Source organism: Vanellus vanellus (genome assembly GCF_965231255.1).
Source record: "Vanellus vanellus genome assembly, chromosome: 13".
Classification (NCBI taxonomy): domain Eukaryota; kingdom Metazoa; phylum Chordata; class Aves; order Charadriiformes; family Charadriidae; genus Vanellus; species Vanellus vanellus.
Window position 1 is genome coordinate 21,051,276 of NC_138918.1, and position 122,985 is coordinate 21,174,260.

The 122,985-nt window shown below is 53.2% G+C and overlaps 10 protein-coding genes across 10 annotated transcripts in view; all 10 read right to left on the reverse strand.

Moving 5' to 3' along the window:
- Window positions 1-3,855: 3,855 nt before the first annotated feature.
- LOC309677437 (uncharacterized protein) lies at window positions 3,856-28,591 on the reverse strand (the record flags this gene model as incomplete). The annotated part of the gene is made up of 8 exons (XM_082490234.1): window positions 3,856-6,831; window positions 8,844-8,872; window positions 9,517-12,242; window positions 13,786-13,946; window positions 17,822-18,076; window positions 18,158-20,590; window positions 23,526-23,587; window positions 26,116-28,591. 8 exons carry the CDS (start codon window positions 28,589-28,591, stop codon window positions 3,856-3,858), a joined length of 11,118 nt encoding a protein of 3,705 aa, XP_082346360.1.
- A 2,983-nt stretch (window positions 28,592-31,574) lies between these two features.
- Window positions 31,575-34,037, reverse strand: LOC309677438 (protocadherin gamma-A10-like; the record flags this gene model as incomplete). The annotated part of the gene is made up of 1 exon (XM_082490235.1): window positions 31,575-34,037. One exon carries the CDS (start codon window positions 34,035-34,037, stop codon window positions 31,575-31,577), a length of 2,463 nt encoding a protein of 820 aa, XP_082346361.1.
- Window positions 34,038-42,610: 8,573 nt separating this feature from the next.
- LOC309677439 (uncharacterized protein) lies at window positions 42,611-54,702 on the reverse strand (the record flags this gene model as incomplete). Its single annotated transcript, XM_082490236.1, has 3 exons — window positions 42,611-45,615; window positions 45,816-46,488; window positions 52,294-54,702. 3 exons carry the CDS (start codon window positions 54,700-54,702, stop codon window positions 42,611-42,613), a joined length of 6,087 nt encoding a protein of 2,028 aa, XP_082346362.1.
- A 5,420-nt stretch (window positions 54,703-60,122) lies between these two features.
- LOC309677156 (protocadherin beta-15-like) lies at window positions 60,123-62,555 on the reverse strand (the record flags this gene model as incomplete). Its single annotated transcript, XM_082489904.1, has 1 exon — window positions 60,123-62,555. The coding sequence occupies exon 1, from the start codon at window positions 62,538-62,540 to the stop codon at window positions 60,123-60,125; it is 2,418 nt and encodes an 805-aa protein (XP_082346030.1). The 5' UTR covers window positions 62,541-62,555.
- A 5,364-nt stretch (window positions 62,556-67,919) lies between these two features.
- Window positions 67,920-76,671, reverse strand: LOC309677440 (uncharacterized protein; the record flags this gene model as incomplete). The annotated part of the gene is made up of 3 exons (XM_082490237.1): window positions 67,920-70,951; window positions 72,171-72,189; window positions 74,263-76,671. The coding sequence occupies 3 exons, from the start codon at window positions 76,669-76,671 to the stop codon at window positions 67,920-67,922; spliced, it is 5,460 nt and encodes a 1,819-aa protein (XP_082346363.1).
- A 4,259-nt stretch (window positions 76,672-80,930) lies between these two features.
- LOC309677153 (protocadherin beta-15-like) lies at window positions 80,931-83,660 on the reverse strand (the record flags this gene model as incomplete). Its single annotated transcript, XM_082489901.1, has 1 exon — window positions 80,931-83,660. Exon 1 carries the CDS (start codon window positions 83,349-83,351, stop codon window positions 80,931-80,933), a length of 2,421 nt encoding a protein of 806 aa, XP_082346027.1. The 5' UTR covers window positions 83,352-83,660.
- Window positions 83,661-87,615: 3,955 nt separating this feature from the next.
- On the reverse strand, window positions 87,616-90,051 carry LOC309677154 (protocadherin beta-4-like; the record flags this gene model as incomplete). Its single annotated transcript, XM_082489902.1, has 1 exon — window positions 87,616-90,051. Exon 1 carries the CDS (start codon window positions 90,034-90,036, stop codon window positions 87,616-87,618), a length of 2,421 nt encoding a protein of 806 aa, XP_082346028.1. The 5' UTR covers window positions 90,037-90,051.
- A 10,375-nt stretch (window positions 90,052-100,426) lies between these two features.
- Window positions 100,427-103,173, reverse strand: LOC309677441 (protocadherin beta-15-like; the record flags this gene model as incomplete). Its single annotated transcript, XM_082490238.1, has 1 exon — window positions 100,427-103,173. The coding sequence occupies exon 1, from the start codon at window positions 102,866-102,868 to the stop codon at window positions 100,427-100,429; it is 2,442 nt and encodes an 813-aa protein (XP_082346364.1). The 5' UTR covers window positions 102,869-103,173.
- A 3,956-nt stretch (window positions 103,174-107,129) lies between these two features.
- LOC309677155 (protocadherin beta-15-like) lies at window positions 107,130-109,855 on the reverse strand (the record flags this gene model as incomplete). The annotated part of the gene is made up of 1 exon (XM_082489903.1): window positions 107,130-109,855. Exon 1 carries the CDS (start codon window positions 109,548-109,550, stop codon window positions 107,130-107,132), a length of 2,421 nt encoding a protein of 806 aa, XP_082346029.1. The 5' UTR covers window positions 109,551-109,855.
- A 6,297-nt stretch (window positions 109,856-116,152) lies between these two features.
- LOC309677442 (uncharacterized protein) overlaps window positions 116,153-122,985 on the reverse strand; it is a gene marked incomplete at its 3' end in the record, with an annotated part of 11,512 nt that continues 4,679 nt past the window's right edge. Inside the window, exons 3-5 of the mRNA XM_082490239.1 lie at window positions 122,743-122,794; window positions 119,453-121,706; window positions 116,153-119,184 (exon numbers count right to left, since the gene is read on the reverse strand). Of these exons, the coding sequence (XP_082346365.1) occupies window positions 116,153-119,184; window positions 119,453-121,706; window positions 122,743-122,794 (5,338 nt within the window). The remainder of the gene's footprint in view (window positions 119,185-119,452; window positions 121,707-122,742; window positions 122,795-122,985) is intronic.

The window sequence follows — 122,985 nt, forward strand, 5'->3', positions numbered from 1 at the left end:
TAAAGCTAGGCAAACGGCATAAATCACACCATAGTATAACCCGAAGTAATTTATTTGAATTAAAACTTACTTACCTAGGATAAACAAATAATATCTCTCAACATACATACATAGAAGACCCAGAAAAGAAAAAAAAGACAAACAGACAATCAACACAAGGAAGGCTCAAAAGAGAAAATGTTGGCAGAAGAAAGCCACTGAGAGGACATTTCCATCTTCACTACAGGCATTGAAATTCTGACATTTGGAAGTCACTGAGGTCTCAAGCACCAAGTGAACCTTAAAAGCCTTACTCTGGAATACATAGTAGGGGGTTTCCTTTCACAAAAGAGTCATCAGATCTCATCTGATTTTTTTTTTTTTTATATCAGCTCTTAATATCCCTACTAATAAAATGCTGTAACTCTTGAAGTGTAAGCACTTCACCATGAGCTTCTTTCTCAAGCAACGAAAAAAGAGAAGAGATTCTGGTTCAGCTCCTGCTTCATTGTCCTCACACATTAAATTCTCTCTTAGCTGGTTGAAGGAAGTATTTGCTGCAAAACAATATTCACAGTTCCAAATACAGAAGCAGAACCCAGAAATGGGGAAAGTAAACCATGACCTTCCAAGAAAAAAAGGCCTGGATAAAAGTCTAACTACAACTGTGAAGAAGCTCTACATTACAAAGCTCCAGGGACAAAGAAGTACATAAAGGAAGTTCCACACAGGAATTATAAGATGTTCTACCCATGCATCATCATTCTAGGTACACACTTATGCTCAAATACTTTATTATCAGAGGATCACATTGGCCTTTATGCACAGCAAAGGTAGGAATACAACATGAATGGTACAGTCCCTGGCACCAGGCATGAAATCAAACCATTGCCCAGCCAAAAACACATTGACCCACCTGTTTTCATGTTTGGCAGACGGCTTCTCACTCTCCATGCTCTGCATTTGCTGCCTTTAGTTGCACTAAGGGCAAAATCCAACTTTTGGGCATGTATCAGCCACACGCAAAAGAGCATTTCATTCAGCAACGTTTTAGGGAAATAGAAGTATTTCAAAGTCCTTTTCTTGGCAGATTAACACCTTCAAGGTATGGATGGAAACTACTCCCCCAGCCTGATATTTTTTAAGGGCTATCAGCCAAACTGAGGCCCAGATTTAGAACATGAGAGGGAACAAGGAAGCAATGGGAAATCTACAGAAGTGAAGGCATTAAGCTTAAGATTTCAGATTATGTCAACAGCAGTAGGTATACAAGAAGAGTATCTAGTTGCTGAAAGGTACACAGCAGGATCATGAAGGAGTTCTCACCAAGCACAAACAGTTCTCCAAGTAAACTCTTTGAACAATAAAAAAAAGAAAATGCACAGGACCGACTACGGAACCATGTAACAACCAGGAGAAACAACATTTACACCTACCTGTTAGACATACCACACTGAACTCTTCCACCTGCCCTGTCTCTGTGTAGGCAGAATGCTTCAACATGCTCAAACATCACACAAAGGCAAAGCTAACTTTAGAGACAGACATCACTGAAATAAATCCTTCTACTTATGGAGAAGGATCACAACAGAAGCACATGCATAGACTTCTCTGCCAATCACACTCATTTGAAGAAACATGAAATGTTCAAAAAAGCATAAGCAATATGCCCAGTTAAAGACTTAGTCATAAGTATCAGTTTAAAGGCACCATCATTCTTCCCCAGCACAGGGACAATTTGGAAGATACATGACTCTGCTACCATTAATGCAATCTTTAAATCTACATCCAATAACTGCTATTCACAGGAAAAGGTGTACCGGACATGAGAGAAATCCCTGAAAAAATACCCTCCTATCCTCTACTTTCAAAACAAGTTTAATGTCAACAAAATAAGAGCAAGAGCCAGCAATACCATCTGAAGATTGATCATGGCTGGGAAAACTTCACATAACCACAATGAAATCCTACATCACTGTCTTAGAAGGACATCCAGCTGGAAAAATGACCTTTCACACAGTAATTACTAGAAATAGTACCCCTGAAGCATGTTGCTCTTCCATGGCTATTGTTTGCAGACAAATGCATCAGAGGATTTTCATCCTCCTTCAGAATGCAGGAAAAGGGCACTTGGTAGAACTGACAGAGGTCTTGGCACCAGACACAATAGTAAAGCACACCCAGCCAAACGGAGCATACAACCCTCTTTTTCTGCTTCAAGACCAATCTCCCAGAGATCCTGCATTGAATTCTAACCATGTGTCCTGGTTTGAGGTAAAACACAACCAATTTTGTTCAGTAACTTCGCTTCTTAGCTGGGCCTCTTCTAACTACTGAAACTAACAGCATATTGTGCAGACAGTGTTCACTTGCTCAGAGGGGTAAGACCAATTGTTTATAGCTGATGCCCAGGCATGGTATGCAGAGAGGCTCTTGCTTATACTTATTGCTATAACCCCCAAGGCCAACCAACTTTGTTATTTGCCCCGTTGGAGGGTCAGAAGCAAAAAGCATAGTGGGGTCCCACCTGCAGGGAGGAGCGGACAGGACAGGTGACCCAAAACTGACCAACAGGGTATTGCATCCCATCTGCCTCATGCTCAGTATAAAAGCTGAGGGATCAAAGGGTCAGCTCTCTCTTCCTTCAATGGCCAACGTTTGAGGAGGACTCTCAGACCTCACAGGCCTGTGATCCCGATCCTGAATGCAGATCCGGAATCCAGTTCCCGTCCATCACCGAGTCCAGGCTGGAAATGCCCCAGCCGGTGTCCTGATTGCCATCTCGGGAGCTTGATACGGTTTTGTATATATTTCATTATTTCTTTTTATTTTATTATTAGTATTTCATTACTTTAGTTCCTTCTAAACTCCTAAGTCTCTTTTTCCTCCTCTGCCTCTCTCTTTGAAGAGGGGTAGCAGAGAGCATCTGTCGGCCCCATCTCGGGTCCTCCAGGTCCCCAGTAGTGGATTTGGCCTAAACCACAACACCATGTGTATGGGACAAGCAAGAGAGTTTCTTCCAGTGATATTTCAGGAAACATTGTCAGACACTCAGAGCACTGCCTTTACCTGATCACAACAAGCAGGGCAAGAATTTGATTACCATCACAGGGAACAACATGTAATAGAAAAGCAAACTGACAAACTCACAAATTCAAAATTTAAAAACCTTTCAGACTCATTTTCAGAAGGACAGCAATAAACCCTGGACATCAAAAAAACACATCCAATGTCACACACAGCACCACCAAAACTGTCCCTTCACAGCCCCCAGCATTCTCAAGGATCTTCCAAATTAGCAGACAGACTCCATCCGAAGGAAAGCTGCACACACAACTTCTCCTTACTGTGAATCATATTTGACTTCTTACCATGTATATGTGACAAGCAAGAGATTTTCTTCCAGTAACTTTTTAAGGAAACAAATCTTTGACAGTCTTTCCCATTACAGCTGTAAACATGGAAAGCACATATGGGACAGTCAGACAAATATAACAGATGTGATCTTCCACACACTATCAGATACAGAGGCCCACCTCCAGATCATTACAAGGAGAAGGGCAAGAAGTTAACACCTGCACAAAGGAAGGGATCACAACATAATCGTCTAGTTTATGGCACTTAGGGTAGCTACATAATTAAGGTGTCTAAGGAAAACACAGTTTGCACTTCCCAGAGTTTCCCTTGCTGTGTTGACCATAAGTACATAATTAAGCCGTTCCTTGAGGAGTGACAACAACCTGTAAATGAAGAGGAAGAACTGCCAAGGCCTCCCAGTACAGCTGGAGTAACACGTCCTAGGCCAAACTTCCTTGGGAAGCCAAAGCTCACTCAGCATGAACCCACAGCTGGGCACTGAACACGGAAAAGAGAAAACTACATCTCTTGTGTCCTGTACCACAGAGCACGGGGAGTGGGAAAGAGTAGAGAAGCAGGAGAGGGAAGCGTCTTGGAGCACGCGTGACACGAGGAACTCACCGGGGCAGCGGCGGGGTCCGCGCGGCGAGCGGCGGCAGGGTCCTCCCCGAGCAGCGGCGCGGGCTCGTCGGGCGGCGGGCGGGCCGGGAGGGTGTCGCAGCAGCTGCCGCCCGAGAAGCGGAGCTGGCTCTTGCGCGAGTCGGCCGTGAGCGACACCTCGTGCGAGTAGGAGTGCAGGAAGGCGCGGACGCCGTCGATGCCCACGAAGTGCGAGGCCGGCACGCCGCGCAAGGCGCCGCTGCCCGCCGCCAGCAGCTGCGAGCGCCGCCAGCGCCGCAGGCGCAGCGCCAGCAGCAGCAGCAGGAAGGCGAGGAAGAGGCAGGACACGGCCGCCACGGCCACCACCAGCCACCGTGTCAGGCTGCCGGCCGCCTCGCCCCCGGCCGCCGCCGCCGCGCTGCCCAGCTCCCACAGCAGCTCGCCCACGCTCTCGGCCAGCACCACCGTCAGCGTGGCCGTGGCCGACAGCGCCGGCCGCCCGTGGTCCTTCACCACCACCACCAGGCTCTGCCGCGCCGCGTCGCGGGCCAGCGGCAAGCGCGCCGTGCGCACCTCGCCGCTGTGCAGCCCCACGCGGAACAGCCCCGGCTCCGTCGCCTTGGCCAGCTCGTACGACAGCCACGCGTTCTGACCCGCGTCCGCGTCCACCGCCACCACCTTGGCCACCAGCGCCCCGGGCTCCGCCGACCGCGGCGCCAGCTCCACGCCCGCCCAGCCCCCGACCGACCCCGGCGGCGGCGACGCCGGCGGGTACAGCACCTGCGGCGCGTTGTCGTTCTCGTCCACGATCACCAGCCGCACCGACACGTTGCTGCTCAGCGCCGGCGCGCCGCCGTCCTCCGCCCCCACCCACAGCCCCACCTCGCGCACCTCCTCGTAGTCGAAGGACCGCAGCGCGTACAGCGCGCCCGTCTCCGCCTGCACCGACACGTACGACGACAGCGGCGCGCCGCGCAACCGACCCTCCCACAGCCGGTACCGCACGCGCGCGTTCTGACCCCAGTCCGCGTCCGTCGCCCGCACCCTCAGCACCAGCGCGCCCGCCGCGTTGTTCTCGGGCAGACGGGCGCTGTAGCGCGCCTCCGCGAACACCGGCGCGTTGTCGTTCACGTCCAGCACGCGCAGCGCCAGCACCGCGCTGCTCCACAGCGACGGCGACCCGCCGTCCGACGCCCGCACCGTCACGTTGTACTCCGACACCTCCTCCCGGTCTAACTCCCTCGACGTCACCACGCTGTAGTAACTGCCCCGGGAGCTCTGCAGGCGAAACGGGACGCCGCCGTCCAGGGAGCACCGCACATCGCCGTTAGCCCCCGAGTCCCGGTCCTGCACGTGGAGCAGGGCCACCACCGTACCCGGCGGGGCGTCCTCTGAGATCGAGCTCAGTTGAGAAGTCACTGTCAGTTCGGGCGCGTTGTCATTCACGTCTGTCACTGTGATCGCGACTTTTGCTGTCTCAGAGAGCTCTCCTCCGTCCCAAGCCTGCATTTCTAGTTCAAGTGAGGAGATTTCCTCGAAGTCCAAATCGTCCTTAAGATATATTTCTCCTGTCTCAGAGTCCAAGTGAAAAAGTTGCGATGCACGGGTTGAAATTTTGTGGAAACTGTATTTAACGTCCCCGTTTATCCCCTCGTCGGCGTCGGTGGCCGTGACGGTGACGAGAACGGAGCCCACGGGAACGTCCTCCGGCACACGCACCGTGTACTCCGCCTGGCTGAACACGGGCGTGTTGTCGTTCGCGTCCAGTACCGACACGCGGATCCGCGCCGTGCCCGTCCGCCCCGGATCTCCGCCGTCCATCGCCCTCAGCACCAGCTCGTGAAACGCCGCCTCCTCCCGGTCCAGCGCCTTCGCCAGCACCAGCTCGGGACGCTGAGCCCCACCGGGGCCCGCCTGCACGGCCAGCGAGAAGTGGTCGTCGCCGCTCAGCTCGTAGCTCTGCACGGAATTCACTCCCGCGTCCGGGTCTTGCGCTTCCCGCAGGGGAAACCGCGCCCCCGGGGCTGTCATCTCGCTCACCTTCAGTTCTTTTTCTACCTCTTGGAAACTGGGGGCGTTGTCGTTAATGTCCGTGATTGCCACTTCGATTTCATAAACTTTCATTTCCCCCTCCACAATCGCCTCACAGCGCAGCACGCATTGCTGCACATTCTCGCACAGCTGCTCTCTGTCTATCCTCTCCGCCGTCACTAAATGTCCCGTCTTCCCGTGCAGAGCGAAATACTGCGTCCTACCTCTGCCTACGATACGTACGCCGGTGTCGTGGAGCGCCGGCAGCTCCAGCCCCAGGTCCTTGACCACGTCGCCCACGAACGAGCCCTTCGGCAGCTCCTCGGGAACCGAGTAGCGCAGCTGACCGCTCGCCGCCTCCCACGCTGCCACCACCACGCACCACAGCAGGACTCGCTCCTTCCGGACCCAAAACCTACCCGCCGCGCACATCTCCGCCGCGGCACTGCAGGAACCGCACGACCGCAGGCAGCTCCCCGCAGATCCGCCGCCTGATATGGATCCGGCTCCTGCTGCTGGCCCGGATCGCCGCTGCCGCTGTCCCCTCCGCCTCGCTGCAGCACGGCTCCGCACCGCGGGGACGCTCGCAGACCGCCCGGCCGCCCAGACAGCAGCCTGCCAGCGAGCGAGAGAGACGGGCCGCAGCGGGCGGGGCTGCCGGCAGCGCTCCGACCTTCCTCTCGCTCCTCCTCGGTCAACAGCGGCGCCCGCAGCCTCCTCCCGGCACTGCAGCCACACAGTGCTGCCGGCTTGCCTTTCCCGCGGGCAGCTCGCGGGGAAGGGACACTCGCCACGGAGACATCGCTTCCCGTCCACCGGTGATCTCCTGCCATGCCTTTTCTCCAGCCGAGCTCCCCTTTGTGCCTCGAGGCGATCACGAACAGAAAGAAATAACGCTCTTCCCCGTGGGCGTCTGATTTCTTCCGGATTAGAAACATGTTTCTGTTATGCTGATATATTATACCTCTTAGTTTTTCTTATTATGACGCGTAGTATACTACGACTCTTATCCCATTAGTCCGAAAGTACAACCTCCACCATGTATTCCACAGTTTTTTATAGCAGTCAGGCTTGAATGACGTTTCCCTCATCCTTTCTGCAGACTAAATGGGCATCATATAGCCACATTAATTCCCCGCATCCCGACCAAGAGAACAACAATGAAGATCGTCCGTCAAGTGGAGACCGGGGATTTCCTGCATTGGCTTTTCTCTAAACACCTATTTTCTTGAACGATGCGTGTTTTTCTACCTCACTGGTCAAATGACTTGTTAATTGCCATAGACGTAAATAAAACAATGTTTCGTAATATGACCTGCAATATGACCCAGTCGTCCAAAAGCACGGTCTCCATCAGGAATTTGTGTAGCAGTCATGCTTGGCTAACTGCTACAAGGTTAGCAAAGAGAACAGGCTTTGTTATAGAAAACGTGATACGACCCACCCCGCCCCCGGAGAACCGGACGTTATCAGGCTCATTAACTCAAGCGGCAGGAACTTTGCTTTAAATACCACAGTTCTTCGGAACACGCTGCAAATTAACACCACGACCACTGACTGAGATTAGACATTTAAAGGCCGAAGAAGGTGCGATCAATGAACAGATAATCTAGAACCCCTGAGCCCGTACACACCCTCAGAAGGTGACGTTGATCAGGCACCTGCCGTGGGCTCTGGGATTTCTCCCTAGAAGACGTTCCTGGGAACACAGAGCAGGAGGAGGCTCTCCTACTGCTCGAAAATCAGCTTCTCCCACACAGCCCTGTTTCAGGCTGTGGGTCATTTCATCACTTCGCACTGATTGTACTACAGCTACCCATAGATAGCAGCCACACGTCAGAGCGTCGTAATTTGCATTTGTTGTAAATGCTTCTTGTGCATCTGTTTTCCGGATATATATTTGTTCTCCACAGTATTTTTGGATATTTCGGATGAGGGAAGTTAAATTACATTAAAATGTTGGTAGATCTGCAGAGACAGCTAATATTGGAAAAGGAAATTTGAAGGACTGCAACGCGTGGTTTCCCTTTATAATAGTCCATATTAATTATGAGTCTTTATACATATTTGCATATTAACCAAGTAATTCGATACCTTGAACGACTAGGAAGGGCCTTCGGCTTTCTCAGAAATCACGGTACAAAAACTTGCTGCTTATTAGTATTCAACTAGTGATCTTGAATCTTCACATTGCTAGGACACCTTTTGAACCAAATACCGTAGAACTGCAGAAGACAAGTACAGTTGACCACCCTAAACTATGCGAGGACCTATTGTAAATGTGCAAATGGACTCTATTCAAGTGCCTAATTGCTCTCATTTCGAGTATTTCACTGTTGTTTTACATATGTCCTCAGGCTGGGTAGAGCCCTCCCCTTGTAAACAGGCAGACGCAGCAACTGCTGCAAAAAGTGGCTGCGACACAGAATTAGCATTCCCCTGTAAACGGTTTCAGGCAGGTTCAAGCACCTCTCTGGGAAAAAGGGAGTGGAAAAGAAGTCAGGCTCTGAAATAAGAGAGCATGGAACAAATAAGTGAGAAATAACCGCACAAAGAACTCGGAAAAGTCATGCCTGGACAAAATTCATCTGCTCCACTAATGCTGATACTTCTGCAGAAGCCTTCCTCCAAAAGACGAGACGGCACACGGCGGAAGAGAGGAATATTCACTAGGGAGGAAGAACACGTCACTTCCCTATGCAAGGAACCACACGCATCTCTCTTTTGGCAAACAACATTAAGCAACGGGTTTGCATCCAGCTATCAACCAGACCTAAGTACAACCGCTTTAGACAAAGCCATCAGGAAGGAAAAGTCTCAAAACCCAAGCGTCCACCACACTCGCCCGACTCTATCATGCAGAATCATTAGTTTACCGTATTCACTGCTCCTACATCATTCATGCCTTGTAGTCAAAACACTCTCAGATGAGCCTGAACCTGTGACCACCGAAGAACCAAGAAGTAGCACTGCTTGATTCCTGCTGTGAGGGGAAGGGGGATACACCGTTCTGTTCCTTCCTTCACGGACGCAAGGGTTGGTACTTCCCATTCACAGAAATTTAACCCTTCCCACTACTGCTACCATTTCTGCAGCAGCATTCCCCAAAAAGGTGGACGACAATCTCTCGTTTTTCACGATGGATAAAGAATCTACCTCTTTTCCATGCATGAAGCCACGAGAACGTTTTCTTTGGTAGTCCAACAGCGAAAAAGCATTAACCAAATTTTTCGTGTCCAGTAGTCAAACAGGTTCAAGCACAAATATTTAGGAAAAATCGATCACAAAACAAACATCTCCAATACCAACTGTCAATCCCGACCCTGTCGTGCAGAATCAGTAGACCTCATTCTACACAGTAATAGTTCACCTTCACCGTTACTAAGTTATAGGATGTGAGAAAACACAAGACATGTAGAAGAAAGCTCTCAGGTGAACCTCAAGCTGCGAGCACCATCAACCAACACACGGAAGAGCACTGCCCGTGCACACCACCCGGCGAAAACCCAGCGAAATCGGGAGGGAGGTTCAGAAGAGGTCAAGGAAAACAGCGAGAGCGCGCGGGCTTACACACCTGAGGGGCGTCGGCGACGGCGGGCGGCTCTCCCGCGCCGGCGCTGCTGCTCGGGCTCCGCTTCCCGCAGGGCTCCCCGCCGAGCAGCTCCTCCGCGGGCACGATGGGCAGCGGCGGCGGCGGCAGCCAAGCGCCCTCGGCCACGGCGCGGGCCGGCGCCACGCACAGGTTGTAGGAGTAGGGCAAGGTGCCCTCGCAGAAGTCGGCCGGGAAGGCGGCGCCGGCCACGGAGAAGCGCTGCGCGCCCAGGCAGCGCAGCACGGCGGGCGGCCCGGCCCGCCGCACCCGCGCCAGCACGGCCAGCGCCACGCTCAGCAGGAACAGGGCGGAGAGCAGCGCCAGCGCCAGCACCAGGTAGAACTGCAGCTCCGCCGCCGACTCGGCGCCCGCCGCCCGCTCGCTCAGCTCCGGCAGCGCCTCCTGCAAGCTCTCCGCCAGCACCACGTGCAGCGTGGCCGTGGCCGACAGCGCCGGCTGCCCGTGGTCCTTCACCACGGCCACCAGCCGCTGCTTCGCCGCGTCCCTCTCCGACACGGCCCGCGCCGTCCGCACCTCGCCGCTGTGCAGCCCCACGCCGAACAGCGCCGGCTCCGCCGCCTGCACCAGCTCGTACGACAGCCACGCGTTGCGCCCCGCGTCCGCGTCCACCGCCACCACCTTGGCCACCAGGTACCCGGCCTCGGCCGACCGCGGCACCACCTCGAACGGCGGCGCCGCCCCCGCCCCCTCCGACGCCCCCGCCGCCGCCGGCCACAGCACCCGCGGCGCGTTGTCGTTGCGGTCCAGCACGAAGACGCGCACCGTCGCCGTCGAGCTGCGCGCCGGCGCCCCGCCGTCCTGCGCCCGCACCGCCACCGCGAACTCGCGGCACTGCTCGTAGTCGAAGGAGCGCTGCGCGTACACCGCGCCGCTCCGCGCCTCCACCGACACGGACGACGCCGCGCCCGCGCTGCCGCCCGCCAGCCAGTAGCTCACGCGCCCGTTGGCGCCCGCGTCCGCGTCCCGCGCGCTCACGCGCACCACCTCCGCGCCCGCCGCGTTGTTCTCCGCCACGTACGCGCTGTAGGCGGCCTCCTCGAACACCGGCGCGTTGTCGTTCACGTCCGACACCTCCAGCACCAGCGCCGCGCGGCTCGACAGCGCCGGGCTGCCCCGGTCCCTGGCCACCACCGTCACACGGTGCTCGGACGCCTGCTCACGGTCCAGCGCGCTCGCCGTCACCACCTTGTACGAGCCGCCCGACGACGCCACGATCGACAGCGGCGACTCGCCCGACAGCTCGCACGACACCTGACCGTTCTCCCCGGAGTCCCGGTCCCGCACTTTCAGCAGGGCCACCACCGTGCCGGCCGGCGCGTCTTCGGGCACCGGGCTCGACACCGACGTCAGCGTGATTTCGGGCGCGTTGTCGTTCACGTCCAGCACCTCCACCTCTACCTTGCAGTGCGCCACCAGACCGCCCCCGTCCCTCGCCTCCACGGCGAGGCTGAACGCTCGCGTGTCCTCGAAGTCCAACGCCTCCTGCAGCGTGATCGTCCCGCTCTCCGCGTCCACCGCGAACTTCTGAAGCACCTTGGCCGGCGCTTCCCCGTAACCGTAGGTGATGTGGGCGTTGCTGCCGGCGTCGGCGTCGGAGGCCGAGACGTTCAGCACCCTCCAGCCCGGCGGCGCGTCTTCTCGCAGGCTAACGCGGTAGCGGTCCTGCGCGAACACGGGTGGGTTGTCGTTGGCGTCGGTGACGTTGATGCAGAGCTGGGCGGTGCCGCTGCGGGGCGGATCGCCGCCGTCCAGCGCCGTCAGCACCAGCCGCAGGCTCTGCTCGCTCTCCCGGTCCAGCGCCCGGCGCAGCACCAGCTCCGCGAACTTGCTGCCGTCCTGGCTCTCCTTCACCTCCACCGCGAAGTACCCGTTGGCCTCCAGCTCGTAGCCCTGCAGCGAGTTGCTGCCCACGTCCGCGTCCTCGGCCATGCCCAAATAAAAGCGGGCGCCCGGAGAAGTAAACTCGTTAATCTCCAGCTGGAAATTGTCTCGCAGGAAGCGCGGGGCATTGTCGTTGACGTCCTGGATGGCCACCTCGACGTGGAAAACGTTGAGCGGGTTCTGCACCAGCGCCTCGAAGCTGACGGAGCAGGACGCCGACTCGCCGCACAGCTCCTCCCGGTCCAGCCGCTCGCTCACGTACAGGTTCCCGCTCTCCCCGCTCACCATGAAGTATTGCTTCTCCGCGCTGAGCCGCAGCTTGCGAGCCGGCAGCTCCGCCGGGCTCAGCCCCAGGTCCCGCGCCAGCGGCCCCACCAGCGAGCCTCTGCCCAGCTCCTCGGCGATGGCGTAGCGGATGCGCTCCGGCGCCGCCCGGCAGCACAAGCACAGCAGCAAGGCGCCCAGCAGCAGCACTCGCCCGGCTGATCGCCCGCACCTCTGACTCTGCCTGCCCGCCATTCTCGGCACCGCTCGCCGCGTTCTTGCCTCCTGCCGCCGCCCTCGCTCCCTTCCAGTCCCGCTCGGCAGCGAGCGCAGGGGACGCCGGACGGCAGCGATCTCGGCGCGGACTCGGACGCCGCTGCTCCCCGCGCCGCGCCGCCTCTCGCCTCTGCTGCCCGGGCCGCTGCCGCTCTGGCCGCCGCCGGGCGAGTCAGCAGCCCGCGGGGGCAGGACGCTGAGGCAGCTCCGGCGCCGGCTGCGGCTCAAGCCGCTTCTCCGCCTCGGCCAACAGCGGCACCCGGAGGCGCCGCCACGCCACTGCAGCCGCTCGACGGCCGCGCTCCCGGGGGAAGGGGCTTTCGGCCCGTGTTTAGTGGCTGCCCACAGCTTTGGGGTCTCGCTTTTATTAGAATCAGAAAGCGATGGGGCACTTGCTTGCTGCGACTCCAAAGGCCTTTAATACTGAGATACGCTGTCGGGTACATTTAGGTCATCTTCTTGAGTCGCAGTGAATAGTTAGTAATGAATATTCATGGCAGAGCAATAAATAAGGGAACTCGGGTACTCTTCACAAAATCAAGACAGAACTATAGGAGCAAGAAATAATCTTATAGCTGGAGAAGACTTCAAGAGCTTTTTAGCACTCTGTCAGGTATTTTCAATTCTTCTTTTCTTCCCTGGGACAAATACCAAGAAGGAAGAATTCATTTTGGAGTAATCAATAAGTGCTCAGAAAGAGATGGAAGCAAAGTCAGTGCATTTTTTTTTGTCAGTGCGATTTTCCTTGTAGGGAGGAGAACAATTACACTGAGAAATATATCACCTTAAAGGCAAGGTGGTTAGCTCTATGCTAAGATGGCAGAACAACTTTTTCTATTTTGTTGTGATTTACTAAAGTTCCTTCTTTTATGTCTCTACACGTACAGGCCTTGGCACCAGGCATGAAATCAGATGATTGATTATCACCCTAAAAATAGCGTGTATAGTTCTGCACTAAGGTAGCAGAACAACATTCCCTATTTTGTTTGAGATTCACAGAAGTTCCTTCTTTTAGGTCTCCATGCTTGGGGGGCTGACAATAGGGACGTACAAAGCCACATCAAATCTTTCATAGAACCATAATGGTTTGGATTAGAAGGGACCTTCAAAGAACATCTAGTCCAACCCCTCTCCCATGGGCAGGGACACCCTTCATTAGATCAGGTTGCTCAAATCCCAGTCAAACATGTCCTTTAACCCTTTCAGTGGTGGTGCATGAACAACTTCTCTGGGGAACTTGTTCCAGTCTCTCAACACTCTCATCACAAAACATTTCTTGCTTTTGACAATTCTAAACCTACCATCTTTCAGTTTCAAACTCTTGTCCCTTAACACACCAATTTTCCTGGTTTGAAGCCAGCCTTCCACCTTCCCTGTGCTGCATTCACAGCCTTTAGTTACTCCACAGACAGTATCCCGTTTTCTGGCTGTATGTCAGCCAGAGGCAAAGGAGAATTTCATTTCAGGGAAACAGAAGTAAATGTTCCAAAGGGCATAACCATTCTGCAGCTCAAGCCCCAAACCCAGAAATTCCTGACAAAAATACCCTCCCATCCCCTGCATTCACACCAATTTTAAGACTGACAAAACCCCAGAATTTACTTCACATTAGAAAGAGGCACTAGGAATGGCTGAAGATTGGTTGAGGCTGGGGAAAAATTTATACAACCAGCAGAAAACTCCACATCGCAGTCTTACAAGCATATATTGATGGAGAGATGACATTTCGTGCAGCCGTTATTAGACACAGTGCCCCTGAAGCATGTTTGCACTTCCATGGTTACTGCTTGCAGCCAAAATTCATCAGAGGATTGTCATCCCCTTTCAGGAGTTTGGTAAAGGCAGCCTTAGTGTAAGTGACAGAGGCCTTGGCACTGGGCATGACATTGTACCACAGCCCAGCCACATGCAGCTCATCAAAACAAGCAAGGCAAGCGGTTAACACCTGCAGAAAGGAAGGGATTAGAACATACATTAAGGTATTTACTGGGAAATGCAGACACGGTTGGCTCCTCAAAATTCCCCTTATGGATTTATCATAAGTACATCTATAGTTAAAACTTGATGACAGCATGCAAACACACAGAAAGCACCTCCCAGAACTCCCAACATCAAAGACCAAATTTACTCGTGAAGAAGACATTCGCATTGCATTACAGTACAGCTAGGCACTGAGCAGGGAAAGAGCAAACCATTCCTCTTTTCTCCTTCAACAGTGCATACCACTAACATTCATATCTTCCCACGACTCTTGCCTCCAACCCTGCACAACTTGCCTGGTGGTTTTTGACCCTTATAATTTGCAAGTACATGGCCTCAAAGACCCAGTTGCCTAGACCATTTTTCTATAACATGCACAAGGACCGTGCCACAGGCTTCACATGCATATCTTTACATCTCTGTACTAAGAAGGAAGATTTGTATGCTTACTGCATTTTAGAAAAGAAGCATCAAGGTTTGAAAGGTGAAAGAGAGACTGGCTCAGTGAACAGCGTGTAACACAGCAATGCATAATAAAACACAAAGCCCTGCTCTAATGAAAATCAAGACAACGGTAGCCCCACTTTACCTGCCTCCAACACCAACTGTAACTCTGAGCAATAATCCCACTGGGAATCAAGTGCACATTGCCGTTTCCCATTAGTCACCCACCACTACCCTCAAGTCCTTCTCCACAAGGCTGTTCTCAATCCCACAGTCTGTTGAAACTGGGGATTGCCCCAGCCCAGGTGCAGGATCTTGCACTTGACCTTCTTGAACTTCATGAGGTTCACATGGGCCCACTCCTCCAGCCTGTCAAGGACCCTCTGCATGGCATCCCCCGCCTATAGCTCATCGATAGTACCACTTAGCTTGGTGTTGCCTGTAAACATTCTGTGGCTACACTCAATCCTACTGCCTGTGTCACTGTCATTGTTTAAACCCAGCTGAACGCTAAGACCATGCAGACTCTCGCTCACTCCCCCAGTTGGGATGGGGGAGAGAATCAGAAGAGTAAAAAGGAGAAAATTCAAGGGTTGAGATTAAGACACTTAAATAAGGAAAGGGAAAACTGTGAACATAAACAAAGCACAACAAGGAATTTATTCGTTACTTCCCATATGCAGGCACGTGTGAGTTTGGGGTCAGCTGTCCCAGCTCTGTCCCCTCACAATGTCTTATGCGCTCCCACCCTACCCCCTGGCATGGCAGTACAAGGAGCAAAAACAGCATGCCTGCTCAGCACACCCAAGATCATCAGTGTTTCACCAGCACTATTTTCATCCCAAATCCAATACATAGCACTATGCCAATTGCTAGCAAGAAAGTCAAATCCATCCCAGATGAAACCATGACAATCATTGATGAAGATATTAGTGAGATGTATAGTCAAATAGTATTGCAACAGATACAAACAGATCAGGTGCAATAATATTTCTTAGGCCGAACATATTGAGCTGAAGGAACTGGAATTGCATGGTACCACAACTGTGTGCCTAACGCAGTAAGTATGACAAGCAGGGAGTTGACCATCAGTTCTGCTACAGCCCCCTGCCAACTAGCTTCCCCAATTCTTCTTTCCGACCGTACACAACCTGCAGGTTTGCTTCTGACCCTCAGAACTGGCAAAAACATATATAATGCACCGCGATTGCACCAAAAAAGGCAGGGACATTTCTCTGCTCACCAACATTCTGTGAAGAAATAGAAGGACTGTAAAGCACATGAATGACAAATGTCTGAACTAAGAGGGGAGCAGTCATCAAACAGACCCTGGCCGAAATCAAACTATCAACTTATAGGGAATCTCCTCCCCTCTTTTATCACATGCACTGTTCCACGCAATGGGGCTTCTATTGACATCATGCTTTAATCTCCTCTCCCTACCACAACCAGAACACAAATATAACCTCACATCTCCTGCTTTCCACAAAAACCGTAGCATGAGCAAGAGGCGCTAATGCAGAACACGTGGCTACTTTAAGGTATGCCGCTCCTTCAAACTAAACTTCCATAAATAGGAAACCAAGAAGAGGAAAAAAGAAAGAAAGAATGAAAGAAAGAAAGAAAGAGAGAAAGAATAAAAGAATGAAAGGAAAGAGAAAAGACAATGAACTATTAAAGACAAAGTCTTGTCAGAACCTCACTGGGAAGACTTCTTGGTCTTCACTGCTAGTGTTGAAATTCATTGCCCTAAGCACCTGCAAAACACTGATGTTTCAAGCACATGTGCAACTCTAATGTCTTCCACTGGGCTACATAGTATGGGGGGGTCATTTTAAGAAAAAGTCGTCAGCTCGCATAAATTTTTTCTGCTATGTGGCTTGCTCATCTACTTATAAATATGAAGCCGTAAGTGTAAGCACTTATCGTAGGCCTCTGTCTCAAGTTAAGTCATCCTAGGCTATCTTCAGCTGGCTGACTGCTTACCAGGGGAAGGAATTACTGCAGAACAACACTCACACTTTCAAAAGCAAAAGAATTATGCAGACGTGGCAAAATGAACCGTGACCTTGCAAGAAACAAAGGCCTAAAACAAAGTGTAATTCCATTTGCAAAGAAATGACACATTGCAACGTTCCAATGAAATATGGATGGATAAAGGAGCTTTCACACAGAAATTATGAGCCTTCTACCCATGGATCAGTGTTCTACATGCATGTTTCCTGTGCAAATATTTTATGCTTGGAGGACTGGCATCATCTTTCAGGACAGGGAATCCAGGATAACAAAAAAAAACAGCACAGGTCTTGGCACCAGGCATGAAAACAAACCATTCCTAAGCCCAATCCATATTGACCCACCTATTTTCATGGTTTGGAGCCAGCCCCTTATCCTCCTTGCTCTGCATTCACAGACTTCAGTTGCACCACAAAGAATATCCCATAGTTTGGCCATATGCAAGGCACAGGCTACAGAACATTTCATTGAGTGACATCTTAGGGAAATGGAGGTTTATCATGGCCTTTGTCTTGGCAGATGAACACATTCAAGGTATGCATGTAAACAGTTTCCCCAGCCCAAGAATTACATGACATCTTTTAACGTTTTACGTTTAAGAATGGGAAACCAGCAGAAGTGAAGGAATTAGTGCTTTACATTTCAGATTATGTCAGGTACACAGATTAAGTGCCAGGTGTGTCAGATTAGAAGGTACACAAGAAAGGTCTCTAGTTGGTAAAAAATCCGCAGGAGGCTCACACAGGAGCTCACACAAACGACCAGAGCCACACTATCTCCAGGTAATTTCTTAGGACAATAAAAAGAGGGAAATGCATGGAACCACAACTGTGGGCCTCATCTAACAACTAGGACCAACTGAACTTTTACACCATCTTTACATCTTTCAGACATTTCACATTATATCCCAGAAAAGTTTTTCTCCTGCCCTGGCCCTGGGCAGACGGAAGTTTTCACCCTGCCCAAACGACGTGCAACACGAAAGAGACCTCTGCAGACATACACCATTGAAAGTAAAGCTGTACACACAACTTCTCCTTACTGAGAACAAGGATCCCTTCCTGGACATATGCAAAGAGATTTCTCCATTTATCACACTCGTTTGACAAAATGTCAAATGTTCTCAAGGGCAGAAGCAATACGCAATTCCCATAAAGACCCAGTGGTCAAAGTATCAACTCAAAGATACCATCCCCCAACTACAGCACATCGGACAACTTGGAAGACACAAGACTCTCCAACCTTCTCCGGTGCTCGATGAAGCTTTACCTTCCTTGTCACTAAACCTCCCTACGCGGGACATGGAAGATAGCGCGTGGAAAAGGGCAGAGAAGCAGGAGAGGAAAGCGGCTTGGATCACTTGTGGCCCGAGGAACTCACCGGGGCAGCGGCGGGGTCCGCGCGGCGAGCGGCGGCAGGGTCCTCCCCGAGCAGCGGCGCGGGCTCGTCGGGCGGCGGGCGGGCCGGGAGGGTGTCGCAGCAGCTGCCGCCCGAGAAGCGGAGCTGGCTCTTGCGCGAGTCGGCCGTGAGCGACACCTCGTGCGAGTAGGAGTGCAGGAAGGCGCGGACGCCGTCGATGCCCACGAAGTGCGAGGCCGGCACGCCGCGCAAGGCGCCGCTGCCCGCCGCCAGCAGCTGCGAGCGCCGCCAGCGCCGCAGGCGCAGCGCCAGCAGCAGCAGCAGGAAGGCGAGGAAGAGGCAGGACACGGCCGCCACGGCCACCACCAGCCACCGCGTCAGGCTGCCGGCCGCCTCGCCCCCGGCCGCCGCCGCCGCCGCCGCGCTGCCCAGCTCCCACAGCAGCTCGCCCACGCTCTCGGCCAGCACCACCGTCAGCGTGGCCGTGGCCGACAGCGCCGGCCGCCCGTGGTCCTTCACCACCACCACCAGGCTCTGCCGCGCCGCGTCGCGGGCCAGCGGCAAGCGCGCCGTGCGCACCTCGCCGCTGTGCAGCCCCACGCGGAACAGCCCCGGCTCCGTCGCCTTGGCCAGCTCGTACGACAGCCACGCGTTCTGACCCGCGTCCGCGTCCACCGCCACCACCTTGGCCACCAGCGCCCCGGGCTCCGCCGAGCGCGGCGCCAGCTCCACGCCCGCCCAGCCCCCGACCGACCCCGGCGGCGGCGACGCCGGCGGGTACAGCACCTGCGGCGCGTTGTCGTTCTCGTCCACGATCACCAGCCGCACCGACACGTTGCTGCTCAGCGCCGGCGCGCCGCCGTCCTCCGCCCCCACCCACAGCCCCACCTCGCGCACCTCCTCGTAGTCGAAGGACCGCAGCGCGTACAGCGCGCCCGTCTCCGCCTGCACCGACACGTACGACGACAGCGGCGCGCCGCGCAACCGACCCTCCCACAGCCGGTACCGCACGCGCGCGTTCTGACCCCAGTCCGCGTCCGTCGCCCGCACCCTCAGCACCAGCGCGCCCGCCGCGTTGTTCTCGGGCAGACGGGCGCTGTAGCGCGCCTCCGCGAACACCGGCGCGTTGTCGTTCACGTCCAGCACGCGCAGCGCCAGCACCGCGCTGCTCCACAGCGACGGCGACCCGCCGTCCGACGCCCGCACCGTCACGTTGTACTCCGACACCTCCTCCCGGTCCAACTCCTTCGATGTCACCACGCGGTAGTAGTCCTCAAAGGTCTTCTCCAGGACGAACGGGAGGCTTTCTGCTATACTGCACCGCACGTCGCCGTTAGACCCCGAGTCCCGGTCCTGCACGTGGAGCAGGGCCACCACCGTACCCGGCGGCGCGTCTTCCGAGATATCGCTAAGCGCCGAGGACACTGTCAGTTCGGGCGCGTTGTCGTTCACGTCTGTCACTGTGATCGCGACTTTCGACGTGTCAGAAAGCTCTCCTGCGTCTCGTGCCTGCACCTGCAATTCATGCGCAGACATTTCCTCATAGTCCAAATCGTCTTGAAGGGATATTTCTCCTGTCTCAGAGTCCAAGTGAAAAAGCTGCGATGCCCGGTCTGAAATTTTATGGAAACTGTATTCCACGTGTCCGTTCAGCCCCTCGTCGACGTCGGTGGCCGTGACGGTGACGAGAACGGAGCCCACGGGAACGTCCTCCGGCACACGCACCGCATACTCCGCCTGGCTGAACACAGGCGCGTTGTCGTTCGCGTCCAGCACTGACACGCGGATCCGCGCCGTGCCCGTCCGCCCCGGATCTCCGCCGTCCATCGCCCTCAGCACCAGCTCGTGAAACGCCGCCTCCTCCCGGTCCAGCGCCTTCGCCAGCACCAGCTCGGGACGCTGAGCCCCGCCGGGGCCCGCCTGCACGGCCAGCGAGAAGTGGTCGTCGCCGCTCAGCTCGTAGCTCTGCAGGGAATTCGCTCCCGCGTCTGGGTCTTGCGCTTCCCGCAGGGGAAACCGCGACCCCGGGGCTGTCGTTTCGCGAAGTCTCAGTTCCATTTCTGCCTCTCGGAAGCTGGGGGCGTTGTCGTTAATGTCCATGATATCTACTTCGATTCCGTAAATCTTCATTTTCCCTTCTACGATCACCTCACAGCGCAGCACGCATTTCTCCACCTGCCGGCACAGCTGCTCTCTGTCTATTCTCTCCGCCGTCACTAAATGTCCCGTCTTCCGGTGCAGAGCGAAATACTGCGTCCTACCTTTGTCCAAGAGGCGGACGCCGGTGTCGCGGATCGCTGGCAGCTCCAAACCCAGGTCCTTGGCCACGTCGCCCACGAACGTGCCCTTCGGCAGCTCCTCGGGAACCGAGTAGCGCAGCTGTCCCCACGCCGCCTCCCACGCCGCCACCACCACGCACCACAGCAGGACTCGCTCCTTCCGGACCCAAAACCTCCCCGCCGCGCACATCTCCGCCGCGGCACGGCAGGAACCGCACGACCGCAGGCAGCTCCCCGCAGATTCGCCTCCTGATATGGATCCGGCTCCTGCTGCTGGCCCGGATCGCCGCTGCCGCCGTCCCCTCCGCCTCGCTGCAGCACGGCTCCGCTCCGCGGGGACGCTCGCAGACCGCCCGGCCGCCCAGACAGAATGCCGGCGAGCGAGAGAGACGGGCCGCAGCGGGAGGGGCTGCCGGCAGCGCTCCGGCTTTCCTCTCTCTCCTCCTCGGTCAACAGCGGCGCCCGCAGCCTCCTCCCGGCACTGCAGCCACACAGCGCTGCCCGCCTGCCTCTGCGGGAAGGGCACGTCTCGGGGAAGGGACACTCGCCACGGAGACATCGCTTCCCGTCCACCGGTGATCTCCTGTCATGGCTTTTTTCCACCCGATCTCGGGCAGAAAGAAACAACACGCCTCCCGAGGGCGTGGTATTTTTGCCGCAGCGGAAACTTTGTTTTGTCATGCTGATATATATGTATTTGGTTTTCTTATTATGACGTATATAATACTACCAGTCTTATGCCATTAGTCCTACAGCACAATCTCCACCACCACTTCCACAGCGTTTTGTAGCAGTCGTGTTTGAATCACGTTTTCTTCACCCTTTCAACAGATAGAAGTGCGTTCTTTCAGCAACATTAATTCCCCGCAGCCGACAAATTGAACACAGCAAAAACGATCCTCTCTCAAGTGGAGACCGGGGATTTCATGCATTGGCTTTCTCTAAGCCTTACTTTTCTTTAACGATCCGCGTTATTTCTGCCGCGCGAAAAATTGACTTGCTAATGGCAAGAGATGGAAATGTAAATAATTTTTCGTAATATGACTTGTTGAATATTACGAGCCTTATCCCATTTGTCCAAAAGCACAGCCTACATAGAAACTATTGCAGCAGTCATGGTTGAAACACGGGTACAACAAGAGCGAAATATAACAGGCTCTGCTCTGGAAAAGGATATATTCAGACCCACCCCGCCCTGGAGAACGAGAGGTATCAGGTTCATTAACAGGAGCTTTGATTTTCTCAGAAAGCTCGGTGTAAGAGATTGACGCTTATCAGCAATGCATTCACGTAAGTCTTGAATATTCATGTTGGTGGGACACCTTTTCAACAAAATACTGTAGGACGGCAGAAGACAAGGATGGCTGCACACCCTAAACTATGCGTAAATGTGCACGTGGATTTTAGTCAAGTGCCTAATTGCTATCGTTTTGAGTATCTTCTGCTCGTTTTACACATGTTCTTAGGCGGACTACAGCTCTCCTCTTCTAAACAGGCAGACACAACCACTGCTGCAAAAAGTGGCTGAGACTAAATTTCTCAGTTTAGCATTCTCCTGTTAACGCCATCAATCACGTTCAATCACCTCTCTTTGGAAAAAATGGAGAGGAAAGGAAGACAGGGTCTGAAATACTAAACGCGTTTGTCTGCTTTTTGTTGTTGTTCGTTTGTTTTTTTTTTGTTTTGTGGTGTTTTTTTTTTTTCTTCTTTGAGACCCTATTCCACACCTTCACCTGTGTAAGAAGGACCTATCAAGAACGGTAAACAGGACGGAATTACCATCCAGCAGAGAAGAAGAAAAGGTGAAATAACTGCACAAAAAACTCTGAAAAATCATGCCTGGACCAAATTAATCCGTCCCATTGATGCTGCCATTCCTGCAGCAGCGTTCCCCAAAAATATGACAGGGCACACGGCAGAAGAGGGGAACATTCAGGAGGGAGGAACAAGCTGTAACTTCTTCATTCATGGAGCCACGCGTATGTTTGTTTCCTTCATGAAACAGCATTAGCCAACATATAAATGGATTCAGAAAAAGGGAACAGGAAGGAAATATCTAACACCAAACTTTCCCCATATTTTCCCGATTCCGTCATGTAGAAACATTATTTTACGTTTTTTTCAACGTTACTAATGCATACGACAGTTGTAGCCAAAAGCTCCCAGCTGAACCTGAGCCTGTGAACACTGAAACACCAATAAATACCACCGCGTGATTCCTCCTGTGACAACACAGGGATAGTACTCCCCATTCACACACAGTTAACCCGTCCCACTACTGCTTTCCGCCATCTCAGCTGCAGCATTCCCCTAACAGATGGGTGACATTTTCTTCTTTCACTAGGGATGAAGAATATGTCACATTTCCATTGATGGAGGTGCAAGCATGTCTCCTTTGGGAGTTCAATATCGAAAAAGCATTAACCAACGGGTTTTCTCCAGCTATCAACCACGTCCAAGCACACATATTTAGGAAAAACGGGAGAGAAAGGAAACATCTGCAACAAGTGACCCTGTCATGCAGAATCAGTGGATCTCATTTTACACAGTAAGGATTCGCCTTCACCGTTACTAACTCATACGATTTGAGACAACACAAGAGATGTAAACAAATCGTTTCAGGTGAACGTCAACCTGTGAGCACCGATAAACCAAGACACGGATGGGGACCATCCACACCACCCAGCGAAAACCCAGCGAAAACGGGAGGGCAGTTCAGAAGACGTCAAGGAAAACAGCGAGAGCACACAGGCTTACACACCTGCGGGGCCTCTTGCTCAAGCATAGTCTTCTGAGAAACTACGACAGATTCTCTCTTAGCTTCTGCTTCATTTTCCTCACACATACATTTCTATCTCACGTGGCTGAAGTAAGTATTTGCTGCAAAACAACACTCAGTTTCCAATGCAATAGCAGTACCCAGAAATGGGGAAAATGAACCACGACCTTCCAGGAAACAGAAGCCTGAAAGAAAGTGTGAATACAACTGTGAAGAAACTATACATCACATATTACAGGGAGATACAGAGGAATAAAGGAAGTTTCACACAGTAATTAGAAACCACTCTATCCATACATTATCATTCCACATGCACATATATAGCACAAACATTTTATTACTGGAGGACTACCATTGCCTTTAAGGACAGGGAAACCAGGATAACAACAAACTAAAATGGCACAGGCCTTGGCACCAGGCATGAAATCAAACCATTGCTCATCCACATTAACCCACCACTTTCCCTGGTTTGAAGCCAGCCTGTTGCCTTCCTTGCTCTGCATTCACAGTCTTTACTTGCACCACGGACAATATTCCATAATTTAACCATCTGTCAGCCACAGCCAGAAGAGCATTTCACTTCAGGGAAACTGAGCTATATCAAAGCCTTTGCCTTGACAGCTGTACACCTTCAAGGTATAGAAGGAAACTGCTTCCCCAGCCCAACAATTATATGAGATCCTTTAACGTTTTGAGGGTTACCAGCCACAAAGAGGCCCAGCTTTACACCTGGACAACAAGCAAGGCAAGAGTGGGAAACCTACAGAAGTGAAGGAATCACAGATTTCCATTTCAGCTTATGTCAAGTACACACATTATGTGCCAGGCATGTCAGATTAGAAAGTACACACAAGAAGGGTGTCTGGCTGTAAAAAGTCCACAGGAGGCTCACACAGGAGCTCACACCAAAGACCAAAGCCATGGTTCCTCAAGGGAATTTCTTTGGAAAATAAAAAGAAGATAATGCATGGAACCACATAGAACCACACAAGTGTGAGCCTCATCTAAGAACTAGGACAAACTTAACCTGTCTTTCAGACATTTCAAATTATACCACAACAAACTTTTCTACCCACCCTGTCCCTGGAGAGACAGAATTTTTCACCCCGACCAAACATCACACAACATGAAAGCAACCTTTGCAGGCAGACACCATTGAAAGTAAAGTTGCACACACAACTTCTCCTTGTCTGAGAACAACTGTAGTAGGTACACACGAAAGGTAAGTACTTGGTAAAAAGTCCACAGGAGGCTTAAAAAGGTGTCGCACCAGAAGCCATAGCCACAGTTCCTCAAAGTAATTTCTCTGGAAAATAAAAAATATTTACATCTCTCTTTTAGACATTTCCAACTATGACACAGCAAACTCTTACACCTGCCTTGTCTTCTTGCAACCAGAATTCTTCGTCCTTCCCAAACATCATTCTGCAGATCAAAAGGGCATCATACAGCCACATTCATTCCCCAAATCGCGATCAAGAGAGCAAACCAACAACGAAGATCCTCCCTCACGTGGAGACCGGGGATTTCCCTCATTGGCTTTTCTCTAAGCCATTCTTTTCTTTAACAATCCGTATTTCTGCCGCGCACGAAAAAACTACTTGCTAATTAAAATAGATGTAAAGATAAATATTTTTTTCGTAATATGACGTGTAGAATATTAATGGCGATAGACGTAAAGTTAAATACTAAAGCTAAATATTTTTTGTAACATGACCTGCAGAGTCTAGCAGCCATATGGCTGCACGGATTTGCTGGAAATTCTGCCTGTGCCTCTGGTTTACGGATATGCATCCGTTCTCAACACTATTTTTGAACTGGATGAGAGAAGTTGAATTACATCAAAATGTTGGTACATCTCCAGAGACAGCTCCTACTGGAAAAGGAAAGGTGAAGGAGTTTAATGCGGTGTTTCCCTTTTGAAGTGTAGGACGGCAGAAGACAAGTACAGCTGGTCACCCTAAGCTATACGGGCCGTTTCTAAATGTGCAAATGGACTTTATTCAAGTGCCTAATTGCTGTCATTTTGAGTACTTCACGGTTGTTTTGCATATGTCCTCAGGATGGGTAGAGCCCTTCCCTTGCAAACACGCAGACACAACTGCTGGAAAACGTGTCTGAGAGACCGAATTCCTCAGCCTAGTGTTCCCCTGTCAATGGCCTCGAGCAGGTTAAAGCCCCTCTCTTTGCGAAAAGGGTAGAGGTAAAGAAGTCAGGCTTTGAAATACGAAACGCGATTTTTTTTTTTTTTTTTTTTGAGATCCCATTCTACGCCTTCACCTCTGTCTTTCAGGCAGAGCAGGAACAGTAAGAAAGAGGGAACTCCCACCCAGCATGGAAGAAAAAAATGAGAAATAACTGCACAAAGAACTCGAAAAAGTCATGCCTGGACAAAATTTATCCTTCCCGTTCATGCAGCCATTGCTGCACCTGCCTTCCTCCAAAAGACGAGAGGGAACACGGCGGAAGAAGGGGGAACATTCACTAGGGAGGAACAATCTGTAACAGCGGTTTCAGAAAAAGCCATCAGGAAGGAAAAAAGTCTAAACCCAAGCGTTCAACACATTTTCCCCACTCATTTTCCGTCGTGCAGAATCCTGAAATTGCGGTGTTCATCATGACCAACTCATTCGAGGGTTCTAGTCAAAACCTCTCCCCTGAATCTGATCCTGTGAGCACCGAAGAACCAAGATGCGCTGCCTCTTCTCTCCTGCTGTGAATGGAAGGGGGATACCCCATTCCTTCCTTCACGGACACACGGATCAGCACTCCCCACCCTTCCTGCTATTATTACCATTTCTGCAACAGCATTCCCAAAACAGATGGGCGACACTCTCTCCTTTCACTAGGAATGAAGAATATGCCACATTTCCATTGATGGAGCTGCAAGCATGTTTCCTTTGGGAGTCAACATCGCAAGCGCTATAACGAACAGGTTTCTATCCAGCTATCAACCAGGTCAAGTACAGTGTTTCGGGAAAAATAGATCAGAAAGGAAACATCGCCAATACCAAGTGTCAAACACGATCCCATCATGCAAAAACAGCAGAAGTCATTCTGCACAGTAAGGGTTCGCCTTCACCTTTACTAACTCATACGATTTTAGACAAACACAAGAGATGTAGGCAAAACCACACAGTGGAACCTGACCCTGTGAGCACCCATCAACCAACACACGGAAGAGCACTGCCCGTGCACACCACCCGGCGAAAACCCAGCGAAATCGGGAGGGAGGTTCAGAAGAGGTCAAGGAAAACAGCGAGAGCGCGCGGGCTTACACACCTGAGGGGCGTCGGCGACGGCGGGCGGCTCTCCCGCGCCGGCGCTGCTGCTCGGGCTCCGCTTCCCGCAGGGCTCCCCGCCGAGCAGCTCCTCCGCGGGCACGATGGGCAGCGGCGGCGGCGGCAGCCAAGCGCCCTCGGCCACGGCGCGGGCCGGCGCCACGCACAGGTTGTAGGAGTAGGGCAAGGTGCCCTCGCAGAAGTCGGCCGGGAAGGCGGCGCCGGCCACGGAGAAGCGCTGCGCGCCCAGGCAGCGCAGCACGGCGGGCGGCCCGGCCCGCCGCACCCGCGCCAGCACGGCCAGCGCCACGCTCAGCAGGAACAGGGCGGAGAGCAGCGCCAGCGCCAGCACCAGGTAGAACTGCAGCTCCGCCGCCGACTCGGCGCCCGCCGCCCGCTCGCTCAGCTCCGGCAGCGCCTCCTGCAAGCTCTCCGCCAGCACCACGTGCAGCGTGGCCGTGGCCGACAGCGCCGGCTGCCCGTGGTCCTTCACCACGGCCACCAGCCGCTGCTTCGCCGCGTCCCTCTCCGACACGGCCCGCGCCGTCCGCACCTCGCCGCTGTGCAGCCCCACGCCGAACAGCGCCGGCTCCGCCGCCTGCACCAGCTCGTACGACAGCCACGCGTTGCGCCCCGCGTCCGCGTCCACCGCCACCACCTTGGCCACCAGGTACCCGGCCTCGGCCGACCGCGGCACCACCTCGAACGGCGGCGCCGCCCCCGCCCCCTCCGCCGCCCCCGCCGCCGCGCCCGCCGCCGGCCACAGCACCCGCGGCGCGTTGTCGTTGCGGTCCAGCACGAAGACGCGCACCGTCGCCGTCGAGCTGCGCGCCGGCGCCCCGCCGTCCTGCGCCCGCACCGCCACCGCGAACTCGCGGCACTGCTCGTAGTCGAAGGAGCGCTGCGCGTACACCGCGCCGCTCCGCGCCTCCACCGACACGGACGACGCCGCGCCCGCGCTGCCGCCCGCCAGCCAGTAGCTCACGCGCCCGTTGGCGCCCGCGTCCTCGTCCCGCGCGCGCACGCGCACCACCTCCGCGCCCGCCGCGTTGTTCTCCGCCACGTACGCGCTGTAGGCGGCCTCCTCGAACACCGGCGCGTTGTCGTTCACGTCCGACACCTCCAGCACCAGCGCCGCGCGGCTCGACAGCGCCGGGCTGCCCCGGTCCCTGGCAGTGATGGTGATGTTGTAAGCGGAGACATTTTCCCTGTCCAGGGCACTGGCTGTTATAAGTTTATATGTGTTCTCTGATGACGGTTCTAGTCTGAAAGGCAAATGGCCGTCGATGTTGCATCTCACTTCTCCGTTATCCCCCGAGTCTCTGTCACGGACATTAATCACAGCTACAACTGTGCTCTGGACCGAGTCTTCAGGTATCGGGTTCAAGATAGGCAGGAGAGAAAGGGTTGGCGCATTGTCGTTCACATCTATAATGTCTATGTGCACTTTGGCGTGCGCAATCAGCCCGCCCCCGTCCTTGGCTTCAACACTCGCTTCGTAATATTTCCCTTCTTCATAATCTAAGGGGCCTATTATCTTCACGTCCCCTGTCCTGGAGTCCAGAGTGAAAAGTTGGCGAGCCCTCTTCGCGATGTCACTGAAAGAGTAGGTAATTTCTGCATTTGTGCCTTCGTCGCCGTCAGTAGCTTTCACCTGAAAAGCTAAGGAGCCCTCTGGCACGTTTTCCAGCAGTCGAACCTTGTAGATCTCTTTGGTGAATACCGGCGGGTTGTCATTTGCGTCGGTCACGTTAATCTTAATCTGAGAGGTTCCGGATCGGACTGGATCCCCGCCATCCACCGCCGTCAGTACCAAATGGTGATTTCTCTGTTTTTCTCGATCTAAGCTTTTCTCCAGTACCAATTCAGCGTGTTTCGTCCCATCAGTACTCTCCCTCACTACAAGGGAGAAGAGACGGTTGGGATGAAGTTGGTAATTTTGTAGGGAGTTCACCCCAATGTCGGGGTCTCTGCCACTGCCCAGTGGGAACCTGGTCCCAGGAGGAGTGGACTCGATCATTTCTATGGCAACAAATTCTCTGTCAAACTGAGGCGCGTTGTCATTGATATCCTGGATAGTAACGCTTACATGAAATATATTGAAAGGATTTTCCACGACTGCCTCCAAACTGAGGACACAGGGCGACACAGCCCCGCAGATTTCCTCTCGGTCTATCCTCTGGTTCACCCGCAGATTGGTATTATCTTCCCCGAGAGTGAAGTATTGTTTTTCGTCACCAGAAACTATCCGCAGCTTGCGAGCCAGCAGCTCCGCCGGGCTCAGCCCCAGGTCCCGCGCCAGCGGCCCCACCAGCGAGCCTCTGCCCAGCTCCTCGGGGATGGCATAGCGGATCCGCTCCGGCGCCGCCCGGCAGCACACCGGCAGCAGCACGGCCAACAGCGCGACCCGCCCGGCGGCTGCCCGTCTCTGCGCTGCCGGTCGGACCTCCATTCTCTGCTTTGCTGAAGCGTATTCCGCAGACGATTTTCAATTAAGCTTTCCGAGCAGCTGAAGCAGTACCAGAGAGAAATAAATATATGAAATCCCCGCTGCCGGTCGGAAGATGGGCTGAGTCAGGCAGTTCCTGCTCTTTGCTCTGCTCCGTGTGGAGCGGCACTGCGCGGGCGCCGGGGCCGGGGAGGAGGGGACGGCGGAGCGACTCCTCCGCCTTGGCCAACAGTGACACCCTGAGTCCTTGCCTGAGAACCGCAGCGTCCGAGAGGAAGACAACGAGAGGAAGCCTGAAGGTACTGCTATGCACATCCTTAAATCGCACTCATACGCGGGTTGGAAAATACAGACGTTATGAGCTACTCTGCGAAGCAGAAAACCTGTCTCTGTGCTGAAACGGTGCATCTAGGAATTCCCATTGTCAGAATTACTTACATTTCCAACTATTCTGCAAGACAAACCCTCTGCCATTGCTCGGAGGATGTGGAGCGTATCTCTGTCTCTGCCCCACAGTGATCACAGGTCTCTAGGGTGAGGGCGTGGGCATGTCGTGTCCCCGTCTCCCCGCCCCCCCCCCTCCTCCCCGCCCCAGCGCCCTGAGAGAAACGGCAGGACGGGACAGAAGATGCTCGTAGGTAGTGGTTTCATTTTCGACAGTTGGGCGATCCCGAGCTAGGACTCGACTTTCCCACTTTGAACGGTGATCGCTGATGGACGAGCAAAGCCGGGAATCCTATCCACTGAGAAAACCACAGCGAGCACACCAGACCTACCGGATCCCCTCTCTTTCGACGTTCAAAACCTTGCGTCATCGTATCAGTGTCGTGCCATACAACCCAACCCCGAATTTCTTTTGTCTGTGTCTCGGACAAACCATGTCCTCATCTCCTAAGCCCGCCGTTACCGTAGCGGGTCTCAAACTTTAACATTCCCTGGCAAATGTCGACGGCGGTTACTGTTACTTGAACAAGCCAAGAGAAAATAGATAGATCCCACCCTCATGAAAAGCCGTTGTATCTCACCTGTTCGCTAAAACCCCTTCTCTCTTACGGTGAAGGGAAAAAAAAAAAAAAAAAAAAAAAAGACCCGAAGGAGGGATGTATCACCACAGCCCCTTATGCAGAAGACAAGAAACGGTTCGAAACCCCTCCACACTACCTACCCGGTGGAATAGCTCTCGCATATACACCAACGTTGAGTCTCTGTAGGTGCCAACATCAAGATCTCCTCCCCTTCTCAGTAAGGTGTCATTACAAAGTATGTTTTCCTGCTAACTCTGGCCATTCATCCAGTGGAGGATAATGTCTTTTCCTCCAGCTGCACCTACACACAACTCACGGTAAAAAATTAATAACCTATTAGAACGAGAAGTTGGTTTGAATTTGTAGTGTTTCAGCAATCAAAAGGTAGCAAGCATGTGGGCATCCGTACATGAGGTCGAGAGAATTATGTGGCTAGTTATATAGGGACGGGGGGACATGTCGGGGTCAATTCGCTGCTTCCTATATAGCAAGAACTCCCTATCACAACACAGACACATACTTTCGTACATCTTCACACACAGAAGCACCCTCCAAATCACTGTTTCCAAGCGGAGACTGACGTCTCCTAGTTCCAGGATTTTCTTTTCCCCCTTGTACCCGAGCTTCCGGGCCACAGCACAGTGAAGTCCCAGGAAGATGCAGCTAAGAACGAGCCTGCATCAGAAAGGGAAACATGTTCTTCCCACGTGCATGTGAGCTTGTGTCTGATGGATGACAGCAGCAAGGGGTAACGACCCTTGAGCAAGGTTAGCTCATGAGAAGCAGAAGATTATGTCTCGGCTTACATTCCCAAAACACACAATACACACCAGTCCAAAGTCACAATATTTTGGCAAGATCTAAGATCAGCACACACACACACACAAAAAAATCTGTGCGGACCTTAACCGGGAACCTTACAGTATGATTTTCTCTCAACCTGAAAGCAAGCATTTTTACGTGCCACTAGTCTATTTTGTTTAAAATGCAACAATACAAGGTATCACCGGCTTAAATAGCAGAATAACAAATAATAGAACAACGTAATATTATTCACTAATTATATTTTTGAAGTCCAAAAACCCTGTTCAATCCATGATGAAAGGCCAGTAATGCAGGAAATAAGGCAGGTCGCTTCCAGGACAGCCTGTTCGGAAGATGTTATTTCAGAATAGAACAACGTGTTTCGTAGGAAAAAAATGTTTTAATACTATAAGGAAACCAAGGAGTAAAATATTTTATACTCTGGGATTAACTCGCATTCCGAAATTATACGCAGGATAAACAGATTGTGATGAATCCTACTCTCATGTAAAATATTTTCCATCTGTATTACAGTAAATATACTCTATTTCGGTGTCTACACATCTACACTATCAGACAATTACATTTATGGAATCCATAGTTAAGTTACGAAACACGGCAGTGAGAAAAAACTCGATGGGATATCAGAGGAATCTTTCACATGTAAAGTTCTTTTTCCAGAACTTTGACTGTCCTTATGTGGGATTGCTTAATTTGTTTCTTTAAGGCAGATTTCCAGGTAACCTGGGACTTCAGAAATGTTGGCTTTCGGGGTACAATTTGCCCAATTCTACCAGCATTTGAGAGCTAATACAGGGAATGGCAACGAAATTCCGGGAATTGGGTGTTACAATCTACTTTAAAAACCTCAATAAAGTGCCAGGGGAAGAACTATTGATCGAAATTTCCTTGGCCAGTTGAAAATGCCATGAAACCTTCCAGCCTTAGAGAAAGCTAGATATGATAAGCTATGGCCAGCAAGTACAGAACATGCCGCATGAAACACAGCAGAATCAGCAAACGTTCAGGAGGTGCCATTCACGAGTTGGCGACCATCGTAAAATGTTATTTCCAAGACCGCGAACTGTGTACTTTGAAATATGTGTGGCTACCTTAAGAATCCCAAGCACCGTGTACACAAAAGAAAGTTTAAAAAATTAACGTACCTGGAAGGAAACTTGGCCATCATTCTCGGCAACCTGATCTCCTGTAGGGACGAGATCACCTGAAGAATCAGTGGGCGGCGGGCGGGCCGGGAGGGTGTCGCAGCAGCTGCCGCCCGAGAAGCGGAGCTGGCTCTTGCGCGAGTCGGCCGTGAGCGACACCTCGTGCGAGTAGGAGTGCAGGAAGGCGCGGACGCCGTCGATGCCCACGAAGTGCGAGGCCGGCACGCCGCGCAAGGCGCCGCTGCCCGCCGCCAGCAGCTGCGAGCGCCGCCAGCGCCGCAGGCGCAGCGCCAGCAGCAGCAGCAGCAGGAAGGCGAGGAAGAGGCAGGACACGGCCGCCACGGCCACCACCAGCCACCGCGTCAGGCTGCCGGCCGCCTCGCCCCCGGCCGCCGCCGCCGCCGCCGCGCTGCCCAGCTCCCACAGCAGCTCGCCCACGCTCTCGGCCAGCACCACCGTCAGCGTGGCCGTGGCCGACAGCGCCGGCCGCCCGTGGTCCTTCACCACCACCACCAGGCTCTGCCGCGCCGCGTCGCGGGCCAGCGGCAAGCGCGCCGTGCGCACCTCGCCGCTGTGCAGCCCCACGCGGAACAGCCCCGGCTCCGTCGCCTTGGCCAGCTCGTACGACAGCCACGCGTTCTGACCCGCGTCCGCGTCCACCGCCACCACCTTGGCCACCAGCGCCCCGGGCTCCGCCGACCGCGGCGCCAGCTCCACGCCCGCCCAGCCCCCGACCGACCCCGGCGGCGGCGACGCCGGCGGGTACAGCACCTGCGGCGCGTTGTCGTTCTCGTCCACGATCACCAGCCGCACCGACACGTTGCTGCTCAGCGCCGGCGCGCCGCCGTCCTCCGCCCCCACCCACAGCCCCACCTCGCGCACCTCCTCGTAGTCGAAGGACCGCAGCGCGTACAGCGCGCCCGTCTCCGCCTGCACCGACACGTACGACGACAGCGGCGCGCCGTGCAACCGACCCTCCCACAGCCGGTACCGCACGCGCGCGTTCTGACCCCAGTCCGCGTCCGTCGCCCGCACCCTCAGCACCAGCGCGCCCGCCGCGTTGTTCTCGGGCAGACGGGCGCTGTAGCGCGCCTCCGCGAACACCGGCGCGTTGTCGTTCACGTCCAGCACGCGCAGCGCCAGCACCGCGCTGCTCCACAGCGACGGCGACCCGCCGTCCGACGCCCGCACCGTCACGTTGTACTCCGACACCTCCTCCCGGTCTAACTCCCTCGATGTCACCACGCGGTAGTAGTCCTCAAAGGTCTTCTCCAGAATGAACGGGAGGCTTTCTGCTATACTGCACCGTACCTCGCCGTTGGCCCCCGTGTCCCTGTCTTGGACGTTGAAAATTGCAATGACTGTCCCCAGAGGTGTATCTTCTGGGACCGGACTGAACACGGACATAATGACAATCTGGGGGATGTGGTTGTTCACATCAGTGACCGTGATGATGATCTTGCTGTGAGACGAGAGCCCACCCGCGTCCCGAGCCTGTACATCCAATTCGTAAAATTCCTGTTCCCCGAAATTCAGCTTCTCTGTTATCTCAATTTCTCCACTTTCCGGGTCTAGCTTAAAAGTCTTGTCGAACTTCTCCGGGATTTTAAAGAACGAGTACTTCACGTGGGCGTTTGGCCCTTCGTCTCTGTCAGTCGCTGTCACTTGTAACACCCGACTTCCCACGGCCACGTCTTCTCTCACAGTCACCTTATAAACGGGCTGAGTAAATTCCGGAGCATTGTCGTTTCCATCTAAAACAATGATTTGGATTGTTGTCGATCCCGATCTCACAGGACTCCCGCTGTCTATGGCTGTCAGGATTAAATTATGAGCAGCCTGCAGTTCCCGATCCAAAGATTTCACCAATATTAATTCCGGATATTTCACACCGTCATCTCCGTTTTTCACGTCTAAGGTGAAATAACTGCTCTCGCTACACTCGTAATTCTGTAAAGAGTTCACTCCTATGTCGGGGTCTTGAGCTTTCTCTAACGGAAAACGCGTGCCTGGTGCAGTATACTCGATGATCTCCAAGACAGTGTTCCTTTCTGAGAAACTCGGCGAATTATCATTAATATCAAGAATTTCTACCTCCCCTCTGTAAAGGTTCATTGGATTTTTAAGAAGAATCTCAAAATTTAGAACGCATTTAGCAACAGCTGCGCATATCTCCTCTCTGTCCACGCGCTCCTTCATAGATAAGTGGCCGTTTTGCAAGTCGAAAACAAAGTACTGTGTCCTACCTGTGTCAAAAATGCGGGCGCCTCGGGCGCGGAGCGCCGGCAGCTCCAGCCCCAAGTCCTTGGCCACGTCGCCCACGAACGAGCCCTTCGGCAGCTCCTCGGGAACCGAGTAGCGCAGCTGTCCCCACGCCGCCTCCCACGCCGCCACCAGCATGCACCACAGCAGGGCTCGCTCCCGCCGGCCCCGGCGCCCTCCTCTTTCTGCCATTGCAAAGCTCGGCAGCAGTTGCCCGCTCGCCCCTTCGCCCACCGGAGCCAGCCTGCGGGTCACTGCTGCCGCTGCGTTCCTCCCGCCGCGCCTTCCCCCGAGCAGCCCGGCTCGGCTTGCTCCCACCGCGCTGCTTCGGGCTCGGACCTTGCAGCCCCGCGGCTCGCTCGCCGCTCGCCGGTGCTCCGGCGGCCGCCGCCCGCTTTTCGGCCCAGCCTGAGCCAACAGCGACACTCGCAGCCGCAGACAGACACTGCAGCGCTCTGGCGCTTCGAAGCAGCCCTGTCCAATGCCGGCTGCCACACCTGCTCAGCGAGCAGCGCCTGCTGCAGCCCCACGCTTGCGATCATCCCTGATAACACTCCTCACATGTAGGCATTCAGGATAGTCTCTCTGACAAGTCCTGCCCACCGCATGGCTTCATCCAATCACAGAATCATCGAATGGTTTGGGTTGAAGGGGACCTTTAAAGATCAACTAGTCCAGGTCCCCTGAAATACGCAGGGACACCCCCCACTAGATTAAATAACTCAGAGCCCCGTCCAACCTGACCTTGAATATTTCCAGGGATGGGGCATCTACAACCTCTGGGCAAACTGTTCCAATATTTCAGCACTCTCATAATAAAAAAAAAAATCTTCCTTATACCTAGTCTGGATCTGCCCTTTTTAGTTTAAAACCATTAGTACTTTTCCTATCACTACAGGCCCTGTTAAAAAGTCTGTCTTTATCTTCCTTGTAAGCCCTCTTTAACTATTGAAATCCTGCAACAAGGTCTCCCCAGAGCCTTCACATCTCCAGGCTAAACAATCCAAACTCTCATAGGAGAGGTGTTCGATGCCTCTGGCCAAAGGCCCTTCTCTGGACCCTATCCAACAGGTCTATGTCTTTCTTGTACTGAAACATCAGAGCTGGATGCAGTACTCCAGGTGGGGTCTCACAAGAGCTGAGCAGAGAGCCAGGATCACCTCCCTCAACCTGCCCATCACACTTCCTTTGATGCAGCTGAGGATATGGCTGGCTATGTGCACATTGCTGCCTCATGTCCATTTGTTTGTCCATGTGCACCCCCGAGTCCCTCTCCACAGGGCTGCTCTCAATGCCTTCAGCTCCCAGCCTGTATTGATTCTGGGTGTTGCCTCAACCCAGGTGCAGGACCTTTCACTTGGCTTTGTTGAACCTCATGAGGATAACATGGGCCTAGTTCTTGACCTTCTCCACATCCCTCTGAATGGCATCCCATCCCTCAGGTGTGTGAACTTGCACCACTCAGCTTGGTGTCATCTGGAAACGTACTGAGGGTGCTTTCAATCCAAACATCAGTGTTATTGATGAAGGTGTTGAACAGTACTGATTCCCATATGGACCCCTGAGAGACACCACTTGTTACTGCGCACCACCTGGGCATTGAGCCATTGATCACAACCTTCTGGATGTAACCATCCAGCCAATTCCTTATACACTGAATAATCTACATCTCTCCAATTTACAGAGAAGGTTGTTGTGGTGGACTATTTCCAAGGCCTTACAGAACTCCAGAGAGATGACATCTGTAGCTCTTCCCTTGCCCACTGATGTAGTCACTCCATTCTAGAAGGCCACCAGATTAGTCACGCAAGACTTGCCCTTGGGGAAGCCATGTTGGTTGTCTCAAATCATCTCCCTGTCCTCCAGGTGCCTTAGCACAACTCCTAGGAGGATATGTTCCATCATCTTCCCAGGCACAGAGGGGAGGCTAACAAGTTGATAGTTCCTATGGTCCTCCTTTCTATCCTTTTTTAAAATGTGTGCAATGTTTCCCTCTTTCCAGTCACTGGGGACTTCACCTGACTGCCGTGACTTTTCAAGTATCATGGAGAGTGGCTTGGCAACCACAACAGCCAATTCCCTCAGCACTCAGAGAAGTATCTCATCGGTTCCCATAGACTTATGTATGTCCAGGTTCAGTTGCATATGTTCAGGTGGTCTTGAACCTGATCTTCTCATTACAGTGGGAGGGACTTTGCTCCCCCAGTCCCTGCCCTGAGGTCATCCAACTTGAGGTGTGTGAAGGCATATTGCTATTGAAGATGGAGGCAAAAATTGTTGAGTCCCTCAGCCATCTCCTGGCTTATTGTTACCAGTTTGCTAGTTGTGTTCATCAGGGAGGTACACTTTCTTTGACTGTCCTTTTCTCCCTTTTCCTGAGAGTAGCTTCCCAGAGGATCCCACTGACTAACTCCTTGAACACCTGGAATATTGGTTACCTAAAATTCAGGGTCCTGACTTTACTCTTTGCCTGCCCCATATCCCTCAGGACTGAGAATTCCACCAGTGCATGATCACTGCAGCCCAGGCTGTCTCCAATCTTGATGTCTCTGATTAGCTCACTTGATTTGGTGAGCAACAGGTCCAGAAATGCATTCCTTCTGCTAGGGCTATCTATTACCTGGTGTAGGAATTTGGTACATAAGAGGTTAACAACACTGATGACAGCTTATCTCCTGTGCTAACCCTGTGGGGGAGAGCTGAGAGGTTGGTGTGAAAAACAGCGGAAGGAGGGAGTCTTGGGGTGGCAGGTAGGTCCTGTTTTGGCTGAAAAATGCAGGAATGCAGGAATAGGCAGATAAATGGCTTCAGCACAGAATCTTGAAGGCTGCAGTGCTTGGAGTGAGACCTTTTGCTTAATTATCCATGAAATTAGTATTAAAATTGACACCCCTAAGTAATGAGCTCAAAGGAGAACATGATAAACATATATGACTATAGCACCCAACTCTCCACACAAGTCATGCTAAAATGTCACCCCAGGGTGGGTATCAGGTAAGATTAGGATATAAGGAATGTTGAGGAGAGTATCAGGAGAGAGATCGCTCCAAGGGAGAAGAAACTTGAGACCTAGAAGACACAGCTGATGGGCTGTGCTCTTCTTCCTCTACCAAGACAGGGATACCTTCTTGTAAGTAACGTGCCATCACCTCTTAATGAAGAATACTCGGGATAACATTTATTCATTTATTCATTTATCTTGTTAGCATTATTATGGTATATTAGCGCTATTGCAGCTAGTGAATTTATCAACAGTAATTCTGAATCTCTTATATCTGTCACTTCAATAAATCATTTTATCTTTTCAACTTTGTAAAACTGTCTCAGTGAAAGTCCTTTGCAGGGCTTTGAAATGGTCAAATGTTGAACTGTTTCAGTGAAAGCCCTTAACAGGGCTCTGAAACATGAAATAATTTCTCTTTTCAGCTTTGTGATGCTGTCTCAGTGAAACAGACAAATGTTAAGCTGTCTTAGTCAGAGCCCTTGGCTCTGAAACAGAACTGTTTCAGTGAAGGCCCTTGGCAGGGCCCTGTAATGGGAACAAAACTAAGACTCTTTTAACGTGACACCTGGCCTAAGAAGTTATCCTTTCCAAAGGGCACCTCTGAAGAGCCCTTCAGGAAAGCTCAGCTGTATGTTCAGGCCCTCCAACACAGGAAACAGCCTTCCCCTCTCATAATGTAAAAAACATAATAAACCATCTAGTTATGAACTGCACCAGACACACTGTTGTGGTTTAGCCCCAGCTGGCAACAAAGAATCACAGTCTTTCACTCACTTGCCCCCCCAGCAGTGGGATGGGGGAGAATCGGAAGAAAAAGGCAAAACTCGTGGGTTGAGTTAAAGGCAGTTTATCAGAACAGCAAAAGCAAGAGGAAAACAATAACAATAATACTGATAGCGGAATATACAAAACATAATTAATATACTCACTGACTGGAACCCAAAACCCAGCCCACTCCAAGCGGTCCCCCCACCAGCCAGCTTCCCCAGCTATATAATGAGCATGGCATCACATGGTATCAAATACACATTTGGCTAGTTTGGGTCAGCCAACCCAGCTGTGTCCCATCCAAGGTTCTTGTGAAAATAAACCCTGTCCCCACTGGAACCAGGACATTATCCACCCCTTATCTTATACCATCTACATCATGCCCAGATCTTACACTTTCCAATTAACTGCCACCACTTTCCCCTGTTTTTGAGATATATATATACACACATGCAGATATCATCTTAATCTATGGATCATCCCTCCAAAATGTCCACTGAGTTCATTTAATCCATGACTTTGGGTTCCATCTGTTATAACAGTCTCTCATGGCAGGAGAGTTGGTGTGTGGTGCTGGACTGGTGCATGCTGTATTTGGAGCTTGTGGCTGGTGTATCTGGTGCGGCCCATGCCCACGGTATGCGGGTTGAGGATGTCGATCTTGAGGAAGTCACTGGACACTAGTTGCTGAAGCCGGTTCTGGTATAATCACCACTGCACTGTATTCAGTTTCATCAAAGTCCGTCCGTCATTAGTTTGGGTGATCCTTACTGTAGTTCCATTCATATAGCATATAACAATTGTCACAGTAATGACATACAGTGCGAGGTTATTTGGCAATTAACATAATACAATTTGTTTTATTGGCTATTCTCACCCAAAATCAAATCCCCATGAAGTACACATCAGACCATCACTCAGTTCCCTCACTAGCAGTGGGATGGGGGGAGAATCAGAAGGAAAAGGCAACATTTGTGGGTTGAGATAAAAGCAGTTTAGAACAGCAAAGGCAAGAGGAAAACAATAACAATAATACTGATAGAGGAATATACACAACATGATTAATGTACCACAACTCACCAACTGAAACCTGAAGCCCAGCCCACGCCAAGAGGTGATTCCTGCACAACCACCCACCCCCTGCCAGCTCCCCCAGCTATATACTGAGCATGGTGTCACATGGTATCAAATATACATTTGGCTTGGTTGGGTCAGCCGACCTGGCTGTGACCCATCCAAGCTCCTTATGAAAATTAACCCTATCACCACTGGAACCAGGACACACACGAACACTCGAACTGGAATGACCCAAGAATCAATAGTTTTACCCTTCTAATCTCAGTAAGAGAGGCATGTTGACTCTCTGAGATGTCATTCACAACTCTGTTTATTATAGGTCACACTAATGGAAGATATTAGCATAGATAATCCTATGTCCCTTTAGATGTGGAGAAGCCCGAGCAAAGTAGCTTCACAAAGGACTGCAGCCACACACAGCATACCATACAGACCCCCATCATAGAAAAGAAAGAGTGCCCCCATTTCATTCATTCAAGCCATTTTAGGACTTTTCTGCAAGAAATCAATTCTATTCATAATTTCTACTGTCGCAGTAAAAGACATTCCCATGCAGACCTCTTGCCCACAGTTGGCTTTCTCACCAGTACCAAGCGGGTACTACTGAGTCAGGGGTATATGACAGAGACAATAACACAGTGGGTACTAATTGCCTAATAGTGATTTATAACCTAAAAGACAGGCCTGATAAAAAACTAGACGAAGCAAGAAATCTTGAGACATTGCCAAGAACAGCTCCTGACAACGAATAAGAGTGTGTCTTGAAAAGCAATTGAAGCCATCCCTGCGGTCTGGACAAAGACCAAAGAAGAACTGAGTCTGCACAAGGACAAAAGGTTACTTGCGGTGATGAAGAGGAATCATCAGCCTTCATCCTCATGACCCTCAGCGACCACCACCAGGAGGCATTGAGCAAGCGCAGTTGGGAGGAGTTTATGAAAATGACTTCTTAGAGCTAATTTTAATACGAAGCAGGGACAGGTTATGCATATGTATAGGCGTATTGGGAAGTCTTATGATTATGTAATTAAGTATATTTGAGAAGGCCGCTGCATTGGTCATGCACGATTGTGGTGGGGTGATCCCCCGTGCTGCCCTGAGCCGAATAAACACACCTACTTTACAACCTTCTCGGTTGTGGAGTCTCTGGAGTCTCATTTCCGCACATCACTACTGAGGGTGCTGCCTGCAGCCTCCTCAGTTACAATGATCCGGCTGAGTTCATTGTGCCGTCCAGGGATTTAGGCAGCACAACCCAGCACAAGATAGGACAGCACAGACCAGGCCTGCACCTTCACAGATTAACAGGATTGCAGATCACTCCATCCTTGATGTACAATGCTCTTCTGGTCAGCATCATTACACCAGCTGGTCCTTGGGACTTACCTTTTATCAGGGCCTTGTGGAAGGGATAGCTATAGTCCTCTGGGTTTCCTGAGGGTGAATCCTCTCCCTGGTAGTAGTTTTCACCCTACAATTTCCCACTTCCTAGGGCTCCCCCAAACACCTCCCCAAAGGAACATGTATGCTACCTTTGTGCCATCTGTCCCCAAAAAACATTAGGAATCGAAATACTGTGTGGTCGAACACCTCACAGTTGCCACCCGCAGATGGAGCTCTAGGAAGAGGGGGAGAGGTCACTCTCCCCACCTCTCTGCTTTGCAGAGACCTTAGCACACCCAGGGACCCTGTTAAGGTAGGGGCCAGATTGCCCTGACCTGGGTCTGACTGGGCCTTTTGGCAACCAGAAGCTCAGTGCTCAGAAGACCCATACAGGCCTGCCACCAAAGCCCTGCTCCCCACCATTCTCCTCAATGATCTATAGGCATCATCTCCAAAGTGAAGAAATGTATCCACTTATCCTCACCTCAGCCAAGAGACAAAATAAGAAAAAAAGACTCCCAGCCTTTTGAAAAACTTTGACAGAGCTTTCCCAGAAAGAACATCTCCACAAAGACTACTGTCTCCACACAGGGCATTCAGGTGTTCTCTTTATTTAATTTTTGCATACAAGGGTATCCTAGTTTACAACTATATGGTTTATAATTGCAACACAACACAGTGTGAGGATTTCCAAATATTCAATGCCATTTGAATATTCAAACTGCCTTCATTCAAGCAATACATTAATACACATGGAGTGAGAGTCCTTCTTAAGAGGAATAGGTGAGGTAATGCTCAAACACAGTTCAGAGAGTAGAAGGAGAAAAGGCAAAAAAGAGAATGCAAATGCACTAACACAAAACCAGAAAATCCTACAATGACAGCTGTCCACTCCCATCAAGAAGGCTCTGAATTCAGGAACAACAAAGATGAGACCAAACTCAATGGCCCTTTTACAGGTTCTTATGGCTTGAGAAACCCATAGCATTTTATTGTCATTAAGACAAGTATTCTATCACACGATGACCCGTCCCCACCCGGGAAGGGGAATTGGGAAAAAACAAGGAAACCCAAGGGTTGAAATATAAATAGATTTAATATAATAAGACTAAATAATTAACATTAATAATACTAAAGAACCTGTATTAATCCCTATACCAATATAACATATACAAGGATTATACTCAGCCCATTCTATCAGTAGAAACTGTACACTCCCAGCAGTGGACAGCAAATGTTAAACCCTGCGAGTGCTATGGCTTCGGGAGGAAGGGAAGGCCTCAGGGGTCCAGCACCGGTGCAAGAAGTTCTCAGAATCACAATCATTGAGGAAAAGAGAACTCTGCAGCAAACTGTAATTTATGTTGAATGAGACGTTCATGTTATGGAATAATCCTGTTGGCCAGCTTGGGTCAAGTGCCCGGGTCTCATTCCTCCTCATCCCTGCACCTGGCTAACTCAAAAACACTAAGACCTTGAAAACACCATAACATAGCTGGCTATAAAGTAAATATTTTCACAAATTCAGACACCAGAGTCTTCTAAACGTGCAGTTTCCCATGCATTAGAAGAGAAATTAGTCCTGTGTTGCTCAAACCAGGCCGCAAGTTCATCTCAATTCTACCTTGAGACAAAGTCCTTTGAAGCAACTTGTGGAGTTTCCTTACAATGCACTCAATGAACATGCTTTCACTGCTCTGTACAGTTACAATCTACGCCAACACTGTTAGAGCTGCTATATTTCCAAGGCAATCCCAAGGAGGCTGCTCCTAGCCCTCCTCATGGGCCAAAGGCAGATCTTGTATATTTTGCTGCTCTCCCCTGGAGAAGGTGATATACTGCTGTATGCAAAGTGTCAAAATACTCTTCTTGCCTGATGAGCTGGAACTGTGCAAATCATATCTGGATGTGAGCAGCTCCCTGCTTCACGGGCAGCACTAGTGGAGCACGGGCAGACACACAACAGCTGTACCGATAAACATAGTGACCATAAGACAAAATACACAGACCCCATACATCTCAGACAGAGACATCCGTCACCCAGAGAAGAGTGAGCCAAAGGCTTGCACCACATTGTAACACAGTATGCAAAAATTCCTTGCTTTTCTGACCCAAGAGGAGGGCTACGTGCATTTCAGCAAGGATGTGATTTGCCTTCCTGGCCTTGCCATTGCATTACAGCACAGAATAAGAGGCCCATGGTCTTGCCTGACTGCAAGTGAGAAGAGAACTTAGCTGAGAACCCTGGAACAAAGACCACCCCCAAAAATTTCAGACTTGCTGGTGACAGAGCTGAAACACATTATTATGAGACTGAGGGAGAATTTAGTTACTTTTGTGTGTTTATTTCTTTGAAGGTGAGACAGCTTTCTTTGCACTTAAAATTTGAGGGAAATCATTGATGTCAACTGTAAATGCAGATTAACATGGGAGGTACAATTACCACATGTTGTAGCCCTGTTCCCTTCCTACCACGAGGCATGAAGCTACTTGCTGCGCTGACTCCATGCTACTTAAAGGAAAGACTATTGAACTATTCTACAAAGAGCATTCCCAGGTTGTTTGGTGCCATGTCCCCTGCAGCGACAGGGCCACAGGAGAAATCCTGCTCATCCTCGGAGCCCACGCCAGTGGCACAGTGCTTTGGTGGCAGGCTGGGGAGGATGGGCTTCAGGAACTTGAACTCGCTGTTGCCTGAGCCCGTTGTGAGGCTGATCTCATAGCAATAGCCATGGGGCAGGGTCCCTGCAGTGGCCGCATCAGCCAGGCTGCTCTGCAAGTTGCCAGCACCATAAAGCACATGTCCACTCTTCAGCTCCTTTCTCTTGCACAACTTAAGAGCAATGAAGGCTGCCATGGATGCAAGGAAGAGGAGTGAGACAAAGACCAGCGAAATGATTAAGTAGATTGTCAGGGAGTCACTCTCATCCTCTGTGGCCAGGCTGCTGTGCGGTAGGTGCACATCTGAGAAGTCATTGAGCAGGAGTGCACTCAGGGCTGCAGTGGCTGACAGCGGTGGCCGCCCATTGTCTCGCACCAGGACAACGAGTTTCTGCTTCACGGTGTCTCTCTCCGTCACTGGCCTCCTCAGATGCACCTCCCCACTTTGGGCACCAACTGTAAATAGCCTAGGGTCAGTGGCCCTCAGCAGGTGGTACGAGAGCCATGAGTTCTGCCCCGAGTCTGCATCCACAGCCACCACTTTGGTGACTAGGTACCCCGCCTCAGCTGTCACAGGCACCAGCTCGCTGGATGGTGGGCTGCTGTTCTGGGCTGGGTGCAGCACCTGTGGTGCATTGTCATTCTCATCCACGACAACAAGGCGGATGGTGACGTTGGCACTGAGAGGAGGAGACCCCACATCAGAAGCACTCACCAAGACCTCAATCTGCCTCACCTTCTCATAGTCCAGAGGCTGCAGCACGTACACATGCCCGTTCTCAGAGTTCACAGAGATGCAGGAGCAGGGAGGCTGCTGTGTGGGTTGGGCTGGTGCCAGGAAATAGGTCACCTTGGCATTGGGTCCTACATCAGCATCTGTGGCATTAACTGCTCCAACAAGAACCTTGGGGACATTGTTCTCATGCACATACATGGTGTATGATGTCTGGTTGAAGACAGGCGCATTGTCATTGACATCGGAGATGTCCACTGTGAAGGTCTGGGTTGTTGTGAGAGGAGGTGAGCCTGCGTCTGCTGCTGTGACCGTCAGGATGTACCGTGCCATCTCCTCCCGATCCAGAGTGTTCACGGTCACCAGCTCATAGTAATTCTTATAGGCCTGCCGCAGAAAAAATGATAGCTGGTCCTCAAGGGCACACGAGATCTTCCCGTTGGCACCAGCATCCCGATCCCTGACAGTAAAGAGGGCCACTACAGTCCCGGGTAGTGCGTTCTCAGGGAGGGGACTGTTGAAGGAACTGACCACCAGCTCCGGTGCATTGTCATTCACATCCACCACCTCCACCAACACCTTGCAGATTGCTGAGAGACCCCCACCATCTGTGGCACGCACTCTGAGCTCATGATTGTTTGCCACTTCAAAGTCCAGAGACTTTGTGAGTTTAATTTCACCGCTCGTGGGGTTAATCTTGAATGCTGAGATGGTCTGTCCCAAAACCTGGCCGAATTGATAGGAGATGTTTCCATTAGCTCCCACATCCCGATCAGTTGCCGTCACACTGAGAACCACAGAGTCCTCTGGTGCATTTTCTAAAACCCGCCCAACATAGAGGTCCTCTGTGAAGATGGGAGCATTGTCATTTGCATCCAGAATGAGAATGTGGACTTGGGTGGTTCCACTCCTGGGTGGAGAGCCACCGTCTGTGGCAATGAGACTGAAACTCAACTCTGCCTGCTCCTCTCTGTCTAGAGGCTTTTCCAAGATCAGTTCAACATATTTGTCATCCTCACTCCGAATCCCAAAGGAGACACTAAAGTACTCATTCTCGGGAACTATGCTGTAAGCCTGGATGCTGTTGCTACCAACATCCAGGTCCTGAGCCACCTCCAGAGGGAAACGTGAGCCCGGGTTGCTCGTTTCCGGAATCTTAAAAATTATTTGTTGCTCCGGGAAAATGGGAGAATGGTCATTGATGTCCTCCAGGGCCACCTCCACACGAAAGAACTGCAGGGGGTTGTCCAGCAGGAGCTCGAAGGGGAGCGTGCAGGTAGCCGCCTGGCCGCACAGCTCCTCCCGGTCCAGCCTCTCCGCCACTACGAGGCGGCCGGTGCCGCGGTCTAAGGCAAAGTGCTGGCGGCCGTCCTCCGAGGCCAGGCGGGCGCGGCGAGCCGCGAGCTGCGCCGGGGCCAGCCCCGCGTCCTCCGCCACGTTGGCTACCACGGAGCCGCTCTCCGCCTCCTCGGCTACGGAGTAGCGCAGGGGCTCGGAGCGAGCGAGCGGCAGGGAGAGGAAAGCAGAGAGACAAAGCACTTGCCTTGCGATGGCCATGTCGGGCCGGCGGACAGCCTCCGTCTCGCGGATCGCCGGCGCAGTCCTCCGCGGAGAGCGGCGCCCGGCAGCAGCGCGGATCGGAGGCGGGCGGGCGGGCGGGCGGGCGGGGTCCCTCTCTCCGAGTCCTGCTGGCGGACCGGAGCGCAGCCGCCGCGGACCGGCAGCGGGTGGCACGGGGCACCGCTCGCCGCCGATACCGCTACCCGGCTCCGCTGGGCTGGGCTGGGCAGCGGCGGGCTGGGCTCGGCCGCCTCCCCGCCCGCAGCCGCTCGGCGCCGCCTTGGCCGGGAGCACCACCCTGCGGCCCGCGGCGGCACTGCGCCCGCCGCCGCCCGCTGCCCGCGCTGCCGCCTCGCCCCGCCACACGGGCCCGTGCGCGCACTCGGGGCCCCGCGGCAGGACGCGCGCCCACGGCGCCGCGCACGGAAGCGCAGCGAAGGAGCGCCGGGAGTCCGGTGGGGCCGCCGCTTCACTCCGAGCGCACGGGCAGCGCCGGCACCTGCCCCGACTCTTCCCCCGCTCCCCGCGGCACAGAGCCCGTGGGCGGGCAGGCGCGCTTGTCTCCCGGGAGGCCAGTCCGTTTCCTTCGGGAAACAGGGCGGCGAGGCAAGCGCAAGGCACCTCGGGGCGGAGACTCAGCCCGGAGCGACTGAGTGGCCTTCCTCTGCTGGAGAAGCCGGGCAAGAGCCTCCACAGGGGCAGCACGCTCAGCCCAGCAACATAGCTACTCGGGAGGGCAATGGTGCCGGGACTAAGCTCAGGCATGGATGCGTCTGCCGGTCGCCTGAACGGGCGGAGAGGATGCGCTCCCCAACTCGGCTCCTCCGCGAAAGTCGAGCGCGGAGGCGAGCCTTGCAGAGCTTGGCCGCCGCAAAGGCGAGGACGGAGAGGAGGAAGAGTGAGGAGACGGAGCCCAGAGAGGCGGTGAGCAGCTGCTCCTCGGGCGCCTCCGGCTGCTGCCTCCCCGCAGGAGCGTGGGAGAGCTGGAGAAAGACGTCGGAGAAGCCGTCCACCAGGGCGATGCCGAGGATGGCGGTGGTGGAGCGCGGCGGCTGCCCGCGGTCTCGCACCAGCACGACGAGCCTGTGGCGGGGCGCGTCCCTCTCCGCCACGGCCCGCGTCGTGCGCACCTCGCCGCTGTGCAGCCCCACGCGGAACAGCCCCGGCTCCGTCGCCTTGGCCAGCTCGTACGACAGCCACGCGTTCTGACCCGCGTCCGTGTCCACCGCCACCACCTCGGCTACCAGCGCCCCAGGCTCCGCCGAGTGCGGCGCCAGCTCCACGCCCGCCCAGCCCCCGACGGATCCTGACCCCGACGGCGGCGGCGGGGGCGGGTACAGCACCTGCGCCGCATTGTCGTTCTCGTCCACGATCACCAGCCGCACCGACACGTTGCTGCTCAGCGCCGGCGCGCCGCCGTCCTCCGCCCGCACCCACAGCCCCACCTCACGCACGTCCTCCGAGTTGAAGGACCGCAGCGTTTACAGCGCACCCATCTCCGCCTGCACCGACACATACGATGACAGCGGCGCGCCGCGCACCCGACTCTCCCACAGCCAGTACTGCACGCCTGCGTTCCACTCCCAGTCCGCTCCAACTGGTCCATGCCGTTCTTTCTTACTGAGGACTCCAGAGCTGGATGCCGTACTCCAGGAGGGATCTCATGAGAACAGAGCAGAGGGGCAGAATCCCCTCTCTCCCTCGTCCTGCTGGCCCCACTGTTGGTGATGCAGCACAGGATACCGTTCACTTTCTGGACTGTGAGTAACATATTCGACTCACGTTCCCTTTTCCATCCACGGGTACCCCCAAGTCCTTCTCCACAGGGCTGCTATCAATGCCTTCATCCCACAGCCTGTGCTGATACTGGGGGTTTTCTCGACACAGCTGCAGGACCTTGCACTGGGTATTGTTGAACCTCATGAGGTTCACATGGGCTCACTTCTTGACCTTCTCCACAGCCCTCTAAATGGCATCCTGTCCCTCAGGTGTGTCAACCACACTACTCACCTTGGTGTCATATGCACTTGTGCTAAAGGTGCACTCTATCCCACCATGTCATTGATGAAGATACTGAACAGTACTGCTCCCCATATTCAGCCCTGAGGGTCACCATTTGTCACCGATCTGCATCTGTTCATAGAGCTGTTGAACACTATGATGTGAACACCCAGTCCATTCCTTATCCACCAAATACTCCATCCATCAATTCCATGTGTCTCCAATGGAGAGAGAAGGATGTTGTGGGGGAACCCTGTAAAAGTCCAGATGGATGACATCTGTAGCTCTTCCCATGTACACCGATGTAGTCACTCCATCCGGGAAGGCCACTAGGTTGGTCAGGCAAGACTTGCCCTTGGGGAAGCCATGCTGGCTGTCTCAAATCACCTTTCTGTATTCCAGGTGCCTTAGCACAGCTCCTAGGAGGATATGTTCCATCATCTTCCCAAGCACAGAGGGGAGGCTGACAAGTCAGTAGTTCCCAGGGTCTTTCTTTCTAGCATTTCTAAAACTGTATGCAATATTGTCCACTTTCCAGTCACTGGGGACTTCACCTGACTGCCATGACTTTTCAAGTGTCATGGAGAGTGACTTGGTAACCACATCAGCCAATTCCCTCAGCACTCAGAGAAGCATCTTATCACTTCCCACAGACTTATATGTGTTCAGATTTCTCAGCTGGTCTCAAACTGATCTTCTCCTATGGTGGGATGGACATTGCTCTCTCACTTCCTGCCTTGAGGTCCATCCACTCAAGAGGTGTGGGAAAAGAGATTGCCGGTGAACAGTGAGGTGAAAAATGGTGAGTAACTCAGCCTTCTCCTCGCCTCTTGTTGTTAGAGGCACAGTTTACTGGTGGACTTGGTGGTGTTACATTAATGGTTGGACTTAATGGTCTCAAGGGTCTTTTTGAAACCAAATGATTACATGCTTCTACACAGGTTAACTGGAGAGTAGATAATTTGTTCCTCGATGTACAACTGTGTTCTGGTCTGCATCACTACAGCAGCCTGTCCTCAGGACTTACCTTTTTATTAAGAACTTTGTGGAAGAAACGCTGGTAGGCCTCTGCTGCATTTCCTTAGAGTGAATCCTATTCCTGGCAGCAGTTTTCACCCAGCAATTGCCCACTTCTAGGGTTCTCCCAAATACGTCCTCAAAGGAATGTCTATGCTGTGATCCCCAAAAAACATAAGGAATCGAAATACTGTGTGGTCGAACACCTCACAGTTGCCACCCGCAGATGGAGCTCTAGGAAGAGGGGGAGAGGTCACTCTCCCCACCTCTCTGCTTTGCAGAGACCTTAGCACACCCAGGGACCCTGTTAAGGTAGGGGCCAGATTGCCCTGACCTGGGTCTGACTGGGCCCTTTGGCAACCAGAAGCTCAGTGCTCAGAAGACCCATACAGGCCTGCCACCAAAGCCCTGCTCCCCACCATTCTCCTCAATGATCTATAGGCATCATCTCCAAAGTGAAGAAATGTATCCACTTATCCTCACCTCAGCCAAGGGACAAAATAAGAAAAAAAGACTCCCAGCTTTTTGAAAAACTTTGACAGAGCTTTCCCAGAAAGAACATCTCCAAAAGGCTACTGTCTCCACACAGGGCGTTCAGGTGTTCTCTTTATTTCATTTTTGCATACAAGGGTATCCTAGTTTAAAACTGTATGGTTTAAAATTGCAACACAACGTCACGTCAGGGTTTCCAAATGTTCCGTGCAACACTGTCTTTATTCAAACAATCTGTTCTTTAACATTGGGTGAGAGTCCTTCTTATGAGGAATAAGTAAGACAATGCTCAAACATAATTCAGAGAGTACAAGGAGAAAGGGCAAAAAGGACAATGCAAACGCTCTAACAAAACCCCAGAAAAATCACATCATGACAGCTTTCCACTACCATCAAGAAGGCTCTGAATTCAGAAACAACAATGATGAGACCAAACTCAATGGCCCTTTTGCAAGTTGTTATGGATTGAGAAATCCACAACAATTGATGGTCTTTAGTCACCCGACGACCCCTCTCCAACAAGTCCAAATGCCAGATCCTGCCCCTGGGATGGAGTAATGCTGGGCACAAGGATAAACTGGGAGTGGAGCGGCTGGAGAGCAGCCCTGCAGAAAGGAATCTGGGGCTGCTGGTTGTAAATACCCTTCTTACCTGGTGAGCTGGAACTGCATGTATCTCAACAGCTGTATGTGAGCAACTCCCTGTTTCACTGGGCACCCTTGTCCACCGATGTAGTCAATCCATCCTGGAAGGCCACTAGCTTGGTCAGGGAAGACTGGCCCTTGGGGTGCCGTGCTGGTTGTCTCAAATCACCTTCCTGTCCTCCAGGTGCCTTAGCACAGCTCCTAGGAGGATCTCTTCCATCATCTTCCCAGGCACAGAGAGGAGGCTGACAAGCCAGTCATTCCCAGGGTCTTACTTTCTATCATTTCTAAAAAATGTGTGCAATGTTTCCCTCTTCCCAGTCACTGGGGACTTCACCTGACTGCCATGATGGTGGGAGGGATGTTCCTCTCTCACTTCCTGCCTTGAGGTCCATGCACACGAGAGGTGTGGGAAAACAGAATGCCAGTGAAAACTGAGGCAGAAAAATTGTTGAATACCTGAGCCTTCTCCTCGCCTATTGTTGTTAGAGACGGGGTTTACTAGTAGAATTGGTAATGTTAATTTAATGACTGGACTCAATGGTCTCAAGGGTCTTTTCCAAACCAAATGATTCCATGACTCTACTCAAGTTAACTGGAGAGTAGATCATTTGTTCCTCGATGTACAACTGTGTTCTGGTCTGCATCACTACAGCTGCCAGTCCTCAGGACTCATCTTTATATCAAGGCCTTTGTGGAACAGATGCTTTTAGTCCTCCGCTGCATTTCCTGTGAGTGAATCCTCTTCCTGGCAGTAGTTTTCACTCACCACTTGCTCACCTCCTAGGGCTCCTCCTAACACTTCCCCTAAGGAACATCTATGCTGTCATTGCCCAAAACCTTTAGAATCAAAATACTTTGTGGTCGAACATCTCACAGTTGCCTCCCACAGCTGGAGCTCTAGGAAGAGGGGGAGAGGTCACTCTAACCACCTCTCTGCTTTGCAGAGACCTTAGCACACCCAGGGACCCTGTTAGGGTAGGGGCCAGATTGCCCTGACCTGGGTCTGACTGGTCCCACTCGCAACCAGAAGCTCAGTGCTCAGAAGACCCATACAGGGCCTGCCACCAAAGCGCTTCTCCCCACCATTCTCCTCAACGCTCTATAGGCTTCATCTTCGAACTAAAGAAATGTACCTGCTCATCGTCACCTAAGCCAAGGGAAAAAAGAAAAAAAAAAAAACAAACCAAAAAAACAAACAGGAAAAAATCTCCCAGTTGTGTGAAAAACTTTGAGAGAGCTTTCCCAGAGATAACATCACCAAAGACTGCTGTCTCCACACAGGGCATTCAGGTGTTCTCTTTATTTCATTTGTACATACAAGGGTATCTCTGTTTACAATGCTACAGGTTATAACTGTGGCACAACATAGATTCAAGGTTTCTAAATATTCCATGCACAATGCCTTCTTTCTAACAATCCATTATGACACATGGGGTGAGAGTCCTTCTTAAGAGGAACAGGTGAGAAAATGCTCAAACACAGTTCACTGAGTACAAGGAGAAAGGGCAAAATGGAGAATGCAAATGCTAAAACACTAAGCCAGAAAATCCTATCATGACCGCTTTCCACTCCCATCAAGAAGGCTCTGAATTCAGGAATAACAATGATGAGACCAAACTCAATGGCCCTTTAACAAGATGTTATGGTTTGAGAAATCCACAACAATTTATTGTCCTTTAGACAATTATTCTATCACCCAATCATCCCTCCCCAACAAGTCCAAATGCCAGATCCTCCCCCTGGGCTAGAGTAATGCTGGGCACAAGGATAAATTAGGAGAGGAGGGGATGGACAGCAGCCCTGCAGAAAGGGATTTGGAGCTGCTGGTTGCAAAGAACCTTTTTGCCCGATGAGCTGGAATTGCATGAATCACAATGGCTGCATGAGAGAAACTCCCTGTTTCACTGGGCAGCACTAGTGCAGCACGGGCAGACACACAAAGGCTGTCTGGACAGACATAGTCACCAGAAGGCAAAATACACAGAGTACACACATCTCAGACAGAGGCATCCAGCACACAGAGAAGAAAGAGCCCCAGGCTTGCACCCCATTGTAACACACTACTCACAACTCCCTTCATTTTCTGACACAGAACTGCCACGTGCATTTCAGCGAGCATATATGTCATGGTTTAACCCCAGCTGGCAGCTAAACAGCACACAGCCACAGAGCCAGGGTGGGATGGGGGAGGGAAAAGGAAGAGTAAAAGTGAGAAAACTCATGCGTTAGGATGAGAACAGTTTAATAATTGAAATACAATAAAATAATCAAATAAGAAGAAGAATGAAAAAGAAAATAAAAACAACCAAAAAACCCAACATAACTAAACCCCAAGAAAGGGCAAGTGATGCAAATGAAAAACAGTTGCTCGCTCCCAACAGACCAATGATCAACCTGTTCCAAAGGAGCAGCCTGCTCCCTCACAGCCAGCTTCCACCAGTTTACATGCTGAGCCTGATGTCATACAGTATGGAATATCCCCTTGGCCACTTTGGGTCAGCTATCCTGGCCCTCACAGCTTCTTGTGCACCTCCAGCCTTCTCGATGGCAGAGCATGAGAAGCTGAAAGCTCCTTGACTTAGTGTAAGCACTAAGTAGCAACAACTAAAACATCAGTGTGTTATCAACATCATTCTCCTGCTCAATCCAAAACACAGCACTATACCATCTACAAGGAAGAAAATTAACTCTATACCAGACAAAGTCAGGACAATGTGATCCATGTGCCTGACCTTGCCGTTGAATTACAGCACAGAAGAGGTCTGTGGTTTTATTTGACTGCAACTGAGACAAGAACTCAGCTGGTGACACTGGACCTCAGACAGCTCGGTAAGCCTTTCAGATGCAGTCATAACAGGGTTAAAATATATTATTTCCAGACTGGAGAAGCGATTAGGTTCTTTATTTGTTTGTTTGGAGGGGAGACAAACTTTATTCTGACTTAAAATTTGGGGGAAATCATAGACATCAATTGTAAATGAAGATTAACGTGGGAGGAACCATTGCCACATGTTGTAGCCCTGGTCCCTTCCTACCACAAGGCATGAAGCCTCTTGCTCTGCTGACTCCATGCTACTTAAAGGAAAGACTATTGAACTATTCTACAAAGAGCGTCCCGGGGTTGTCTGGTGCCATGTCCCCTGCAGTGAAAGGAGTATGGGGGAAATCCTGCTCATCCTCGGTGCCCCCATCAGTGGCACAGTGCTGTGGTGGCAAGCTGGGGAGGATGGGCTTCAGGAACTTGAACTCACTGTTGCCCGAGCCCGTTGTGAGGCTGATCTCATAGCAATAGCCATGGGGCAGGGTCCCTGCAGTGGCTGCATCAGCCAGGCTGCTCTGCAAGTTGCCAGCACCATAAAGCACATGTCCACTCTTCAGCTCCTTTCTCTTGCACGCCTTAAGAGCAATGAAGGCTGCCATGGATGCAAGGAAGAGGAGTGAGACAAAGACCAGCGAAATGATTAAATAGATTGTCAGGGAGTCACTCTCGTCCTCCATGGCCAGGCTGCTGTGCGGTAGGCGCACGTCTGAGAAGTCATTGAGCAGGAGTGCACTCAGGGCTGCGTTGGCTGACAGCGGTGGCCGCCCATTGTCTCGCACCAGGATGACAAGTTTCTGCTTCACGGTGTCCCTCTCCGTCACTGGCCTCCTCAGCCGCACCTCCCCGCTTTGGGCACCCACCACAAACAGCCCGGGGTCGGTGGCCCTCAGCAGGTGGTATGACAGCCACGCATTCTGCCCCGAATCCGCATCGACAGCCACGACTTTGGTGACTAGGTACCCTGCCTCAGCTGACACAGGCACCAGCTCGCTGGATGGTGGGCTGCTGTCCTGGGCTGGGTGCAGCACCAGTGGCGCATTGTCATTCTCATCCAACACAACAAGGCGGACGGTGACGTTGGCTCTGAGAGGAGGAGACCCCGCATCGGAGGCACTCACCAAGACCTCAATCTGCCTCACCTTCTCATAGTCCAGAGGCCGCAGCACAAACACATGCCCGTTCTCAGAGTTCACAGAGATGCAGGAGCATGGAGGCTGCTGTGTGGGTTGGGCTGGTGCCAGGAAATAGGTCACCTTGGCATTGGGTCCCACATCAGCATCCGTGGCATTGACTGCTCCAACAAGCACCTTGGGGACATTGTTCTCACGCACATACATGGTGTATGATGTCTGGTTGAAGACAGGCGCATTGTCATTGACATCGGAGATGTCCACTGTGAAGGTCTGGGTGGTTGTGAGAGGAGGTGAGCCTGCGTCCGCTGCTGTGACAGTCAGGATGTACCGTGCCATCTCCTCCCGATCCAGAGTGTTCACGGTCACCAGCTCATAGTAATTCTTATAGGCCTGCTGCAGGGAGAATGATGGCTGGTCCTCAAGGGCACACGAGATCTTCCCATTGGCACCAGCATCCTGGTCTCTGACAGTGAAGAGGGCAATCACAGTCCCAGGTAATGCATTCTCAGGGAGGGGACTGTTGAAGGAACTGACCACCAGCTCCGGTGCATTGTCATTCACATCCACCACCTCCACTAACACCTTGCAGATTGCTGAGAGACCCCCACCATCTGTGGCCCGCACACTGAGCTCATGAGTCTCTGCCACCTCAAAGTCCAGAGGCTTCGTAAGTTTAATTTCACCACTCGAGGGGTCAATCAGGAACGGCGAGCTGATCTTGCCCACTGCTTGGCCAAATTGATAGGAGATGTCCCCGTTAACTCCCACATCCCGATCGGTTGCCACCACCCTGAGAACCACAGACCCCTCCGGCACATTTTCCAAAATGTACCCTATGTATCGCTCCTGTGTGAAGACAGGAGCATTGTCATTTACATCTAGAACAACAATGCGGATTTGGGTGGTCCCACTCCTGGGTGGAGAGCCACCGTCTGTGGCAATGAGACTGAAATCTAGTTCTGCCCGCTCCTCTCTGTCTAGAGGCTTTTCCAAGACCAGTTCAAGAAATTTGTCACCCTCACTCCGACTCCCAAAAGAGACACTAAAGTACTCATTCTCGGGAACTATGTTGTAAGCCTGGATGCTGTTGCTACCAACATCCAGGTCCTGAGCCACCTCCAGAGGGAAACGTGAGCCCGGGTTGCTCGTTTCCGGAATCTTAAAAATTATTTGTTGCTCCGGGAAAATGGGAGAATGGTCATTGATGTCCTCCAGGGCCACCTCCACACGAAAGAACTGCAGGGGGTTGTCCAGCAGGAGCTCGAAGGGGAGCGTGCAGGTAGCCGCCTGGCCGCACAGCTCCTCCCGGTCCAGCCTCTCCGCCACTACGAGGCGGCCGGTGCCGCGGTCTAAGGCAAAGTGCTGGCGGCCGTCCTCCGAGGCCAGGCGGGCGCGGCGAGCCGCGAGCCGCGCCGGGGCCAGCCCCGCGTCCTCCGCCACGTTGGCTACCACGGAGCCGCTCTCCGCCTCCTCGGCTACGGAGTAGCGCAGGGGCTCGGAGCGAGCGAGCGGCAGGGAGAGGAAAGCAGAGAGACAAAGCACTTGCCTTGCGATGGCCATGTCGGGCCGGCGGACAGCCTCCGTCTCGCGGATCGCCGGCGCAGTCCTCCGCGGAGAGCGGCGCCCGGCAGCAGCGCGGATCGGAGGCGGGCGGGCGGGCGGGGTCCCTCTCTCCGAGTCCTGCTGGCGGACCGGAGCGCAGCCGCCGCGGACCGGCAGCGGGTGGCACGGGGCACCGCTCGCCGCCGATACCGCTACCCGGCTCCGCTGGGCTGGGCTGGGCAGCGGCGGGCTGGGCTCGGCCGCCTCCCCGCCCGCAGCCGCTCGGCGCCGCCTTGGCCGGGAGCACCACCCTGCGGCCCGCGGCGGCACTGCGCCCGCCGCCGCCCGCTGCCCGCGCTGCCGCCTCGCCCCGCCACACGGGCCCGTGCGCGCACTCGGGGCCCCGCGGCAGGACGCGCGCCCACGGCGCCGCGCACGGAAGCGCAGCGAAGGAGCGCCGGGAGTCCGGCGGGGCCGCCGCTTCACTCCGAGCGCACGGGCAGCGCCGGCACCTGCCCCGACTCTTCCCCCGCTCCCCACGGCACAGAGCCCGTGGGCGGGCAGGCGCGCTTGTCTCCCGGGAGGCCAGTCCGTTTCCTTCGGGAAACAGGGCGGCGAGGCAAGCGCAAGGCACCTCGGGGCGGAGACTCAGCCCGGAGCGACTGAGTGGCCTTCCTCGGCTGGAGAAGCCGGGCAAGAGCCTCCACAGGGGCAGCACGCTCAGCCCAGCAACATAGCTACTCGGGAGGGCAATGGTGCCGGGACTAAGCTCAGGCATGGATGCGTCTGCCGGTCGCCTGAACGGGCGGAGAGGATGCGCTCCCCAACTCGGCTCCTCCGCGAAAGTCGAGCGCGGAGGCGAGCCTTGCAGAGCTTGGCCGCCGCAAAGGCGAGGACGGAGAGGAGGAAGAGTGAGGAGACGGAGCCCAGAGAGGCGGTGAGCAGCTGCTCCTCGGGCGCCTCCGGCTGCTGCCTCCCCGCAGGAGCGTGGGAGAGCTGGAGAAAGACGTCGGAGAAGCCGTCCACCAGGGCGATGCCGAGGATGGCGGTGGTGGAGCGCGGCGGCTGCCCGCGGTCTCGCACCAGCACGACGAGCCTGTGGCGGGGCGCGTCCCTCTCCGCCACGGCCCGCGTCGTGCGCACCTCGCCGCTGTGCAGCCCCACGCGGAACAGCCCCGGCTCCGTCGCCTTGGCCAGCTCGTACGACAGCCACGCGTTCTGACCCGCGTCCGTGTCCACCGCCACCACCTCGGCTACCAGCGCCCCAGGCTCCGCCGAGTGCGGCGCCAGCTCCACGCCCGCCCAGCCCCCGACGGATCCTGACCCCGACGGCGGCGGCGGGGGCGGGTACAGCACCTGCGCCGCATTGTCGTTCTCGTCCACGATCACCAGCCGCACCGACACGTTGCTGCTCAGCGCCGGCGCGCCGCCGTCCTCCGCCCGCACCCACAGCCCCACCTCACGCACGTCCTCCGAGTTGAAGGACCGCAGCGTTTACAGCGCACCCATCTCCGCCTGCACCGACACATACGATGACAGCGGCGCGCCGCGCACCCGACTCTCCCACAGCCAGTACTGCACGCCTGCGTTCCACTCCCAGTCCGCTCCAACTGGTCCATGCCGTTCTTTCTTACTGAGGACTCCAGAGCTGGATGCCGTACTCCAGGAGGGTTCTCATGAGAACAGAGCAGAGGGGCAGAATCCCCTCCCTCCCTCCCTCCCTCGTCCTGCTGGCCCCACTGTTGGTGATGCAGCACAGGATACCGTTCACTTTCTGGACTGTGAGTAACATATTCGACTCACGTTCCCTTTTCCATCCACGGGTACCCCCAAGTCCTTCTCCACAGGGCTGCTATCAATGCCTTCATCCCACAGCCTGTGCTGATACTGGGGGTTTTCTCGACACAGCTGCAGGACCTTGCACTGGGTATTGTTGAACCTCATGAGGTTCACATGGGCTCACTTCTTGACCTTCTCCACAGCCCTCTAAATGGCATCCTGTCCCTCAGGTGTGTCAACCACACTACTCATCTTGGTGTCATATGCACTTGTGCTAAGGGTGCACTCTATCCCACCATGTCATTAATTAAGATACTAAACAGTACTGATCCCCATATTCAGCCCTGAGGGTCACCATTTGTCACTGATCTGCATCTGTTCATAGAGCTGTTGAACACTATGATGTGAACACCCAGTCCATTCCTTATCCACCAAATACTCCATCCATCAATTCCATGTGTCTCCAATGGAGAGAGAAGGATGTTGTGGGGGAACCCTGTAAAAGTCCAGATGGATGACATCTGTAGCTCTTCCCATGTACACCGATGTAGTCACTCCATCCGGGAAGGCCACTAGCTTGGTCAGGCAAGATTTGCCCTTGAGGAAGCCACACTGGCTGTCTCAAATCACCTTTCTGTATTCCAGGTGCCTTAGCACAGCTCCTAGGAGGATATGTTCCATCATCTTCCCAAGCACAGAGGGGAGGCTGACAAGTCAGTAGTTCCCAGGGTCTTTCTTTCTAGCATTTCTAAAACCGTATGCAATATTGTCCACTTTCCAGTCACTGGGGACTTCACCTGACTGCCATGACTTTTCAAGTATCATGGAGAGTGACTTGGTAACCACATCAGCTAATTCCCTCAGCACTCAGAGAAGCATCTTGTCACTTCCCACAGACTTATGTTTGTTCAGATTTCTCAGCTGGTCTCAAACATGATCTTCTCCTATGGTGGGATGGACATTGCTCTCTCACTTCCTGTCTTGAGGTCCATCCACTCAAGAGGTGTGGGAAAAGAGATTGCCGGTGAACAGTGAGGTGAAAAATGGTGAGTAACTCAGCCTTCTCCTCGCCTCTTGTTGTTAGAGGCACAGTTTACTGGTGGACTTGGTGGTGTTACATTAATGGTTGGACTTAATGGTCTCAAGGGTCTTTTTGAAACCAAATGATTACATGCTTCTACACAGGTTAACTGGAGAGTAGATAATTTGCTCCTCGATGTACAACTGTGTTCTGGTCAGCATCACTACAGCAGCCTGTCCTCAGGACTTACCTTTTTATTAAGGACTTTGTGGAAGAAACGCTGGTAGGCCTCTGCTGCATTTCCTTAGAGTGAATCCTATTCCTGGCAGCACTTTTCACCCAGCAATTGCCCACTTCCTAGGGTTCTCCCAAATAAGTCCTCAAAGGAATGTCTATGCTGTGATCCCCAAAAAACATAAGGAATCGAAATACTGTGTGGTCAAACACCTCACAGTTGCCACCCACAGCTGGCGCTCTAGGAAGAGGGGGAGAGGTCACTCTCCCCACCTCTCTGCTTTGCAGAGACCTTAGCACACCCAGGGACCCTGTTAGGGTAGGGTCCAGATTGCCCTGACCTGGGTCTGACTGGTCCCTCTGGCAACCAGAAGCTCAGTGCTCAGAAGACCCATACAGGCCTGCCACCAAAGCCCTGCTCCCCACCATTCTCCTCAATGCTCTATAGGCTTCATCTTCGAACTAAAGAAATGTACCTGCTCATCATCACCTTAGCCAAGGGGGAAAAAAACCTCCCAGCCCTGTGAAAAACTTTGAGAGAGCTTTCCCAGAGATAACATCACCAAAGACTGCTGTCTCCACACAGGGCATTCAGGTGTTCTCTTTATTTCATTTGTACATACAAGGGTATCTCTGTTTACAATGCTACAGGTTATAACTGTGGCTCAACATAGATTCAAGGTTTCTAAATATTCCATGCACAATGCCTTCTTTCTAACAATCCATTATGACACATGGGGTGAGAGTCCTTCTTAAGAGGAACAGGTGAGAAAATGCTCAAACACAGTTCACTGAGTACAAGGAGAAAGGGCAAAATGGAGAATGCAAATGCTAAAACACTAAGCCAGAAAATCCTATCATGACCGCTTTCCACTCCCATCAAGAAGGCTCTGAATTCAGGAATAACAATGATGAGACCAAACTCAATGGCCCTTTAACAAGATGTTATGGTTTGAGAAATCCACAACAATTTATTGTCCTTTAGACAATTATTCTATCACCCAATCATCCCTCCCCAACAAGTCCAAATGCCAGATCCTCCCCCTGGGCTAGAGTAATGCTGGGCACAAGGATAAATTAGGAGAGGAGGGGATGGACAGCAGCCCTGCAGAAAGGGATTTGGAGCTGCTGGTTGCAAAGAACCTTTTTGCCTGATGAGCTGGAATTGCATGAATCACAATGGCTGCATGAGAGAAACTCCCTGCTTCACTGGGCAGCACTAGTGCAGCACGGGCAGACACACAAAGGCTGTCCGGACAGACATAGTCACCAGAAGGCAAAACACACAGAGTACACACATCTCAGACTGACACATCCAGCACACAGAGAAGAAAGAGCCCCAGGCTTGCACCCCATTGTAACACACTACTCACAACTCCCTTCATTTTCTGACACAGAACTGCCACGTGCATTTCAGCGAGCATATATGTCATGGTTTAACCCCAGCTGGCAGCTAAACAGCACACAGCCACAGAGCCAGGGTGGGATGGGGGAGGGAAAAGGAAGAGTAAAAGTGAGAAAACTCATGCGTTAGGATGAGAACAGTTTAATAATTGAAATACAATAAAATAATCAAATAAGAAGAAGAATGAAAAAGAAAATAAAAACAACCAAAACCACAATATAGCTGAACCCCAAAAAAAGGCAAGTGATGCAAATGAAAAACAGTTGCTCGCTCCCAACAGACCAATGATCAACCTGTTCCAAAGGAGCAGCCTGCTCCCTCACAGCCGGCTTCCACCAGTTTACATGCTGAGCCTGATGTCATACAGTATGGAATATCCCCTTGGCCACTTTGGGTCAGCTATCCTGGCCCTCACAGCTTCTTGTGCACCTCCAGCCTTCTCGATGGCAGAGCATGAGAAGCTGAAAGCTCCTTCACTTAGTGTAAGCACTAAGTAGCAACAACTAAAACATCAGTGTGTTATCAACATCATTCTCCTGCTCAATCCAAAACACAGCACTATACCATCTACAAGGAAGAAAATTAACTCTATACCAGACAAAGTCAGGACAATGTCATCCATGTGCCTGACCTTGCCGTTGCATTACAGCACAGAAGAAGAGGTCCATGGTCTAGTTTCACTGCAACTGAGACAAGAACTCAGCTGGAGACACTGGACCTCACACAGCTCGGTAAGGCTTTCAGATGCAGTCATAACAGGGTTAAAATATATTATTTCCAGACTGGAGAAGCGATTAGGTTCTTTTATTTGTTTGTTTGGAGGGGAGACAAACTTTCCTCTGACTTAAAATTTGGGGGAAATCATAGACACCAATTGTAAATGAAGATTAACGTGGGAGGAACCATTGCCACATGTTGTAGCCCTGGTCCCTTCCTACCACGAGGCATGAAGCCTCTCGCTCTGCTGACTCCATGCTACTTAAAGGAAAGACTATTGAACTATTCTACAAAGAGCGTCCCGGGGTTGTCTGGTGCCATGTCCTCTGCAGTGAAAGGAGTATGGGGGAAATCCTGCTCATCCTCGGTGCCCCCATCAGTGGCACAGTGCTGTGGTGGCAGGCTGGGGAGGATGGGCTTCAGGAACTTGAACTCGCTGTTGCCTGAGCCCGTTGTGAGGCTGATCTCATAGCAATAGCCATGGGGCAGGGTCCCTGCAGTGGCCGCATCAGCCAGGCTGCTCTGCAAGTTGCCGGCACCATAAAGCACATGTCCACTCTTCAGCTCCTTTCTCTTGCACAACTTAAGAGCAATGAAGGCTGCCATGGATGCAAGGAAGAGGAGTGAGACAAAGACCAGCGAAATGATTAAATAGGTTGTCAGGGAGTCACTCTCGTCCTCTGTGGCCAGGGTGCTGTGTGGTAGGCGCACATCTGAGAAGTCATTGAGCAGGAGTGCACGCAGGGCTGCAGTGGCCGACAGCGGTGGCTGCCCATTGTCTCGCACCAGGACAATGAGCTTCTGCTTCACGGTGTCTCTCTCCATCACTGGCCTCCTCAGACGCACCTCCCCACTTTGGGCACCCACCACAAACAGCCCGGGGTCAGTGGCCCTCAGCAGGTGGTACGAGAGCCATGAATTCTGCCCCGAGTCCGCATCCACAGCCACCACTTTGGTGACGAGGTACCCCGCCTCAGCTGTCACAGGCACCAGCTCGCTGGACGGTGGGCTGCTGTCCTGGGCTGGGTGCAGCACCAGTGGCGCATTGTCATTCTCATCCAACACAACAAGGCGGACGATGACATTGGCACTGAGAGGAGGAGACCCCGCATCGGAGGCACTCACCAAGACCTCAATCTGCCTCACCTTCTCATAGTCCAGAGGCTGCAGCACGTACACATGCCCGTTCTCAGAGTTCACAGAGATGCAGGAGCATGGAGGCTGCTGTGTGGGTTGGGCTGGTGCCAGGAAATAGGTCACCTTGGCATTGGGTCCCACATCAGCATCTGTGGCATTGACTGCTCCAACAAGCACCTTGGGGACATTGTTCTCACGCACATACATGGTGTATGATGTCTGGTTGAAGGCAGGCGCGTTGTCATTGACATCAGAGATGTCCACCGTGAAGGTCTGGGTGGTTGTGAGAGGAGGTGAGCCTGCGTCTGCTGCTGTGACAGTCAGGATGTACCGTGCCATCTCCTCCCGATCCAGAGTGTTCACGGTCACCAGCTCATAGTAATTCTTATAGGCCTGCCGCAGAGAGAATGATGGCTGGTCCTCAAGGGCACACGAGATCTTCCCGTTGGCACCAGCATCCTGGTCTCTGACAGTGAAGAGGGCAATCACAGTCCCAGGTAATGCATTCTCAGGGAGGGGACTGTTGAAGGAACTGACCACCAGCTCCGGTGCATTGTCATTCACATCCACCACCTCCACTAACACCTTGCAGATTGCTGAGAGACCCCCATCATCTGTGGCCCGCACACTGAGCTCATGAGTCTCTGCAACCTCAAAGTCCAGAGGCTTCGTAAGTTTAATTTCACCACTCGAGGGGTCAATCAGGAACGGCGAGCTGATCTTGCCCACTGCTTGGCCAAATTGATAGGAGATGTCCCCGTTAACTCCCACATCCCGATCGGTTGCCACCACCCTGAGAACCACAGACCCCTCCGGCACATTTTCCAAAACGTACCCTATGTATCGCTCCTGTGTGAAGACAGGAGCATTGTCATTTACATCTAGAACAACAATGCGGATTTGGGTGGTCCCACTCCTGGGTGGAGAGCCACCGTCTGTGGCAATGAGACTGAAACCCACCTCTGCCTGCTCCTCTCTGTCTAGAGGCTTTTCCAAGACCAGTTCAAGAAATTTGTCACCCTCACTCCGACTCCCAAAAGAGACACTAAAGTACTCGTTCTGGGGAACTATGTTGTAAGCCTGGATGCTGTTGCTACCAACATCCAGGTCCTGAGCCACCTCCAGAGGGAAACGTGAGCCTGGGTCGCTCCTTTCCAGGATCTTAAAAGTGATTTGTTTCTCCGGGAAAATGGGAGAATGGTCATTGATGTCCTCCAGGGCCACCTCCACACGAAAGAACTGCAGGGGGTTGTCCAGCAGGAGCTCGAAGGGGAGCGTACAGGTAGCCGCCTGGCCGCACAGCTCCTCCCGGTCCAGCCTCTCCGCCACTACGAGGCGGCCGGTGCCGCGGTCTAAGGCAAAGTGCTGCCGGCCGTCCTCCGAGGCCAGGCGGGCGCGGCGAGCCGCGAGCCGCGCCGGGGCCAGCCCCGCGTCCTCCGCCACGTTGGCTACCACGGAGCCGCTCTCCGCCTCCTCGGCTACGGAGTAGCGCAGGGGCTCGGAGCGAGCGAGCGGCAGGGAGAGGAAAGCAGAGAGACAAAGCACTTGCCTTGCGATGGCCATGTCGGGCCGGCGGACAGCCTCCGTCTCGCGGATCGCCGGCGCAGTCCTCCGCGGAGAGCGGCGCCCGGCAGCAGCGCGGATCGGAGGCGGGCGGGCGGGCGGGCGGGCGGGGTCCCTCTCTCCGAGTCCTGCTGGCGGACCGGAGCGCAGCCGCCGCGGACCGGCAGCGGGTGGCACGGGGCACCGCTCGCCGCCGATACCGCTACCCGGCTCCGCTGGGCTGGGCTGGGTAGCGGCTGGCTGAGCTCGGCCGCCTCCCCGCCCGCAGCCGCTCGGCGCCGCCTTGGCCGGGAGCACCACCCTGCGGCCCGCGGCGGCACTGCGCCCGCCGCCGCCCGCTGCCCGCGCTGCCGCCTCGCCCCGCCACACGGGCCCGTGCGCGCACTCGGGGCCCCGCGGCAGGACGCGCGCCCACGGCGCCGCGCACGGAAGCGCAGCGAAGGAGCGCCGGGAGTCTGGTGGGACCGCCGCTTCACTCCGAGCGCACGGGCAGCGCCGGCACCTGCCCCGACTCTTCCCCCGCTCCCCGCGGCACAGAGTCCGTGGGCGGGCAGGCGCGCTTGTCTCCCGGGAGGCCAGTCCGTTTCCTTCGGGAAACAGGGCGGCGAGACAAGTGCAAGACCTTTCCCGAAGCACCGTGGGTCAGAGACTCTGCAGGACCTCCCCTTGTACCCCCAAGTCCTCCAACAAGCCTCTGAATTCAGCAACAACAATCATGAGACCAAACTCAATGGCCCTTTTCCAAGTTCATCTTGATTCTACCTTCAGGCAAAGTCCTTTGAAGTGACTCGTGCAGTTTCCTTACAACACACCCACAGGCAATGAACATGTTTTCACCACTATGAACAGTTACGGTCTGTAAGCAAGCAATTGCACTGTGTCAAAAATCAAACAAGCAGGGCAGAAGACCAGCTTGGCCAAACAGGGAACGTCTTGTGGAGCTCAAGCAATTCCACTGTGTCAAAAATCAAACAAGCAGGGCAGAAGACCAGCTTGACCAAACAGGGAACGTCTTGTGGAGCTCAAGATAAAAAAGAAATCGTACGATCTTTGGAAGCAAGGTCAGGCTTTGCGGGAAGATTGCAGAGCTGGGGTTCATATAGGTAGGGAGAAGACGTGAAACGCCCAAGCTCAATTAGAGTTGAAACTGTCCAGCGTTGTGTCAGACAACAAGAAAGGCTTCTTAAGTACGTTAATAGCAAGAGGAGGTCTAGGTATCTAGAGAACTTCTCACCTCCAATGGTTTGGGACTTCACCCTTGAACAACTACAGGACCCTGATAAAGTAATAGAATATTTGAAAGGAAAATGCTGTGGCTGTTCCAGAGAGGCACAACTTATGGCACTGTGTTGGGCCCTGGCCAGTATCTACCAAACACTGCTCTGTACTATGCAGGACCCTCAGGGGAAAGAGGGGAAAGCCAGACCAGCAGACAATGAGGCTGCTCCAACCCCATTGGCAGACAATGAGGCTGCTCCAACCCCATTGGCAGGCACTGCGGCCACTCAAACCCTGGTGACAGGCAATACAGCCACTCGAACCCCAGTGGCAGGCATTGCAGCTGAACCGGACAACCAACCTGTGCCAGTATCAGTTGCTCCTATACAGAAGAAATACACCAAGAAATCAGTTCGCATAGTAAGAGATGATGATGAACCAGGGCCATCAAAGGAACAGGAGGAAGAGACAGAACCAGAGATAATCACCTGATCCCTATCCCTGAGTGAGCTGCGAGATATGCGAAAAGATTTCAGTCGACTTCCTGGTGAGCACATTGTCACCTGGCTGCTCCGATGCTGGGATAACGGGGCCAGTAGCTTGGAATTAGAGGGCAGGGAAGCTAAGCAGCTGGGATCCCTGTCTAGGGAGGCAGGCATTGACAAGGCAATTGGGAAAAAGACACAAGCCCTCAGCCTCTGGAGGCGACTCCTGTCAGGTGTAAGGGAAAGGTATCCTTTCAGTGAAGATGATGTATGTCGTCCAAGCAAGTGGACCACCATGGAAAAAGGTGTCCAGTACCTGAGGGAATTAGCCATACGAGAGATGATTTACTTCGACCCAGATAACGCGCAGTTACCCACAGATCCTGATGAAGTCCAGTGCACAAGGCCCATATGGCGGAAGTTTGTACGGAGCGCACCATCATCATATGCCAATTCCTTGGCAGTGATGGAATGGAGAGGTGAAGAGGGACCAACGGTGGATGAGGTGGCTGGATGACTCCGTCAATATGAAGAAAGCCTATCTCCCCCCCTCGTTTCAGCTGTGGAGAAACTGTCCCAGAAGGTCCAGCAACTTGAAGAGAGTAAGTCCTACTCCCCACCTGTACAGGCCAGCATCTCAGCTATTAGGAGCAGGCGTTTCCCTACTCAAGAGGGAGAGTATAGGGGGTACACACCATGAGGCACCCTGTGGTTTTACCTGCGTGACCACGGAGAGGACATGCGGAGGTGGGATGGACAACCTACCTTGACCCTACGGACACGGGTACGTGAGCTGCAAGGAAGAACAATCACAAAAGGGGATCCCTCCAGGAAAAGTGCAGCTCCTGTTTCCAGCAGACAGTTCCCCAGACAGAATGGAAGGCCTGATCTTACCTTCGATCCTCTTGAAGGGACTTCCAAATCATTTCTGCAACAACTGAATAACGTAGACTATGATCAGGATTAGAGGGGCCCTGCCCCCAGCCAGGTGGGGGAAAGGGACAACCGAGTTTATTGGACTGTGTGGATTCGATGGCCTGGCACATCTGAGCCACAGGAGTATAAGGCTCTAGTGGACACTGGTGCACAATGCACCTTAATACCATCAAATTACAGAGGAGCAGAACCCATTTGTATTTCTGGAGTGACAGGGGGATCCCAAGAGTTGACTGTACTGGAAGCTGAAGGAAGCCTAACTGGAAATGAGTGGCAAAAGCATCCCATTGTGATTGGCCCACAGGCTCCATGCATCCTTGGCATAGACTATCTCAGGAGAGGATACTTCAAGGACCCAAAAGGATACCGGTGGGCTTTTAGCATAGCTGCCTTGGAGATGGAAGAAATTGAACAGTTATCCACCTTGCCTGGTCTCTCAGAGGACCCCTCTGTGGTAGGGTTGTTGAGGGTCAAAGAACAACAGGTGCCGATTGCTACCACAACGGTGCATCGACGGCAATATCGCACTAACCGAGACTCTCTGATTCCCATCCATAAGTTGATTCGTCAACTAGAGACTCAAGGAGTGATTAGCAAGACTCGCTCACCCTTTAATAGTCCCATATGGTCAAGCGCGAAAATCTGATGGAGAGTGCAGGCTAACAGTGGATTATCGTGGCCTGAATGAAGTCACACCACCGCTGAGCGCTGCCGTGCCAGACATGCTAGAGCTTCAATACGAACAGGAGTCAAAGGCAGCCAAGTGGTATGCACCGATTGATATCGCCATATTGATTCTCAGTCCCTTTGGCGGCAGAGTGCAGGCCACAGTTTGCTTTCACTTGGAAGGGCATCCAGTACACCTGGAATCGACTGCCCCAGGGGTGGAAACACAGCCCCACCATTTGTCATGGACTGATCCAGACCACACTGGAACAGGGTGAAGCTCCAGAACATTTGCAGTACATATTGATGACATCATTGTATGGGGCGACACAGCAGAAGAAGTTTTTGAGAAAGGGAATAAAATAGTTCAAATCCTTCTGAACGCTGGGGCTTTGCCATAAAACGAAGTAAGGTTAAGGGACCTGCACAGGAGATCCAATTTTTAGGAATAAAATGGCAAGATGGACGCTGTCAGATCCCAATGGATGTGATCAACAAAATAGCAGCTATGTCCCCACCGACTAGTAAAAAGGAAACACAAGCTTTCTTAGGTGTTGCAAGCACAGGCTTGCTAGAGAGGTGTTGATGCCCCATGGCTGCCAGTGTTTAAGAGATATTTGAACAATGCCCTGAACAAGATACTTTAACTTTTGGTCAGCCATGGATTGGTCAGGTAGTTGGACTAGACGAGTATTGCAGGTCCCTACCCACTGAAATATTCTAGGCTATGCTATTCCTTTCCGATTCATTCGATCACAACGCTTTTATTACTACTATATTTCCAAAGCAATCCCAAGGGGACAGCCTGCCCACCCCACTATCATGGGCCAAAGGAAGATCTCGTTCTGTGTTTTGCTGCTGTCCTCTGGAGTGGATGACATTACTCAAATGATGACGTGGAGTAGATGACGTGCTTAAAAGGTCAAAATACCCTTCTCGCCTGATGAGCTGGAATTGCATGAATCACAATGGGTACATGTGAGCAACTCCCTGTTTCACTGGGCAGCACTAGTGCAGCACAGGCAGACACTCAAGGGCTGTCCGGACAGACATAGTCACCAGAAGGCGTACAGAGCCCACACATCTCAGACAGACACATCCAGCACACAGAGAAGAAAGAGTCCCAGGCTTGCCACCTCATTGTAACACAGTACTCAAAATACCCATGCTTTCTGACCCAGGACGTGCATGTTAGTGAGCGTGTGTGTCATGGTTTAACCCCAGCCAGCGGATAAGCACCACAAAGCCACAGAGCCGGGGTGGGATGGGGGACAGAATCGGAAAAGTGAGAAAACTAATGCATTGAGATGAGAACTGTTTAATAGTTGAAATAAAACAAATTAATCAAATAAGAAGAATAGCAACAAGGAAAATAACAACAACAACAACAACAAAGATATACCTAAACCCCCAAAAAAGACAAGTGATGCAAATGAAAAACAGTCGTTCACTACCAAGCAATCAATATTCAGCCTGTTCCTGAGAGGAAGCCTGCTCCCACACAGCCAGCTCCCCACAGCTCATATACTGAGCCTGATGTCATAATATGGTATGGAATATCCCTTTGGCCACTTTCGGTCAGCTGTCTCATTTCTACCCCCTCGCAGCTTCTTGTGCACATCCAGCCTTCACGCTGGCAGGGCATGAGAAGCTGAAAGGTCCTTGACTTAGTCTAAGCTGTACTTGGACACAGATAAAACATCAGTCTGTTATCACATTATTCTCATGCTCAATCCAAAACACAGCACTATACCAGCTACTAGGGAGAAAATTAGCTCTATCCCAGCTGAAACCGGAACAATGTGTTTCATCTGCCCACCCTTGCCGTCACGTTACGGAACAGAAGAGGTCTGTGGCCTTACCTGACTGCGAGACAAGAACTTAGCTCAGGAACCTTGAACTAACATGGCTCTCAAAACATTTCAGATGAAGCTATAACAGGGTTGAAATTTCCAGAGTGAAGAAGCCCTTAGGTGCTTTTATTTCTTTGTTTGGAGGGGAGAAATTCCACATGTTGTAGCCCTTGTCCCTTCCTACCACGAGACATGAAGCCTCTCGCTCTGCTGACTCCATGCTACTTAAAGGAAAGACTATTGAATGGTTCCACAGAGAGCGTCCCGGGGTTGTCTGGTGCCATGTCCCCTGCAGTGATAGGACCACAGGGGAAATCCTGCTCATCCTCGGAGCCCACAGCTGCGGCACCACAGTGCTGTGGTGGCAGGCTGGGGAGGATGGGCTTCAGGAACTTGAACTCGCTGTTGCCCGAGCCCGTTGTGAGACTAATCTCATAGCAATAGCCATGGGGCAGGGTCCCTGCAGTGGCCGCATCAGCCAGGCTGCTCTGCAAGTTGCCAGCACCATAAAGCACATGTCCACTCTTCAGCTCCTTTCTCTTGCACGCCTTAAGAGCAACGAAGGCTGCCATGGATGCGAGGAAGAGGAGTGAGACAAAGACCAATGAAATGATTAAATAAATTGTCAGGGAGTCACTCTCGTCCTCCATGGCCAGGCTGCTGTGTGGTAGGCGCATGTCTGAGAAGTCATTGAGCAGGAGTGCACTCAGGGCTGCGGTGGCTGACAGTGGTGGCCGCCCATTGTCTCGCACCAGGACAATGAGCTTCTGCTTCATGGTGTCTCTCTCCGTCACTGGCCTCCTCAGACGCACCTCCCCGCTTTGGGCACCCACCACAAACAGCCCGGGGTCGGTGGCCCTCAGCAGGTGGTACGAGAGCCACGCATTCTGCCCTGAGTCCGCATCCACAGCCACCACTTTGGTGACGAGGTACCCCGCCTCAGCTGTCACAGGCACCAGCTCGCTGGACGGTGGGCTGCTGTCCTGGGCTGGGTGCAGCACCAGTGGCGCATTGTCATTCTCATCCAACACAACAAGGCGGACGATGACGTTGGCACTGAGAGGAGGAGACCCCGCATCGGAGGCACTCACCAAGAACTCAATCTGCCTCACCTTCTCATAATCCAGAGGCTGCAGCACAAACACATGCCCGTTCTCAGAGTTCACAGAGATGCAGGAGCATGGAGGCTGCTGTGTGGGTTGGGCTGGTGCCAGGAAATAGGTCACCTTGGCATTGGGCCCCACATCAGCATCCGTGGCATTAACTGCTCCAACAAGCACCTTGGGGACATTGTTCTCACGCACATACATGGTGTATGATGTCTGGTTGAAGACAGGCGCATTGTCATTGATATCAGAGATGTCCACCGTGAAGGTCTGGGTGGTTGTGAGAGGAGGTGAGCCTGCGTCTGCTGCTGTGACCGTCAGGATGTACCGTGCCATCTCCTCCCGATCCAGAGTGTTCACGGTCACCAGCTCATAGTAATTCTTATAGGCCTGCTGCAGGGAGAATGATAGCTGGTCCTCAAGGGCACACGAGATCTTCCCGTTGGCACCAGCATCCTGATCCCTGACAGTAAAGAGGGCCACCACCGTCCCAGGTAATGCATTCTCAGGGAGGGGACTGTTGAAGGAACTGACCACCAGCTCCGGTGCATTGTCATTCACATCCACCACCTCCACCAACACCTTGCAGATTGCTGAGAGACCCCCACCATCTGTGGCCCGCACACTGAGCTCATGAGTCTCTGCCACCTCAAAGTCCAGACGCTTCCTGAGTTTAATTTCACCACTTGTGGGGTCAATCATGAACACTGAGTTGATCTTGCCCACCGCTTGGCTGAACTGATAGGAGATGTCCCCATTAACTCCCACATCCTGATCGGTTGCCACCACCCTGAGAACCACAGACCCCTCAGACGCATTTTCCAAAACCTGCCCAACATACAGTTCTTCTGTGAAGATGGGAGCATTGTCATTTACATCTAGAACAACAATGCGGATTTGGGTGGTCCCACTCCTGGGTGGAGAGCCACCGTCTGTGGCAATGAGACTGAAACCCACCTCTGCCTGCTCCTCTCTGTCTAGAGGCTTTTCCAAGATCAGTTCCAGGTACTTCCTCCCTTTAATTCGACTCCCAAAGGAGACACTAAAGTACTCGTTCTCGGGAACGATGCTGTAAGCCTGGATGCTGTTGCTACCAACATCCAGGTCCTGAGCCACCTCCAGAGGGAAACGTGAGCCCGGGTTGCTCAGTTCCAGGATCTTTAAAATGATTTGTTCCTCCGGGAAAACGGGCGAATGGTCATTGACGTCCTCCAGGGCCACCTCCACACGAAAGAACTGCAGGGGGTTGTCCAGCAGGAGCTCGAAGGGGAGCGTGCAGGTAGCCGCCTGGCCGCACAGCTCCTCCCGGTCCAGCCTCTCCGCCACTACGAGGCGGCCGGTGCCGCGGTCTAAGGCAAAGTGCTGGCGGCCGTCCTCCGAGGCCAGGCGGGCGCGGCGAGCCGCGAGCTGCGCCGGGGCCAGCCCCGCGTCCTCCGCCACGTTGGCTACCACGGAGCCGCTCTCCGCCTCCTCGGCTACGGAGTAGCGCAGGGGCTCGGAGCGAGCGAGCGGCAGGGAGAGGAAAGCAGAGAGACAAAGCACTTGCCTTGCGATGGCCATGTCGGGCCGGCGGACAGCCTCCGTCTCGCGGATCGCCGGCGCAGTCCTCCGCGGAGAGCGGCGCCCGGCAGCAGCGCGGATCGGAGGCGGGCGGGCGGGCGGGCGGGCGGGGTCCCTCTCTCCGAGTCCTGCTGGCGGACCGGAGCGCAGCCGCCGCGGACCGGCAGCGGGTGGCACGGGGCACCGCTCGCCGCCGATACCGCTACCCGGCTCCGCTGGGCTGGGCTGGGCAGCGGCGGGCTGGGCTCGGCCGCCTCCCCGCCCGCAGCCGCTCGGCGCCGCCTTGGCCGGGAGCACCACCCTGCGGCCCGCGGCGGCACTGCGCCCGCCGCCGCCCGCTGCCCGCGCTGCCGCCTCGCCCCGCCACACGGGCCCGTGCGCGCACTCGGGGCCCCGCGGCAGGACGCGCGCCCACGGCGCCGCGCACGGAAGCGCAGCGAAGGAGCGCCGGGAGTCCGGCGGGGCCGCCGCTTCACTCCGAGCGCACGGGCAGCGCCGGCACCTGCCCCGACTCTTCCCCCGCTCCCCGCGGCACAGAGTCCGTGGGCGGGCGGGCGCGCTTGTCTCCCGGGAGGCCAGTCCGTTTCCTTCGGGAAACAGGGCGGCGAGACAAGTGCAAGACTTTTCCCGAAGCACCGTGGGTCAGAGACTCTGCAGGACCTCCCCTTGTACCCCCAAGTTCTCCACAGGGCTGCTCTCAATGCCTTCATCTCCCAACCTGTAGTGATACTGCGGTTTTTCTCAACACAGCTGCAGAACCTTGCACTTGGCATTGTTGAGCCTCATAAGGTTCACATGGGCCCACTTCTTGACCTTCTCTACAGCCCTCCAACAGGCATTCTCTCCCTCAGGTTTGTCAACCACACCAATCAGCTTAGTGTGATCGATAAATGTGCTATGGGTGCACTCAATCCCACTGTCTATGTCATTCATGAAGATAGTAAACAGATCCCCATATGGAGCCTTGAGGGACACCACTTGGCACTGATGTCTAGCCATACATGGAGCTATTGATCACTATGATGTGACCACACAGCCAATTATCCTTATCCACCAAATACTCCATCCATCAAAGACATATGTGTCCAATGGAGAGAGAAGGATCTTGGGGGGGAACCCTGTAAAAGTCCAGATGGATGACATCTGTAGCTCTTCCCTTGTCCACCGATGTAGTCACTTCATCCTGGAAGGCCACTAGGTTGGTCAGGCAAGACTTGCCCTTGGGGAAGCCATGCTGGCTGTCTCAAATCACCTTCCTGTATTCCAGGTGCCTTCTCCTCGCCTCTTGTTGTTAAAGGCACTGTTTACCGGTGGACTTGGTGGTGTTACATTAATGGTTGGACTTAATGGTCTCAAGGGTCTTTTTGAAACCATATGATTACATGCTTCTACACAGGTTAACTGGAGAGTAGATAATTTGCTCCCCGATGTACAACTGTGTTCTGGTCAGCATCACTACAGCAGCCTGTCCTCAGGACTTACCTTTTTATTAAGGACTTTGTGGAAGAAACGCTGGTAGGCCTCTGCTGCATTTCCTTAGAGTGAATCCTATTCCTGGCAGCAGTTTTCACCCAGCAATTGCCCACTTCTAGGGTTCTCCCAAATAAGTCCTCAAAGGAATGTCTATGCTTTGATCCCCAAAAAACATAAGGAATCGAAATACTTTGTGGTCAAACACCTCACAGTTGCCACCCGCAGCTGGAGCTCTAGGAAGAGGGGGATAGGTCACTCTCCCCACCTCTCTGCTTTGCAGAGACCTTAGCACACCCAGGGACCCTGTTAAGGCAGGGGCCAGATTGCCCTGACCTGGGTCTGACTGGTCCCTCTGGCAATCAGAAGCTCAGTGCTCAGAAGACCCATACAGGCCTGCCACCAAAGCCCTGCTCTCCACCATTCTCCTCAATGCTCTATAGGCTTCATCTTCGAACTAAAGAAATGTACCTGCTCATCGTCACCTAAGCCAAGGGAAAAAAAACAAACAAACAACCAAACAAACAGGAAAAAACCTCCCAGCTCTGTGAAAAACTTTGAGAGAGCTTTCCCAGAGATAACATCACCAAAGACTGCTGTCTCCACACAGGGCATTCAGGTGTTCTCTTTATTTCATTTGTACATACAAGGGTATCTCTGTTTACAATGCTACAGGTTATAACTGTGGCTCAACATAGATTCAAGGTTTCTAAATATTCCATGCACAATGCCTTCTTTCTAACAATCCATTATGACATATGGGGTGAGAGTCCTTCTTAAGAGGAACAGGTGAGAAAATGCTCAAACACAGTTCACTGAGTACAAGGAGAAAGGGCAAAATGGAGAATGCAAATGCTAAAACACAAAGCCAGAAAATCCTATCATGACCGCTTTCCACTCCCATCAAGAAGGCTCTGAATTCAGGAATAACAATGATGAGACCAAACTCAATGGCCCTTTAACAAGATGTTATGGTTTGAGAAATCCACAACAATTTATTGTCCTTTAGACAATTATTCTATCACCCAATCATCCCTCCCCAACAAGTCCAAATGCCAGATCCTCCCCCTGGGCTAGAGTAATGCTGGGCACAAGGATAAATTAGGAGAGGAGGGGATGGACAGCAGCCCTGCAGAAAGGGATTTGGAGCTGCTGGTTGCAAAGAACCTTTTTGCCTGATGAGCTGGAATTGCATGAATCACAATGGCTGCATGAGAGAAACTCCCTGCTTCACTGGGCAGCACTAGTGCAGCACGGGCAGACACACAAAGGCTGTCCGGACAGACATAGTCACCAGAAGGCAAAACACACAGAGTACACACATCTCAGACTGACACATCCAGCACACAGAGAAGAAAGAGCCCCAGGCTTGCACCCCATTGTAACACACTACTCACAACTCCCTTCATTTTCTGACACAGAACTGCCACGTGCATTTCAGCGAGCATATATGTCATGGTTTAACCCCAGCTGGCAGCTAAACAGCACACAGCCACAGAGCCAGGGTGGGATGGGGGAGGGAAAAGGAAGAGTAAAAGTGAGAAAACTCATGCGTTAGGATGAGAACAGTTTAATAATTGAAATACAATAAAATAATCAAATAAGAAGAAGAATGAAAAAGAAAATAAAAACAACCAAAACCACAATATAGCTGAACCCCAAAAAAAGGCAAGTGATGCAAATGAAAAACAGTTGCTCGCTCCCAACAGACCAATGATCAACCTGTTCCAAAGGAGCAGCCTGCTCCCTCACAGCCGGCTTCCACCAGTTTACATGCTGAGCCTGATGTCATACAGTATGGAATATCCCCTTGGCCACTTTGGGTCAGCTATCCTGGCCCTCACAGCTTCTTGTGCACCTCCAGCCTTCTCGATGGCAGAGCACGAGAAGCTGAAAGCTCCTTGACTTAGTGTAAGCACTAGGTAGCAACAACTAAAACATCAGTGTGTTATCAACATCATTCTCCTGCTCAATCCAAAACACAGCACTATACCATCTATAAGGAAGAAAATTAACTCTATACCAGACAAAGTCAGGACAATGTGATCCATGTGCCTGACCTTGCCGTTGAATTACAGCACAGAAGAGGTCTGTGGTTTTATTTGACTGCAACTGAGACAAGAACTGGTGACACTGGACCTCACACAGCTCGGTAAGCATTTCAGATGCAATCGTAAAAGGTTGAAATATATTATTTCCAGAGTGAAGAAGCCATTAGGTTCTTTTACTTGTTTCTTTAGAGGGGAGACAAACTTTCCTCTGACTTAGAATTTGAGGGAAATCATAGAAACCAATTGTAAATGAAGATTAACACGGGAGGAAGCATTGCCACATGTTGTAGCCCTGGTCCCTTCCTACCACGAGACATGAAGCCTCTTGCTCTGCTGACTCCATGCTACTTAAAGGAAAGACTATTGAACTATTCTACAAAGAGCGGCCTGGGGTTGTCTGGTGCCATGTCCTCTGTAGTGAGAGGACTACAAGGGAAATCCTGCTCATCCTCAGTGCCTACACCTGTGGCACAGTGCTGTGGTGGCAGGCTGGGGAGGATGGGCTTCAGGAACTTGAACTCGCTGTTGCCTGAGCCCGTTGTGAGGCTGATCTCATAGCAATAGCCATGGGGCAGGGTCCCTGCAGTGGCCGCATCAGCCAGGCTGCTCTGCAAGTTGCCGGCACCATAAAGCACATGTCCACTCTTCAGCTCCTTTCTCTTGATTGCCTTAAGAGCAATGAAGGCTGCCATGGATGCAAGGAAGAGGAGTGAGACAAAGACCAATGAAATGATTAAATAAATTGTCAGGGAGTCACTCTCGTCCTCCATGGCCAGGGTGCTGTGTGGTAGGCGCACATCTGAGAAGTCATTGAGCAGGAGTGCACTCAGGGCTGCGGTGGCTGACAGTGGTGGCTGCCCATTGTCTCGCACCAAGACAATGAGCTTCTGCTTCATGGTGTCTCTCTCCATCACTGGCCTCCTCAGACGCACCTCCCCGCTTTGGGCACCCACCACAAACAGCCCGGGGTCGGTGGCCCTCAGCAGGTGGTACGAGAGCCACGCATTCTGCCCCGAGTCCGCATCCACAGCCACCACTTTGGTGACTAGGTACCCCGCCTCAGCTGACACAGGCACCAGCTCGCTGGATGGTGGGCTGTTGTCCTGGGCTGGGTGCAGCACCAGTGGCGCATTGTCATTCTCATCCAACACAACAAGGCGGACAGTGACGTTGGTACTGAGAGGAGGAGACCCCGCATCGGAGGCACTCACCAAGACCTCAATCTGCCTCACCTTCTCATAGTCCAGAGGCCGCAGCACGTACACATGCCCGTTCTCAGAGTTCACAGAGATGCAGGAGCATGGAGGCTGCTGTGTGGTGTTGGTTGGTGTCAGGAAATAGGTCACCTTGGCATTGGGCCCCACATCAGCATCCGTGGCATTGACTGCTCCAACAAGCACCTTGGGGACATTGTTCTCACGCACATACATGGTGTATGATGTCTGGTTGAAGGCAGGCGCGTTGTCATTGATATCGGAGATGTCCACCGTGAAGGTCTGGGTGGTTGTGAGAGGAGGTGAGCCTGCGTCTGCTGCTGTGACAGTCAGGATGTACCGTGCCATTTCCTCCCGATCCAGAGTGTTCACGGTCACCAGCTCATAGTAATTCTTATAGGCCTGCCGCAGTGAGAATGATAGCTGGTCCTCAAGGGCACACGAGATCTTCCCGTTGGCACCAGCATCCCAATCCTTGACAGTGAAGAGGGCCACCACAGTCCCGGGTAGTGCGTTCTCAGGGAGGGGGCTGTTGAAGGAACTGACCACCAGCTCTGGTGCATTGTCATTCACATCCACCACCTCCACCAACACCTTGCAGATTGCTGAGAGACCCCCACCATCTGTGGCACGCACTCTGAGCTCATGAGTCTCTGCCACCTCAAAGTCCAGACGCTTCCTGAGTTTAATTTCACCGCTCGTGGGGTCAATCATGAACGCTGAGTCGCTCTGGTCCACCACTTGGCTGAACTGATAGGAGATGTCCCCATTAACTCCCACATCCCGATCGGTTGCCACCACCCTGAGAACCACAGTCCCCTCCGGCGCATTTTCCAAAACATGCCCTATGTATCGCTCCTGTGTGAAGACAGGAGCATTGTCATTTACATCTAGAACAACAATGCGGATTTGGGTGGTCCCACTCCTGGGTGGAGAGCCACCGTCTGTGGCAATGAGACTGAAATCTAGTTCTGCCTGCTCCTCTCTGTCTAGAGGCTTTTCCAAGACCAGTTCAAGAAATTTGTCACCCTCACTCCGACTCCCAAAGGAGACACTAAAGTACTCATTCTCGGCAACGATGCTGTAAGCCTGGATGCTGTTGCTACCAACATCCAGGTCCTGAGCCAAATCCAGAGGGAAACGTGAGCCTGGGTCGCTCCTTTCCGGGATCTTAAAAATGATTTGTTTCCCCGCGAAAATGGGCGAATGGTCATTGACGTCCTCCAGGGCCACCTCCACACGAAAGAACTGCAGGGGGTTGTCCAGCAGGAGCTCGAAGGGGAGCGTGCAGGTAGCCGCCTGGCCGCACAGCTCCTCCCGGTCCAGCCTCTCCGCCACTACGAGGCGGCCGGTGCCGCGGTCTAAGGCAAAGTGCTGGCGGCCGTCCTCCGAGGCCAGGCGGGCGCGGCGAGCCGCGAGCTGCGCCGGGGCCAGCCCCGCGTCCTCCGCCACGTTGGCTACCACGGAGCCGCTCTCCGCCTCCTCGGCTACGGAGTAGCGCAGGGGCTCGGAGCGAGCGAGCGGCAGGGAGAGGAAAGCAGAGAGACAAAGCACTTGCCTTGCGATGGCCATGTCGGGCCGGCGGACAGCCTCCGTCTCGCGGATCGCCGGCGCAGTCCTCCGCGGAGAGCGGCGCCCGGCAGCAGTGCGGATCGGAGGCGGGCGGGCGGGCGGGCGGGGTCCCTCTCTCCGAGTCCTGCTGGCGGACCGGAGCGCAGCCGCCGCGGACCGGCAGCGGGTGGCACGGGGCACCGCTCGCCGCCGATACCGCTACCCGGCTCCGCTGGGCTGGGCTGGGCAGCGGCGGGCTGGGCTCGGCCGCCTCCCCGCCCGCAGCCGCTCGGCGCCGCCTTGGCCGGGAGCACCACCCTGCGGCCCGCGGCGGCACTGCGCCCGCCGCCGCCCGCTGCCCGCGCTGCCGCCTCGCCCCGCCACACGGGCCCGTGCGCGCACTCGGGGCCCCGCGGCAGGACGCGCGCCCACGGCGCCGCGCACGGAAGCGCAGCGAAGGAGCGCCGGGAGTCCGGCGGGGCCGCCGCTTCACTCCGAGCGCACGGGCAGCGCCGGCACCTGCCCCGACTCTTCCCCCGCTCCCCGCGGCACAGAGCCCGCGTGTAGGGGGGCGCGCTTGTCTCCCGGGAGGCCAGTCCGTTTCCTTCGGGAAACAGGGCGGCGAGACAAGTGCAAGACCTTTCCCGAAGCACCGTGGGTCAGAGACTCTGCAGGACCTCCCCTTGTACCCCCAAGTTCTCCACAGGGCTGCTCTCAATGCCTTCATCTCCCAACCTGTAGTGATACTGCGGTTTTTCTCAACACAGCTGCCGAACCTTGCACTTGGCATTGTTGAGCCTCATAAGGTTCACATGGGCCCACTTCTTGACCTTCTCTACAGCCCTCCAACAGGCATTCTCTCCCTCAGGTTTGTCAACCACACCAATCAGCTTAGTGTGATCGATAAATGTGCTATGGGTGCACTCAATCCCACTGTCTATGTCATTCATGAAGATAGTAAACAGATCCCCATATGGAGCCTTGAGGGACACCACTTGTCACTGATGTCTAGCCATACATGGAGCTATTGATCACTATGATGTGACCACACAGCCAATTATCCTTATCCACCAAATACTCCATCCATCAAAGACATATGTGTCCAATGGAGAGGGAAGGATGTTGGGGGGAGGGCCTGTCAAAGTCCAGATGGATGACATCTGTAGCTCTTCCCTTGTCCACTGATGTAGTCACTCCATCCGGGAAGGCCACTAGGTTGGTCAGGCAAGACTTGCCCTTGGGGAAGCCATGCTGGCTGTCTCAAATCACTTCCCTGTCCTTTAGGTGCCTTAGCACAGGTCCTAGGAGGATATGTTCCATCATCTTCCCAAGCACAGAGGGGAGGCTGACAAGTCAGTAGTTCCCAGGGTCTTTCTTTCTAGCATTTCTAAAAATGTGTGCAATGTTTCCCTCTTTCCAGTCACTGGGGACTTCACCTGACTGCCATGACTTTTCAAGTGTCATGGAGAGTGACTTGGTAACCACATCAGCCAATTCCCTCAGCACTCAGAGAAGCATCTTGTCACTTCCCATAGACTTATATGTGTTCAGATTTCTCAGCTGGTCTTGAACATGATCTTCTCCTATGGTGGGATGGACATTGCTCACTCACTTCCTGCCTTGAGGTCCATCCACTCAAGAGGTGTGGGAAAAGAGATTGCCGGTGAACAGTGAGGTGAAAAATGGTGAGTAACTCAGCCTTCTCCTCGCCTCTTGTTGTTAGAGGCACAGTTTACTGGTGGACTTGGTGGTGTTACATTAATCTTTTAGGTCTTTTCAAAACCAAATTATTACATGTTTCTACACAGGTTAACTGGAGAGTAGATAATTTGTTCCTCGATGTACAACTGTGTTCTGGTCTGCATCACTACAGCAGCCTGTCCTCAGGACTTACCTTTTTATTAAGGACTTTGTGGAACAAATGCTGGTAGGCCTCTGCTGCATTTCCTTAGAGTGAATCCTATTCCTGGCAGCACTTTTCACCCAGCAATTGCCCACTTCCTAGGGTTCTCCCAAATACGTCCTCAAAGGAAAGTCTATGCTGTGATCCCCCCAAAACATAAGGAATCGAAATACTTTGTGGTCAAACACCTCACAGTTGCCACCTGCAGCTGGAGCTCTAGGAAGAGGGGGATAGGTCACTCTCCCCACCTCTCTGCTTTGCAGAGACCTTAGCACACCCAGGGACCCTGTTAAGGTAGGGGCCAGATTGCCCTGACCTGGGTCTGACTGGGCCCTTTGGCAATCAGAAGCTCAGTGCTCAGAAGACCCATGCAGGCCTGCCACCAAAGCCCTGCTCCTCACCATTCTCCTCAATGATCTATAGGCATCATCTCCAAAGTGAAGAAATGTATCCACTTATCCTCAGCTCAGCCAAGGGACAAAATAAGAAAAAAAGACTCCCAGCCTTTTGAAAAACTTTGAGAGAGCTTTCCCAGAAAGAACATCTCCACAAAGACTACTGTCTCCACACAGGGCGTTCAGGTGTTCTCTTTATTTCATTTTTGCATACAAGGGTATCCTAGTTTACAACTGTATGGTTTATAATTGCAACACAACGTCGCGTCAGGGTTTCCAAATGTTCCGTGTAACACTGTCTTTATTCAAACAATCTGTTCTTTAACATTGGGTGAGAGTCCTTCTTATGAGGAATAAGTAAGACTGCTCAAACACAATTCAGAGAGTACAAGGAGAAAGGTCAAAAAGGACAATGCAAATGCTCTAACAAAACCCCAGAAAAATCATATCATGACAGCTTTCCACTACCATCAAGAAGGCTCTGAATTCAGGAATAACAATGATGAGACCAAACTCAATGGCCCTTTTGCAAGTTGTTATGGATTGAGAAATCCACAACAATTGATGGTCTTTAGTCACCCGACGACCCCTCTCCAACAAGTCCAAATGCCAGATCCTGCCCCTGGGATGGAGTAATGCTGGGCACAAGGATAAACTGGGAGTGGAGCGGCTGGAGAGCAGCCCTGCAGAAAGGAATCTGGGGCTGCTGGTTGTAAATACCCTTCTTACCCGGTGAGCTGGAACTGCATGCATCTCAACAGCTGTATGTGAGCAACTCCCTGTTTCACTGGGCAGCACTAGTGCAGCACGGGCAGACACATAAGGGTTGTATGGACAGACATAGTCACCAGAAAGCAAAACACACAGAGCCCACACATCTCCGACAGACACATCCAGCACACAGAGAAGAAAGAGCCCCAGGCTTGCACCCCATTGTAACACACTACTCACAACATTCATGCTTTTCTGACCCAGGAGAAGTGCTACGTGCATTTCAGCGAGTATATGTGTCATGGTTTAACCCCAGCCGGCAGCTAAACACCACACAGCCACAGAGCCAGGGTGGGATGGGGGAGGGAAAAGGAAGAGTAAAAGTGAGAAAACTCATGCATTGAGATGAGAACTGTTTAGTAAATGAAATACAATAAAATAATCAAATAAGAGGAATAACGAAGAAAACAACAACAACAAAAAGAGATAAATAAACCCCAAGAAAAGACAAGTGATGTAAACAAAAAACAGTCACTCACTAGCAACCAAACAATGCTCAGCCTCTTCCCAAGCAGCAGCCTGCTCCCCTCTGGCCAACTCCGCCCAGTTCATATGCTGAGCCTGATGTCATACAGTATGGAATATCCCTTTGGCCACTTTGGGTCAGCTGTCCTGGCTCTGCCCCCTCCCACCTTCTTGTGCACTTCCAGACTTCTCGCTGGCAGGCTACGAGAAGCTGAAAGCTCCTTCACTTAGTGGAAACAGTACTTAGCAACAAATAAAACATCAGTGTGTTATCAACATCATTCTCATGCTCAATCCAAAACACAGCACTACACCAGGTACAAGCAAGAAAATTAACTCTATCCCAGCCAAAGCCAGGTCAATGTGATTCATCTGCCTGACCTTGACATTGTGTTATATCACAGAATATGAGGTCCGCGGTCTTGCCTGACTGCAAGTGAGACAAGAACTTAGCTGGAAACACTGGAAGTAAACCCACTCTGATAATTTTTCAGAAGTGACCTTAACACGGTTGAAATATATTATTTCCAGAGTGAGGGAGCCATTAGCTTCTGTTTCTTTCTTTGGAGGGGAGACAAAATTTTTTCTGATGTAGAATTTCAGAGAAATCATAGACACCAAATGCAAATGTACATTTACTGTGGAAGAACCATTGCCACATGTTGTAGCCCTGGTCCCTTCCTACCATGACACATGAAGCCTCTTGCTCTGCTGACTCCATGCTACTTAAAGGAAAGACTATTGAACTATTCTACAAAGAGCATCCTGGGGTTGTCTGGTGCCATGTCCACTGCAGTGAAAGGAGTATGGGGGAAATCCTGCTCATCCTCGGTGCCCCCATCAGTGGCACCACAGTGCTGTGGTGGCAAGCTGGGGAGGATGGGCTTCAGGAACTTGAACTCGCTGTTGCCTGAGCCCGTTGTGAGGCTGATCTCATAGCAATAGCCATGGGGCAGGGTCCCTGCAGTGGCCGCATCAGCCAGGCTGCTCTGCAAGTTGCCAGCACCATAAAGCACATGTCCACTCTTCAGCTCCTTTCTCTTGCACACCTTATGAGCAATGAAGGCTGCCATGGATGCGAGGAAGAGGAGTGAGACAAAGACCAATGAAACAATTAAATAGGTTGTCAGGGAGTCACTCTCGGCCTCCATGGCCAAGCTGCCGTGCGATAGACGCACGTCTGAGAATTCATTGAGCAGGAGTGCACTCAGTGCTGCAGTGGCCGACAGCGGTGGCCGCCCATTGTCTCGCACCAGGATGACGAGTTTCTGCTTCACCCTGTCTCTCTCCGTCACTGGCCTCCTCAGCCGCACCTCCCCACTTTGGGCACCCACCACAAACAGCCCGGGGTCGGTGGCCCTCAGCAGGTGGTATGATAGCCATGCATTCTGCCCCGAGTCTGCATCCACAGCCACCACTTTGGTGACGAGGTACCCCACCTCAGCTGTCACAGGCACCAGCTCGCTGGACGGTGGGCTGCTGTCCTGGGCTGGGTGCAGCACCAGTGGTGCATTGTCATTCTCATCCACCACAACAAGGCGGACGATGACATTGGCACTGAGAGGAGGAGACCCCGCATCGGAGGCACTCACCAAGACCTCAATCTGCCTCACCTTCTCATAGTCCAGAGGCTGCAGCACAAACACATGCCCGTTCTCAGAGTTCACAGAGATGCAGGAGCATGGAGGCTGCTGTGTGGGTTGGGCTGGTGCCAGGAAATAGGTCACCTTGGCATTGGGTCCTACATCAGCATCTGTGGCATTAACTGCTCCAACAAGCACCTTGGGGACATTGTTCTCACGCACATACATGGTGTATGATGTCTGGTTGAAGACAGGCGCGTTGTCATTGACATCGGAGATGTCCACAGTGAAGGTCTGGGTTGTTGTGAGAGGAGGTGAGCCTGCGTCTGCTGCTGTGACCGTCAGGATGTACCGTGCCATCTCCTCCCGATCCAGAGTGTTCACGGTCACCAGCTCATAGTAATTCTTATAGGCCTGCCGCAGGGAGAATGATGGCTGGTCCTCAAGGGCACACGAGATCTTCCCGTTGGCACCAGCATCCTGGTCTCTGACAGTGAAGAGGGCAATCACAGTCCCAGGTAATGCGTTCTCAGGGAGGGGACTGTTGAAGGAACTGACCACCAGCTCCGGTGCATTGTCATTCACATCCACCACCTCCACCAACACCTTGCAGATTGCTGAGAGACCCCCACCATCTGTGGCCCGCACACTGAGCTCATGACTCTCTGCCACCTCGAAGTCCAGAGGCTTCGTAAGTTTAATTTCACCACTTGTGGGGTCAATCAGGAACGCTGAGCTGATCTTGCCCACTGCTTGGCCAAATTGATAGGAGATGTCCCCGTTAACTCCCACATCCCGATCGGTTGCCACCACCCTGAGAACCACAGACCCCTCCGGCACATTTTCCAAAACGTGCCCTATGTATCGCTCCTGTGTGAAGACAGGAGCATTGTCATTTACATCTAGAACAACAATGCGGATTTGGGTGGTACCACTCCTGGGTGGAGAGCCACCGTCTGTGGCAATGAGACTGAAATCTAGTTCTGCCTGCTCCTCTCTGTCTAGAGGCTTTTCCAAGACCAGTTCAAGAAATTTGTCACCCTCACTCCGACTCCCAAAAGAGACATTAAAGTACTCATTCTCGGGAACTATGTTGTAAGCCTGGATGCTGTTGCTACCAACATCCAGGTCCTGAGCCACCTCCAGAGGGAAACGTGAGCCCGGGTTGCTCGTTTCCAGGATCTTAAAAATGATTTGTTTCTCCGGGAAAACGGGCGAATGGTCATTGACGTCCTCCAGGGCCACCTCCACACGAAAGAACTGCAGGGGGTTGTCCAGCAGGAGCTCGAAGGGGAGCGTGCAGGTAGCCGCCTGGCCGCACAGCTCCTCCCGGTCCAGCCTCTCCGCCACTACGAGGCGGCCGGTACCGCGGTCTAAGGCAAAGTGCTGGCGGCCGTCCTCCGAGGCCAGGCGGGCGCGGCGAGCCGCGAGCTGCGCCGGGGCCAGCCCCGCGTCCTCCGCCACGTTGGCTACCACGGAGCCGCTCTCCGCCTCCTCGGCTACGGAGTAGCGCAGGGGCTCGGAGCGAGCGAGCGGCAGGGAGAGGAAAGCAGAGAGACAAAGCACTTGCCTTGCGATGGCCATGTCGGGCCGGCGGACAGCCTCCGTCTCGCGGATCGCCGGCGCAGTCCTCCGCGGAGAGCGGCGCCCGGCAGCAGCGCGGATCGGAGGCGGGCGGGCGGGCGGGCGGGCGGGGTCCCTCTCTCCGAGTCCTGCTGGCGGACCGGAGCGCAGCCGCCGCGGACCGGCAGCGGGTGGCACGGGGCACCGCTCGCCGCCGATACCGCTACCCGGCTCCGCTGGGCTGGGCTGGGCAGCGGCGGGCTGGGCTCGGCCGCCTCCCCGCCCGCAGCCGCTCGGCGCCGCCTTGGCCGGGAGCACCACCCTGCGGCCCGCGGCGGCACTGCGCCCGCCGCCGCCCGCTGCCCGCGCTGCCGCCTCGCCCCGCCACACGGGCCCGTGCGCGCACTCGGGGCCCCGCGGCAGGACGCGCGCCCACGGCGCCGCGCACGGAAGCGCAGCGAAGGAGCGCCGGGAGTCCGGCGGGGCCGCCGCTTCACTCCGAGCGCACGGGCAGCGCCGGCACCTGCCCCGACTCTTCCCCCGCTCCCCGCGGCACAGAGCCTGTGGGCGGGCGGGCGCGCTTGTCTCCCGGGAGGCCAGTCCGTTTCCTTCGGGAAACGGGGCGGCGAGACAAGTGCAAGACCTTTCCCGAAGCACTGTGGGTCAGAGACTCTGCAGGACCTCCCCTTGTACCCCCAAGTTCTCCACAGGGCTGCTCTCAATGCCTTCATCTCCCAACCTGTAGTGATACTGTTTTTTTTCTCAACACAGCTGCAGAACCTTGCACTTGGCATTGTTGAGCCTCATAAGGTTCACATGGGCCCACTTCTTGACCTTCTCTACAGCCCTCCAACAGGCATCCTCTCCCTCAGGTTTGTCAACCACACCAATCAGCTTAGTGCGATCGATAAATGTGCTATGGGTGCACTCAATCCCACTGTCTATGTCATTCATGAAGATAGTAAACAGATCCCCATATGGAGCCTTGAGGGACACCACTTGTCACTGATCTCCGTCCATACATGGAGGCATTGATCACTATGATGTGACCACACAGCCAATTATCCTTATCCACCAAACAGTCCATCCATCAAAGACATATGTGTCCAATGGAGAGAGAAGGATGTTGGGGGGAGGGCCTGTCAAAGTCCAGATGGATGACATCTGTAGCTTTCCCTTGTCCACCGATGTAGTCACTCCATCCTGGAAGGCCACTAGGTTGGTCAGGCAAGACTTGCCCTTGGGGAAGCCACGCTGGCTCTCTCAAATCACCTTCCTGTCCTCCAGGTGCCTTAGCGCAGCTCCTAGGAGGATATGTTCCATCATCTTCCCAAGCACAGAGGGGAGGCTGACAAGTCAGTAGTTCCCAGGGTCTTTCTTTCTAGCATTTCTAAAACTGTATGCAATATTGTCCACTTTCCAGTCACTGGGGACTTCACCTGACTGCCATGACTTTTCAAGTATCATGGAGAGTGACTTGGTAACCACATCAGCCAATTCCCTCAGCACTCAGAGAAGCATCTTATCACTTCCCATAGACTTATATGTGTTCAGATTTCTCAGCTGGTCTCAAACATGATCTTCTCCTATGGTGGGATGGACATTGCTCTCTCACTTCCTGCCTTGAGGTCAATCCACTCAAGAGGTGTGGGAAAAGAGATTGCCGGTGAACAGTGAGGTGAAAAATGGTGAGTAACTCAGCCTTCTCCTCGCCTCTTGTTGTTAGAGGCACAGTTTACTGGTGGACTTGGTGGTGTTACATTAATCTTTTAGGTCTTTTCAAAACCAAATTATTACATGTTTCTACACAGGTTAACTGGAGAGTAGATAATTTGTTCCTCGATATACAACTGTGTTCTGGTCTGCATCACTACAGCAGCCTGTCCTCAGGACTTACCTTTTTATTAAGGACTTTGTGGAAGAAACGCTGGTAGGCCTCTGCTGCATTTCCTTAGAGTGAATCCTATTCCTGGCAGCACTTTTCACCCAGCAATTGCCCACTTCCTAGGGTTCTCCCAAATATGTCCTCAAAGGAATGTCTATGCTGTGATCCCCAAAAAACATAAGGAATCAAAATACTTTGTGGTCAAACACCTCACAGTTGCCACCTGCAGCTGGAGCTCTAGGAAGAGGGGGATAGGTCACTCTCCCCACCTCTCTGCTTTGCAGAGACCTTAGCACACCCAGGGACCCTGTAAAGGTAGGGGCCAGATTGCCCTGACCTGGGTCTGACTGGGCTCTTTTGCAACCAGAAGCTCAGTGCCCAGAAGACCCATGCAGGCCTGCCACCAAAGCCCTGCTCCCCACCATTCTCCTCAATGATCTATAGGCATCATCTCCAAAGTGAAGAAATGTATCCACTTATCCTCACCTCAGCCAAGAGACAAAATAAGAAAAAAAGACTCCCAGCCTTTTGAAAAACTTTGAGAGAGCTTTCCCAGAAAGAACATCTCCACAAAGACTACTGTCTCCACACAGGGCGTTCAGGTGTTCTCTTTATTTCATTTTTGCATACAAGGGTATCCTAGTTTACAACTGTATGGTTTATAATTGCAACACAACGTCGCGTCAGGGTTTCCAAATGTTCCGTGTAACACTGTCTTTATTCAAACAATCTGTTCTTTAACATTGGGTGAGAGTCCTTCTTATGAGGAATAAGTAAGACAACGCTCAAACACAATTCAGAGAGTACAAGGAGAAAGGTCAAAAAGGACAATGCAAATGCTCTAACAAAACCCCAGAAAAATCATATCATGACAGCTTTCCACTACCATCAAGAAGGCTCTGAATTCAGGAATAACAATGATGAGACCAAACTCAATGGCCCTTTTGCAAGTTGTTATGGATTGAGAAATCCACAACAATTGATGGTCTTTAGTCACCCGACGACCCCTCTCCAACAAGTCCAAATGCCAGATCCTGCCCCTGGGATGGAGTAATGCTGGGCACAAGGATAAACTGGGAGTGGAGCGGCTGGAGAGCAGCCCTGCAGAAAGGAATCTGGGGCTGCTGGTTGTAAATACCCTTCTTACCCGGTGAGCTGGAACTGCATGCATCTCAACAGCTGTATGTGAGCAACTCCCTGTTTCACTGGGCAGCACTAGTGCAGCACGGGCAGACACATAAGGGTTGTATGGACAGACATAGTCACCAGAAAGCAAAACACACAGAGCCCACACATCTCCGACAGACACATCCAGCACACAGAGAAGAAAGAGCCCCAGGCTTGCACCCCATTGTAACACACTACTCACAACATTCATGCTTTTCTGACCCAGGAGAAGTGCTACGTGCATTTCAGCGAGTATATGTGTCATGGTTTAACCCCAGCCGGCAGCTAAACACCACACAGCCACAGAGCCAGGGTGGGATGGGGGAGGGAAAAGGAAGAGTAAAAGTGAGAAAACTCATGCATTGAGATGAGAACTGTTTAGTAAATGAAATACAATAAAATAATCAAATAAGAGGAATAACGAAGAAAACAACAACAACAAAAATAGATAAATAAACCCCAAGAAAAGACAAGTGATGTAAACAAAAACCAGTCACTCACTAGCAACCAAACAATGCTCAGCCTCTTCCCAAGTAGCAGCCTGCTCCCCTCTGGCCAACTCCGCCCAGTTCATATGCTGAGCCTGATGTCATACAGTATGGAATATCCCTTTGGCCACTTTGGGTCAGCTGTCCTGGCTCTGCCCCCACCCACCTTCTTGTGCACTTCCAGACTTCTCGCTGGCAGGCTACGAGAAGCTGAAAGCTCCTTCACTTAGCGGAAGCAGTACTTAGCAACAACTAAAACATCAGTGTGTTATCAACATCATTCTCATGCTCAATCCAAAACACAGCACTACACCAGGTACAAGCAAGAAAATTAACTCTATCCCAGCCAAAGCCAGGTCAATGTGATTCATCTGCCTGACCTTGACACTGTGTTATATCACAGAATATGAGGTCCGCGGTCTTGCCTGACTGCAAGTGAGACAAGAACTTAGCTGGAAACACTGGAAGTAAACCCATTCTGATAGTTTTTCAGAAGTGACCTTAACACAGTCTAAATATATTATTTCCAGAGTGAAGAAGCCATTAGCTTCTGTTTCTTTCTTTGGAGGGGAGACAAAATTTTTTCTGAGGTAGAATTTCAGAGAAATCATAGACACCAAATGCAAATGTACATTTACTGTGGAGGAACCATTGCCACATGTTGTAGCCCTGGTCCCTTCCTACCATGACACATGAAGCCTCTTGCTCTGCTGACTCCATGCTACTTAAAGGAAAGACTATTGAGCTATTCTACAAAGAGCATCCCGGGGTTGTCTGGTGCCATGTCCCCTGCAGTGATAGGACCACAGGGGAAATCCTGCTCATCCTCAGAGCCCACAGCTGCGGCACCACAGTGCTGTGGTGGCATGCTGGGGAGGATGGGCTTCAGGAACTTGAACTCGCTGTTGCCTGAGCCCGTTGTGAGGCTGATCTCATAGCAATAGCCATGGGGCAGGGTCCCTGCAGTGGCCGCATCAGCCAGGCTGCTCTGCAAGTTGCCGGCACCATAAAGCACGTGTCCACTCTTCAGCTCCTTTCTTTTGCACACCTTATGAGCAATGAAGGCTGCCATGGATGCGAGGAAGAGGAGTGAGACAAAGACCAATGAAACAATTAAATAGGTTGTCAGGGAGTCACTCTCGGCCTCCATGGCCAAGCTGCCGTGCGATAGACGCACGTCTGAGAATTCATTGAGCAGGAGTGCACTCAGTGCTGCAGTGGCCGACAGCGGTGGCCGCCCATTGTCTCGCACCAGGATGACGAGTTTCTGCTTCACCCTGTCTCTCTCCATCACTGGCCTCCTCAGACGCACCTCCCCACTTTGGGCACCCACCACAAACAGCCCGGGGTCGGTGGCCCTCAGCAGGTGGTACGACAGCCATGCATTCTGCCCCGAGTCCGCATCCACAGCCACCACTTTGGTGACGAGGTACCCCACCTCAGCTGTCACAGGCACCAGCTCGCTGGACGGTGGGCTGCTGTCCTGGGCTGGGTGCAGCACCAGTGGCGCATTGTCATTCTCATCCACCACAACAAGGCGAACGATGACATTGGCACTGAGAGGAGGAGACCCCGCATCGGAGGCACTCACCAAGACCTCAATCTGCCTCACCTTCTCATAGTCCAGAGGCTGCAGCACAAACACATGCCCGTTCTCAGAGTTCACAGAGATGCAGGAGCAGGGAGGCTGCTGTGTGGGTTGGGCTGGTGCCAGGAAATAGGTCACCTTGGCATTGGGTCCCACATCAGCATCTGTGGCATTGACTGCTCCAACAAGCACCTTGGGGACATTGTTCTCACGCACATACATGGTGTATGATGTCTGGTTGAAGACAGGCGCATTGTCATTGACATCAGAGATGTCCACCATGAAGGTCTGGGTGGTTGTGAGAGGAGGTGAGCCTGCGTCTGCTGCTGTGACAGTCAGGATGTACCGTGCCATCTCCTCCCGATCCAGAGTGTTCACGGTCACCAGCTCATAGTAATTCTTATAGGCCTGCCGCAGGGAGAATGATGGCTGGTCCTCAAGGGCACACGAGATCTTCCCGTTGGCACCAGCATCCCGATCTCTGACAGTGAAGAGGGCAATCACAGTCCCAGGTAATGCGTTCTCAGGGAGGGGACCGTTGAAGGAACTGACCACCAGCTCTGGTGCATTGTCATTCACATCCACCACCTCCACCAACACCTTGCAGATTGCTGAGAGACCCCCACCATCTGTGGCCCGCACTCTAAGCTCATGAGTCTCTGCCACCTCAAAGTCCAGAGGCTTCGTAAGTTTAATTTCACCACTCGAGGGGTCAATCATGAATGACCAGTTGCTCTGGTCCACCACTTGGCTGAACTGATAGGAGATGTCTCCATTAACTCCCACATCCCGATCGGTTGCCACCACCCTGAGAACCACAAAGCCCTCCGCTGCATTTTCCAAAACCTGCCCAACGTACAGTTCTTCTGTGAAGATGGGAGCATTGTCATTTACATCTAGAATAACAATGCGGATTTGGGTGGTCCCACTCCTGGGTGGAGAGCCACCGTCTGTGGCAATGAGACTGAAATCTAGTTCTGATTGCTCCTCTCTGTCTAGAGGCTTTTCCAAGACCAGTTCAATATATTCCTTGACTTTATTCCGACTCCCAAAGGAGACACTAAAGTACTCATTCTGGGGAACTATGTTGTAAGCCTGGATGCTGTTGCTACCAACATCCAGGTCCTGAGCCACCTCCAGAGGGAAACGTGAGCCCGGGTTGCTCAGTTCCAGGATCTTAAAAATGATTTGTTTCTCCGGGAACACGGGCGAATGGTCATTGACGTCCTCCAGGGCCACCTCCACACGAAAGAACTGCAGGGGGTTGTCCAGCAGGAGCTCGAAGGGGAGCGTGCAGGTAGCCGCCTGGCCGCACAGCTCCTCCCGGTCCAGCCTCTCCGCCACTACGAGGCGGCCGGTGCCGCGGTCTAAGGCAAAGTGCTGCCGGCCGTCCTCCGAGGCCAGGCGGGCGCGGCGAGCCGCGAGCTGCGCCGGGGCCAGCCCCGCGTCCTCCGCCACGTTGGCTACCACGGAGCCGCTCTCCGCCTCCTCGGCTACGGAGTAGCGCAGGGGCTCGGAGCGAGCGAGCGGCAGGGAGAGGAAAGCAGAGAGACAAAGCACTTGCCTTGCGATGGCCATGTCGGGCCGGCGGACAGCCTCCGTCTCGCGGATCGCCGGCGCAGTCCTCCGCGGAGAGCGGCGCCCGGCAGCAGTGCGGATCGGAGGCGGGCGGGCGGGCGGGCGGGGTCCCTCTCTCTGAATCCTGCTGGCGGACCGGAGCGCAGCCGCCGCGGACCGGCAGCGGGTGGCACGGGGCACCGCTCGCCGCCGATACCGCTACCCGGCTCCGCTGGGCTGGGCTGGGCAGCGGCGGGCTGGGCTCGGCCGCCTCCCCGCCCGCAGCCGCTCGGCGCCGCCTTGGCCGGGAGCACCACCCTGCGGCCCGCGGCGGCACTGCGCCCGCCGCCGCCCGCTGCCCGCGCTGCCGCCTCGCCCCGCCACACGGGCCCGTGCGCGCACTCGGGGCCCCGCGGCAGGACGCGCGCCCACGGCGCCGCGCACGGAAGCGCAGCGAAGGAGCGCCGGGAGTCCGGCGGGGCCGCCGCTTCACTCCGAGCGCACGGGCAGCGCCGGCACCTGCCCCGACTCTTCCCCCGCTCCCCGCGGCACAGAGCCCGCGGGTAAGCGGGCACGCTTGTCTCCCGGGAGGCCAGTCCGTTTCCTTCGGGAAACAGGGCGGCGAGACAAGTGCAAGACCTTTCCCGAAGCACCGTGGGTCAGAGACTCTGCAGGACCTCCCCTTGTACCCCCAAGTTCTCCACAGGGCTGCTCTCAATGCCTTCATCTCCCAACCTGTAGTGATACTGGGTTTTTTCTCAACACAGCTGCAGGACCTTGCACTTGACATTGTTGAGCCTCATAAGGTTCACATGGGCCCACTTCTTGACCTTCTCTACAGCCCTCCAACAGGCATCCTGTCCCTCAGGTTTGTCAACCACACCAATCAGCTTAGTGCGATCGATAAATGTGCTATGGGTGCACTCAATCCCACTGTCTATGTCATTCATGAAGATAGTAAACAGATCCCCATATGGAGCCTTGAGGGACACCACTTGTCACTGATGTCTAGCCATACATGGAGCTATTGATCACTATGATGTGACCACACAGCCAATTATCCTTATCCACCAAATACTCCATCCATCAAAGACATATGTGTCCAATGGAGAGAGAAGGATGTTGGGGGGAGGGCCTGTCAAAGTCCAGATGGATGACATCTGTAGCTCTTCCCTTGTCCACCGATGTAGTCACTCCATCCTGGAAGGCCACTAAGTTGGTCAGGCAAGACTTGCCCTTGGGGAAGCCACGCTGGCTCTCTCAAATCACCTTCCTGTCCTCCAGGTGCCTTAGCGCAGCTCCTAGGAGGATATGTTCCATCACCTTCCCAAGCACAGAGGGGAGGCTGACAAGTCAGTAGTTCCCAGGGTCTTTCTTTCTAGCATTTCTAAAAATGCGTGCAATGTTTCCCTCTTTCCAGTCACTGGGGACTTCACCTGACTGCCATGACTTTTCAAGTATCATGGAGAGTGGCTTGGTAACCACATCAGCCAATTCCCTCAGCACTCAGAGAAGCATCTTGTCACTTCCCACAGACTTATGTGTGTTCAGAATTCTCAAGTGGTCTTGAACATGATCTTCTCTTACAGTGGGAAGGAATTTGCTCCCTCAGTTCCTGTCCTGAGGTCCATCCGCTCAAGAGGTGTGAGTAAAGAGACTGGCAGTGAACAATGATGCAAAATTTTTCCTTAGTACCTGAGCCTTCTCCTGGCCTCTTTTTGTTAGGGTGTAATTGCACACCCTGGTCCAATGGAGAGAGAAGGATGTTGGGGGGAGGGCCTATCAAAGTCCAGATGGATGACATCTGTAGCTCTTCCCTTGTCCACCGATGTAGTCACTCCATCCGGGAAGGCCACTAGGTTGGTCAGGCAAGACTTGCCCTTGGGGAAGCCACGCTGGCTCTCTCAAATCACCTTCCTGTCCTCCAGGTGCCTTAGAACAGCTCCTAGGAGGATATGTTCCATCACCTTCCCAAGCACAGAGGGGAGGCTGACAAGTCAGTAGTTCCCAGGGTCTTTCTTTCTAGCATTTCTAAAAATGTGTGCAATATTTCCCTCTTTCCAGTCACTGGGGACTTCACCTGACTGCCATGACTTTTCAAGTATCATGGAGAGTGACTTGGTAACCACATCAGCCAATTCCCTCAGCACTCAGAGAAGCATCTTGTCACTTCCCACAGACTTATATGTGTTCAGATTTCTCAGCTGGTCTTGAACATGATCTTCTCTTACGGTGGGAAGGAAATTGCTCTCCCAGTTCCTGCCTTGAGGTCCATCTGCTCAAGAGGTGTGGGAAAAGAGACTGAAAGTGAAAATTGAGGCAAAAGTGTTGTTGAGTTACTCAGCCTTCTCCTGGCCTCTTGTTAGAGACATAATTTACTGGTGGCCTTGGTGGTGTTACAGTAACACTTGGACTCAATGGTCTCAAGGGTCTTTTACAAACCAAATGATTCCATCGTTCTACTCAGGTTAACCTGAGAGTACATTATTTGCTCCTCAATCATAGAATCATAGAATCATAGAATCATAGAATCAGTGAGGTTGGAAGGGACCTTTAAGATCATCAAGTCCAACCATTAACCTACCCTGATAAAAACACCACCACTCCTAAACCATGTCCCTAAGCAGCTCATCTACCCTTTTCTTAAACACCTCCAGGGATGGTTAATCCACCACCTCTCTGGGCAGCTTATTCCAATGTTTAATAACCCTTTCATTGAAAAAATGCTTCCTAACATCTAATCTAAACCTGCCCTGACATAACTTGAACCCATTTCCTCTTGTCCTATCACTTGTCGCCAGGGAGAAGAGGTCAGCTCCCATCTCTCTAAAACCTCCTTTCAGGTAGTTGTAGAGGGTGATAAGGTCTCCCCTCAGCCTCCTCTTCTCCAGGCTAAACAACCCCAGATCCCTCAGTCGTTCCTCATAAGGTTTGTCCTCCAGACCCTTCACCAGCTTTGTAGCCCTTCTCTGGACACGCTCCAACACCTCAATGTCCTTCTTGTAGTGAGGGGCCCAAAACTGAACACAGTACTCGAGGTGAGGCCTCACCAGTGCCGAGTACAGGGGGATGATTACTTCCCTAGTCCGGCTCACCACACTATTCCTGATGCAGGCCAGGATGGTGTTGGCCTTCTTGGCTGCCTGGGCACACTGCTGGCTCATGCTCAGCCGGTTGTCCACCAACACCCCCAGGTCCTTTTCTGCCAGGCAGCTTTCGAGCCACTCCGCCCCCAGTCTGTAGCGCTGCATGGGGTTGTTGTGACCCAAGTGCAGGACCCGACACTTGGCCTTGTTGAACCTCATACCATTGGCCTCAGCCCATCAATGTACAACTGTCTTCTGGTCAGCATCACTACAGCTGCCTGTCCTCAGGACTTTTTATCAAGGCTTTTGTGGAACAGATGCTTTTAGTCCTGCGCTGCATTTCCTGACAGTGAATCCTCTCCCTGCCAGCCCTTTTGACCCACCAATTGCCCACTTCCTAGGGTTCTCCCAAATACGTCCTCAAAGGAACATCTATGCTGTCATCCCCAAAAACCATTAGGAATCCAAATACAGTGTGGTCAAACATCTCACAGTTGCCACATGCAGCTGGACATCTAGGAAGAGTGGGACAGATCACCCAGCCACCTCTCTACTTTGCAGAGGCCTTTGCACACCCAGGGACCCTGTTAGGGTAGGGGCCAGGTTCCCCTGACGTGGGTCTAACTGGGCCTTCTTGCAACCACAAGCTCAGTGCTCAGAAGACCCATACAGGCCTGCCACCAAAGCCCTGCTCCCCACCATTCTCCTGTATGGCTCTAGAGGCCTTATCTCCAAACTGTACAAATGTACCCACTCATCCTTACATCAGCCAAGGGACAAAATAAGAAATGAACCAAACTCCCAGCTCTGTGACAACCTTTGACAGAGATTTCCCAGAAAAAAACATCTCCACAAAGACTACTGTCTCCGCACAGGGCGTTCAGGTGTTCTCTTTATTGCATTTGTACATACAAGGCTATCTCGGTTTACAATGTTAGAGTTTATAACCGCAGTACAACACAGTGTCAGCGTTTCCAAATATTCCATGCCACAATGCCTTCATCCAAAATATCTGTTCTTACACATGGAGTCAGTGTCCTTCTTAAGAGGAATAGGTGACACAGTTCACCGAGTACAAGGAGAAAGGGCAAAAAGGAGAATGCAAATGCTCTAACACAAACACAGAAAATCCTATCAGGACAGCTTTCCACTCCCATCAACAAGCCTCTGAATTCAGCAACAACAATCATGAGACCAAACTCAATGGCCCTTTTCCAAGTTCATCTTGATTCTACCTTCAGACAAAGTCCTTTGAAGTGACTCGTGCAGTTTCCTTACAACACACCCACAGGCAATGAACATCTTTTCACCACTATGAACAGTTACGGTCTGTAAGCAAGCAATTCTACTGTGTCAAAAATCAAACAAGCAGGGCAGAAGACCAGCTTGGCCAAACAGGGAACGTCTTGTGGAGCTCAAGATAAAAAAGAAATCGTACGATCTTTGGAAGCAAGGTCAGGCTTTGCGGGAAGATTGCAGAGCTGGGGTTCATATAGGTAGGGAGAAGACGTGAAACGCCCAAGCTCAATTAGAGTTGAAACTGTCCAGCGTTGTGTCAGACAACAAGCAAGGCTTCTTAAGTATGTTAATAGCAAGAGGAGGTCTAAAGAAAACATTAGACTGATACTTGTTGAAGATGGTCACCTGACTCAAAGAGATAAAGAAGCAGCAGAGGCATTCAGTGCTTTTCTTGCCTACGTCTTTAATACTACTGATTGACCCTGGGATGTCCGGTCCACTGAGTCAGAGGACCACGAGTGCAGGAACAATGACTTTCCATTGGTGGACCCTGGAATTGTTAGGGACCAGCTGAATCACAGGAAAGCTCACAATCCATGGGGCCTGATGGGATCCATCCCAGAGTACTGAAGAAGCCCATAGATACTACAGCAGGTCCCTGCTGACTGGAAGCTAGACAATGTTCTTCCAATTTACAAGAAGGGACTGAGGGAAGACCCACGAAACTACAGACTTCTTAGTGTAACCTCAGTTCCTGGAAAAGTTATGGAGAAGACCACACCGGCTACTACCAAAACCTGTCCCAGTGCCCCACCACCCTCAGGGTAAAGAATGTCTTCCTAACATCTCATCCAAACATCCCCTCTTCCACTGTAAAACCAGTACTCCTCATTCTATAGCTCCCCTCACTCATAAAGAGTCCCTCCCCAGCTTTCCTGTAGCCCCCTCCCCAGACCCTTCTCTTCTCCAGGCTGAACAACCCCAGCTCTCTCAGACTGTCTTCGCAGAAGTGCTCCAGCCCTCTGATCACCCACATGGCCCTTCTCTTGACTCGCTCCAACAGGTCCATGTCCTTCCATGATGAGGCCACTTGCCTCATGTTGAGGGAAGAACTGTGGATGTGTAGTTTTTTCTGGATTTTAGTAAGTCTTTAGATACCTCCCCTCAGAGAATCCTTCTGGACACGTTGTCCAGCTGAGATACTTTCCCCAGCTCTTTTGCCTCCCTCTTCTCCTTTGGGCCAGGTATAACACCTCTTGAGAATTTTTAATATCCTTGGGATGCTCAAACCAGCATGTTCCTATTGCTATGCCTCCTGAATGTTTTTCCACGTCTTGTTTAGGGTAAAACAGCTGTTTAAAACTACCACTCAGAAATCTGTCCCAAGGCCAGATAGTCAGGGGTGGTATGGGATGTGGGAGAACATGGGCAGGTATCTAGAGAACTTCTCACCTCCAATGGTTTGGGACTTCACCCTTGAACAACTACAGGACCCTGATAAAGTAATAGAATATTTGAAAGGAAAATGCTGTGGCTGTTCCAGAGAGGCACAACTTATGGCACTGTGTTGGGCCCTGGCCAGTATCTACCAAACACTGCTCTGTACTATGCAGGACCCTCAAGGGAAAGAGGGGAAAGCCAGACCAGCAGACAATGAGGCTGCTCCAACCCCGTTGGCAGACAATGAGGCTGTTCCAACCCCGTTGGCAGACAATGAGGCTGCTCCAACCCCGTTGCCAGACAATGAGGCTGCTCCAACCCCGTTGGCAGACAATGAGGCTGTTCCAACCCCGTTGCCAGACAATGAGGCTGTTCCAACCCCGTTGGCAGACAATGAGGCTGCTCCAACCCCATTGGCAGGCACTGCAGCCACTCAAACCCTGGTGACAGGCAATACAGCCACTCGAACCCCAGTGGCAGGCATTGCAGCTGAACCGGACAACCAACCTGTGCCAGTATCAGTTGCTCCTATACAGAAGAAGAAATACACCAAGAAATCAGTTCGCATAGTAAGAGATGATGATGAACCAGGGTCATCAAAGGAACAGGAGGAAGAGACAGAACCAGAGATAATCACCTGATCCCTATCCCTGAGTGAGCTGCGAGATATGCGAAAAGATTTCAGTCAACTTCCTGGTGAGCACATTGTCACCTGGCTGCTCTGATGCTGGGATAACGGGGCCAGTAGCTTGCAATTAGAGGGCAGGGAAGCTAAGCAGCTGGGATCCCTGTCTAGGGAGGCAGGCATTGACAAGGCAATTGGGAAAAAGACACAAGCCCTCAGCCTCTGGAGGCGACTCCTGTCAGGTGTAAGGGAAAGGTATCCTTTCAGTGAAGATGATGTATGTCGTCCAAGCAAGTGGACCACCATGGAAAAAGGTGTCCAGTACCTGAGGGAATTAGCCGTATGAGAGATGATTTACTTCGACCCAGATAACGCGCAGTTACCCACAGATCCTGATGAAGTCCAGTGCACAAGGCCCATATGGCGGAAGTTTGTACAGAGCGCACCATCATCATATGCCAATTCCTTGGCAGTGATGGAATGGAGAGGTGAAGAGGGACCAATGGTGGATGAGGTGGCTGGATGACTCCGTCAATATGAAGAAAGCCTATCTCCCCCCCTCGTTTCAGCTGTGGAGAAACTGTCCCAGAAGGTCCAGCAACTTGAAGAGAGTATGTCCTACTCCCCACCTGTACAGGCCAGCATCTCAGCTATTAGGAGCAGGCGTTTCCCTACTCAAGAGGGAGAGTATAGGGGGTACACACCACGAGGCACCCTGTGGTTTTACCTGCGTGACCACGGAGAGGACATGAGGAGGTGGGATGGACAACCTACCTTGACCCTACGGACACGGGTACGTGAGCTGCAAGGAAGAACAATCACAAAAGGGGATCCCTCCAGGAAAAGTGCAGCTCCTGTTTCCAGCAGACAGTTCCCCAGACAGAATGGAAGGCCTGATCTTACCTTCGATCCTCTTGAAGGGACTTCCAAATCATTTCTGCAACAAGTGAATAACGTAATCAGGATTAGAGGGGCCCTGCCCCCAGCCAGGTGGGGGAAAGGGACAACCGGGTTTATTGGACTGTGTGGATTCGATGGCCTGGCACATCTGAGCCACAGGAGTATAAGGCTCTAGTGGACACTGGTGCACAATGCACCTTAATACCATCAAATTACAGAGGAGCAGAACCCATTTGTATTTCTGGAGTGACAGGGGGATCCCAAGAGTTGACTGTACTGGAAGCTGAAGGAAGCCTAACTGGAAATGAGTGGCAAAAGCATCCCATTGTGACTGGCCCACAGGCTCCATGCATCCTTGGCATAGACTATCTCAGGAGAGGATACTTCAAGGACCCAAAAGGATACCGGTGGGCTTTTAGCATAGCTGCCTTGGAGATGGAAGAAATTGAACAGTTATCCACCTTGCCTGGTCTCTCAGAGGACCCCTCTGTGGTAGGGTTGTTGAGGGTCAAAGAACAACAGGTGCCGATTGCTACCACAACGGTGCATCGACGGCAATATCGCACTAACCGAGACTCTCTGATTCCCATCCATAAGTTGATTCGTCAACTAGAGACTCAAGGAGTAATTAGCAAGACTCGCTCACCCTTTAATAGTCCCATATGGCCAGCGCGAAAATCTGATGGAGAGTGCAGGCTAACAGTGGATTATCGTGGCCTGAATGAAGTCACACCACCGCTGAGCGCTGCCGTGCCAGACATGCTAGAGCTTCAATACGAACAGGAGTCAAAGGCAGCCAAGTGATATGCACCGATTGATATCGCCATATTGATTCTCAGTCCCTTTGGCGGCAGAGTGCAGGCCACAGTTTGCTTTCACTTGGAAGGGCATCCAGTACACCTGGAATCGACTGCCCCAGGGGTGGAAACACAGCCCCACCATTTGTCATGGACTGATCCAGACCACACTGGAACAGGGTGAAGCTCCAGAACATTTGCAGTACATTGATGACATCATTGTATGGGGCGACACAGCAGAAGAAGTTTTTGAGAAAGGGAATAAAATAGTTCAAATCCTTCTGAAAGCTGGCTTTGCCATAAAACGAAGTAAGGTTAAGGGACCTGCACAGGAGATCCAATTTTTAGGAATAAAATGGCAAGATGGACTCCGTCAGATCCCAATGGATGTAATCAACAAAATAGCAGCTATGTCCCCACTGACTAGTAAAAAGGAAACACAAGCTTTCTTAGGTGTTGTGGGTTTTTGGAGGATGCATATTCCAAATTACAGTTTGATTGTGAGCCCTCTATATCAAGTGACGCGGAAAAAGAATGATTTTAAGTGGGGTCCTAAGCAACAACAAGCTTTCGAACAAATTAAGCAGGAAAGAGTTCATGCAGTAGCCCTGGGGCCAGTCAGGGCGGGACAAGGCGTTAAAAATGTGCTCTACACTGCATTGGCTTTCTTCCAGTCCTCAGGCACCTCACCTGTTCTCCAGGACCTTTCAAAGATGATGGAGAGCAGCCCAGCAATGACTTCCGCCAGCTCCCTCAGCACTCGAGGGTGCATCCCATCAGGCCTCATGGACTTGTGGATAGCCAGTTTATCTGGTTATTTATGGTCAGCCCTGGTCTGTTTAGGTAGTTGGACTAGATAATTGCTGCAGGTCACTTCTCACTGAAATATTCTAGGTTATGCTACACTGTGCTATGCTATTCCTTTCCAATCCATTCGATCACTTTTAGTACTCCTATATTACCAAGGCAATCCCAAGGGGACAGCCTGCCCACCACACTATCTTGGGCCAAAGAAAGATCTTGTTGTGCGTTTCATTGCAGTTTCCTAGACAAGATGAAACTTCTGTACTCAAAAGGTCAAAATACCATTCTTGCCTGATGAGCTGGAATTGTGTGCATCACAATGGCTGCCTGTGTGCAACTCCCTGCTTCACCGGACAGCACTAGTGCAGCACAGGCAAACACGGAAAGGCTGTCCGGACAGACACAGTCACCAGAGGGCAAAAGACACAGAGCCCACACATCTCAGACAGACACATCCAGCACACAGAGAAGAGTGAGCCCCAGGCATGCACCCCACTATAACACAGTGCTCACAACATCCATGCTTTTCTGACCCAGGACGAGCACTACGTGCATGTCAGTGAACATGTGTGTCATGGTTTAACCCCAGCAGGCAGCTAAGCACCACAAAGCCACAGAGCCGGGTTGGGATGGCAGACGGAATAGGAAAAGTGAGAAAACTTGTGGGTTGAGATGAGAACCATTTAATAATTGAAACAAAATAAAATAATCAAATAAGAGGAATAATGACAAGGAAAATAACAACAACAAAACCAATATAGCTAAACCCCAAGAAGAGACAAGTAATGCAAATGAAAACCAGCCGCTCACTACCAACCGAGCAATGTTCCCAAGTAGCAGCCTGCTCCCCTCTGGCCAACTCCGCCCAGTTCATATGCTGAGCCTGATGTCATATGGTATGGAATATCCCTTTGGCCACTTTGGGTCAGCTGTCTCATCTCTGCCCCCTCCCACCTTCTGGTGCACCTCCAGCCTTCTCGCTGGCAGGGCATGAGAAGCTGAAAGGTCCTTAACTTACTGTAAGTACTACTTAGCAACAACTAAAACATCAGTGTGTTATCAACATCATTCTCATGCTCAATCCAAAACACAGCACTATATCAGCTACAAGGAATAAAATTAACTCTATCCCAGACAAAGCCTGGACAATGTGATTCATCTGCCTGACTGCCATTGCATTACAGCACAGAAGAAAACGTCCATGGTCTAGCCTGACAGCAAGACAGACAAGAACTTATAAGAACTTAGCAGGGGACCCTGGACCTAACACAGCTCAGTAAGCCTTTCAGAAGGAGCCGTAACAGGGTCTGAATACATTATTTCCTGAGTGAGGGGGACTTTAGGTTCTTCTATTTCTTTGTTTGAAGGGGAGACAAATTTTATTCTGATTTAGAATTTGAGGGAAATCATAGACACCAATTACAAATGTACATTTACCACGGAGGAACCATTGCCACATGTTGTAGCCCTGGTCCCTTCCTACCACAAGACATGAAACCTCTGGCTGGGATGACTCCATGCTACTTAAAGGAAAGACTATTGAGCGGTTCTACAGAGAGCATCCTGGGGTTGTCTGGTGCCATGTCCCCTGCAGTGACAGGGCCACGGGGGAAATCCTGCTCATCCTCGGAGCCCACACCTGTGGCACAGTGCTGTGGTGGCAAGCTGGGGAGGATGGGCTTCAGGAACTTGAACTCGCTGTTGCCCGAGCCCGTTGTGAGGCTGATCTCATAGCAATAGCCATGGGGCAGGGTCCCTGCAGTGGCCGCATCAGCCAGGCTGCTCTGCAAGTTGCCGGCACCATAAAGCACATGTCCACTCTTCAGCTCCTTTCTCTTGCACGCCTTAAGAGCAATGAAGGCTGCCACGGATGCGAGGAAGAGGAGTGAGACAAAGACCAATGAAACAATTAAATAGGTTGTCAGGGAGTCACTCTCATCCTCTGTGGCCAGGCTGCTGTGTTGTAGGTGCACGTCTGAGAAGTCATTGAGCAGGACTGCATTCAGGGCTGCGGTGGCTGACAGTGGTGGCCGCCCATTGTCTCGCACCAGGATGACGAGTTTCTGCTTCACGGTGTCTCTCTCCATCACTGACCTCCTCAGCCGCACCTCCCCACTTTGGGCACCCACCACAAACAGCCCGGGGTCGGTGGCCCTCAGCAGGTGGTACGAGAGCCACGCATTCTGCCCCGAGTCCGCATCCACAGCCACCACTTTGGTGACTAGGTACCCTGCCTCAGCTGACAAAGGCACCAGCTCATTGGATGGTGGGCTGCTGTCCTGGGATGGGTGCAGCACCAGTGGCGCATTGTCATTCTCATCCACCACAACAAGGCGGACGGTGACATTTACACTGAGAGAAGGAGACCCCGCATCAGAAGCACTCACCAAGACCTCAATCTGCCTCACCTTCTCATAGTCCAGAGGCCGCAGCACAAACACATGCCCGTTCTCAGAGTTCACAGAGATGCAGGAGCAGGGAGGCTGCTGTGTGGGTTGGGCTGGTGCCAGGAAATAGGTCACCTTGGCATTGGGTCCTACATCAGCATCTGTGGCATTAACTGCTCCAACAAGCACCTTGGGGACATTGTTCTCACGCACATACATGGTGTATGATGTCTGGTTGAAGGCAGGCGCATTGTCATTGACATCGGAGATGTCCACCGTGAAGGTCTGGGTGGTTGTGAGAGGAGGCGAGCCTGCATCTGCTGCTGTGACCGTCAGGATGTACCGTGCCATCTCCTCCCGATCCAGAGTGTTCATGGTCACCAGCTCATAGTAATTCTTATAGGCCTGCCGCAGGGAGAATGATGGCTGGTCCTCAAGGGCACACGAGATCTTCCCATTGGCACCAGCATCCCGATCCCTGACAGTGAAGAGGGCAATCACAGTCCCAGGTAGTGCGTTCTCAGGGAGGGGGCTGTTGAAGGAACTGACCACCAGCTCTGGTGCATTGTCATTCACATCCACCACCTCCACCAACACCTTGCAGATTGCTGAGAGGCCCCCACCATCTGTGGCCCGCACACTGAGCTCATGAGTCTCTGCCACCTCAAAGTCCAGACGCTTCCTGAGTTTAATTTCACCGCTCGTGGGGTCAATCATGAACGCCGAGTCGCTCTGGTCCATTGCTTGTCTGAACTGATAGGAGATGTCCCCATTAACTCCCACATCTCGATCAGTTGCCACCACCCTGAGAACCACAGAGCCCTCCGGCGCATTTTCCCAAACCTGCCCCATGTATTGCTCCTGTGTGAAGACAGGAGCGTTGTCATTTACATCTACAACAACAATTTGGATTTGGGTGGTCCCACTTCTAGGCAGAGAGCCTCCATCCACAGCGATGAGACTGAAACTCAACTCCGCCTGCTCCTCTCTGTCTAGAGGCTTTTCCAAGACCAGTTCAACATACCTCTTCCCCTTACTACGGCTATTAAAGGAGACACTAAAGTACTCGTTCTGGGGAACTATGCTGTAAGCCTGGATGCTGTTGCTACCAACATCCAGGTCATGAGCCACATCCAGGGGGAAACGTGAGCCCGGGTTGCTCGTTTCCGGGATCTTAAAAGTGACTTGTTGCTCCGGGAAAATGGGAGAATGGTCATTGACGTCCTCCAGGGCCACCTCCACACGAAAGAACTGCAGGGGGTTGTCCAGCAGGAGCTCGAAGGGGAGCGTGCAGGTAGCCGCCTGGCCGCACAGCTCCTCCCGGTCCAGCCTCTCCGCCACTACGAGGCGGCCGGTACCGCGGTCTAAGGCAAAGTGCTGGCGGCCGTCCTCCGAGGCCAGGCGGGCGCGGCGAGCCGCGAGCTGCGCCGGGGCCAGCCCCGCGTCCTCCGCCACGTTGGCTACCACGGAGCCGCTCTCCGCCTCCTCGGCTACGGAGTAGCGCAGGGGCTCGGAGCGAGCGAGCGGCAGGGAGAGGAAAGCAGAGAGACAAAGCACTTGCCTTGCGATGGCCATGTCGGGCCGGCGGACAGCCTCCGTCTCGCGGATCGCCGGCGCAGTCCTCCGCGGAGAGCGGCGCCCGGCAGAAGCGCGGATCGGGGGAGGGCGGGCGGGCGGGCGGGGTCCCTCTCTCCGAGTCCTGCTGGCGGACCGGAGCGCAGCCGCCGCGGACCGGCAGCGGGTGGCACGGGGCACCGCTCGCCGCCGATACCGCTACCCGGCTCCGCTGGGCTGGGCTGGGCAGCGGCGGGCTGTGCTCGGCCGCCTCCCCGCCCGCAGCCGCTCGGCGCCGCCTTGGCCGGGAGCACCACCCTGCGGCCCGCGGCGGCACTGCGCCCGCCGCCGCCCGCTGCCCGCGCTGCCGCCTCGCCCCGCCACACGGGCCCGTGCGCGCACTCGGGGCCCCGCGGCAGGACGCGCGCCCACGGCGCCGCGCACGGAAGCGCAGCGAAGGAGCGCCGGGAGTCCGGCGGGACCGCCGCTTCACTCCGAGCGCACGGGCAGCGCCGGCACCTGCCCCGACTCTTCCCCTGCTCCCCGCAGCACAGAGTCCGTGGGCGGGCGGGCGCGCTTGTCTCCCGGGAGGCCAGTCCGTTTCCTTCGGGAAACAGGGTGGCGAGACAAGTGCAAGACCTTTCCTGAAGCACCGTGTGTCAGAGACTCTGCAGGACCTCCCCTTGTACCCCCAAGTTCTCCACAGGGCTGCTCTCAATGCCTTCATCTCCCAACCTGTAGTGATACTGTGGTTTTCCGCAACACAGCTGCAGAACCTTGCACTTGGCATTGTTGAGCCTCATAAGGTTCACATGGGCCCACTTCTTGACCTTCTCTACAGCCCTCCAACAGGCATCCTGTCCCTCAGGTTTGTCAACCACACCAATCAGCTTAGTGCGATCGATAAATGTGCTATGGGTGCACTCAATCCCACTGTCTATGTCATTCATGAAGATAGTAAACAGATCCCCATATGGAGCCTTGAGGGACACCACTTGGCACTGATCTCCGTCCATACATGGAGCCATTGATCACTATGATGTGACCACACAGCCAATTATCCTTATCCACCAACCAGTCCATCCATCAAAGACATATGTGTCCAATGGAGAGAGAAGGATGTTGGGGGGAGGGCCTGTCAAAGTCCAGATGGATGACATCTGTAGCTCTTCTCTTGTCCACCGATGTAGTCACTCCATCCTGGAAGGCCACTAGGTTGGTCAGGCAAGACTTGCCCTTGGGGAAGCCACGCTGGCTGTCTCAAATCACCTTCCTGTCCTCCAGGCGCCTTAGCGCAGCTCCTAGGAGGATATGTTCCATCATCTTCCCAAGCACAGAGGGGAGGCTGACAAGTCAGTAGTTCCCAGGGTCTTTCTTTCTAGCATTTCTAAAAATGTGTGCAATATTTCCCTCTTTCCAGTCACTGGGGACTTCACCTGACTGCCATGACTTTTCAAGTATCATGGAGAGTGACTTGGTAACCACATCAGCCAATTCCCTCAGCACTCAGAGAAGCATCTTGTCACTTCCCACAGACTTATATGTGTTCAGATTTCTCAGCTGGTCTTGAACATGATCTTCTCTTATGGTGGGAAGGAAATTGCTCTCCCAGTTCCTGCCCTGAGGTCCATCCGCTCAAGAGGTGTGGGAAAAGAGATTGCCGGTGAACAGTGAGGTGAAAAATGGTGAGTAACTCAGCCTTCCCCTCGCCTCTTGTTGTTAGAGGCACAGTTTACTGGTGGACTTGGTGGTGTTACATTAATCTTTTAGGTCTTTTCAAAACCAAATGATTACATGTTTCTACACAGGTTAACTGGAGAGTAGATAATTTGTTCCTCGATATACAACTGTGTTCTGGTCTGCATCACTACAGCAGCCTGTCCTCAGGACTTACCTTTTTATTAAGGACTTTGTGGAACAAATGCTGGTAGGCCTCTGCTGCATTTCCTTAGAGTGAATCCTATTCCTGGCAGCACTTTTCACCCAGCAATTGCCCACTTCCTAGGGTTCTCCCAAATACGTCCTCAAAGGAATGTCTATGCTGTGATCCCCAAAAAACATAAGGAATCAAAATACTTTGTGGTCAAACACCTCACAGTTGCCACCTGCAGCTGGAGCTCTAGGAAGAGGGGGATAGGTCACTCTCCCCACCTCTCTGCTTTGCAGAGACCTTAGCACACCCAGGGACCCTGTAAAGGTAGGGGCCAGATTGCCCTGACCTGGGTCTGACTGGGCTCTTTTGCAACCAGAAGCTCAGTGCCCAGAAGACCCATGCAGGCCTGCCACCAAAGCCCTGCTCCCCACCATTCTCCTCAATGATCTATAGGCATCATCTCCAAAGTGAAGAAATGTATCCACTTATCCTCACCTCAGCCAAGAGACAAAATAAGAAAAAAAGGCTCCCAGCCTTTTGAAAAACTTTGAGAGAGCTTTCCCAGAAAGAACATCTCCACAAAGACTACTGTCTCCACACAGGGCGTTCAGGTGTTCTCTTTATTTCATTTTTGCATACAAGGGTATCCTAGTTTACAACTGTATGGTTTATAATTGCAACACAACGTCGCGTCAGGGTTTCCAAATGTTCCGTGCAACACTGTCTTTATTCAAACAATCTGTTCTTTAACATTGGGTGAGAGTCCTTCTTATGAGGAATAAGTAAGACAACGCTCAAACACAATTCAGAGAGTACAAGGAGAAAGGGCAAAAAGGACAATGCAAATGCTCTAACAAAACCCCAGAAAAATCATATCATGACAGCTTTCCACTACCATCAAGAAGGCTCTGAATTCAGGAATAACAATGATGAGACCAAACTCAATGGCCCTTTTGCAAGTTGTTATGGATTGAGAAATCCACAATAATTGATGGTCTTTAGTCACCCGACGACCCCTCTCCAACAAGTCCAAATGCCAGATCCTGCCCCTGGGATGGAGTAATGCTGGGCACAAGGATAAACTGGGAGTGGAGTGGCTGGAGAGCAGCCCTGCAGAAAGGAATCTGGGGCTGCTGGTTGTAAATACCCTTCTTACCCGGTGAGCTGGAACTGCATGCATCTCAACAGCTGTATGTGAGCAACTCCCTGTTTCACTGGGCAGCACTAGTGCAGCACGGGCAGACACATAAGGGTTGTATGGACAGACATAGTCACCAGAAAGCAAAACACACAGAGCCCACACATCTCCGACAGACACATCCAGCACACAGAGAAGAAAGAGCCCCAGGCTTGCACCCCATTGTAACACACTACTCACAACATTCATGCTTTTCTGACCCAGGAGAAGTGCTACGTGCATTTCAGCGAGTATATGTGTCATGGTTTAACCCCAGCTGGCAGCTAAACACCACACAGCCACAGAGCCAGGGTGGGATGGGGGAGGGAAAAGGAAGAGTAAAAGTGAGAAAACTCATGCATTGAGATGAGAACTGTTTAGTAAATGAAATACAATAAAATAATCAAATAAGAGGAATAACGAAGAAAACAACAACAACAAAAAGAGATAAATAAACCCCAAGAAAAGACAAGTGATGTAAACAAAAAACAGTCACTCACTAGCAACCAAACAATGCTCAGCCTCTTCCCAAGTAGCAGCCTGCTCCCCTCTGGCCAACTCCGCCCAGTTCATATGCTGAGCCTGATGTCATACAGTATGGAATATCCCTTTGGCCACTTTGGGTCAGCTGTCCTGGCTCTGCCCCCTCCCACCTTCTTGTGCACTTCCAGACTTCTCGCTGCCAGGCTACGAGAAGCTGAAAGCTCCTTCACTTAGTGGAAGCAGTACTTAGCAACAACTAAAACATCAGTGTGTTATCAACATCATTCTCGTGCTCAATCCAAAACACAGCACTACACCAGGTACAAGCAAGAAAATTAACTCTATCCCAGCCAAAGCCAGGTCAATGTGATTCATCTGCCTGACCTTGACATTGTGTTATATCATAGAATATGAGGTCCGTGGTCTTGCCTGACTGCAAGTGAGACAAGAATTTAGCTGGAAACACTGGAAGTAAACCCACTCTGATAGTTTTTCAGAAGTGCCCTTAACACGGTTGAAATATATTATTTCCAGAGTGAGGGAGCCATTAGCTTCTGTTTCTTTCTTTGGAGGGGAGACAAATTTTTTTCTGATGCAGAATTTCAGAGAAATCATAGACACCAAATGCAAATGTACATTTACTGTGGAGGAACCATTGCCACATGTTGTAGCCCTGGTCCCTTCCTACCATGACACATGAAGCCTCTTGCTCTGCTGACTCCATGCTACTTAAAGGAAAGACTATTGAACTATTCTACAAAGAGCATCCCGGGGTTGTCTGGTGCCATGTCCACTGCAGTGAAAGGAGTATGGGGGAAATCCTGCTCATCCTCGGTGCCCCCATCAGTGGCACCACAGTGCTGTGGTGGCAAGCTGGGGAGGATGGGCTTCAGGAACTTGAACTCGCTGTTGCCTGAGCCCGTTGTGAGGCTGATCTCATAGCAATAGCCATGGGGCAGGGTCCCTGCAGTGGCCGCATCAGCCAGGCTGCTCTGCAAGTTGCCGGCACCATAAAGCACGTGTCCACTCTTCAGCTCCTTTCTTTTGCACACCTTATGAGCAATGAAGGCTGCCATGGATGCGAGGAAGAGGAGTGAGACAAAGACCAATGAAACAATTAAATAGGTTGTCAGCGAGTCACTCTCGGCCTCCATGGCCAAGCTGCCGTGCGATAGACGCACGTCTGAGAATTCATTGAGCAGGAGTGCATTCAGGGCTGCAGTGGCCGACAGCGGTGGCCGCCCATTGTCTCGCACCAGGATGACGAGTTTCTGCTTCACCCTGTCTCTCTCCATCACTGGCCTCCTCAGCCGCACCTCCCCACTTTGGGCACCCACCACAAACAGCCCGGGGTCGGTGGCCCTCAGCAGGAGGTACGACAGCCATGCATTCTGCCCCGAGTCCGCATCCACAGCCACCACTTTGGTGACGAGGTACCCCACCTCAGCTGTCACAGGCACCACCTCGCTGGACGGTGGGCTGCTGTCCTGGGCTGGGTGCAGCACCAGTGGCGCATTGTCATTCTCATCCACCACAACAAGGCGGACGATGACATTGGCACTGAGAGGAGGAGACCCCGCATCGGAGGCACTCACCAAGACCTCAATCTGCCTCACCTTCTCATAGTCCAGAGGCTGCAGCACAAACACATGCCCGTTCTCAGAGTTCACAGAGATGCAGGAGCAGGGAGGCTGCTGTGTGGGTTGGGCTGGTGCCAGGAAATAGGTCACCTTGGCATTGGGTCCCACATCAGCATCTGTGGCATTAACTGCTCCAACAAGCACCTTGGGGACATTGTTCTCACGCACATACATGGTGTATGATGTCTGGTTGAAGACAGGCGCATTGTCATTGACATCAGAGATGTCCACCATGAAGGTCTGGGTGGTTGTGAGAGGAGGCGAGCCTGCGTCTGCTGCTGTGACAGTCAGGATGTACCGTGCCATCTCCTCCCGATCCAGAGTGTTCACGGTCACCAGCTCATAGTAATTCTTATAGGCCTGCCGCAGGGAGAATGATGGCTGGTCCTCAAGGGCACACGAGATCTTCCCGTTGGTACCAGCATCCCGATCTCTGACAGTGAAGAGGGCAATCACAGTCCCAGGTAATGCGTTCTCAGGGAGGGGACTGTTGAAGGAACTGACCACCAGCTCCGGTGCATTGTCATTCACATCCACCACCTCCACCAACACCTTGCAGATTGCTGAGAGACCCCCACCATCTGTGGCCCGCACTCTAAGCTCATGAGTCTCTGCCACCTCAAAGTCCAGAGGCTTCGTAAGTTTAATTTCACCACTCGAGGGGTCAATCATGAATGACGAGTTGCTCTGGTCCACCACTTGGCTGAACTGATAGGAGATGTCTCCATTAACTCCCACATCCCGATCGGTTGCCACCACCCTGAGAACCACAAAGCCCTCCGCTGCATTTTCCAAAACCTGCCCAACGTACAGTTCTTCTGTGAAGATGGGAGCATTGTCATTTACATCTAGAACAACAATGCGGATTTGGGTGGTCCCACTCCTGGGTGGAGAGCCACCGTCTGTGGCAATGAGACTGAAGTCTAGTTCTGACTGCTCCTCTCTGTCTAGAGGCTTTTCCAAGACCAGTTCAATATATTCCTTGACTTTATTCCGACTCCCAAAGGAGACACTAAAGTACTCATTCTGGGGAACTATGTTGTAAGCCTGGATGCTGTTGCTACCAACATCCAGGTCCTGAGCCACCTCCAGAGGGAAACGTGAGCCTGGGTCGCTCCTTTCCGGGATCTTAAAAGTGACTTGTTGCTCCGGGAAAACGGGCGAATGGTCATTGACGTCCTCCAGGGCCACCTCCACACGAAAGAACTGCAGGGGGTTGTCCAGCAGGAGCTCGAAGGGGAGCGTGCAGGTAGCCGCCTGGCCGCACAGCTCCTCCCGGTCCAGCCTCTCCGCCACTACGAGGCGGCCGGTGCCGCGGTCTAAGGCAAAGTGCTGGCGGCCGTCCTCCGAGGCCAGGCGGGCGCGGCGAGCCGCGAGCTGCGCCGGGGCCAGCCCCGCGTCCTCCGCCACGTTGGCTACCACGGAGCCGCTCTCCGCCTCCTCGGCTACGGAGTAGCGCAGGGGCTCGGAGCGAGCGAGCGGCAGGGAGAGGAAAGCAGAGAGACAAAGCACTTGCCTTGCGATGGCCATGTCGGGCCGGCGGACAGCCTCCGTCTCGCGGATCGCCGGCGCAGTCCTCCGCGGAGAGCGGCGCCCGGCAGAAGCGCGGATCGGGGGAGGGCGGGCGGGCGGGCGGGGTCCCTCTCTCCGAGTCCTGCTGGCGGACCGGAGCGCAGCCGCCGCGGACCGGCAGCGGGTGGCACGGGGCACCGCTCGCCGCCGATACCGCTACCCGGCTCCGCTGGGCTGGGCTGGGCAGCGGCGGGCTGGGCTCGGCCGCCTCCCCGCCCGCAGCCGCTCGGCGCCGCCTTGGCCGGGAGCACCACCCTGCGGCCCGCGGCGGCACTGCGCCCGCCGCCGCCCGCTGCCCGCGCTGCCGCCTCGCCCCGCCACACGGGCCCGTGCGCGCACTCGGGGCCCCGCGGCAGGACGCGCGCCCACGGCGCCGCGCACGGAAGCGCAGCGAAGGAGCGCCGGGAGTCCGGCGGGGCCGCCGCTTCACTCCGAGCGCACGGGCAGCGCCGGCACCTGCCCCGACTCTTCCCCCGCTCCCCGCGGCACAGAGCCCGTGGGCGGGCGGGCGCGCTTGTCTCCCGGGAGGCCAGTCCGTGCCCATCTGCAAATGTGGCTATGATCTCATTGTAATTACTGAGACATGGTGGGATAGCTCACAAGACTGGAATGCTGTCATGGAGGGCTATGTTATCTTTAGGGAAGATAGGCTAGTGAGGCAAGGTGGTGGAGTTGTGAGAGAACAACTGGAATGTATCAGTATCTTCTTGGGGGCAGAAGAAGAGCAAGTTGAGAGCTTGTGGGTAAGGAGCAAGGGGCAGGGGAATAGGAGAGACACTGTGTTGGGTGTTTATTATAGGCCACCTGATCAGGATGGGTAAGTTGTTGAGGCCTTCTACAGACAAGTTAGAATTGCCTCACAATCACAGGCTATGCTTCTGATATCTGCTGGGAAGGCTGCACAGGTAGCCATGTACAGTCCAGGAGGTTCCTGCATGCTTTGATCGTAACTTTTTGACTAAGGTGGTAGAGAAGCCCACAAGGAGAAGTATACTGCTGGACATAGTACTGAGAAACAAAGATGGACTGGTGGAGGATGTTAAGATTGGGGGCAGACTTGGCTGCAGTGATCATAAGAAGACAGAGTTCAGGATTAATTGCAGTATGCACAAAACGACAAGTAGGGTTGAAACCTTAGATGTCAGGAGGACTAACTTTGATCTCTGCAAGGAATTGCATGAAGAAATCCCATGGGAGAGGGGTCTAGAGGGTAGGGGGGCTCAAGAGAGCTGGCTGATATTTAAGCATCACTTTCTCCAAGCTCAGGGTAGGCGCATCCCTAAGAGCAAGACATGAGGCAAAGGAAGCAGGAGACCTGCATGGCTGAGCAGGGAGCTTCTGAAAAAGCTCAGGTGGAAGAAGGAAGTTTAGAGTAGGTGGAGGAAGGGGCTGACTGCCTGGGAAAAGTATAAGAATGCTGTCAGGGTATGCAGGGATGAAATGAGGAAAGCCAAGATAGTCTTGGAATTGAACCTGGCGAGGGATGTCAAGGTCAATAAGAAGGGTTTCTTTAAGTATATAGTAAGCAAAAGGAAAACTAGGGAAAATGTGGGCCCGCTGTTGAATGAGACAGGTGCCATGGTGACAGACGATGCAGAGAAGGCAGAGTTGCTGAGTGCCTTCTTTCCTTCTGTCTTCACTGCTCAGGCCATCCTTCCAGAGTCCCACACTTTGCGGGTAACACAGAGTGTCTGGAGGAAGGAAGACTTTCCCTTGCTTGAAGAACATGTTAGAGAACAATTAAGTAAACTGGGTACACTCAGGTCCAAGGATCCTGATGGGATGCACCCTCAAGTGCTGAGGGAGCTGGTGAAAGTCATTGCTGGGCCACTCACCATCATCTTTGAAAGGTCCTGAACAACAGGTGAGCTGCCTGAGGACTGGAGGAAAGCCAATGTCACTCCAGTCTTCAAAAAGGACAAGAAGGATGACCCAGGAGAATACAGGTCAGACAGCCTCACCTCCATCCCCGGAAAGGCGATGGAACAGCTTGTTTTGGGTGTCATCTCAAAGCACCTGGAAGAAAAGAAGATTATCAGAAGTAGTCAACCTTGATTCACCAAGGGGAAGTCACTTCTGACTAATCTGATAGCCTTCTATGATGGCATGACTGGATGGGTGGATGAGGGGAGGGCAGTGGATGCTGTCTACCTTGACTTCAGCAAGGCTTTCAACACTGTCTCCCACATCAACATCACAGGCAAGTTTAGGAAGTGTGGGTTAGATGAATGGACAATGGGGTGGATCGACCAGTGGCTGGCAAATAGAGCTCAGAGGGTTGTGGTTAGCGGTACAGAGTCTAGTTGGAGGTCAGTGACGAGTGGTGTTCCTCAGGGGGCAGTACTGGGTCCAGTCCTGTTCAATATATTCATCAATGACCTGGATGCAGGGATAGAGTGGACCATCAGCAAGTTTGCTGATTACACAAAACTGGGATGGGTGGCTGACATGCCAGAAGGCTGTGCTACCATACAGCGTGACCTGGACACACTGGAGAGTTGGGCACAGAGAAACCTTATGAAATTCAACAAGGGCAAGTGTACGGTACTGCATCTGGGGAGGAATAACCCCATGCACTGGTACAGGTTAGGGGCTGACCTCCTGGAGAGCAGCTCTCTGGAAAGGGACCTGGGAGTCCTGGTGGACAACAGGATGCCCATGAGCCAGCAATGTGCCCTGGTGGTGAAGAAGACCAATGGCGTCGTGGGGTGCATCAAGAAGAATGTGTCCAGCAGGTTGAGGGAGGTCATCCTTCCCTCTACTCTGCCCTGGTGATGCTGCATCTGGAGTATTGTGTCCAGATCTGGGCTCCCCAGTTCAAGAAAGACAGGGAACTGCTGGAGAGGGTCCAGCAAAGGGCTACTAAGATGATTAGGGCATTAGAACATTTCTCTTGTGAGGAAAGGCTGAGGGACTTGGGCCTTTTTAGTCTAGAGAAAAGAAGGCTGAGGAGGGATCTTATTAATGCTTATAAATGCTTAAAGGGAGGGTGCCAGAGGGATGGGAAGAGTCTTTTTTCAGTGGTGCCCAGTGATAGGGAAAGAGGTAACAGGCACAAACTTGAACATAGGGAGTTCCTTCCAAACATGAGGAGGAACTTCTTTATGTTGAAGGTGGCAGAGCACTGACACAGGCTGCCCAGAGAGGTTGTGGAGTCTCCCACACTGGAGACAGTCAAAACACGCCTGGACACTGTCCTGTGCAACCTGATATAGGTGACCCAGCTCTGGCAGGGGGTTGGACTAGATGATCTCCAGAGGTTCCTTCCAGCTCTGTCCATTCTGTGATTCTCTCATTCTGTGAAATGTGCCATGGGTGCACTCAATCTCACTGTCTATGTCATTCATCAAGATACTAAACACTACTGATCCCCATATGGAGCCCTGAGGGACACCTCTTGTCACTGATCTCTAGCCATACATGGGGAAGCCACGCTGGCTCTCTCAAATCACCTTCCTGTCCTCCAGGTGCCTTAGCACAGCTCCTAGGAGGATATGTTCCATCATCTTCCCAGGCACAGAGAGGAGCCTGACAAGTCAATAGTTCCCAGGGTCTTCCTTTCTATCATTTCTAAAAATGTGTGCAAATTTTCCCTCTTTCCAGTCACTGGGGACTTCACCTGACTGCCATGACTTTTCAAATGTCATGGAGAGTGGCTTGGCAACCTCATCAGCCCATACCCTCTGCACTCACAGAAACATCTCATCGCGTCTCATAGACTTATGTCTGTTCAGAATTCTCAGGTGGACTCAAACATGATCTCTTACGGTGGGAGGGATGTTGCTCTCTCACTTCCTGCCTTGAGGTCCATGCACACGAGAGGTGTGGGAAAACAGATTGCCAGTGAAAACTGAGGCAGAAAAATTGTTTAATACCTGAGCCTTCTCGCCTATTGTTGTTAGAGACAGGGTTTACTGGTAGAATTGGTAATGTTAATTTAATAATTGGATTCAATGGTCTCAAGGGTCTTTTCCAAACCAAATAATTCCATGATTCTACTCAGGTTAACTGGAGAGTAGATCTTTTGTTCCTCGATGTACAACTGTGTTCTGGTCTGCATCACTACAGCAGCCTGTCCTCAGGACTCATCTTTTTATCAAGGCCTTTGTGGAACAGATGCTTTTAGTCCTCCGCTGTATTTCCTGTGAGTGAATCCTCTTCCTGGCAGTAGTTTTCACTCACCACTTGCTCACCTCCTAGGGCTCCTCCTAACACTTCCCCTAAGGAACATCTACGCTGTCATTGCCAAAAACCTTTAGAAACAAAATACTTTGTGGTCGAACATCTCACAGTTGCCACGTGCAGCTGGAGATCTAGGAAGAGGGGGATAGGTCACCTCCCAACCTCTCTGCTTTGCAGAGACCTTAGGACACCCAGGGACCCTGTTAAGGTAGGGGTCAGGTTGCCCTGACCTAGGTCTAACTGGGCCCTCTGGCCACCAGAAGCTCATGCACCGAAGACCCATACAGGCCTGCCACCAAAACCCTGCTCCCCACCATTCTCCTCAGTGCTCTGTAGGCCTCACCTCCAAACTATACAAATGTACCCACTCATCCTCACGTCAGTTGAGGGACAAAATTAAAAAAAAAAAAAAAAAAAAAACCAACTAAACAAACAAAAAAAACCCCAAGAAAACCTCCCAGCTCTGTGAAAAACTTTGACAGAGATTTCCCAGAAAAAAACATCTCCACAAAGACTACTGACTCCACACAGGGCATTCAGGTGTTCTCTTTATTTAATTTGTACATACAAGGCTATCTCTGTTTAAAACGGTACACTTTATCACTGCAGCACAACACACTGTCAACGTTTCCAAATATTCTGTGCCACAATACCTTCATCCAAACAATCTGTTCTTACACATGGAGTCAGTGTCCTTCTTAAGAAGAATAGGTGAGAGGAATAGGTGGTACAATGCCTCCTTTCAAACAATCTGTTATAACACACAGGGTGAGAGTTCTTCTTAAGAGGAACAGGTGAGAAAATGCTCAAAAACAATTCATAGAGTACAAAGGCAAAATGGAGAATGCAAATGCTCTAACACAAACCCAGAATATCCTATCGGGAAAGCTTTCCACTTCCATCAAGAAGGTTCTGAATTCAGCAACAACAATCATGAGACCAAACTCAATGGCCCTGTCAGAAGTTCTTATGGTTTGAGAAATCCACAACAATATATTGTTATTTAGACAATTATTATATCACCCAGTGACCGCTTCCCAACAAGTCCAAATGCCAGATCCTGCCCCTGGGATAGACTATTAGTGGACTCAAAGATAAATTGGGAGAGGAGAGGCTGGAGAGCAGCCTGCAGATGGGATCTGGGGGGCGCTGGTTGTAAATACCCGTCTTGCCTGATGAGCTGGAATTGTGTGCATCACATTGGCTGCCTGTGTGCAACTCCCTGCTTCACCGGGCAGCACTAGTGCAGCACAGGCAGACACGGAAAGGCTGTCCGGACAGACACAGTCACCAGAGGGCAAAAGACACAGAGCCCACACATCTCAGACAGACACATCCAGCACACAGAGAAGAGTGAGCCCCAGGCGTGCACCCCACTATAACACAGTGCTCACAACATCCATGCTTTTCTGACCCAGGACGAGCACTACGTGCATGTCAGTGAACATGTGTGTCATGGTTTAACCCCAGCAGGCAGCTAAGCACCACAAAGCCACAGAGCCGGGTTGGGATGGCAGACGGAATAGGAAAAGTGAGAAAACTTGTGGGTTGAGATGAGAACCATTTAATAATTGAAACAAAATAAAATAATCAAATAAGAGGAATAATGACAAGGAAAATAACAACAACAAAACCAATATAGCTAAACCCCAAGAAGAGACAAGTAATGCAAATGAAAACCAGCCGCTCACTACCAACCGAGCAATGCTCAGCCTGTTCCCAAGTAGCAGCCTGCTCCCCTCTGGCCAACTCCGCCCAGTTCATATGCTGAGCCTGATGTCATATGGTATGGAATATCCCTTTGGCCACTTTGGGTCAGCTGTCTCATCTCTGCCCCCTCCCACCTTCTGGTGCACCTCCAGCCTTCTCGCTGGCAGGGCATGAGAAGCTGAAAGGTCCTTAACTTACTGTAAGTACTACTTAGCAACAACTAAAACATCAGTGTGTTATCAACATCATTCTCATGCTCAATCCAAAACACAGCACTATATCAGCTACAAGGAATAAAATTAACTCTATCCCAGACAAAGCCTGGACAATGTGATTCATCTGCCCTCCCTTGCTGTCACGTTACAGCAGGGAAGAGGTCTGTGGTCTTACCTGACTGCGAGACAAGAACTTAGCTCAGGAACCTTGAACTAACATGGCTCTCAAAACATTTCAGATGAAGCTATAACAGGGTTGAAAGATATTATTTCCAGAGTGAAGAAGCCATTAGGTTCTCTTATTCCTTTGTTTGGAGGGGAGACAAACTTTCCTCTGACTTAGAATTTGAGGGAAATCATTGATGCCAATTGCATTTACAATGGAGGAACCATTGCCACACGTTGTAGCCCTGGTCCCTTCCTACCACGAGACATGAAGCTACTGACTCCATGCTACTTAAAGGAAAGACTATTGAACGGTTCTACAGAGAGCATCCCGGGGTTGTCTGGTGCCATGTCCCCTGCAGTGACAGGGCCACGGGGGAAATCCTGCTCATCCTCGGAGCCCACACCTGTGGCACAGTGCTGTGGTGGCAGGCTGGGGAGGATGGGCTTCAGGAACTTGAACTCACTGTTGCCCGAGCCCGTTGTGAGGCTAATCTCATAGCAATAGCCATGGGGCAGGGTCCCTGCAGTGGCCGCATCAGCCAGGCTGCTCTGCAAGTTGCCAGCACCATAAAGCACATGTCCACTCTTCAGCTCCTTTCTCTTGCACGCCTTAAGAGCAATGAAGGCTGCCACGGATGCAAGGAAGAGGAGTGAGACAAAGACCAATGATACAATTAAATAGGTTGTCAGGGAGTCACTCTCATCCTCTGTGGCCAGGCTGCTGTGTTGTAGGTGCACGTCTGAGAAGTCATTGAGCAGGACTGCATTCAGGGCTGCGGTGGCTGACAGTGGTGGCCGCCCATTGTCTCGCACCAGGATGACGAGTTTCTGCTTCACGGTGTCTCTCTCCATCACTGGCCTCCTCAGACGCACCTCCCCGCTTTGGGCACCCACCACAAACAGCCCGGGGTCGGTGGCCCTCAGCAGGTGGTACGAGAGCCACGCATTCTGCCCCGAGTCCGCATCCACAGCCACCACTTTGGTGACTAGGTACCCCGCCTCAGCTGACACAGGCACCAGCTCGCTGGATGGTGGGCTGCTGTCCTGGGATGGGTGCAGCACCAGTGGAGCATTGTCATTCTCATCCACCACAACAAGGCGGACGGTGACATTTACACTGAGAGAAGGAGACCCCGCATCAGAAGCACTCACCAAGACCTCAATCTGCCTCACCTTCTCATAGTCCAGAGGCCGCAGCACAAACACATGCCCGTTCTCAGAGTTCACAGAGATGCAGGAGCATGGAGGCTGCTGTGTGGGTTGGGCTGGTGCCAGGAAATAGGTCACCTTGGCATTGGGTCCTACATCAGCATCTGTGGCATTAACTGCTCCAACAAGCACCTTGGGGACATTGTTCTCACGCACATACATGGTGTATGATGTCTGGTTGAAGGCAGGCGCATTGTCATTGACATCGGAGATGTCCACCGTGAAGGTCTGGGTGGTTGTGAGAGGAGGCGAGCCTGCATCTGCTGCTGTGACCGTCAGGATGTACCGTGCCATCTCCTCCCGGTCCAGAGTGTTCATGGTCACCAGCTCATAGTAATTCTTATAGGCCTGCCGCAGGGAGAATGATAGCTGGTCCTCAAGGGCACACGAGATCTTCCCATTGGCACCAGCATCCCGATCCCTGACAGTGAAGAGGGCCACCACAGTCCCAGGTAGTGCGTTCTCAGGGAGGGGGCTGTTGAAGGAACTGACCACCAGCTCTGGTGCATTGTCATTCACATCCACCACCTCCACCAACACCTTGCAGATTGCTGAGAGGCCCCCACCATCTATGGCCCGCACACTGAGCTCATGAGTCTCTGCCACCTCAAAGTCCAGACGCTTCCTGAGTTTAATTTCACCGCTCGTGGGGTCAATCATGAACGCCGAGTTGCTCTGGTCCACCACTTGTCTGAACTGATAGGAGATGTCCCCATTAACTCCCACATCTCGATCAGTTGCCACCACCCTGAGAACCACAGAGCCCTCCGGCGCATTTTCCCAAACCTGCCCCATGTATTGCTCCTGTGTGAAGACAGGAGCGTTGTCATTTACATCTACAACAACAATTTGGATTTGGGTGGTCCCACTTCTAGGCAGAGAGCCTCCATCCACAGCGATGAGACTGAAACTCAACTCCGCCTGCTCCTCTCTGTCTAGAGGCTTTTCCAAGACCAGTTCAACATACCTCTTCCCCTTACTACGGCTATTAAAGGAGACACTAAAGTACTCGTTCTGGGGAACTATGCTGTAAGCCTGGATGCTGTTGCTACCAACATCCAGGTCCTGAGCCATATCCAGAGGGAAACGTGAGCCTGGGTCGCTCCTTTCCAGGATCTTAAAAGTGACTTGTTGCTCCGGGAAAATGGGCGAATGGTCATTGATGTCCTCCAGGGCCACCTCCACACGAAAGAACTGCAGGGGGTTGTCCAGCAGGAGCTCGAAGGGCAGCGTGCAGGTAGCCGCCTGGCCGCACAGCTCCTCCCGGTCCAGCCTCTCCGCCACTACGAGGCGGCCGGTGCCGCGGTCTAAGGCAAAGTGCTGGCGGCCGTCCTCCGAGGCCAGGCGGGCGCGGCGAGCCGCGAGCTGCGCCGGGGCCAGCCCCGCGTCCTCCGCCACGTTGGCTACCACGGAGCCGCTCTCCGCCTCCTCGGCTACGGAGTAGCGCAGGGGCTCGGAGCGAGCGAGCGGCAGGGAGAGGAAAGCAGAGAGACAAAGCACTTGCCTTGCGATGGCCATGTCGGGCCGGCGGACAGCCTCCGTCTCGCGGATCGCCGGCGCAGTCCTCCGCGGAGAGCGGCGCCCGGCAGCAGCGCGGATCGGAGGCGGGCGGGCGGGCGGGCGGGCGGGGTCCCTCTCTCCGAGTCCTGCTGGCGGACCGGAGCGCAGCCGCCGCGGACCGGCAGCGGGTGGCACGGGGCACCGCTCGCCGCCGATACCGCTACCCGGCTCCGCTGGGCTGGGCTGGGCAGCGGCGGGCTGGGCTCGGCCGCCTCCCCGCCCGCAGCCGCTCGGCGCCGCCTTGGCCGGGAGCACCACCCTGCGGCCCGCGGCGGCACTGCGCCCGCCGCCGCCCGCTGCCCGCGCTGCCGCCTCGCCCCGCCACACGGGCCCGTGCGCGCACTCGGGGCCCCGCGGCAGGACGCGCGCCCACGGCGCCGCGCACGGAAGCGCAGCGAAGGAGCGCCGGGAGTCCGGCGGGGCCGCCGCTTCACTCCGAGCGCACGGGCAGCGCCGGCACCTGCCCCGACTCTTCCCCCGCTCCCCGCGGCACAGAGCCCGTGGGCGGGCGGGCGCGCTTGTCTCCCGGGAGGCCAGTCCGTGCCCTTCTAAAACAGGGCGGCGAGACAAGCGCATGACCTTTCCCGCAGCATGGTGTGGCGGAGACCCAGCCCCGACGGACTAAACCGCCTTCCCCGGCCGGGGAAGCCGGGCGAGAGCCTCCGTAGGGGCAGCGCGCAGGTAACAGCCCAGCTAGGCACTACCGCTACGTGGGAGGGTCGGGCAGAGGACGGGCAACGGCGGCGGGTCCCGGGAAAGCCCAGGCATGGACGCGCCTGCCGGCCGACCCGCCCAGCAGCTAAACGGGCGGAGGGCCTGCGCTCTCCGGCTCGTCGTCCCTCTCTCCCGCGGGCTGCGAGCTGCACAGCGGCTCTTCCTTCTTGCCCGCCCCCTCCTCCTCGCGGCTTTGCGGGCTTGGCAGGAAGGGACTCAGGAACTGGAGTTCGCTCCTTCCTGAGCCCGTGGTCAAGCCCACTTCGTAGCCGTAAGCCGGCGACAGAGTGCCCGTGGCGGTCACGTAACCGCCATCAGCGGCGAGGTCGCCGTCAGCGTAGCAGCGGGTAGAGGGAGGCGAAAGGCTTGCGCGGAGGCGAGCCTTGCAGAGCTTGGCCGCCGCAAAGGCGAGGACGGAGAGGAGGAAGAGCAAGGAGACGCAGCCCAGGGAGACGGTGAGGTAGGTGGTGAGCAGCTCCTCCTCAGCCGCCTCCGGCTGCTGCCTCCCCGCAGGAGCGTGGGAGAGCTGGAGGAAGGCGTCGGAGAAGCCGTCCACCAGGGCGATGTCGAGGGTGGCGGTGGTGGAGCGCGGCGGCTGCCCGCGGTCTCGCACCAGCACGACGAGCCTGTGGCGGGGCGCGTCCCTCTCCGCCACGGCGCGCGCCGTGCGCACCTCGCCGCTGTGCAGCCCCACGCGGAACAGCCCCGGCTCCGTCGCCTTGGCCAGCTCGTACGACAGCCACGCGTTCTGACCTGCGTCCGCGTCCACCGCCACCACCTTGGCCACCAGGTAGCCCGCCTGCGCCCAGCGCGGCACTAGCTCCCCCGCCACTGCGCTGCTGTCGAGGGGCGGGTGTAGCACGACGGGCGCGTTGTCGTTCTCGTCCCGCACCACCACGCGCAGCACCGCCTGGGAGCTGAGCGGCGGCGAGCCGCCGTCGGCGGCGTGCACCGTCACCTCGAAGGCGCGCACCTCCTCATAGTCCAGCGGGCGCAACGTTCGCACGGTTCCGCTTTCCGCGTCCACGGACATGAAGGATGCCGCTGCGGGGGCGCCCGGCGGGGACGGCCCCAGCGCGTATCTCACGCGGGCATTTTTTCCCGTGTCGGCGTCCGTGGCGTTTAGGCGCCCCAGGCTTGTCCCCGCGGGCTCGTTTTCGTTCAGCACCATGGTGTAAACGGCCTGGGCGAAGGTGGGCGCGTTGTCGTTCACATCCAAGAGTCGCACGAGCAGCGTCTTGGACGCCGAGAGCGGGGGTGAGCCCTCGTCGCGGGCCCGCACTGTCACGTTGTACTCCGCCACCTGCTCCCGGTTCAGCGTCTGCGATGTCACCAGCGCGTACGTGTTCACCGCCAGCGGCGTGAGACTGAAGGGCTGCTCGCCCGGCAGCTCGCACCTCGTCCTTCCGTTGTCCCCCGAGTCCCGGTCCCTCACTTTGAAGAGGGCGACCACGGTGTTTGGCGGGGCGGCTTCCGAGACGGTGCTGGTGAGGGAGGTGATGATCACCTCGGGGATGTTGTCGTTCACGTCCTCCACTTGCACCTCCACCTTGCAGTGCGCAGACAGGCCCCCTCCGTCTGTGGCCTGGACGTCTATCTCGTAGGTCTTTGTTTCTTCATAATCCACCATCTTTTTGAGGCGAATCTGCCCCGTCTCTGAATTTATCTTAAACGTCTGGAGATTTTCCGCTGAGTTTTGAACTATGGAATAGGTTATTTCCCCGTTCGTTCCTGAGTCTAAATCGCTAGCAGACACCACCACCACTGGGGTACCGTCTGGGCTGTTTTCTAATAATCGGACTTTATAGAGACTACGGGTAAATACCGGGGTGTTGTCATTAATATCCAGGACTATAACGCGGATTAAGGCTGTACCAGAGCGCGGTGGAGACCCACCATCCACAGCCGTGACACTGAAAGCCACTTCTGCCTGCTGCTCCCTGTCCAGGGCCCGGTCCAACACCAGCTCGGCGTACCTCCTGCCGTCACTCCGTCTCCGGGTAGAGATATGGAAATAGTCGTTCGAGCTGATACTGTAATGCTGAAGGCTGTTGTTCCCTACATCGGGATCCTGAGCGCTTTCCAGCAAAAATCGAGCTTCTGGCATTGCGCTTTCCGAGATCTTTAAAACTATCTCTTTATTTAAGAACACGGGAGCATGATCATTTATGTCGGTGAGGCTTACCTCAGCTCGGAAGGACTGCAGTGGGCTCTCCAGCAGCACCTCGAAACGCACCAGGCAGGGCTCGCTCTGCCCGCACAGCTCCTCCCGGTCCATCTGCTCTCGCACCACCAAATCCCCGGTGTGTTCGTCCAGCTGTAAATAGTGCTTTTCTGCTTCAGGAACGAGCCGAGCCTGACGAGCCAATAACACCTCAGAGCTCAGTCCCAAATCCTTAGCGATATTCGCCACAAAGGAGCCTCTTTCCGCCTCTTCGGGCACAGAGTACCGGGAGGTTTCTGCTCTCGTCCCCGACACGCAGAGGAGCAGGATCAGAGCCACCGCTCGCCCTGGGAGAGGTTCCTCGTTCTTCCTCAGCTCCATTACCTCCTAGCGAACCGACCTCTTCCCCTTGTGAGCTGGATGGAGCTGCCGGTCCAGCCTGCCGACCCCCGAGCAGAGCAGCCGGGGATGGTGCAGCCCCGCGAACGGCCCCGCCCGGCAGAGTCCTGGGGGGCGGCAGACCTGGGAGCTGCGCGGAGCCTCCGCGCCTTTACGGTCAGCAGCGGCACCAGGCGGCCGACCTGCAGAAGGACTCGGGGATTTCCCAGCGCAAAACCTGCAACACGCAGAGAAACCGTTTCTTTCTGTGTTCCGAGGTCAAGGCATACCGATTTAACTGCCCATACAACCCTGTTATAAGTATGGCCACCACTTGAATGAGCAGTGCTTCTGTTTGGCTTTTATTTGAAAACAAGATTTATTTAAAGCTGTTTTTTCTAACGTCCCTGTCTACAACGGCTTGAACTGTTTATGCACAGTGAAGAAATTACTTTTAGGCTGTTTAGCTAAAAAAACTATGTATTGTTTCAGGTGTCTAGCGTGACATGGTCCATGAAACACAGCAGCAATCGCCATGTAGTTCCCCGTAGTAATTCTCGGGCGGGTTTCTGGAATGGACCGAGGTTGTTCCCACGATTCACGACCTGGACTTCACAATTCGGACTGGGAGCCCGAGCGAAAAGTCTGGGGAGAGCATCTCTCGGACTTGGCTCAGAAAAGCCCTCTCCACCTTGCTTCGGCTTTTAAAAACAGCCTATTTCCAGGTCGGTCTGATTTGTCCTGCATAAGATCCACACCAAACGCACGGATTTATTCCAGAAATCCTGTTCTTGGGGTAGCTATTTCCTCGGCCATGACTAACAAGTCACCTTCGAGACAGCACACTCACCAGAGGGAGTTTCAAATAGGTTTTATTGGTTTTTGTCATCAGGCATTTGAATCTTAAAAATGTGTGTGAGAGAGGAAATAACACATTCCTTTATAATTAATACCTATTAAGGAAAGGAAAAGAAAACGGAAAGTTTTTTGATGCCATATGTTCTACAGTGCCTTAAGTTTATTGTCAACGTTTTAGCCTATTTTACTGTAAAACCACAAACAGCACATTTAATTGTCTACTACCTTATATTCA